The 144,179-nt window shown below is 40.2% G+C and overlaps 2 protein-coding genes across 4 annotated transcripts; one reads left to right on the top strand and one right to left on the bottom strand.

Moving 5' to 3' along the window:
• Positions 1-9,661: 9,661 nt before the first annotated feature.
• On the bottom strand, positions 9,662-90,787 carry BTBD7 (BTB domain containing 7). Of its 3 annotated transcripts, none has more exons than XM_081229125.1 (11): positions 90,699-90,787; positions 60,784-60,971; positions 59,135-60,214; positions 31,004-31,212; positions 28,981-29,056; positions 25,770-25,930; positions 22,561-22,704; positions 20,566-20,755; positions 19,969-20,147; positions 17,115-17,549; positions 9,662-14,981 (listed from the first exon to the last, which is right to left on the bottom strand). In XM_081229125.1, exons 2-11 carry the CDS (start codon positions 60,863-60,865, stop codon positions 14,166-14,168), a joined length of 3,372 nt encoding a protein of 1,123 aa, XP_081085251.1. In that variant the 5' UTR covers positions 60,866-60,971; positions 90,699-90,787; the 3' UTR covers positions 9,662-14,165. The 3 variants fall into 3 exon arrangements, with proteins under 3 accessions (XP_081085251.1, XP_081085252.1, XP_081085253.1); XM_081229126.1 differs by lacking the exon at positions 90,699-90,787 and adding an exon at positions 90,197-90,299; XM_081229127.1 differs by lacking the exons at positions 9,662-14,981; positions 17,115-17,549; positions 19,969-20,147; ... (3 more) ...; positions 28,981-29,056; positions 31,004-31,212 and adding an exon at positions 57,797-58,462.
• On the top strand, positions 80,966-94,319 carry LOC308614113 (uncharacterized protein; the record flags this gene model as incomplete). Its single annotated transcript, XM_081228306.1, has 5 exons — positions 80,966-81,067; positions 90,173-90,315; positions 90,400-90,628; positions 90,660-91,636; positions 94,025-94,319. The coding sequence occupies 4 exons, from the start codon at positions 80,966-80,968 to the stop codon at positions 91,299-91,301; spliced, it is 1,116 nt and encodes a 371-aa protein (XP_081084432.1). The 3' UTR covers positions 91,302-91,636; positions 94,025-94,319.
• Positions 94,320-144,179: the final 49,860 nt, after the last annotated feature.

The raw sequence follows: 144,179 nt of genomic DNA on the forward strand, positions 1-144,179 counted from the left end.
CCTAGATGAACAGAGAACAAAGAAATGGGTAGTCATGACCTATCGCAACGTGTTCAGGTCCTGCTGTGTGCAGGGGAGAGGGCTGGGAGCCCACAGACCAAGGAAGAGATGAGGTCCACCTCCATGGTAGCCATTATTTCAAAAGTAAATGTGAGAACAAACCAAGAAGCCAGTGTAGAGGCCCATCTTTGGCCTCCCCGCAGCTCTTGCTTCCTTGGAAATGATTCACACTTGAGGTCATCACCTGTGGTGAGTTAAGTGAATGAAGTGCTCTCTGTAGGCCTGGAGCTGCCCTCGTCTCTGAACGCGCAGGATTATATAACCATCGATGGCAGGAAAACAGCAGTTCTCCCAGCTCCCCCAGAGGACCCTAGTGGACTGGAAGAAGATGGAAAGAGCAGTCCCAGTGATAATCGGACCTTGGCAGTGACGTAGTGAAGCTCCCATGGAGGGTGAGTGTGTTCTGGGGAATGTGGGGAGCACAGGAAGCCAACCCAGCAGAGCTCCCAGCAACCAGTGAGGCTGCCTCCCAGTCAGCTCACCTGGAAGCGGCTGCCAGGCACAAGCTTTGGCCTGAGGGGCAGCTGGCATTTGGCACGGGGCCAAAGCCATACTCTCCCTCACTTGTGCCCCGAACCACTGGGCACTAGACAGGTTGTGTTCCATACCTAGTCACAGGATCCCTAGGTTGGAAGGGATCTGAGAAGTCACCCAGCTTCACCTCTTGGGACGGGGTCCCTCCCTCGCGGGTGAGCCTCACAGGGGACCAGTGCTGGTCTTGGTGCTGGTGTTCTCCAGCCCCTGCTTAGCTTTGCCTCAACCGCCCCACCTGGAGACTCCCATCCCCCTGGCGCTGGTTGGGTTTCTCCTCAGCCATCTACCCTCCTGTGTGGAGCCTGTAGCTTGTGCTGCTCTGTTTCTCCCACTCACGTCCCCGACTCCTCGCTTCCCTCTCTTGCCTCTGCCTCAGGCCTTAAGGCTCCTGGATGCAGCTGACCCGTAGTTAAATGAGCCAAACTGAAAAGTTCTACAGCTGTATTGGGTTCTCCAGAGAAACAGAACCAATAGCGGATATATACACCCATCTCTCTCTCTCTCTGTGTGTCTCTCTGTATATATCTATAAAACAAGGAATTGATTCACATGACTGTGGAGGCTGAGAAGTCCCATGATCTACTGTCTGCAAGCTGGAGACCCAGGAAAGACAGTGGGGTAGTTCCAGTCCCAGCCCGAAGGTCCAAGAACCAGGGGAGCTGATGATGTAAGTACGTGTCAGTCCTAGTGCCAGAGGAGACCAGTGTCCGAGCTCAGATGGGCAGAGAGTAAATTCTCCTTCCGCTTTTTTTTTTTAAAGAAGATGTTGGGGGTAGGAGTTTATTAATTAATTAATTAATTATTGCTGTGCTGGGTCTTCGTTTCTGTGCGAGGGCTTTCTCTAGTTGTGGGAAGCGGGGGCCACTCTTCATCGCGGTGCGCGGGCCTCTCACTATCGCGGCCTCTCTTGTTGTGGACCACAGGCTCCAGACGCGCAGGCTCAGTAGTTGTGGCTCACAGGCCTAGTTGCTCCGCGGCATGTGGGATCCTCCCAGACCGGGGCTCGAACCCGTGTCCCCTGCATTAGCAGGCAGGTTCTCAACCACTGTGCCACCAGGGAAGCCCTCCCTCCGCTTTTTTGTTCTATTCAGGCCCTCAGTGGACTGAATGATGCCCACCACACTGGGAGGCTTATCTGCTTTACTCAGACTGCAGGTACAAATGCTAATCTAACTCAGAAACGCTCTCCTAGACACACCAGGATAACGTTTAGCCAAATGTCTGGGCACCCCACGGCCCAGTCAAATTGACACAGAAAATCAGCCATCACAACAAGCGACCCGTTTGTCTCATTCCACCCTGAGCAGCACCTGTGGAGTGAGAGAGGCCGCCTGCGGTCTGGAGTCGTGGCCTGTGCCCCAGCTGTTACGTTCTCTGGGCCCCAGGTGCCGCTCAGGCCGTTGCCGTTGTAAGAGGCCCCCTGAGACCACGCTGGGGTCACAGCACCCCGGCCGCGAGGGAAGGGGCTCTCCGCTCCCTCAGGCTTGGGGCTGTGAATAAAATGGGGCAGCAGCTGAGGAGAGAGAAGCTGCTGAGAATGACAGACGTACCTTCCCCACCAGTTTCTTCACAAAACTGTGGAGCCAGCCACTGATTCCATTCTCAGGTTCTGTTCTCGGTGCATCGGCAGGTCAGCTGCTGTGACCGAGGCCTCCGCTCTCTCCTGCCCAGCCTCCCCTCCCCTCCCCTCCACGACCTCTTCATTATGGATGGAGAGACACTGCCATGTGGCTAATATTCAGATCGTTACTTCACTTCGTAACAACACTTAGCCCTGTTAGTGATGACATATTCGTGAGTTTATTTGCTTAGTATCTGTCCTCCCCACTAAACGGTTAATTCCACGAGGTCAGGGACTGTCCTTCCAGCTCATGGTTAAAGGGCTGGAACCTGAGGGCCGCCTGCCCCGCTGTCAGGTGACTGCGCAGCTGCGGGCTGCACGTGTTTGTGCGCCTGATCTCATTCACCCACCCACAGCAGCCTGAAGAGTGTGATTGTCCATCCCCATTTTACAGATGTGAAAACTGAGGCTCTGAGAAACCGGGGGTCCATAGCTTGCCAGGGGTGACTCCCAGCTCATTTCATTCCACAGCCTGGCCTCATTCAAGTGGGGCACCAGGAACAGTTAAGAATCTTGGAGCAGGGACTATCCTGGCAGTCCAATGGTTAAGACTCCACACTTTCACTGCAGGGCGCACAGATTCGATCCCTGGTCGGGGAACAAAGATCCTGCATGCTGTGTGGCATGGCCAAAAACATTCTTGGAGCAGAAATGATGGAAGATGTCAATAGCTTTTGCATAAATCACAGGATGTCGTATTTTGCCCTGGGATAGGAGGGACATTGACTCTTTTCTGGGTTTTGTTTCGGTAAATTCACTTATACTTACATGACAGAATTGGACTGTCTTCCAGCATCTAAACCACTACAAGGAGGGTTTCCTAAGCCTTCCAAGAAACACGACCCCAGTGCAGCGTCCCCAGGCGAGAGGCTGGGAACGGATGGTGACCCCAGAGGAGAGTGTGGTGCCCTCGCCCACAAGAAGTATCACAGAAGAGAGGACGAGGGAAACGGTGGCAGCCTATTTTGCCCACGAGGTCCAGGAGTGAGGAGTGAGCTGGAGGGTGGCCCCCATGAGAGAAGGCGAGGGTGGAAAGTGGCCGGGAGCTGGGTGAGGGCCGACTCAGCTGGCCTGGGCACTGAGGCCGGGAGCCTGGGCGCCGTGGGGACCATGGGGACTGTGGCTGTACAACTGTCTTCAGTTGTCCCCCAAAGCTGGGTCCAGACCCAGGAGATGGACATGTCCATTGTTTATGGGTTGAGTTTGGCCAGAAAATTGGTGGGAAGGTGAGCAAATTGAGGAGGCCGACACCTAGGGACATTGGGCTGTCCTTGAGAGGGGAGCAAGGAGGCCAGAGGTCAGAGGTTCCAGAGGAAGACAGGAGGGGCATCTGGGACATGGTGGCCTGGGAGCAGGAAGTGAGCTAAGGTTTCAAAGGTGGAGCCCTTTTGGGGACAAGGGGAAAGGTCACAGAGTAGGGCGGAGGGGAATAGAAGAGCAGGTAACTGGAGATGGTCCCCGGTGCTACCCAGGTTGATGGCTGGGCCTGGAACAAGAGGACAACAGCGAGGCCGCGACAAGGCCTCGGGGTATGAAACGAGTGACAGGGTGACGGTCACGAGCTGAGAGTGGGACAGCCAGACAGCAGGGGCTGCAGAGGTGCTAGGGGTGTTATGGGGGTGCCGCCACACACCGCCTATCCTGACCCTCAAGCGCGGAAAGTGCGAGACGCCAGTTCTCGGGAGAGGCCTGCAGGGCGGGAGGAGGGCTGGGCCTCAGCTAAGGCAAGAGGCAGGAGAGGAGAGAGTGGGAAGGTGGGGGAAGCATGCAGGGAAGGTGGGCCACGCGGATGGGGTTGGGGGACGGCCTGGGAATCCAGGGGGCTGGATCAGGGGAGGAATCCAGGGGGCTGTGCAAGCGACCTGGGAGAGCGGGAACAGCAGGTCCAGGGGCACGACGGACCCCATCGCTGCAAAGGGCACAGTCCTGGAAGCCCCGGGGGGATGCTGGGAAATCGGGGCACTCGGGCCTCTCAGGGCCACCCACACCTGGAACTAACCAGAGTTTGGGTGGATCTGTTCAGAATGTGGAGAAATGGGAAGAACAAATGTTTTTAGTTTGGTCACAGAGGGTGGCGAGCTATTTGGTTCATCTGATGGAAGGTTCCAGAAATGGAGGATGTTTACGTGTGTTTAAGGTGAGGGATTTCAGGAGGAGAGTGCGAAAGGCAACAGCTGCCCACAGACCCTCACAGCAGGCCTGCCAGGGGTGTTGAGGGGCTTCTTCACCTGAGAATGGGGAGAAGACTCAGAGTGACTCGAGGATTATGAGGCAAAATACTTCAAGTCCACCGTCAAAGCTCACTCCGTGAACCCTGTGAACTACTCTCACCCCATTTAAGGATGAGGACCCGGGCTTCCCTGGTGGCGCAGTGGTTGAGAGTCCGCCTGCCGATGCAGGGGACGCGGGTTCGTGCCCCGGTCTGGGAGGATCCCGCATGCCGCGGAGCGGCTGGGCCTGTGAGCCATGGCTGCTGAGCCTGCGAGTCTGGAGCCTGTGCTCCGCAACGGGAGAGGCCCACGTACCGAAAAAACCAAACAAAAAAAAAAAAAAAAAAAAAAGGATGAGGACCCGTAGGCTCCGCGTGGCGCCCGGTGATGGTCCCCGCTAGGCAAGTGTCCCTCCGGAACACGAGCCCTTCCTCCCTCGGGGTTGCTGGTCTCGGCTTCCTCACTCTCTCCCAAGCTCGGCCACCATCCAGCAATGGTCACAGGCATGCTTGGACACCAGACTTTGTGGAATGCAGATGCCTCGAAGTTTACAGACAAGTGACGCTGGCCCCAAATCCAAGGCTCTGCAAGATGTGAGGCTCACCCACTGAGAAGACCTCAGAGGAGGACGTCTTAACCCTGATGCTGACGCAAAGGCTCCGGGCCGGCATCTGAGGCTGTTCGGAATGGTGAACTCCGGGGGTTTAGAGACCAAATAAAAAGGAGCCCATGGGCAAAAGGTGTGCAGACAAGGGACGTGTCAGTGGGTCCTTGAAGTGAAGTCAAGACTGAGGTGAGGCCCATGGTCCCAGTGTCGTTATCACTGCCAAGTGTAAAGCTGCGTTTGGAGCTGGGACATTTAATGTAGGCTTAGCGGATGATGGCGAGCAGACCCATGATTCACTTCCATACTTTCTGTGAAGGGAGCATCCCTCAAACTTGGACAAATTAGCAAACGTGGAGGCAAAGGTCTGGGAGGGTCTGGGGAGCGTGAGGGTCCCTTCCGGGGAGCTGTCATGTTACTGTCAATCGGACAGATGACCAATAATAGAAATGACCAAATGACTCAGTTCATCTGCTTTGGTCCTGTTACAAGGGGGATGGGATGGCAGGTTCTGGCAACTAAGGACAGGGGCCTTCACTGGGGTTCTCTAGAGGTTTTTTTTAAAAACACATTTATTTATTTATTTTGCCTGCACCAGGTATTAGCTGCAGTGTGTGGGATCTTCATTGTCACATGTGAGATCTTTACTTGCTGCATGCAGGATCTAGTTCCCTGACCAGGGATCGAACCTGGGCCCCCTGCATTGGGAGCTCGGAGTCTTAGCCACTGGACCGCCAGGGAAGCCCCTCCCTAGAGGATTCTAAAATGAACTCCTGCTCCTGCTGAATGATTTTTTTTTAAAGACATAGATAATGATTTTCTTAAATAAATTTATTTATTTATCTTTTGCTGCACTGGCTCTTTGTCGCTGCGTGCGGGCTTTCTCTAGTTGCGGCCAGTGGGGGCTTCTCATTGTGGTGGCTTCTCTTGTTTCGGAGCACAAGCTCTAGGCACATGGGCTTAGTAGTTGTGGCACACGGGCTCAGTAGTTGTGGCACACGGGCTTAGCTGCTCTGTGGCATGTGGGATCTTCCGGACCAGGGCTCGAACCCGTGTCCCCTGCATTGGCAGGCGGATTCTTAACCACTGGGCCACCAGGAAGTCCCTGAATGATTTCTGATACTTGGAGAAAGTAGTTGTGATTAGGAACTAACAGTCTTTTTTTTTTGGCCGTGCTGCAAATCTTGTGGGATCTTAGTTCCCCAACCAGGGATTGAACCTGGGCCCTCGGCAGCGAGAGCACAGCGTCCTAACCACTGGACCGCCAGGGAATTCCCGGAACTAAGAGTCTTTTAAGAACAAATTATGCTGAGCTGGCCTCCTCCTCTTCCATGGGGGACAGACCCCAGCTGGGCTGCACATGGGCATGTGACAGCCTCTCATGAGGGAGGCGTGGAGATGAAGAAGGGGGGCTGGCCATGACTCCCAACACCTCACCGCTGCCCCAGCCTCCGTGCTCTCTGCGCGCCTCCCCACCCTGAGCTCCTCGCCCAGGCTATCGCCTCGTCTCCCACGCAGACTCCCGCACCAACCCGACCCCACCTGGCTTCTCCCCCTATCCCGCCACCAAACCGCTCTTGCCAACCTCACTCACCTTCTCCATGGTGCCGACCAAAAGCATCTTTTGAGCCTGATTTTCCAAAATCTCCGAGCAGCAGCCACTGAGTTAACTTTTGGGGAGGGGTGGAATTGATCCTTCATCTCTTAACCTTTAACTTGAAGAAGTAATACATGCAGGTAATTTAAAAATTCAACCAGGACAAAAAGTACACAGCTAAGTTCCCCCCACCCGATTACAATGCCCTTCTCTCTCCAGAGGCAGTCCTGCAAATGTTCTCATAGGTCTTTGCAGACGTCTTTATGAATATACAAGTTTATTATGCCGCTCCTTTTTCTTGTCTTCTCCACAAGTGGGAGCGGCCATATGCCCTGTTTTGTATTTTACTGCTTTCACTTTATAAATTCTGAAGATCATACTCCGCCCTTTTTGAACAGCCTCTGCCTGGCTTCTGAGCACCACACTAGTTCTCTTTCTACCTGGTAGGCTGCCCTTGGTCAGCAACTCCCTCAAGCTGACCTATAAAGGTCGGAGTTCCTCAAAGTTCATTCCTAGGCTCTCTTTTCATCTTTAAACCTTCCCCACTAAGTCAACTTATCTACTCCCGAGGCTTTCAATGCCACCCATGTATGTGGACAATTCTCACCTGGCACCTCCAGCTTGGCCCCTTGCTTCTGAGTTCCCGGCTTACATGGAATCACCAAGTGAAGACAAGCAACGGTGAACTCATGGTCTTTCCCCTAGCTCTGACGCTTGCCGCTCTCTCCCCACGTCCAAGCAATGCCCAAGTCCTGTAGACATCACTCCCTAACCACGTTCCTCTCTGTTCTCTGCAGCCTCCTGCCTGGTTTCCTGACCCACTCCTGCTCTGCCTCAGTCCAGGGATGTGCAGCATGCAAATCTGATTACATTTATGCCCCTGCTTAAAACCCTACAGCCGTTTCCCATTGATCCTGTTAGGATCAACTTCAAAATCCTTGGCCTGCCCTGGAAAGGCTGGCAAGATGGGCTCAACCCTCGTCCCAGCCCACACGGGTTTCCCCCATGCTCAGACCCTCCTGCCTCAGGTTCTGCCTCGTCCTGGAAACCTCCCGGGAAACCCGCCCCTCCTAGCCCCATGACTCCGCCTTCCCCTGCACTTTGAAGCTCACTTCCACATGGAAGCCTTCCCAATCCCAGGACCAGTAAGACCCCCAGCCTTACCTCTGTAATGGTACGATGTCTTTTCTTCCTTGAGACCCTAATGTTCTTATGGGTGGGGCTGTGACTGTCTTGTTCATTCCTGTCACCTCAGGGCCTAGCAGGGTCTGGCGGGTAGAAGTTGCTTACTTATTGGATAAATGTTTGAACAAGTAAATGCCATGCTTGTACCTACCTCCACTCTGCACGCTACGGTCCCCCTGCCTGGGCCACCATGCTTTCTGGTGTGCAGTACAACACCGTGGTTGAGAATTGGGCTCTGTAGCCACAATGCCTGGGTTTGAAATCAGGCTCTGCCAACTTACTAGCTGTGTGACCTTGGACAAGTCACTTGATATCTCTGTGCTTTGGTTTTCTCATTTGTAAAATGCACTCATAATAGTAGGTGATTCACAGAGGATTAAAGAAAACAATACGGGGCTTCCCTGGTGGCACAGTGGTTGAGAGTCTGCCTGCCGATGCAGGGGACACGGGTTCGTGCCCCGGTCCGGGAAGATCCCACGTGCCGCGGAGCGGCTGGGCCCGTGAGCCATGGCCGCTGAGCCTGCGTGTCCGGAGCCTGTGCTCTGCAACGGGAGAGGCCATAACAGTGAGAGGCCCGCGTACCTCAAAGAAAAAAAAAAAAAAAGAAAACAATACTTAACTCATTGATTACAGGGAAAAAAAAAATAAAGTGCTTTGCACTGAATCCAGCGCGTTTCTCCTCCCATTTGTTCCTGGGCCATGTCAAGCCGGCCTTCCCCTCAGCCACAGTAACCTCCTACTGCTATGTGCTGTTCCAGTTGTCTCTCTAGCTAGCTTATTTTTTTTTTTTTGGGCCGCGTTGGGTTTTAGTTGCCCCGCGGCACGTGGTATCTTAGTTCCCCGACCGGGGATCGAACCCGCGTCCCCTGCATTAGGAAGGCGGATTCTTAACCACTGGACAACCAGGGAAGTCTCTCCCTAGTTTAAAGCTTCTGAGAATAGGTATCCTGTCTGCTTTATCTGCTGCTCCACATTCCCAAACTCTGGGAAGAGTGGACTCAAGAAATATTCCTTAATGCACTGAGCAGAGGTAAGGCCTCTAGTAGCTAGGGAAGCTGTCCTGAACTCACTCTTCCAGGGGAATCCACAACAGAAGTGAAAGTTGACTTACTCAATTTCCTGTTTTAGATTTTGAGGAAGCTCACCTCCAGAAACCTTAGGTTTTATTTTATCTTGATATTCCACAGTTAAACCTAAGATGGTTACAAAATATAAAAAGAGAACTGCCACAGTGAGGCACAAAGGTGAAATGCTAGGATGGAACTTATTAGTGAAATGATTAAAGGAAAAATTTTAAATAGTGATTTTAAAAAACGGAAATTGGAAAACTTTCTATTTTGCATGTTTTTTTTTGGAAAACTAGACTCTAGATCATGACTCCATTTCCCTTTCAAATTGAAAAATATTAATGCTCCTGAGTTTGAATCTAAGCCAGGTGTCTGACACTTGGAGGCCTGTGAATCTTGGGGTGCATTTGGGTCTCTCACCGACTGACCACAGCCCTTCCAGTGACGGATTCATTCCAGTTGCTGGGTCCCTGTGTTTGGAATGCTGAACTTCCTCTGGAGACCCCTGTGCAAGTTACTTTTTTGCTCAAATTGTAAAATGAAATCTCTCAGAAATGCCCCAATGAAATCACAGAAAATTTTGAACTTGAATCAAATGAAACATGGTATTTCCAAGAAATCCATAATACTTTTAAAAAGCCTCTGAATAACTGAAAGCATAGAGACAGAGGAGAAGTCCACCTAGAAAACCTCCCACTTCTACCCTGTGGTGGGGACAACATCGCTTCCATAACTGAGGGCTGTGTGCTACCTGCTAAAACAGACTGTATCCAACTCAGCGGGTTCTATCCAAGCCATTTATTTGAAACGCCAACTATATGTAGGATAAAGTCAGTGTTACATGCTTGTCAGTAACAGTAGAAAAATAGAACCAGTGGAAACCTTTGTACAACTGCAATGATACTCAAAAGAGAAATGTATCATTTTACAATGCTTCACACAGACGAATTCAAGTTTGGAGGTACCTAAATAAAAATACTATATATTTCTTTAAAAAACACTATGTACATTTGAAGCGTAAACAAGTTTTACAAAGTACTGGTTATGCAGGTTGTAGAAAACACTTGCATAGGACATGAAATCAGTTTAAGAAAAATTTCTGAGCCTTTAGCATTGAAGGCACTTGACTTTATACCAGTAACAGCACAACCACAAGAAATGCAGTGTTGTAGAAGATACCACCTCTCTGATGCACAGATGTGGTACATAAACAGCAAGTGGAGTTCAGGAATCTTTATCGTTCAGCCACCCCACCTAAGAGCAGGATTCCGTCCCATGTGCCCATGGAACCCAGATACACAGTCACGTGCAGGTACACGATGAAGCTTCCAGAGCTCATTTCAGCTCTTAGACAGAACCCACGTAAACACACAGACACAAGAAGTTATTTTCGAGACACACACTTGCAAGTAATCTTTCTATAGAAACGGCCACAGCATTATAATATTCAGAATATGGAAGATTGACTCATGGTCTGAGGCTTTTCTACAGGAAAAGAAAAATCAAAAATCTTGCCAATACCACAATTACATAACACCTATTGCAATCGACAGGACAAAAAGACAACATTTCATAAAACACTGTTCGTACAACAGTGTTAATGGAAAATAATACAATACCCTTTAGTGTGTGACGGTAATTCTTTTAGTAAGGTTATCTGTAATGAGGTTTTAAAGTAAACTCCTTAGTAGACAAAGTAAACCACTGCAGAACGGGGAATAGCACCCATCACTGCTGCTTTAATAGTAACTTTCAACAGTAAGTTGAAGGTCAACCAAATAATTAAAAAAAGAAAAAGTCAAACATTTCCCTTTGAGTTCAGTCCTAAGATAAAAACATAAATGCCTTAGAATTGCAAAACCAGTATCTTACAAGTGTTTCAGGGAACACATTTTCCCCTAGAAGGCGGATTTAAACATGAAAATACATATTTTGATGAGTAGTTACTGAGAATTGTTCATCTTTCACCTCTAGAGACCAACACGCGGGGATCATCTTTGCGTCCCGCTGCTGCCAACACATGGGGGTCATCTTTGCACCCTGCTGCTGATGCTGCATATGCTGTTTCCCCTTCATCATCACCTAAATCCAAAGGGACAAGTATGGTCCACTGCTACTACAGCTTGAACAACAAATCCAAAGAAAACGCAATAAAGAACAGCTTTTTAAGGAAGCATAAACAAGAATTAAGTTTCATAGAGTTCAACCAAAGAAAAAAAAACTCAAATAAAAAGAACTCATTTAAAATCTACCTGGTTACCAAAATGTCAGGAGAGATTAGGTCTAGGGACATGCCTAGAAAAAGCTACAGGGGCGTGTGAGAAAGAGTATGTATAGTACATGGTAAATTCAAACAACGATTTTTTCAGGAATAATTTTTGCCTTTCATGCTGCTATCTTTTTCCCTTAGGAGTCACAGGTGACTCTGAACTGAAATTACTCATCAAAATCACAAAACTAAAACAGAAATATAAGCAACAGACCAACAGCATCTTGAAGAAATGTAGATCTTCTCCTTCCGCTCCAGGATCTAACTGGTATTCGCTAACCTCAGCACGGCGGACACCAAAGGTAGCGATTGTCTAATGGCCTGATTGTCCATGGCCTCGAGAGGAGATCTGGTATGTTGAGATTTGGTTCTCATGAAATTTCTACACCGAGTAAAATGCTAGGTCCCGTGGCCTAAATTTTATATTATACATGTTTATTTCTGAGAGCAATCTTACTCAGACTTCACATTTATCTTCGTACAGCACTGAAAGATTTTAATGCTTAGTAAGCATTAAAGAAAACTGAATAGATGGGTTCAAAGGCCAGAGGACATAGCTACTCAACCTACCCTACTGACCATACTTCACAAGATACATTAAAAGTCCACTAACACCTACCCTAACACAAAACCCACATCTGTTTACCTTCTGGAAGTCACAGCAGTCCACCATCCACAGCACGTTTCTCTCTATACATAGAGTTTAGCCAGGTATGCTACTAAATTATTAAAAGCAAACTTCATAAATTAAATAAAACTATGAACAGTGGCCACTTCTTTTATAATTATGTTTTAGGGATGTGAAAGAATATTTAATAAATTTTCAGAAAAATGCATGTGTGGCACCAATAGCTCTTGTCTAACATTAAAAAAAAAAACAGGTTGGAGATGAGAAAGATTTCCCCCACCAACTATGTCTACTCACTCTTATTTGCAGTACCAGCACAGCACAGTCTGAATTCAGAATAGAAATTTAAAACTGTATCAAAATAATTCATGTCAACACATGTATATAAATACACATTAAGGAATATGATGGAATTAACACTTTGTGTTTCTGAGGAGAGACAGACTGAGATTGGCTTCAAAAGACACCGTCATCTATTACAAAGTCAAAAACCTCCTAAAAACGAGAACAAAGTCCTAACGTTTTTCATCTTTAAAAAAAGGAGCCTCAAAGGCGACGATGTGTAGCCGACCTCACCGTAGCCTGGTGTTGACTCTGGGAGATCTGGGGCTCGGTGTGCAGCTTGGCCGACATCGCGGGATGCACGGGCAGCAGCTAACTAGCCAGGCAGCAGAGCGAGTGGCAGCGGTTTGCCGGTGTAGACAGACAAACTTATGTGTTCCCCATCTTTTAAGACTACCTACTGTTAGGATTTTTAAAAATGTCAGATTATTCCTGAGTGTATATCCACAGGGTAAAAGTAGGAAAAGATTGTAAGAGAAACTACAGTTTCGGGAGAAATCAGAGTTCTTGACACCCAATAGAAACCTATTTACTTAAAAGTGCATGTCATTCATTTATATGGTAGCTTGTGAAGGCTCCCTAGCCCTGCATAGTTTTAGAGTGAGTGTGAGTGATTCAGAGTTTTATATATATATACATACACAGAGAAGAGGCTTCCAAACATCCTTCACGGGAGGGAGTGTTCAGAAAGTCTCTTTTCTTCTAAGTGCTACGGCTGTGTGTGTATGTGTAAAAATAGAAAGTGAATGCTCAAATAATGTTGAAGTGATTTAAAAACTCAAATACTAATGTATTTACATTGGAGAGTAAGAAAAAAACAGTCCTTAGCTCACACATTGCCCTTCTAAGGGAGAGGATCTTAAAAGATCCCATGTGCTCAGTGGTTCAGTAAAATCCCAAACCAGCGTCCCCAGTGGAGTTCAAGTAGGACATGTAGTGTTTCACCGAAGAAAAAAAAAAAAAGGTTTCTTTTTCTTTTTTGGTGACAAAGCATTATGCATTATACAACAACTTCTTTAAAGGACACCAAAATTCAGACACACTTTGAAAAACACTTAAAAGAAAATATATGCTTACAAACACCAAATGACATCCGTAAGGCTGAAGCCCTTTTGTTGTTGTTTTTTTTTCCCACAGAGAGCAAGACAACTGAAGGCAGCAAGCAGTCACTCCCCGGACTCATCTGGAGAGTCGCAGCTCAGAACCAGCAACCCCGTAGGGCAGGCTTAAATTACTTCGCTAATTCCACTTCTTTAGGATTCCAGGAAAGCCGATGACTTTAGAACCTCATCTAGTGAAACTCTAGTCCACACTACCAGAATCTGCAGTGATTCTAACAGCATCTGCACTGTGAATAAAGCAATAGCTTGAGTCTGGACACAAAAGGCTTTTCTCCTTCTTGTTCTTTACGGAACCAGGAAACTTCAGGATCCTGACTGGATTCCTGCTGGAGGAATGAAGACCAGCTCCCAAGACTTATTTAAAAAGTACGACATTAGATTTATGAAGACTGAGCAGGAAGCTTTCTGAACTAAAACAATTACTGAAAAGAGAGGAGCATTTTGATGTGCTGTTCTTTGGAATTTCTATAATTAAAAAATAAACACAGAACTATTTCATAAGAAAATACATCTTAGTGTGCAATCCAATGCACGTGGAAATTGCTAGATGAAAGGTAAAATGCAAAAAAGTATGAAAATACAGTCCTTTAAATGTGGCAATAAAGTTTAACATACTGATATAAAAACAATACAGATAAAAGTACAAGTGCAAAAAAATTCCATCATTTGTAAAGAGAAAAAAAAAAGTGCCAGCTTGCTTGCTCTTAAAAATGCTTCCCCACACAATTGTTCAAACACAAAATAGACAGATGCAGCATTCAAAATAACCCTCTTAGCATGCCATGTCTAATAAACATGTATATACAAAAACTAGAATAAAATAATGTGAAACTGAGTTATCAGCTGGCATCAATACTCTAAGTTGTTGGGTTACATCATAAAATGGGATGTTTCACATCTCAGGCACAGACGACTTGGAGGTTGCTCTCAAAGGGCAGACTTTTTGTAGAGGAAGTCTGGCTTGCTTGGTGACCTCCTTCCTCTGCTGATTGAATCTTCCCTTTCCAAATCTGTATTTCGCTGAGCTCCATGGCCCAAGGACTCGCTGTCTGCCAGTCTTCTACCAGATCTCTCTTCTGGAACTTCAGAGCTACATGCAGAATGTGAAGGTCTGTTAGGAGTCAGCCCAAAAGTCAAGTCAGTTTCCACTGCTGTTCGCCCCCTGCTGTGGGCTGGACCGTTGCCGGCATTTTCTGGGGCTGCCAAAGGAAAGTCCGACCTCTGGGGAGGCTGCTCAACAACATCGAGGTGTACCGGCTCATTCTTTTGTCTGTGCAGATGCCCATCAGGGGAAAGTGGATATTCTCTCCTAGCTTCTTCCTGCTTTTTAGGAGAGGTCTGGCCAGGTAGGTAGGCTGACTTTAAGCCACTTGGTGATGCCTTATTGTGGCTATACAAATCGGGACCAAAATATCCACCTTGCGAAGGGGAAGGGGTGCGTCTGCCAGGAGCCGGAGTAGACGGTCTACAAGCAGCATTCGAGAAGTCATAGAAATCTGGATATTCCTGCTGATTTTCTCGAGTGTCTGTTTTTTGCTCTAGTGTGTGTTTCTTTCGAGATGTGTGTGTATGCCTCTGTGGAATACACGATAGATGCTGGGGAGGCCCTGGTCCTACTTCAGAAACTGACTGGCTTAATTCTGTGTCTACAGCAAGTTCGGGAAGCCTCCTGTCCTTGAGTGACAGTGTGGACACTCCCATGGCGATATCTGGCATTAGATCATTTAGCACAGGTTGTGTACACTGCAAACAGAAACAAAACAGGGGGAGGGTTAAAAGAAAAAGGCCCGAGACTCCCTCTTTTTCAAATGATGTTCACTGATTTTTGTTTCCTCATTAGAAAAATGAAACATGCTCTTTTATTTTGGATTTTTTTTTTTTTTTTTTTTGGCTGTGCCATGCAGCTTGTGGGATCTTAGTTCCCTGACCAGGGATCGAACCCAGGCCCCCGGCAGTGGAAGCATGGAGTCCTAAGCTGGACTCCATGGACTGTCAGGGAATTCCCCTGCTTATTTTTTTTTTTTTTTTTTTTTTTTTTGCGTTATGCGGGCCTCTCACTGTTGTGGCCTCTCCCCTTGCGGAGCGCAGGCTCCGGACGCACAGGCTCAGCGGCCATGGCTCACGGGCCTAGCCGCTCTGCGGCATGTGGGATCTTCCCAGACCGGGGCACGAACCCGTGTCCCCTGCATCGGCAGGCGGACTCTCAACCACTGCGCCACCAGGGAAGCCCCCCCTGCTTATTTTTAAAATGATAAAAATATAGAAGACTATAAGGCAACAACCCGACAAAAACCCTTGAGATAACCACTGTTATTAGCATTTTGAAGCAGTTCTCTCACCTTTTATATTTTGCACACATATTTTCATAAAATTTAGTGCATACATAACACTGCCACTAATACTATTTAAATTACTGCATACTATTCTCCACTGTATTGACGAGGCATGACTTCTTAACCATTCTTCCACTGTTGGACCTTAAGGTTGTTTCCAATTTTTCATTATTATAAACAGGACTGTAATGAACATACAGATAAAACACCTTTGATGGGAGTTTTATTTAAAATATAAAGTAGGACTTCCCTGGTGGCGCAGTGGCTAAGAATCTGCCTGACAATACAGGGGACATGGGTTTGATCCCTGTTCCAGGAAGATCCCACATGCTGCGGAGCAACTAAGCCCGCACACCACAACTACTGAGCCTGCGCTCTAGAACCCGCGAGCCACAACTACTGAAGCCCACGCACCTAGAGCCTGTGCTCCGCAACAAGAGAAGCCACTGCGATGAGAAGCCTGTGCACCGCAATGAAAAGTAGCCCCTGCTTGCTGCCACTAGAGAAAAGCCCACGTGCAGCAACGAAGACCCAACACAGCCAAGAATAAATAAATAAATTTATAATAAATAAATAAATAAATATACAGTAGTAGAACTTTTGTAACTGTAGAACTGAGGGCCAGGCCAATAAGATGGGAATTTGGTTTATTCAACACTATCAACCTTTGCTGTTTCTTCTTTTTGGAGGGGTTTGGGGGGACAGCAGGGAAAGCAGATAGAAGGGTATAAGGTGAGGAAGGACCATAATTTGACCCAAGGCGTACACTAGTCCACAGCTTCCCAAAGGCCATCTTCCCATGAAGATTCCCTTAACTAATATATGTATCCTTTGTTCTTCTCTATATTGAACGCTATTAACAGTATGTGACTAAGCAGGCAGACTTAAAAATCACCACTGTTTTTTTCCCACATGTATTATATAAAACAGAAATTCAACCTCTAACGCAGTGCAAGATCAAGCAAAGAATTCTTGCTTCATTTACTACCTACTAGCGCCAGCGAAATGAGTGCTCTGATGGAATAGCTTGCTAGAGGCAGAGACATGCATGCGGGTTAATTTTCTGCCCGTTTTATGAATGAGGAAATGAGGAGTCTTCTGCCACATTGTTTCCGATGGTATACTCAGCTACAAGTAGCTTCCCCTTCCTGCCCCACCAAAGCCTTTGGCAGAATAGTAGACTCTACAGAATAGAGGTCAGGGCCAGACTCTAGACACGTGCTTGAACAGCACACTACGAAACCGGTAACGTCATCTGCATTGTCCAGTAACCCCACCCTTCTGGATACCTGCACGCGAACATAAGGGAAGGCCCTGGCCTACTCCCGCCGCAAACACCTCATCTCTCTTCTCCGTCCTTTTTCATCCCCCTACACTCTCTTTTTCTCTCCCTTTTCTATACTCCCTTAAGTCTAAGCGTTCAGCTTGTCAGTAACACTTCTGGACACCGCTGAGTCCCAGTAGGGCTCCTGGGGCCAAGGAAATTGCTTCTAACATTCCAGAAGCTTGTAATTTTAGGTAAGTTATTGAGGTACAAACTTACCACTTGTCTCTCAGATGCTACTGCTGCTGAGGCGGCAGCGGCTACCGTCTGTCTCCCCAGCCCTGTGGTGCCGGCACAGTCAGGTCCTGCTGCTTGAACACCTGGCAAACAGACTGGAGGGGGCACTGCTTTAGGAGCTGCTCTGGAGTGAAACAGCGAATGATTACAGGGATAAGAGAACGAACGTGAAGGGTGTTGGCTGGGAGGTCTTTGTCTCCAGCCCGCTTTGAGGTGGTGATGGACTGGGGTGGCTGGGGGGTGGTACGGCGGCGGTGGAGGTGGCAAGGGTGGATGGAAGGCCACAAAAGAGTCTGGATCTGTAAACACGGTTTCTGCAGCGGGGGTACTGCTAACTCGACATCTCCCAGACTGCCTCATTGTCAAGAGTGGACTTTCATCTCCAAAACGTTCATCAGGAAAGAACTTGTGAGGATTCTAAGAAAGAATGGGGGGAAAAACGTAGGATATTTGTTAGCAGATTTCCTAGACAGAAATTTACAGGCTGACAAAGTTAAGCGAGTACCTAGGAAAACCACATTCAGCAACAGTAAAAGGCACAACAGACTTTTCTAGGCCAGAAGCCCAAGGAAAAATTACCTCAAAAACAGTATAAAAGGGTAGAGTGCAGCAGCTATCAAGGAGAGCAGCTTAACTGAATACTCCAGAAAGCAGGTCAGTAATCTCTTGCAAGATTATGTGATAATCAAAAATAGGAAATAAAACCTAATGCAAATATGTCTTTGCTAAGAAAATAAAATTAACATTAAAAACAAAAGGAGGGGGCTTCCCTGGTGGCGCAGTGGTTGGGAGTCCGCCTGCCGATGCAGGGGACACGGGTTCATGCCCCGGTCCGGGAAGATCCCACATGCCGCGGAGCGGCTGGGCCCGTGAGCCATGGCAGTTGAGCCTGCACGTCCGGAGCGTGTGCTCCGCAACGGGAGAGGCCACGACAGTGAGAGGCCCACATACCGAAAAAAAAAAAAAAAAAAAAACAAAAACGGAGGGGGCTTCCCTGGTGGCGCAGTGGTTGAGAGTCCGCCTGCCGATGCAGGGGACACGGGTTTGTGCCCCAGTCCGGGAGGATCTCACATGCCGCGGAGCGGCTGGGCCCGTGAGCCATGGCCACTGAGCCTGTGAGTCCGGAGCCTGTGCTCCGCAACGGGAGAGGCCACAGCAGTGAGAGGCCCATGTACCGCAATAAATAAATAAATAAATAAATAAAAACAAAAGGAGGAACTAACACACCATTGTAAAGCAATTATACTCCAATAAAGATGTTAAAAAAATAAAAGAGATTAAAAAAATTTTTAAAAAGGAGGAAAAGGCATATAAGTGAGGATTCTAGAACTTTCTGACAAAATATCTGTACACTTTCGGTCTGAAATAAAAACTACAAAATACGATTCCTTACCTATTATGTAGAAATAAGTTTGATTAATATTTTGATAAACACTATATGGAAATTCTTAAATTGTAAAACTTACACAATTTAAGAGATCAAATTAAGATACAATTTAGAATGGCAAAGAGAATAGAAATGAACAGAAAACAAGCCTGTTTTAGAGATGGAAACCACAGTAAAAATTGAAAATCAAGAACCTAAAAATGGCCTGCTCCTTGCCTAAGGCCACCATACCATGTTCCCCTTTGAAAACTCAGGCTAAAGTGGTTTGCAGTCAGTGGCAAGAAAACAATTCAATCACTTGACCAGATGAAAGTAAATTTTATTTTAGGCTCTACTTTAGTTGCTGTGAAGACTACTTTACACATTTTATACAAAAATGCTACTGTTTTTTGTACCAAATAATTACTAGAAATGGGTTTCTTCGTGCTAGTTAAAAAAAAAAAAGCACTCATTCCTTGATTCTCATGCTTATAGGGTTTGAACCATCATGCAAAAAAAAAAATTCTTATAATAAAGGGGAGGAGAGAGGGAAAAAGAAGGGCACATGGAAGGTCTGTTAAGTATGTAGTAGGCTAAAACCTGATATCTAGTGACCAAACTAGGGACAGAAAGCAGCGGAAGGTCAGAATTTTCTATTTTCTCTTCCACTTCTGTTGGGCGTACACACCATGAACTTTTAGCAGTTAGCATTTATGTGCTTAATATATACAAGAGGCACAGTTGCTTTACATACAGCAGCTCTTATCTTCACAACAATTCATTTTACAGGTAAGGAAACTGATGCGCAGAGTGGTTATGTAACTTGCTCCAAGTTAACTAACTGGTAAGCAGCAGAGCCAGGATATAAAGCCAGTTCTCACTCCAGAGCCTGTGCCCTGTCCACTCTGCCACACTGCCTCTCACTGGGGGCTTTCAGGTAATCCAAGACACCAGGGACAGTCAAAGAGCATGTACAAAGAAAAAGACATGCTACGAGGGCTCCTTGGGAGGGCTCCTTGGGATATCTAAAATACTGCCTGAGTGACAGTCAAGGTTCCCTATATTTTAATTTTTTTCAAGTATAAAAAATTGAATATTTATTTAGAATTAGAAATCACAAATTGCAAATTTTGAAATATGACATATAACAACATCACAAAATCCAAAAGAATACCATAATATTTTCTTTTTTTTTTTTTTTTTGCAGTACACAGGCCTCTCACTGTTGTGGCCTCTCCCGTTGCGGAGCACAGGCTCCGGATGCACAGGCCCAGCGGCCATGGCTCACGGGCCCAGCCGCTCCGCGGCACATGGGATCTTCCCGGACCAGGGCACGAACCCGCGTCCCCTGCATCCGCAGGCGGACTCTCAACCACTGCGCCACCAAGGAAGCCCTATTTTCATTATTAATAATAACAGACAATCTAACACAAGGCTCCCTATTTTAAATGGTTTAGTGCCGTTTCCCACCTGCAAGAGCTCTGCAGCAGCATCTGCAAGCCCGAACTCTCTCAATACTCGAATCTGAATTTCATAGCTCACTGTGGCGCCTTCCCCACAGTTAAGCGCGTAGGCTCTCTGCACCTGCTCAGTGTGTCGTAGCTCCTGCAGACGTCTGACCATGTCTTTCATGATGAGGAGACGAGGAACTGGAAGAAGAGAAACAGTTTGTAGGCACAATACCTGAGCTACACAAAAGACCACCTGTTGAATGCAAGAAAGAAAGCATGTGTTTTGCATCAGAATCTTCTCACAAATTTTTGATAGTATTTTAATTTTCTGGAAAGATAGTAATTTATATACTTCTAACTCTTTTTTAAGGTTTTAAAATTTCACTGTATCCAAAAGGCTCTTGGTAATACCAAACAGCCCCTGAAGTGCATTATTAGTTCACAGCCCAGATAAAATTTTACTTGCATATATTCTCTTCTGAATCTCAGGATATTCCAAAAGTCTTTTAAATATATTCACTCTTTTATTCAAATAATTTTTTGAGTCCTGACTATCCAAAATATGATCAGATTATTCATTTAAATATAATGCCTGAAACAAGGTTACTTGCCTTACCTGGGATTTCATTTGCTACAACCGAAGGAGGGCTTGACTGGTTACTGCTGCTCTGCTGGTGGCTGATCACGTGACAGCATTGTGGCACGGCGTTACTGACCATGTAAAGTGTGTCTGGCACATTGGACATTCTAACCATTCTCAAACGCACAAGATCTGTTTGTTCCACCATCATCTCATCTAGCACTGACTGAAAGCAATTCAGTATTAACAGAATTAGTCAACCTTACCCCCCTGCTAAATCACATTTAGAGAAAGATTACTGCCATCATCGTATAAAAAGGGAATTAATTGATTGTTTCCAGTGCATGAAGCTTAAAATCAGTGGTGAAAGGAAAAAGTACCCTAATCTCTTCAATTTTTTCCCACCTCTTTAATTTTTAAAGGATCTTTTTGGAGCATCTTTGAAAAGAAAGAATCATTTGCTGAAAAATCTGCTTTTTTGAAAAAATTTACTTTTATTTATTTTTTTCTACATTGGGTCTTCGTTGCTATGCACGGGCTTTCTCTAGTTGCGGCGAGCGGGGGCTACTCTTTGTTGTGGTGCACGGGCTTCTCACTGCAGGGGCTTCTCTTGTTGTGGAGCACGGGCTCTAGGTGCACAGGCTCCGAGTAGTTGACACTTTAAATAGTTGTAAAACAGAGGAAAAAAGCAGAATGGTTGGGTCTGGTCTTTCTGAAGTAAGTTCGAGGATTAGAGTCACTCAAGCAGCTGAGGCCTCTTGGAAGGTTGAGTCTGGTGATAAAAGGCCCGTAATAAACTAGATCTACCCTCCCTTCTGCTCTTTGAGAGCATATACACACTACTATATATAAAATAGACAACTAATAAGAACCTACTGTATAGTACCGGGAACTCTATTCAATACTCTGCAGTGACATATGGGAAAAGAACCTAAACAAGAGTGGATAGGGACTTCTCTAGCAGTCCAGTGGTTAAGACTTTGTGCTTCCAATGCAGGGGGTACAGGTTCGATTCCTGGTCGGGGAACTAAGATCCTGTGTGCCGTGTGGTGCAGCCAAAAAATAAAAATAATAAATAAATAAATAAAAAGAGTGGACATACGTATAACTGATTCACTTTGCTGTACAGCAGGAACTACCACAGCATTGTAAATCAACTATACTCCAATACAAATCAGTTAAAAATAAAATTGGTAAACTGGGAAAAAAAAGTGTCAACTATTCAATAAGGGATAGATTATCATCCTATTCAATAAAATAAACCTCTCACAAATCCTTTCATAGACATATCTTAAACTAGGGACTCCAACAATAAAATGAGAAAAATTTTAAGATAACTATGTTTCTATACCCAAACACATTGTTTTGCCTGTTAATTCATTTCATTAAGCTTACTGGTGATTTCTGACTTTCAAAGACTGCCAGTTCCTCAAAAGGTCACCCCAAAGATCTTACGGCTGAACATTTCTAATAAAGGTTGCAGTATTTCATTTTCCATTACCATATTTACGTGGTGAGTTCTTTATGTTATTATACATAATGCCAACTTTTTACTTAATAGGCCTAAAATTTTGTCTTAGTTTGTATACTTATTCCAAAACTAAACACAATTTCCAGCAGCCACTACAAAAATATGTTACAAGAAGTCATGGCATTTCTTTAGTTTACAAAAGGAAGAAAATATGTATGCAATCTTCTTTCATTTTTCCCACTCTGAAGATCACAAAATACTGACGACCATTTCATTAAAATGAAAAATTTTTTCCAAGCTAACAGTTTGCAAGAAAAACTGAGATGAGAACAATGTAAAATGCAATTTAATATGACCTAAGTTATAAAAATAAAAACATGCTTGATAACTCAACATTTGGAAAACTACTCTGGTGAGTAGTCAAACTAGAATTTACTTTCACTTTCCCTATTATTGGACATTTAGGCTATTTCCAAATAGTTAAGTAATATCACAATAAATATCTTTGTGTTTATAGTTTGTAACAAAGTAGTCTAACATCTTAAAATGGTTTTTATTACCTTTGCTTCTTCTACATAGGGAGAGAACAGTCGAGGACGAACATATATTCCAGCATTTTTTTGCCGTAACCAGGCATTTGACTTTCCACCTTCTGTTGTAGGAAGCATATCTGATGGAGGAGTACTAATCAAGCCTCTTTTCATCTTGAAAAAAAAAATTTTTTTTTTACAGAAACAGAGATTTGTGGAGCACCACAATATTACAAAGATAAAAATAATTACACCCATAAATCAAAATGTTTGAACTTTAGCATTTAAATACAAATTTAGGAATATATGTGAAATTTAAAAATACTTCAAATGTTCAATAATATTTAAAGGATTCAGCAAGCCATAAAAAGGTACTACAATTTTCCATTTTTCTCTACATAGAGGAATGATGTTTTAAAAACAAGAGCTATACTAATTAAAAATATACTGAGTCAGACTAACTTTCAGAACTCTTAATGAGAACCAATTTGTTTTTTTCCTTACTCATCTGGGAACTGATTCCTCCCCACCTTACCCTCCTCAAGACAAAACAAGCACATTCCTGGGCCTGTATCTACAGTACAAAGATGGACAGTCTGCATGGTGATTAGGGGCAGGGCCTCTAAGGGAAGGAGAACTTGGCTCAAACCCTAACTCTCCATTTAACAGCCACGTGACCATGGACATCTCCTTTTACCTGGGCCTCACCTTAAGGGCCCCTAGATAGCCCTGGAGATGGGACACTGCACAACTAACTAAATGTGGTGGCCCTGTTGTTCCCACATCTACGCTAGGAGACTATAAATCAAGTCCTTATAGCCCATGAGGTGACTGTGAAGAGTAAATGAAGGTAAGGAAGATAAGCAGTGCCTGGCACAGTGCTTAGCATACACTGAAAGAGTGTTATGGTCCACAGCCATTATTAGCGAACTTTTACTGGCGACTTGCTATGTGTTAGGCAGGGGATTAAGAGCAGAGATATATATTTTCTAAGTCTATTAAACAAAAGTTCTAAAATTTTTTTCTAAACCGAATTCAGGGATCAATTTGGTTTGAGCCCCAGGTTTTAAACAAAACCAAACACTGTTTCTTTAATATTATTCTTGTTAAATATAATAAACATCTAATTGCTGCATTAAACTCATGTTGAATTAATAAAATATAGCAATAGACATATTTTGAAAATAGGAAAAAAAACCCACGACTCTAATCTGTTACAACTGTAATAATGTTGATATATTCCCTTCCAGTCTTTTTCAAATGAATTTTTACCTAACTAAATTTTAGAATACATAAAAATACACATTTTTCGTATGCTAACACATATATATGGAATCTAAAAAAAAAATGGTCATGAAGAACCTAGGGGCAGGACGGGAATAAAGACACAGACCTATTAGAGAATGGACTTGAGGACACGGGAAGGGGGAAGGGTAAGCTGGGACGAAGTGAGAGAGTGGCATGGACATATATACACTACCAAACGTAAAATAGATAGCTAGTGGGAAGCAGCCGCATAGCACAGGGAGATCAGCTCGGTGCTCTGTGACCACCTAGAGGGGTGGGGTAGGGAGGGTGGGAGGGAGACGCAAGAGGGAAGGAGATATGGGGATACATGTATATGTGTAGCTGATTCACTTTGTTATAAAGCAGAAACTAACACACCATTGTAAAGCAATTATACTCCAATAAAGATGTTAAAAAAAAGTTTAAAAAACCCCACATTTTTTTATCCTTCTTTCTAAAATTATATTCCATTATTATGTTGCTATATTAGTCTTTACAAACATTGGTCAGGGCAGGCAGCAAAATATTCTGTCAAGGAGTCATGCTATAATTTATCTTTCCTGTTATTAGATATTTAGGCTATTTCCCAAAATTTAATGATGATGCTACCAATGTACCAGCTATATTTCCCCTATGGAACAGTAATATTATTTCAAAAATCAGTGACCTAATGGGCAAAAAAATTATAACTTACTGTTTTATTTTGCTTTCTTTGGTGTGTGTGTGATGACTAGTGAGACTGAACATTTTTCTAATCAGAGTCCATAAATATTTAATTATTTTCTTTTAGTTTTTCCACATTTCAACTTAATATTTAATTCTTCAATCTAACAGGGATTAATTTTGTGTGCAAGTGAAATGAGGGTTTAACTTCAAGCACATTTCTTCCCTCTCCCACTGATGGGTTAGTATAATACTGCAGTGATTTGTGATAGCTCGCTTATTATATGTTTAATTCTTATATTAATTAGGATCTTTTTCTGGGCTATTTTGTCTTCTCTTTTATGCTAGCACCACAGATTAACAGAATTTTAAAATATACTTTACATTATGGAAGAGTTATCCGTCCTTAATTATGTTCTTTTTAGAGAACTTAAAAAAATTCTTAGCAGTTTTTTTCCAGATGACTTTTATAATGTTTCTGTGCAGTTGAATAATAAACTATTATAATATTTACAACATCATATTAAAGTTATAAACCAATATGTGAAGAATATTTATTTTTTCCATCCATTAATTACAGCAATTCTTACAGTCTAAGAAATTCACTTAAAAATTATGAAAGTAACATTATCAGTCAGCTCCATTAATTTTTACCTGAAATACAGTTATAAGATTCATTCATCCCTTTTACAATGAACTAATCTCCTTCTCTCTTGCTCTCTGATTTACTGCTATTCTTTTTTTTTTTTTTTTTTTTTGCGGTACGCGGGCCTCTCACTGTTGTGGCCTCTCCCATTGCGGAGCACAGGCTCCGGACGCGCAGGCTCAGCGGCCATGGCTCACGGGCCCAGCCACTCCACAGCATGTGGGATCTTCCCGGACCGGGACACGAACCCGTGTCCCCTGCATCGGCAGGCGGACTCTCAACCACTGCGCCACCAGGGAAGCCCCTACTGCTATTCTTAAAGAGTCTCCAAAGGTAATTTCTACCCTTTCCTTTTTTAATAAGGACTACTTGATCTACACTGATAAATGGCTGGATCAACTCCAACTAGAAACTATCCTCTTGCAAAAGTAAGACTGATATATCCACTCAACTCTCACCCACCAAACATTTATTTGTGCCACGTGCCAGACACTGGGGACACGATAGAGTACAAAACAGACATCTGTCTCTGTCCTCATGGAATTTAGTTTCATGATACTCCATTAGTAGAAATTATTTATAATGATTAAAAAAAAAAGACACTTTCTTTTCATGAAAGGGATAAATGAAAAAAGACACTTACTGCATCACTTAGGACTTCACTGTTTATAGGTAAAATATGTTCAATTCTCACAAAAGGTAAGAGAGAAGAAAGGATCTCTCTAAGCTCTTCGATGTCCAGGTCTCGTCTTTTTACACCTCTCTTGTTCACACTATGAGCAGTGCCACTCAGTAGGTTTGGCTCTATGACAGAGACAGAAAATGAGAAGTCTCCAACCAAATCCAAATTTTCAGAGAAAGGCTTTCTTTCTTCTCTAGTACACTTTCAGTAACACTCTTTATATTAAGTATATCTGCTTTAAAAAGCATTATAAATAAATTATTTCTATGTCTTAAGAAGCTTTCATAATAGAGATACTCTGAGACAAAGAAAAAAGCATGGTGTCAACAGTACAATAACATTCTTTATGATTGTTCTGCATTAAAGAATACAGAATTCTTTTCCATATACCAACTCAAAGGAGAAAAAACAACAATCTATTAAAATCTAGTTTGACCAAGGGCTTTTTCTTAAGGTTTCTCACTTTTGCGACCAGTTTTTTAAAAAGTACAATAAGGGCAATGCAGGCCAAATGTTATTTCTGATCACTGTAGGTTATCAATATGCTCATTAGGCTACTATGTATGTTTAACAGCAATTTAATGAGATTCTAAAATTATATCACCTGGTATCTTAAAGCAGCAAAACCTAATGTACACGCTATTTGACTTTAAGAATTTTATGAGCCTCCTAAGTTTCCATAATATGGGAATGTTAATGCATAAAAGTGAACCTTTTGACATCTGACGGGTAATACCACTGTCCAGAGCAGAGAATAAAATGTTTTCTTCATTGAGTATTAGTGAAAGGGGAAAATCTGAAGTGTATATATAATATATATGCTTTTGATATTGAGGTGGGAAGGAAAATTTCATATTTGGGGAATTTTTAATCATATCTTTAAACCAGGGGGCTGTATTTTTTTCTTCCTTAAAAAAATGAGATCTTTATCATTCACAAATATAAATGCTGGATTTTTTGCCAACACTACAGGCAAACTGGTATTTCCCTTAAATCATGTGATAGATAGATAAAGAGATATTGTTTTTAGAGAGGGTAAGATATTTTTGGAGTCATTCAAAATAAAATTATTGCACGTGTGTGAAAAAGGGTTTTTTTTTCTCTTGGCTTGCTATGCTTTGGCTTCAGTACTTATAAAAGACACTGCTTTTCAAAAGAAATTTTTTCTCAAAGTAGTGGTGCCCTGGTTTCAAATGAAATATTACAAGAAATTCCCAAATATGTAACACGTAAGGGCAGAAACCTTATGTATGAAGGGGACTGAAACAAAGGGCACCCTGGTTGGTGCAGCATCCTCCTCATCCCTGTGAAAGAGCCTCCCATTCTAACCCAGCCTGAAAACCACTGTTTTTTAAGGGAAATTTTATCAAGGATGTTCATTATCTGCTCAAAATAAATATGACATTTCATCATTACCAGCCTTACATCAACAAACAAGCCTATGATGATTATGTAGCATTATATACAATCAACTCTTATTATCTGGGGTGGTTTTGTTCGCTAAAGCCACCACAGTTAGTGAACACTGAAACACTGCTCCTTAGGGAAACACAGGGTTAGGTCCCTGTGAGCGTCTGGTCACAATAGTTTTGTTAACCAATCAAGACATAACCTTGTTTTATGCGTGTTTCTGTTTAAAGACACCTTATTAGTACATATTGTTGATTAACAATGAACTCACAGCCAACAGCACTGTAACTCATGCCTGAACTATGCTTATCAACACATATATTTTCTCCATAAGGCACATCACAGCACTCTTGGACTTAGGAACACTAGACAGTACTAAGCACTACACTAGGAGGCCATTTTAGACCGTGGGATCACCAGAAAAACCCATAAAGATGTGAAAAACACGGCACTAAAAAGATTATGAAAAGGACACTGGTTTGAGAGCTGAAATAAGATGGCAGAGTGTCACTCTGTTCTACCTTAAGCTGGAAACGTAGGACTCAAATTTTGTGTCACTCTGCACATCTCTGCAAATGAACATATAAGTGTCTTGAGTACTGATTTGGGGATCACAAATAAATTTTAGCAAGTAGGTGAATTTGAAAATATAGAATCTGCAAATAAGGACAGACTGTATAATGGCATTTCAAAAATGTCCCAAATTAATAGTAGTGGTTTTTGTATTTAAAAAATTTCAAACCTGAAATTGCTAAAGGCTTTCAGCAAAAGATAAATTAGGAGAAATAAGAGAGGAAGACTGCTTCTGTTCCCTAGTGCTTGGGTTGTAGTATATTAAAGGGCCACTATAAAAAGATTTGAAGGCAGGTTTAGCTTGATTTTTTAAAATATATTTTAAAATGTGTGCAGAACAAATCTGTAAGTGTACTAAAAACACTGACGTGAACAACTTAAAAAGGTGAACTTTACGGTATGTAAATTATATTTATATAAAGCTGTTGAAAATGACAGGAAGGGGAAACCTGCATTTACTTTTTCTAATATTTTGATTTGGGTTCACTACATAGAGGAACACAATATTCTATGACAGAAGGAGCACAGGTGGGTGGGCTAACCCTAGATATAAATATAAGACTGCTATAGAATCATAAGCTTCCAAAGTTTAGTTAAAATCATAAGCTACATATGATGCTTCTATCTCTTCTGCAGTATCCCCAGCTGGAGGACATTCAAAAGGATCATTTCTCCTTTACCTTCCACAAAAATTTAAAATAATCAACAAATATACTCTCTTTGGGTAGTCATATATATTTTTTTCCCTTGAGGCAAAATTCACATAACATAAAACTCACCATTTTAACCATCTTCAAGTGTACAACTTAGTGGGACTTTTAGTACATTTAGAATGTTGTGCACCTATCACCACTATCTAATTCTAGAACATTTTCATCAACGACATGCTTTTGTAACACTTTAATTAAATGAAAAATTTCACTCTAATACTTTCATAAATCAGTCAACATATATTATTAAACACATAGAAAGATAACATTAAGAGTATCGCTTTAAAGTTGCAAAATTAAATTTTCTGGTCTAGTTATTTCTAACAAAGCATACCCTTTCCACTAAAGGATTCTACTGATTGTAAAAATTTCTGTTTTCACCAGGCAACAGTGGCAACTGTCAAAAGACTGATGTGCAGCCCGCACTTCAGTAACTTTCAGGACAAGCTTACAGTTGCAAGCTAGTTTTCTGAGCTTACCTCTGTCTGCTATTCTCTTCATTAACTGATGCTCACCCCATTTAATCAGATATTTAAGGATATCTTGTTCACTTGCCTATAATACAAAATGGTTTACATTTATTTTAGTGCAGTCAGATAGATGGTTAATCTCATTGATGACTCTTCCTAGGTCACAAAGTAAATACAACGTGCAACTTGCCACGCTTCACTCTTTACACTGGCTGTTTCCATTGTCTGAGCTAAACCTGTGGTGTATCAGCAGCAAATACACAAGACCGAGTGACATGTGTTTTGTCCAATAACCTCACTCTTGGCTCTAATTAAATTTTTATTCTTATTTCCATCTTTATTTTTTGTTTATCCTGTTTTCTTGCCCTGTTTTAAATTTATCTTACTATATGGTTTCGATACAGCTGGCTTAAATTCTTTTGGGGACAATATGGAGATAAACAGATGAAAGTAAAAGTGTAAGGATACAGTGTGACCACTATCTCCTGCAGGAGCAGAAAAAGACAAGTATGGCAACTTGTTTTGGCAGAAGACACTACAATCTCCACAAAGTATGCTACTGACTGGTGAAGGACCCTTCAAGCACTGTCTGTGAAATGGCAATGTGCCCCTATTCTTTTGTACTTTTTTTTTTTTTTTTTTTTTGGGCTGTGTTGGGCCTTCATTGCTGTGTGCGGGCTTTCTCTAGTTGCGGCGAGTGGGGGTTACTCTTCATTTCAGTGCGCGGGCTTCTCATTGCAGTGGCTTCTCTTGTTGCGGAGCATGGGCTCTAGGCGCACAGGCTCCACAGTTGTGGCACGTGGGTTCAGTAGTTGTGGCTCGCGGGCTCTAGAGCACAGGCTCAGTAGTTGTGGCTCGCGGGCTCTAGAGTGCAGGCTCAGTAGCTGTGGCGCATAGGCTCAGTTGTTCCGCGGCATGTGGGATCTTCCCAGACCAGGGCTTGAACCCGTGTCCCCTGCATTGGCAGGCGGATTCTTAAGCACTGTGCCACGAGGGAAGCCCCTCTTCTGTACTTTATTTAAAATCTGAGGGCAAAATCTAGGCTGCTGTCCAAGGTTTTTACTTTCTAAGAAGAAATGCAAAGCTTCTAAAAACAATAATTGAGAGAACTGACAAATCCTAACTCCCATAATGTCTGCATCAGGACAGTGAAATAAGGTTAATGAACACAGATCCTAAATAAATCAAAACTAATTATGACAACATTTGTACTGCAATCAAAGCAATATATGAAGGAAAAACACAGATGCTAAGTGGATTTTTAAAATCTTCATTTCTGACTGAGATGGAAGCATTTTATAATTTTTCTGGTACAAATACAAAGAAACAGGAAATGGCTCAATGAGTTTATGACTTCATAACATTAAAACTGTTGTACAGTTTCTAGCATAAAATTCATACAGCCAATGCAAAAAGAAAAAAAGCAAAAAAAAAAAAGCTTGAACATATTCTACCTGAAAGTATTTTTTTTTTTACAATATTTTAAATCTATTGTTAGTTTAAATTACCTAATTATAAAGGACATATAAGTCAAGGGCACAAGAAATTTCCTTAAAAGTACTTCTGACTAAAAATAAGTAGTTGAAAACATTATTATACTTCAGCAGGACACACACATTGAGTTTTTATAAGCATTTGAGTAGGTAGAAATTGAATATTATTCTTACTTTGTGCTGCTTAAACTAACTAAGTATCTTCTGATACTTCACCAAATAAACGAAACCGTGACAGTGAATCTATTATTAACAGAAGCCAAGAGCATCACCACTGGGATATGCTTCTGACCTTGCCTTTTGCCTACTGACACAACCCCTTTGGCACGGTTGGTTAGGACCTGGGCCGGTTCACAATGCTGAATCATGGCGGCAGAGTGCACAAAGGGCCAGAGAGCTAGAAGGCTGTGGCTGCACAAATATGAAGAGGGTATTCCTGGGTGGGCTGATCTCCCTAGATGGGAGAGTAACAGAGTACAGATGGGTTTCTTGGTGCACCTATGAATGACAATGAATTTGAGAGGTGTATAAATGATTACCTGTAGGTAGTCAGACTGGATAGCAGTAAGCAGATGGTCTTTGCTGAGTTCATAAAAAACATCCGAAGTCATGACCTGGGAAAATTCCTCACAGAGGAAATGTAAAGCTTGTCGGTGGACCCATTTAGAGCCATATGGATGAGAGCTCCACTTGAGGATGGCAATTAAGGTATCTAATGAGATGCTTTCAGCAATGATATCCTCACAGCCTAAAAGAGAAGGCAAATACTTCTTGAGATTAATCATAAATATTACTTATTGAACATCAGTGTGTTAGATACCAACCTTAAAAGTATCAATGGTAAAAAAGAACAAGGAGATAAATAAAATCTCATGGTAATCACCAAGACTTGGTGGGATGGGGCAACAACTGGTAACTATAATAGATTATGACATCTATAGGAAATCTGCTGCTCCATAAAGACAGATCCATAGAAAAAGGCAAGGAACCTTCATAATTGTTTAAGAAAATAAACATCTATGTGCAACTCAACAATTTGTATAAGACATTAGAGTGAAGGGCACTGGACCAAAGGGGAAAGAAAGAAGAATAGGTAGAAATGGTACAGTTTGGGGAACTGGCAAGAGGAAGGCTTGGATGACATCTGACTGATTAAGAGAATCCACCCTTGGGGGTATGACAGGGGGGCTATCTTCTAGGAGCTATGAGGACGTCTGTTTTTTGTATTATTCTAATAAAAAACCAACACTTTGCATCGTCGATAGTTTAATCCCTCAGAATACAGATAAAATACTGCAGTTTTTTGTTCATCAGGTGAACTAAAAAGAAATATGTGGTTTAAGTGAAAGGGACCAGGATCCTGGAGAAAGTGACTATGGCACCTTAAGAGCTCAAAGAAGAGAAGAAGAAAATCTGAGGACAGTCATCTATTTTCCTTAGGAAAGATAATTTCAAAATACAAAGATAAAATATAAGTAAAATTCCAGTGACAAAGACTGTAAAGGAAAATGGCTAAAGTTGGATAGAAATTCTCCACAACTAAGTTTACTATAAAATAAAAAAAGAACCCCAATAATAGGGGGGTTGTTTAAACACCACCAACAACAACAACAACAAAAATGTGGCTAAACAGGCTGCTCTCTAATGAGCTCAGAGGTTTAAAAGATAGAGTAAAAGACAGAAAGGGCAGCAGTGAACTCTGGAGACTTCCAAAGCTCAAAGTTCTTGTGAACCTATGAAAAGTGAAAAGAGAAAGATAACAATTCCCATTTTCAGGTGATATAAGATCATTAGGAGCCAATATCAAGTTTGTAAAAAGTCACGCTTCCTCCCCTTTTCGGATATGGTACCAGATGAGCAGAATATCACAGAGAACTGTATAACCTGATGGCTGCGAAGCATTTAACAAAACACTTCATGATGTCTCTAGACTGTTAGCTACAGAAGACGGGGACCGCTGTCTTCACTGTATCTCTAGCACCTTCTACCACATGGTAGGCGTTAAATAAAAATTTGTTGAATGTACAAATGAGATCTTTGAAGGTAAGACAAAAAGATGTGGAGGGATGACTAACAGAACCATCTGCGAGTAGCACCGATTAACTCCCGGGATGGAGTGGAGAGTCTCCGTCTTTCCGATGTTAATCAAGAATTTGACTTTCTCTTTCTGACACATATATATGGAATCTAAGAAAAAAAAAAAAAGTCATGAAGAACCTAGGGGTAAGACGGGATTAAAGACACAGATCTACTAGAGAATGGACTTGAGGACACGGGGAGGGGGAAAGGTAAGCTGGGACAAAGTGAGAGAGTGGCAGGGCCATACATACACTACCAAACGTAAAATAGCTAGCTAGTGGGAAGCAGCCGCGTAGCACAGGGAGATCAGCTCGGTGCTTTGTGACCACCTAGAGGGGTGGGATAGGGAGGGAGGGAGGGAGGGAGATGCAAGAGGGAGGGAATATGGGGACATATGTATATGTATAACTGATTCACTTTGTTATAAAGCAGAAACTAACACACCATTGTAAAGCAACTATACTCCAATAAAGATGTAAAAAAAAAAGAATTTGAATTAAGTTGTGGAAAGTATGCTTCAAAGCCTTGAGATGCCCTAAAACTGGGAAACGCAGGTAAAACTACACTGGATAAAATGATCATAATTAGCTAAAAAGATGGATCGAAATGAAGATGAAATCTAACTAAAAAAATCAGAAAGTTCTATATTTAGATTAAAGAAAAGCAACGGCACAGTAAAAGACAGGGGCGAGCTAGCTTAACTATAACCGCTTATTTAAAGATAATATCTGGGCATATTAACTGAACAAATGCAAAATGTGACATGGCTGCTATAAAACTAAAGCAATCTCAGGCGTTTAAGATACAAGCATAGAGTCATAATCAAAGGAATCATGTTGCACTGCTCTCCTGTGGGGTGCTGTGTTCTGTTCTGAGCCCTGTGTTTAGACGGGCAATGACAAAACTCCAGAATTCTCAGAGGAGGGTGTAAGTACAGTGGAGAGTTTGAGACCTGTTACTGAAGAAAAGCTCTGAACAAACAGGATTATTATTGATTTATGTAAGACAAACCTGAGGAGAGACATAAGAGCTATCTTTCAATGTTTGATGGAACCTCATGAGGCAGAAAAGAAATGACCCATTCTCTGTGGTTGCAAGGGCAAGTCCTGGGAAACACAGGATGGTAAAAGAAGAGAGATTTTGACTCATTATTAAGAAATTTCTAACAATTAGAACTGCTCTCCTTACCTCCCCTCAACAGAAGGATCTGTCTAGAAAAAGGCAGGTGCAGAGGCTAGCTTGTCACATTAGGAGTACAGTACCAAGAACCCTTACACTGGGTATGGAACTAAGGGAGGATGACATCCAAGCTTTTTCTGCCACAAAGATAAAATCGTTTTTAGAAATAACAGAGTAAGCATAAGAGTAATTACATCTAAAGATTAAAGATTAATTTATTTAATCTAAACATTAAAATGAGATCCTTATAAATGAAATCTGCATGTAAACACCACCAAAGGCATGAATATGTGCTGATGAGAAGTGGGAAATATGGAAAAGTTCTGAACAGTTCTCAAGATTTTACTGTAAGCCTTGAATGCCAAACTGAGGAGGACAGGCCTCGCCCAGTAGCCAGTGGAGGACTTCTGTCAGTCTGCTGTTTTAAAGCAGGCACTGAAGTGGAGTCAAGCAGTATGAGTCAACACGACAGGAAAGGCAATCTGGTCGACATGTTTGGGGACAAAGCCAGGCAAATTAGAGAAAATGTGGTTTTTAAAAGAATGTGTCACAATCCTACTAAAACCAGGGTGTTGGCAGAGGGAAGAAAGGGAATTAAGGATAACATCATATGTTTAAACTTCTGAGGTTTACAAAGAAGCTGGACATGACAGGAAAAATGGACTTTGAAATCAAATTGACTTGAAATCCCAGCTTGACCATTGAGCAGAAAAGTCACTTTGGGCAAATCACTTACCCTCCCTGAGCCTGAAATGTTTTCATCTGTAAAACTGGGATTATATTCCTAACTCAGGGTTATTATATGAGATTTAAATGAGACCGTATCCTTGATGATATTCTTCCTTCATTCAAACATTCTGGAGTACCTACTTGCCAAGTGCTGTAATTACAAAGCTCTTTCTACTGCACAATTTTCTGGGTAATGTCACCTGTCCCCATGGCCTTAACTCCCATTGTATCCTTATGTCTTTCAAGGTCCAATCTAGAGCTCTCTCCTGACATCCAGACTCACTTCTTAAACTTCCCAGACTCATTCCTTAACTTCCCGGAGTTCACATGGATATTCTGCAGACATCTTTAATCCAAAAGTCACTTTGTTTCCTCTGGGAAATCTAGCCCTTCCTCCTCCCTCCTCTGGCACTTCCCTCCCCATATATATATACACACACATATATATACACACACATATACACACACACACACAACTTTGTTATATATGTAACAAATTATTCAGTAGCTTGACTTCAAGATAAAATCCAAACTGCAGTTTTTTGGATGATGTAGCCTCTGCCAACTTCTCCAGCCCCTACTCGGCTCATATTCTGCACTCTAGTCCTACTGCATTACTTACAAGTTCCTAGAATTCCACCGAACTCTCTCAGCTCTAGGCCTTTACATATGTTGCTCCATTTTTCTGAAATGCTCTTAATTTTCCCTCGTAACTCCTCCACATCTTTTAGACTCAGCTTAGATATTGCCTCTTTCAAAAGCCTATCTTGAACCTGCTCCCCAAAGCCTAAGTCAAAAGTCAGGTGTTCCTCTTACCTAAAAGTTTCCATGGTGTTTCTCTCTGTAATAGCATTAAACTCTCATACTAGTTTATCTTTCTGATATATTTGTCTGAATCCTCTATCAGACTGAGCGCTCCTTTGGGGTAGTGGCCCCATCTTTTTTTTTTAATAATTTTATTTATTTATGTATTTATTTTTGGCTGCGTTGGGTCTTCATCGCTGTGCACGGGCTTTCTCTAGTTGCGGTGAGAGGGGGCTACTCTTTGTTGAGGTGCGTGGGTTTCTCATTGTGGTGGCTTCTCTTGCTGCAGAGCACGGGCTCTAGGTGTGCGGCCTTTGGTAATTGTGGCATGCAGGCTCAGCAGTTGTGCCTCAGGGGCTCTAGAGCATAGGCTCAGTAGTTGTGGTGCACGGGCTTAGTTGCTCCGTGGCATGTGGGATCTTCCAGGACCAGGGCTCAAACCTGTGTCCCCTGCATTGGCAGGCGGATTCTTAACCACTGCGCCACCAGGGAAGTCCCAGTAGTGGCCCCATCTTATCTCTGATTCTATCTATCTACCTGACACCTGGTAAATAATTAATTAAAAACAAACATGAGAGGGCACGTTCTCTCTTTTTTCCCTATAGAGCTTACTGACTCCATTTCCTAACTACAGACGAAACAGTACATATATTTCTTTAAAGACAACTAAATGACACAGAATGACTACTTTATCTTTTTAAACTAGAACTTTAAAGCTTATTAGACTATTATCCACATGTGCTAGATTACTGTTTAGACATATTCACTACCAGCCTTCTGATCCCCCTACCCCGCCACCTCCATGGGCAGAGTGTATTCTCCTGCCCCAAGACTTTGGAATTGGCCATGAGATCTGCTTTGGCCAATTAAATGTTAGTGAATGTGATGTGACAAAAGGCTTCAAAAGTACTTTTGGGAACTAGACTTGCCCTCTCACCTTCTGCCACTGCCATGGGAAGAACATACTGTGGCTAGTTTGTTGGTCCCAGGAGGAAAATGAGCAGCAGTGGGAACAGAGCCACCGGCCCTACTCAACCATGGTGGCAATCAGAGTGACTCCAGTGCTGCAAATTTAAATTTGGGATTTCAACTGACCCGGAAACTTGTGAGAAATACATGTTTTTTATTAAATGCCACTGAGATTCTCTGGTGGTTGTTACACAGCAATGACTAATAAACCATACACCTTTTTGGATGAATCAAAGCTTTTAACAATTTCCTTGTAACAGAAAAACTCATCTGTAGCCTAGCCATGTAATGGCTCAAAGATGCCCATGTATTTTGCTCAGGTAGCAGATTTTCAACGAGGCTGTTGTGAGGTTGGCAGACAGTATGAAGTCTGTCTTCTTGCAATGTACAATTCCTTTTGCTTGTGTGATAACCCCATTTTACAGATCCATCTCCAACTTTTTATATCCTTTCTTCTATTCTCTTTCACCAGAATATCTTCTGTCTAATCTTTAACGGTGGCAAAAATGCCTCTCTTCAAAAATTTGAGCTATATAACATGAATGATCAAGGCAGAAATACAAAGTGAAACAGATTAATTTGACATTTAGTAATATAAATGATTGTTACTGCTGCATGTTAAATAGGACCGCTTTCTGTTTTTATTATGAACATTTTTGTTTTTCTCCTCTTCGGGTTCCTCTGATAACTGAAATGCACTTCAACGTTGACCGATTTCCTGAATAATACATTGTCAGCATCTGTACTTACTGCCACCCTCATACTCTTCGTTAGTCCCAGGTATACCCTCATACATGTTTCACCAATATCAGTGGGAAGCCTTTTCATTGGCTCATATCCAACAGGAAATGGATAAGCTGCTTCCAAATTTAGAGTTTCATATTGGGTTTGAGGTGGTAAGAGGAAAAAAGAAATAGACGAGGGGGAAGAAAGAAAAGGAATTACGGAGGAGATTACGGCTTGCCATGCAACATAAAACAATATAATGAGGTTAGAGGAAGGCTGGCCTTAGAGCAGGCATAGTGACTCTTCAGTGGCACCAGAGTTAGAATTAAGACTTCAAGTGCAAATAGGCTTGAGAGAAAAGTTGTTTCAGGTCTTTCCCACTAGCCCGTACATGACTGATTCCAAACCCTAAGGAAAGGAATTATGAAGCAAGAGGGAAGTGGGGGCAGCATGAAGTAGCAGAAAGAGCAGATAAGAGGCTTTGAATTCAGGTAATTATATCACTAACTCTTGGCTCTCACCCATCAGCCTGTACTGCATCAAAGCACACCACCCTCTGTTAGTCTCATTTCCTCACATCCAGGATGAAATAGTCCCATCAGAGTTCTGAGGATTATGTTAAATAGTATCGGGGAGCCAATGTGTCCATGAACACCAGCCTTCTTCTAGGCAAGAAATCTTAAATCAGCTGAGCCAACTCTCTGTCTCTCTCTCTCTCTCTCACATACACACACACAAAACAAACTAGTTAACGTTCCTTACAGATTCTTCCTTCAAAATGCTCTTTGATTAGCTTTGTTTTCCATTCCCATTACCACCACCTTGGTTCAAATCCTCAGTACCTCACACATTAATTAGAGAAAAGCTTCCCGCTATCTCTGTCCCTTCAGTATTCTAATCCATGATGATCACACAGCTGAAAGGTTTGCTTTCTAAAACACCACCATCAACATATCATCCCTGCACAGCTATTTTATTTATTTGTTTGTTTGTTTATTTATTTATTTATTTTGCAGTACGCGGGCCTCTCACTGCTGTGGCCTCTCCCGCTGCGGAGCACAGGCTCTGGACGCGCAGGCTCAGCGGCCATGGCTCACGGGCCCAGCCGCTCCGCGGCATGTGGGATCTTCCCGGACCGGGGCACGAACCCGCATCCCCTGCATCGGCAGGCAGACTCTCAACCACTGCGCCACCAGGGAAGCCCCCTGCACATCTACATCTATTTTAAAATAGCAACCAGAATTCCAGATCCAAGGCAGAGAATAAGCATCAGACATGGGGGTTAGAAGACAAGTCAATCTATGCCTTAGTGTTTGTCATTGCTAGTCCTTGGACTCTGCAACACCTGAGAGCTGGCTGGATAGAGGCTCCTCTCTGCTATCCTTCAGGAGGACCATTCTGAAGAAGATTCGACAAAACTCCTCAAGGATCCTGGCACGCTTGAAGCCCAGTAGCCTCCAGTGGTAACCAACACAATGGCCCACTCTTATGCTGCTTTCCTTCCTCCCCTGTTTCAATCCCCCCCAATTCTCACTCTTGTTCATGGGATTCCTTACCAAGTAAACTACCTGCAAGCAAGCCTTTGTTTTAGGCCGTTTCAGCACAGGTTATGGGGGAATGAGAGGAGACACCCACACTACGATAGTAAGATAAGTGGCCCTAGGAAATAAGATTCTTGAGTGAGATTCTGGAACTAAATCACTCACTGGTAAGATGGCGAAGAGGACCCCATTCCTAATGACAAGTGGGGCGGTGATAACCCCTGCCTGTAGCAGCATGACAATACTAAGATTTTTCACCAAGTGAAATATTAGTTCAGTAGTAGTGGTTGAACTTGAATGGAAACATTAGTAATTTGAAGGACCTGATGTGGCTGGATGAAAAGTCACGAAAAAAAGAAAATGACAGTCACTCCTCAAGTCTAAGAATTCTGTCAAAATCAGGAAACTTCTAGATCAGTGTTCAAAGAGACCCTTAGGGCTTCCCTGGTGGCGCAGTGGTTGAGAGTCCGCCTGCCAATGCAGGGGATACGGGTTCGTGCCCCAGTCCGGGAGGATCCCACATGCCACGGAGCGGCTGGGCCCGTGAGCCATGGCCGCTGGGTCTGCGTGTCTGGAGCCCGTGCTCCGCAACGGGAGAGGCCGCAACAGTGAGAGGTCCGCGTACCGCAAAAAACAAAAACAAAAAACAAAAACAAACAAGAAAAAGAGACTTATTTCCTGCAGCTGCAGAAAAGACTGCCAAAACTCAGGCTCAAGATTTAATTTTAAGGATATCAGAACTACAAAGACTTGAGCAAAGCCTTGGCAAACCTCTGACAAAATCTGGGTCTCGATAGGAGCAGGTGGACACAGAAACCTGGAAGGGGGATATTTGGGTGGATGAGCTAGGAATGCTAAACCCCAAGATTCACTTGAACTTTCCGCGCTGAGAGGAGCAGCGCCTCCCAACTCCTTGCTAGAGGACAGTAGCGTTCTCTTGCCAGAAGACCCTGGAGGTGCCTGAAAAGACAGGGTTTGTCTTCTTCAACATCTGCCCCTGCCTCCTCTCACTAGCTCCAAACCAAGAATCACGATCTGTTCAAGCATAATCACATTCTGAGAGAGAAAGTACAGTTCCTGTTCTGGGAAGAAAGCACACACACCCAAGGAATTACAAGACCTGGATATAAATACTGTGAGAGTGGATATTGAGAGTGCTGTGCCAGGGTGCTAGGTTTGGGGCAGTACAAAAGGAGCAGGAAGGTGTTCGTCCAGAATCCGAGGGACTCAACTGCAGTACCTTTTGGTGCCTCCTTGCTCAGTGATAATGGAGGCTGGGCAACTGCAGATACTTCTGGGATGAGGGTCTGGGTCATCTCACCTGGCAGGCTATCTAGACCTGCTGAAATGCTGGCAAAGCATGAAGAAAATCTAGGTTGGGTGATGGAAGAGGGAGACTGTGCTGACCTGTACTGTTTAAACTTGCTTAAGCTAAAACTCTTTTCCACGATCTCCATCCCTGTCTGTTTCTAAGCTAAAGTTGGCCAAAACAGAAATGTGTGATTTGAAAGGAAGCAGCAGCAGCAGCCATTACTCTCTAAAAGTCACTGTAGGGACTTCCCTGGTGGCGCAGTGGTTAAGAATCCGCCTGCCAATGCAGGGGGACATGGGTTCAATCCCTGGTCTGGGAAGATGCCACATGCCATGGAGCAACTAAGCCCCTGCGTGACAACTACTGAGCCCACATGCCGCAACTACTGAAGCCTGTGTGCCTAAAGTCCGTGCTCTGTAACGAGAAGCCACCGCAATGAGAAGCCCGTGCACTGCAACGAAGACCCAATGCAGCCAAAAAATAAAAAAAAAAAAAAACCCAGAAAAAAAAACAACAAAAAACCCCGAAAACAAACAACAGAAAAAGTCACTGTAGCTAGATGTGGTGACAGGCAGACACAGAGGTGCCCGTGGATTCTAGCTTGTCCTTGCTCTCTGAAGCTCTGCATCCAGCTCTCCCTCCCAACTGCAGCCCTGGTGACAACACCAGCCCCAGGCAACCACCAGATGATTGGCTGCAGATCCACAGATACAACTGCCACTATCGTGCTTTCCCCTTGGCAGCTCCACCTTAGTGGCTCGATGTCCTTGGCTTCCCAGGTTGACTGGCTGTTAACTCCTTTGGGTCTAACTCCTCTCCCTTTCAGACCTTCGCTTCCCCAGCTTCTCCCACAACTGTGTAAGACCCAATTCCTATAATAATTCCCCTACCCCTAAAGTCAGAGTTGCTCAGCTTCCCTGACTGAACTGAGTGATATAGTTACAATGAGAATATCAATTACAGCCTCCAGCCAACTGTAGCAGCTGGGACTGTGGCTAATAGCACTATCTTTCTGAACTGAGTCTTTTATGGAGGCGTGGCTGGTTATCACCTTGAAGGCTCTGTGATAAATTAGATTTAAATTACTGATTTCCCCTAATTAAGTTAAATCACATGGAATTGTTGATATTAAACCATTCTAACCTATGAAAATCAGAAGATTAAATAATGTATTTATTTTCCATTGCTATGTAACAAATTATCACAAACTTGGTGGGTTAAAACAACAAACATATCATCCCATATTTTCTGTGGGTCAGGAGTCTGGGCACGGGTCACCTGGGTCCTTAGTCAGGGTTTCTTAAGGCTGCAATCAAGGTGCCAACTGGGTTTACATTCTAATCTGAAGGCTCAGCTGGGGAAGAATTTGCTTCCAAGCTCATTTGGGTTGCCGGCAGAAATCATTTCCCTGTAGCCGTATAACTAAAGGCCCAGCTTCTTGCTGGCTATTAGCTGCGGGGTTCACACTCAGCTCCAAGAGGCTGCTTGCAGTTCTTGCCATGCAGTCCACTCAACAGGCCATCTCACCACATAGTAGCTTACTTCTTCACAGCTGGCAAGGTACAAAGTCTCTAGTGTAAGTCTACTATGAAGATGGAGTCTTATATAATATAATGTAACCATGGGAGTGATACCCCATCATCTTTGCCATATTGTATTAGTTAGAAACAAGTCTTATGTTGCACTCACACTTAAGGGGAGGGGGTTGCATAATGGTATGAATACCGGAAGGTGAGGATCATTAGGGGTCACAGTAAGTTTATAAGCATCTTAGCAATATCCTTTCTGACATACTAGACAATCCTAATCATTTTAGTCTGCCACAGTACTCATTTCTTTGATCTGTTTTAGCTGCCTTTTCTCAGAACATGTCTAACGTTACTACATTTCTGAAGAGCAGTAAGAACTGAAATCAATATGTTAGGCAAAGGTGTATCATAGTTTGGCCAGAAAAAAAAAAAAAAAGGACTGATAAGAAAGCCAAGAATACTCGGTGAGGGAAAGGACAGTCTCTTCAATAAATGGTACAGGGAAAACTAGATACCTACATGCAAAAGAATGAAACTGGACCCCTATCTAATACCGCTCAAAAAATTAACTCAAAATGGATTAAGGACTTAAAGACTTTAAACTGTAAAACTCCTAGAAGAAAACACTGGGAAAAAGCTACTTAACATCAGTCTTGGCAAGTATTTTTGGATATGACACCAAAAGCACAAGCAACAAAAACAAAAATCAACAAGTGGGACTATAACAAACTAAAAAGTGTCTGCATAGCAAAAGAAACAACTGACAAAATAAAAAGGTAACTTACAGAATGGGAGAAAATATTTGCAAGCCATAAATAACAAGGGGTTAATATCCAAAATATGTAAGGAACTCATACAACTCAACAGCAAGCAATCCGAGTAAAAAACTGGGCAAAGGACTTAACAGGCACTTTTCCAAAGACATACAAATGGCCAACAAGTACATGAAAAGGTGCTGAACATCATTAAGCATCAGGGAAATGCAAATCAAAACAACAATGAGACATCATTTCACACCTGTTAGAATGACGATTATCAAAAAGACAAGAGACAACAAATGCTGGCAAGGTTGGAGAGAAAGGGAACCCTTGTGCACTGTTGGTGGGAATGTCCATTGGTAGAGCCACAGAGAACAGCAGAGAGGTTCCTCACAAAATTATAAATAAAACTGTCATATGATCCAGCAATCCCACTTCTGGGTATGTATATCTGAAGATATGAAATCACTATCTTGAAGAGATACCTGCACTCCCATGTTCATCACATCAATATTCACAATAGCCAATCCAAGACAGAGAAACAACCTAAGTGTCTATCAACAGATGAATGGATAGAGAAAACGTGAGATATCTATATCTATAATCTATATCTAGTATTCAGCCATAAAAAGAAAGACATCCTGCCATTTGCAACAACATGGATGGACCCTGAGAGGATTATGCTAAGTGAAATAAGTCAGAGAAAGAAAAATATGAGATCACTTATACATGGAATCTAAAAACATCAAACTCATGAAACAGAGAATAGAATGGTGGTTTCTAGAGGCTGAGAGGCAGGGAAAATAAGATGTTGGTCAAAGGGTACAAACTTTCAGTTATAAGATGAATAAGGTCCAGAGATCTAATGTAAAGCATGGAGGCTAGTTAACAATATCGTACTGTATACTTGAAAGTTGCTGTAAGAGCACAGCTTTTTTTTTTTTTTTTTTTTTTTTTTTTGTGGTAGGCGGGCCTCTCACTGTTGTGGCCTCTCCCCTTGCAGAGCACAGGCTCCGGATGCGCAGGCTCAGCAGCCATGGCTCACGGGCCTAGCCGCTCTGCGGCATGTGGGATCTTCCCAGACCGGGGCACGAACCCGTGTCCCCTGCATCGGCAGGCGGACTCTCAACCACTGCGCCACCAGGGAAGCCCAGCACAGCTTTAATGTTCTCACCGTAACAACAAAATGTTAATTATGTGAGATAAAGAATATGCTAACTAATCTTATTGTGGTAAACATTTTGCAATGTACACACGTATCAAATCATTGCATTGTATACCTTAAATTTACACAATGCTGTACGTCAATTATAGCTCAATAAAGCTGGGGGAAAAATAACTCTGGATTAAAATCTATTTTCATTATTAAAAAAAAAGTAGACTGAGTTTTTCTGGGTTTTATTTCTTATGCTCTTTTGGCTAACGTTCAGAACCTGGTCGTCCCTGTTGGGTAGAAGGGCATTAACATACAGGCAGAGACTTAAGTGTGACATATTTATCTATGTGGAAGTATATCTTTCAAACTGCTGCCCCTTGTAACAGCCTTGTAAGAGTTTCTTGTGATAGCTAAATGCCAGAAAGCATTACTAGTATTATAGATCCATTCCAAATATCTTTTAAAATTCCCTTTCAGTATATTTAAAAAGTTATGTTCTAATACAATCTCTGGATTGACTATCTGGATGGATATACAAGAAACGGATAACACTGGTTGCCTCTGTGAAGGGGAACTGAGGGGCTGGGGGACAAAAAGTTGAGAGGGCAGGAGACCTTTCGCTGAGTACCCTTTTGTACCTTTTGAATTCTGTTCCATTTGAATGATTATCTATTCAAAAAATCAAATAATAAAAAAAATAACAAAAAACACCAGGCTATGGAAGGTGCCAGGAGTTCCTTCCCTCAGTGCTCAATATAAAATCAATCAATGACCACAAAATCCAAGCAAATATTGGGAAGGAAATGAAAAGGTTTGCTGCTCTGAGAACATTACTCCCTTCTGATGGGAAAGACACAATCACTGAGATTCATGTAACTTGTGTGTGAAAATGTACAAAGAGTGCTCGTATTCTTTACTCTTACAGCTCTGCCAGGCTGTGTGAAACGGAAAAACAAAGATGGGAAAGAAGCTGAAAATGTCTAAAGAACAACTTTAGTAACTAAAGGAGGAGGCTAAAGCACACAGACAACAATTGACAAAAGACTGAAGATTTCTCTTTACACCATGAAAGGAAAAAAAAAAAAAAGACTAAGAATCCCTAAGATACTTAGTTGAATATAGATTTATATTTCTTTAATGTCTGTTATAAATTAACATTTCTAATATGACATTTTTAATATTTGTGCTTAAGTGATTTTGGGGGTGAGAACAGCATAATGAAAGGGAGAAGCATTCACGGGGATGTCCGTTCTCTGGACACAGACACTATATATAAGCCTCTGCTGAACTAAAATGCGAGGGGATCTAATTCTGGGCCCTACAGGGTGCCTGAACTCCTTGAAATTGAACACATGTTCTCACGTGCAGGCATCTTACTGGAAGAGAGATGCCAAGATACACCACTAGAGTCGGACTGATCTGAGACCCAATCCCAACTCCCTTTAGCTGTGTGATGTATGAAATTTTGCCTGTTTCCTCATCTGAAAAATGTTTCCTAATCCTAAAAATCTCCCTCATCAGGTGATTTTGAGGATTAAATAAGAAAATATACACACAGCATCTAGCACATTAACTTACGATAAACATTAAATAAATGGCAGCTATTACTATAATTAAGTTCCCTTGAAGAGGGCACCCACGGTACTGGTGTATTCTAATTCGAAAGCAAGTATGGGGATTTGCGGGGGTAGGAGAGGGTAGGAAGGGAGCATAATCTTAAGACAGCAGAGCAAGTCAAAGATCATAAAGGGAACAGAAAGGGTCAGTGACAACTTAAATGTTTGTGCACTTTTCTCTCACAGATCATTTATTAAAATGCTACATAAAAACAATCCTAGTACTTATTACGTGAAAAACTCAGAAGTTTATGCCTCTTTATCTAAAAACAAACAATACCCATTTATACCTATACCATGTTTATTATTCTTAAACCATTTTCCCACTAGTAACCAAACAGTAAGCTAGTATCCTTAATTCCATTATCATAATAAAGGGAAAGTCCAAAGCTCTTGGGGTAGAGCCATGTAATTATGACTTCCAGAAAACTTTTTGATATCTACTGGTTTTTATCTCTTCAATATAATCGTGTACTCCCTTTGAAACAGTGTACCTCATAGATGATTTCTTCTTACAGAGATCATATTCCCTCTCCCCCTCAAATGGGAAAGAGTAGCTCTAGAGTTGGAAAAACCAGGGTTCAAATTTAGGCCTTAACACTTTCTAGTTGTAAACCCAGGTGACAGTATTTTCAAGCCTCAGTTTATCTGTAAGATGGAGATAATACCTACCACAGAGGATAATGTGAGCTAAGAGATTACACAGTGCCTGGCAAAAAAAATAGGTGCTCAAAAAATTCTACTAAATAAATGAATAAATAGAGTAAGGAACTTTTTAAAAAGAATTAGTACTTTTTGATGCGTAATTGATAGATTTTACCTGCTTAAAGAATGTATGCATTTAAAATAAAAACACTATTTCTGGAACATTTCTTATGGTCTCTGCATGCTGCAACCAAAGAGAGCGTTCAGAAATGTAAATTTAATCAGGCCACAGGCTCAGGATAAAGCCAAATGTCTCAGCACGGTATACCAAGTTCTTCATTACCCAGCCCTGCCGGCTGCTATAGCCTCATTTCTCTCTACCACACCTCTCTTATCTCTGCAACCCCTCCCCTCCCCACCAGCCAAGTGTCTCGCTCTCATTTATCTCTAGGCCTTGCTACCTGCAGTTCCTTCTGCCTGATATGTGCCTCTTTATCGCCAACCTTTATTTACTTAACTCCTTTCATTCTCCAGGTCACTTCCCTGTAAAGTTCTTCTTGATATGGTCCCTCCTTCCCTAACTGTCTCTCCTTCCCTAACTCCCTATATTGAGGTTTGAGGCTCCTCTTTTTCCTATGTGCTCCCTACCATTCAGTGCTTTACTCTATTAGGGCACTTAACACTGGAATTGCCTACTGGCACTCACCACTGACACTGGAATTGCCTATTGGCACTCACCACTGGACTATCCTACTCATTTCTCTACTCTCAGGGTCTGGCATACTGTAAGAGGTCAATAAGTGTTTGCCAAATGAATAAGGTATAGGAGTCACAGTGCTAATTCTATACCAAGGATCCATTTGAATCAACAGGTTATATTCCTCCCTCCCCCCATAATGCCCCATTGTTACCTTTATTTGCTTGAAAACTCAGGCAGCTGCTGTTCTCTCAGGTTTACAGACCTATCATGATGAACAGATTTACGACACTGTATCTATCTACTATTTAACTTAGTACTTACTACCTTCTATTTAACTAGGTTAAGAGGGGGAGTTCACACCACTGAAGACTTTAGATACTTAATATTTTTCTTTACACTTATAAACAAAAAACTATCAATCTAGAATTTACGATGAGGCATAAAAATAACAAAGAAATTATTTAATCATACATTTCTGAACCTCTCATAATTAGATACAAGCTCAGAGAGATATCAAGGTTTAGAAAACCAAGGTGATGCCCACGTATTTTCTAGAAATAGTTTAGTGAATCAGGTTCCAAAATTCAGCATTGGTTTTTTTTTTTTTTTTGGCTGTGCCACATGGCATGTGGGATCTTAGTTCCCCGACCAGGGATTGAACCCTCACCCCCTGCAGTGGAAGCGCGGAGTCTTAACCACTGGACCACCAGGGAAGTTCCAGCATTGTTCTTTAATGTAAACTTCATTAGGAAGGAACACTGACAGTGAAAACTTAGTATTAAAACAAACCCACTTCAGGGGTCTATTATGGTTGAAGAGGAACATGGTTAAAAACAAAGCCATGTAAGTGTGCAAACAGTGTTTTCAGTTTTCTGGAATGACTTTCAGATGTGTGGATATTTCACCTTCAAGTACTTTGACATGTAAAAACATTTATTCGAAGTCTTATGGACACATCAGTGCTAAGTATGAGGCATGTTTCAGTGGAGAGAACAAAACCAGAGCTCAAAGTCTTTTAATGTATCAAAGCTACCCCATTCGTGGAGACATATTTAGTGAGGCTAGCCCATGTTAATTTATAATAGGAATTGATACTCCTTTTCATCTACATATATGAAAAAATAGTTGGATGGAAGAACTTTCTAGTCAGTTTATATTCACTGAATGTTTTAGCAGGCTCATAAATTAACACTCCAAGCAAGCTCAGATTCAGTCTTCAGGAGATATTTATAAAAAGGTACTATTTGTTAAGTGTTTTTCACTGAGTAGTGATTCTGAAGGGTTCTTCAACACCTTTTGTATTATTTTTTATTATCTGAATATCCAACCAGGGCATCCTTACATTTTTAGAAACAAACAAGAATACAGTTATTAAAATAAAGTAACTATTATGTAACGACATAATTTTCCCAAAGTTTATTAAGTATGTAAAAAGCGAGACACAGGATAACATGTATAGTGTGGTACTATTATATTACAACAGAACAAGATATGCATGTGAAATACACACACACACTCATACACATGCAAAGGTTTGCAAGGAAACTCAAACTGTTCAAATCATGTCATCAATAAGGATTTGGGGAAAGGAGTGGTAATAGGTGAAAATACACTTTAGGCTGTTTCTGTACTATTCTCTTTTTTTTTTCAACAATTAGCATACACTGCTTTTGAAATAAATTCATTCAAATTTAAAGTTGTTACAAGGAATGGTTTACTTATGAATGTTACCAAACACACTGTCTATAAACTTTTTAAAAGCACGAAGTATAGGGAATTCCCTGGCCGTCCAGTGGTTAGGATTCCGCCCCTCTACTGCAGGGGGCACGGATTTGATCCCTTGTTGGGGAACTAAGATCTGGCATGCCGCTCGGGGCGGCCAAAAAACTCCCCAACAAACCAAAGTACACGGGAAGCTTAGCTACTGCATATAGAGTTGGTGGTCGGTAAATTCTTGTTTTGAAGTCCACCTTTTGATCAATAGAAGTGGCCTTGGGGAAGTAACAACTTAAGTTACTCATCTCATCTCTAAAACAGGCAGGATGATAGCAGCTACCATACGAGCTATTGTAAAGATTAAGGGAGGTCTTACACAAAAAGAGCTTAGCTCAATGTTTTGCACACTGTAATAGCTAAAATATTTAATCCATCTTCATTCCTGGAATAGTTTCCTCCAGCCACTTTTTTTTTTTTTTTGAGGTACGCGGGCCTCTCACTGTTGTGGCCTCTCCCATTGCGGGGCACAGGCTCCGGACGCGCAGGCTCAGGGGCCATGGCTCACGGGCCCAGCCACTCCATGGCATGTGGGATCTTCCCGGACCGGGGCACGAACCCGTGTCCCCTGCATCGGCAGGCGGACTCTCAACCACTGCGCCACCAGGGAAGCCCCTCCAGCCACTTTTAAAACCAGAAGTAGACAGAATACTTGTATCTGGGCAGAGTCCTTCTACTCTGGATATTTTAGGAGTTAAGTGCAATATTTGGTTTTAAGGCAGAAACGTCAACTATGTATCTCAACACTGAGTTTGAAAAGCCAGGATACTTGTATAATAGAGAGGTTCTTCCTCCTGTCATTTCCCCTCCTAATTCACTAATAATGCCCTCTCCCAATCCCATTTTCCTTGTACTGGTATAACCTGCATCTTAGACTGCATTAGTTTCTGCACTCCTTGGCAATAGAAGGTATAAGAGGAAGGTCAAAATCTGACGATGGCAGAATCAGAAAAATAAAAATAAGTTGGGGCTTTAGGAAAAGGCCACAATTTAGGCCGATTTTCTTAGTGTTTCTAAGAGAAAAGGGAACTATAATTGAATCAAAGCAAAATGGGAGTATACACCAAATAGCCCACCACCATAGGGAAAGTTCTATGGACCATTTTTTGTAATGGCTCTGTTTTGCCATATAACATTGGATGTTTCTTGCAATTGCATCATTGCTTTTAAAAAAGTCTGAATCTGGTAATTTTTTAAGACTTCGGAAACTTGGAACTGTACTGTCAAATTATGTGTAAGGAAGATAACTCAATTCTTATCTTCAGAAATTGTCTACTTCAGAGTTAATGTAATCCAGTTTTAAAACCATCTGTTAAAGCCCAACTGTGAGCCAGGCACAGTGCTTGGTGTCTGTACTTCTATGAAGAGGAATAAACGAGCTCAAGTTGAGGAACCCAGACAGAATTTATATGGTTAATATGTGGCAGAGGCAGGATTAGAACACAGATCTAACCTCACCTAATGGTGTTTATAAAATACCATTAAATTTGGGCACTGTTATTTATCTCTGAACCTCTGTAAGCAAATAGGAGATGACATGAATCAGCGTATCTGAAGGGCCTGCTAAGTACACAGTGGCATTTGAAAACTGTAATTCTCTTCTCCCTGGCACTGCATCTTGTATAGCAACAGTGTTCAAAAAATGTTAACCTGAAATCAAGTATCTCTGTTTCAGAATACACTGCAGATGCTATCTGCTATCCTCCAAGTGGCCAGAATTCAACATACTCTTTAAATAATATAAATGCTCAGCTCTTTCTTATCCCAGAGAAGTAGTACTGCTGTTCAAAGTTTTGTGTTCATATCCATACTGACCTGAGTATAGCATTCCATCTTCTATCTGATTAATATCTATAAAGTTCAAATTAAATCCAATTGCTTAGACACTGACTATAGTAAACACACAATTTGGGCTGGGGAAAAAAACCAAACCAAACCAATCTTCCTCTATTTCATTTCCCTTCACAGTGGCATCCTTGGAATTTCAGTATTACAGAAAAAAGGTTGCGCTTAGCGTTGAGAAAAGCCTTCTAATTAAATTCCGCATAATTTTAAATAAAAAGGAACAGACATTTGATAGACTTTACTTCAGATAAACTGTATGTATTTTAAAATAACACTTGCTATGACTGCAAAGTGCCCGGTGTATATTGCGTTTACATTCAAAAAGTCATATAACAAGCCATAATATTTACACTCACTGTCTTCTAAGTATATAAAATAAGGGTGAATAAACACTCTCCTTTCAATAGACAAGAAAATGGCAACTCCTTTACAATTTTATTTCCCTTTAATAAAACAGGATAAATAAGTAAAAAGATGTCTAATTTCTAATAAGAATTTCCAAGTTACTTTAACATTTTGAATTATATTTGCATTATTACTGTAAATATGTTTTTATTAGTGAGATTTTAGATACATAATTAGTTCTTTGATCTAAATTATAATTAGCACAAAAGGTAAGATTATATATACTTGGATTAAACTTTTTTGGCTTCAAAAGATTAATAGCCTTGACTGGCTTCCAAGAATATTCTACATTCAATTGATATTCTATTTCATATCAATGGACCAACAAAGTAAAGAGCTGATGAGACAATTTTACGTGAAATTTAACTTAAAACTGCGTTTCACAGTACAGAGTTATACATCATTTGGACCACATCTAAATTTACTTTTATAAATAATGCTTCATACTTATCTCCTCGATTGAGGCTCACTGCTTTCATTTTATTTGCAACTTCTAGGGTTAAACATTTATTATACCCCTCCCCCTTCTTAAAAGAAAAAGTTACTCAGTTTTCATAGGTTCTAATCGTAATTCAAAATATATAACTGAGAGTCTACCAGGAGCAAAGCCCTGTGCTAGGTTTTTTGGGTGATTCAAAGATGACCCAGATTTTGATCTTGTCTTTAGAGAATATAGTTGATACTAGTTGGTAGAGGAAATGAAACAGTTACATAGGTTAATTTCAAAATAAGTCAGAAGATGTAAAAACCCAAAAGAATAGTCAAAGTGTTTTAGAAGGCTGCAAGAAGCAGAAAATACTTTTAATTTGTAATGCCTAAGACCAAACAAGGGAAGTAGCAGGTGAGTTTGGTCTTAAAGACAAGGGTAGAAATTTGAACATTTAGTGAACAAAGTCAAAGATATTAGAAAACCAAAGAAAAGTGTGAGTCGAGAGGATCAGAGGTGAAGAATTTATAGTTTATATGAAAAATGGTTCAAGTTCTAAAACAAAATGTGCAATTAAATATTTTAAATAGTACATGTTACAATTCTGAGGAAGTTCTGTAAGCTAAGTTTTATTGTGGTTAGAGATGTATAACTTGAGTCTTTTGAACTGCCGCTCCTGAAACTGAGATTAATTCTTCACCTGTGTCACATATTTAACTGAAACCTGTGTTCACTACTGTGATCTGTTGAGAACGGTCTTTAACTTAGCTCCACTGTTGTCTAGGAAGTATATCCAGACTGATGTGCTGAAGAGGAAGTGACCACAGACGGAAGCAAAAGGAACTGCCAGCTCAACCAGACCGAGACCGAAGGAAGAGCGTCGACATGGGGACGACGGGGAGGATGGGAGGAGGGAGGGGTGGATTAGAGGGGGGACACTTAGTCTTTGCTAATTTGCATCCGTTTCAAGTCACACACTCTTGGAATCTGACCAAGTTGCTAAGGGAAAACATCAGGTCATTGCTTTCAGTTGTTTCTCTGTTAGATTTTTAATTCAATAAAATATAATCACATGCACTGGGACTAAAAATATGGACAATGAATTTCAGAGGCTATTTTGGAACTAAAGTTATAAATTTCATATTCCCAAGATTGAAAAATACAGTTTTGATCAACATGAAAAAATAAATCTGTTTAAAGCATATTAACTGTAAAATGTCCTGGACTGGAATATGCATGTAGATGTTGGTGCTAATTCTGGGCTACTTTATTCTGAGGTCAACGGTATTTATGACACGGAAACAGAAGTTCTTACTGTAGGCCTGTGGGTTGTTAAAGTTCAAGAGAAAACCTATAGCTCTCCTAAAGAGTGGATTTTTACTAAAAAAAAATTATGAATCAATAGTATATTCTCACTGTTCTCACATTTTCAGAGCTGTTTACACAGTGTATGCTAAGGTCACTGTGCAAAGTCAGTCATCAAACACCTGGTCCTTCTTTTGAGGCTCTTCCAATCTAGTCATCTATTTTGGAATTTTATACACTAGTCTTTTTAATATAGGTACTGTTATGAACTAGGTTTCTAAGCTGCAACCACAGAAAACAACTCTAGTCGGCTTAAGCAGAAACGGAATTTATTTGAAAGGATACTGTTAGTACAGAGCTGCTGGGGAGTTGGAGAGCAGGCTCAGAAAACAAACAACAAAGGAAGGGTGCGAGTGAGTACTACACCACAGAGACAGTCCAGTGAGTACCTTGTGCAGCCTTGGGACCTGGCCAAAACCACTCCTGGACAGTGAATGCCATCACTGGTACCACTGTCACTGACTTCTCTCCTTTTCCACTAGGTGTTGGTGTTGGTGTTGCTGCTCCTACCCTGCTTCCAGAAAGAATTCTCTACAGTCCCCGATTCTCTGTGCCATTAGCTCTAGATTGAAAAAGCCTAGGTCATGTGCTGAAGCCCTAAACACAGAGAAGGCTGAGAAAGCAAGTATCCAACCTTTTAGGTTTTTACACTGGGAGGTGGGCTCTGCCTTCTATGAAGACCTACACAGTGAGGAATTTCCCAACATGAGGAAGGAGTTCCTTACTCTGGGCAGCTGAAAAAGTCAAATAACTGATATTGGAATACTTGCCTATTCCGGAAAGAATGGCCCGCTCAGTACAAAGCCCTCTGTTCTCTGGCGAAGTGCTCTGAAGCAGTCTGAGTGGTGACGTACCCAGGTATTTAAATCTCCAGCTGGCCCACAATTCCCCCACATATGTGTTTAGCCCCATCCGCAAGCGGTTCAGTCCCACCAGGCTTACAGCTGAGGCTCCTCTGAGTTGATGCTTCAATCACTAGCCTGCTGATTTGTTGCTGCAACTAGGCCTCCCACCATCATCCTTGAAAAGTGGTTCTCATACTGCTCCCGTGCCTCACCATGCTCAAATTCCTGGGCTTGGGGTTGGAAGAGCTGGCATGAGTCACAACTTCATCACTTAACAAGCTTAGGAAAAGGCTAGTTATTAATCTCTGAGCCCTACTATACTCATAGGTTGTCAAGATAACCAAATAAGAGGAAAGTAAAAGCCCTGTGTAGACCAAGATTATAAGCATGATCACATTATTTAACAGTCCTGATAGATATGATAAATTCCCCAGTTCTTCAGGATTGTGGCCAATCCAGATCTCTCTGGTTCTTCTGGGTACTGATGTCATATCTTTATTTTATTATAAAAAATCAATTTTGTAATCAAAGCAGTGTATGCTCATAATTTAGAAAGTCTTGTACTTAGCAATAAAAAGCTTACTCTAAAAATAAAACCTCCTGCCCTATCTCTCTTCCACACCAGTCCTGCTTCCCAGAGGCAACTACTCTCAGTTTTTTAGTATCTTCTGGTATTTATCTCTTTCTATTATAATTTTTATAAAATTTTATGAAAATAAAATTTTAGACATTTTATTAAACCAACATTCATTGTTCAAATTATGATGACTATTTTTTTTCTTGATGTGGACCATTTTTTAAGTCTTGATTGAATTTGTTACAATATTGCTTCTGTTTTATGTTTTGGCTTTTTGGCCACAAGGCATGTGGGATCTTAGCTCCCCCACCAGGGACTGAACCCACACCCCCTGCAGTGGAAGCACGTAACCTTAACCACTGGCCCACCAGGGAAGTCCCTATGATGACTATTTAAATACTACTTACTGCTGAGCCAGGCTGTATACTAGAATTACATTTTATTTCATATGTAACTTTAAGTTTTCTGGCAAATATTAATTTCCTCTTTTCTCACTTGCTTCATTTTTTATAACTTAACAATAGTTAATTCTTCATAAATGTACCAAAAGATCTGTAACACCTTTTTCAATGTCACTTGTCACTTAATGTTCAAACATTCAGGTAATTGATTTCTTCCCAGATATTTACTTCTTGGAGCCTTTCCTCCTCTTCCTAGTCCAGTCTAGACTAGACGCCCACTACACCTAACATACAGCTCGTCCCTAGGATTTTCTTTTCTTTTCTTTCTGGTGTTAGACCCCATTTACTGGATCCCACACTTCCTTGTTCTTGGTTTACTTCATCATTTAGTGGAACACATCCTTGGTTAACTTCCTGAGTAGGGGTACACGGGAGGTAAGTTTTTCGAGGCAGGACTGAAAATGCATTTATTTAGTCTGACACTTGATTGACAGTGTGGCTAAGCATAGAATTTTGTGTTTAAAACAATTTTCCATCAGCTCTTTAAAGGCAATATGTAATTCAGTTGTTGCTACTGAAGAGTTCAATACCATTCTGATTGCTATTTCTTGTATGGAAACTAATTCTTTCCTCTCTAAATCATTTCAAAATCTTCTCTTTTTCCCTGGTGTTTTCTATTCAAAGGGATGAAACTTTTAATATAGAAATCCCTTTCGCTTTGGCAATATTGATTGTATGATTCCTTAGATACTGTCTTCTCTTCCATTTTCTCTAGTATATATTTCTAAAGCCATTATTTAAGATGTTACACTTTCTGGATGAATACTCTAGTTTTCTTATTTGTCTCCACTGTTGTCCACCTCTTTGTTATTTTACTTTCTAGATTTCTTAACTTTCCCTTTCAATCCATTAGTTTTCATTTCCAAAAGCTCCTGTTTTTACTTTTATAGCATTCTATTTATGTCTCATTGTTCAATAAAATGCTCTTTTATGTAAGGATATCTTGATTCTACTGACGTTTTCTTCTGCTCCCTTCAGTGTCTGTTTCTTCCAGCATTTGTTCTTATTTCTGTCTCAATTTGGAAGCTTTCCTCAAATGTCCGGGGTTTTTATATTTAAGACTGGGGTAGTAAATACCTACTTGGAAGCTCTTGCAGAGGGAGGCTTGCCGACTGTAGTCTTCTCTGTAGAACCACTGGAAGGTATACTGGCTTTTTCACTGTATAATTGCATCATGAAACCCTAAAACAGGTCTATATGCTCTTGGGCTGTTCACCACTTCTGGAGCCCGATTTACTGTCTTGTATCTGTCCGGGCTTGGACCAGAGCAGGTAAAGGTCAGGGAATGACTTCACCATTTAGTTTGTAGGCTTTCACATAATTCTAGATTTCAACCTTGAGCCTTACCCCCACCCTTCTTTATCGCTATTTCCAGATGTGGAATCTCTCTAGTTCACTTCGTTTGAAAATAAACCTCAGGTCTCTTGTGTTTAGAAGGGAATCGAGGGGGCAGAGGTCGGGATTTGCCACCTGGCTGCTAGTGATATTAATGCAAGGACAGATGGACCACCGAAACAAAATGAAGAAGTACTAACCCGTGTATTCATGGGCGCTTAATAAAGGGTGGCACACAGTAAGCTGAGGCCTCATTACCTGTTAATTCACCTCCTTAACAGTGATTGCCTACTTGTCTGAATAAAACACGTTCTCAGTGTAGGCCAGGAATCCTCCCTTTTATCTACTTGCCAAACCACTCTGGCTGTCTGCCTATATTGCCTCTTTTTATGATGTTATATTTTTTTTAATTTTTAAAATAAATTTATTTATTTATTTAATTTTTGGCTGCATTGGGTCTTTGTTGCTGTGTGTGGGTTTTCTCTAGTTGTGGCGAGCGGGGGCTACTCTTCATTACGGTGTGCGGGCTTCTCATTGCGGTGGCACCTCTTGTTGTGGAGCATGGGCTCTAGGCGCGTGGGCTTCAGTAGTTGCGGCACGTGGGCTCAGTAGTTGTGGCTCGCGGGCTCTAGAGCATAGGCTCAGTAGTTGTGGTGCACGGGCTTGGTTGCTCCACGGCACGTGGGATCTTCCTGGACCAGGGCTTGAACCCATGACCCCTGCACTGGCAGGCGGATTCTTAACCACTGCGCCACCAGGGAAGCCCTATAATGTTCTTAAAACTATTAAATCATCTCTCCACTTTGAAGGGCATATGTTGTCTCAAGGTCCTAGCCTCCCTTGATAGAATTTGTCTCCTTTTGAAACTGGGCTTTAACTTTTAAAGTTAAATCTAATTTGGAATAAACGGTAACAGTCATTAATTCATAAACATTTACTGAGTGCCTACTATGCCCCAGGCACTGGGGACACAAAGATGAAAACAATATGGTCCTATCCTCAAGTTGCCAGTCTAGTCTCACAGTCTTTCTTAACTGGGAGTCCTCGTCTGAATCATAGAACACAGAAAATTATTTCGGTGACTGTTTTCTTAATTCTCTCCAAAATGGTATGTAACTAGTATCACGCTGGATGCATAGGAGAGATGCTAATTCATTACACATAATAGATGCCTCAGAGGATTACAGGTTTAATCTGCTTGCAGAACTCTGGCTGAGAGCTGAGTGACACGCAGCCAGATACAATAGTTTGATAAGTGGTATGCACCAACTCACTAGTGATAAAATTATAAGAAAATCTTAAAAACATTAATTACTTTAAAAAAATCTGTAAACTATTCTCAATATGCAGTTTAGTCAATATAATTATAAAATTATTTTTTAAAACATAAAAAGTTAGTTTTAGAAAAGACTGTGGTAGTGAACAATGCATGTTGTGATGATTATCATTTAGCAGCTAACATTTCTTGAATGCTTACTATGTACTGGGCACTATTCAGATCACTTAACATATTATTGCCTTTAATCCTCATAAACCTATCTTATAGCATTACTATTCTTATTTTACAAATGAGAAAACAGGGGCTTAGAGAGATGACTTATAAGGTCAAATGAGTTAAAACACGATAGTAAAGGATTCAAACCCAGCCTGTCTGGTACCAGAGCCTGAGGTCTTAGGCTTTATGATATAAAATCCCTCTCCAAGTGACTAAATATTCTCCTTCCCATGGGAATAGGTAAAAATTACCTTGAAGTTATGGTCTGTTATAAACCCTAGTATAACAGTATAATGGGTATGGGAGAAAGGTAAGGCCTACATGGGGTGCGAAAAACAAAATACCAAATAACCCAAACTCTATATTTTGAATAATGAAAGGAAACAGAGCGTCATGTACACCCAAATTTAAGGGAATATTTGTTTGCTTGTTTTAAGTAACCAAAATTAACGTTCTGCAAGGAGTGTTGTTTTATAGCTTTAAATGTGCTCCAAAAAATACAATTTCTAGCTAAATTATGTATATAAAAAATTTAACTCACTTAACATAAAAGAACTCTAGATCAAGTATTATCCAAGATCCAAGAACTGGCTCACCATTTTACTTTCCTTTAAAAACTTAACAGCAACAAAACAAAAAAACATTAATGGATGCTTTCCCATTTTTAAAAACAGTAAAGTATACACAGTACATTTTGGTTTCTTATTATTTAAACTTGTCAAGAAAATAAAGCCATTTTGAGAAAATAGAGATTATCATCTCTTTTCGGTAATGTTGCAACCTTTAAACTTTTCTGTACAGGCATTTTCTGACAAATTTGGTTTTACAGAATGAAAGAATGGTAGGCCAAGCTGCTAGGTTATTTTTGTGACATATTTTCCTATATTCTGATATTTAATAGTCTACTATTACTAATAATTTTTGTTTTAAACTAGTAAGAAAATACTTTAATGACATTTTGATTATGGTAATAAAACAAAATTAGTACTATTACTACACAAGTAATGGTAAAATAAGATTTTAAGATTCTTTATGTAATAGAAATCTTAACTTTTTCACTCATGTTTATAATGTCTTCTGATAATCTCTCTCATTTTGTCACTGACATTGTTATTTAACTGGGGCTTTTATTTTTATTTCTCAAAGTCTTATTAATTTGTTGATTTAGCCATACATTTTTTTCAAGTTAGAAAAATGTGCTTAGCTTTCCTTATTTAAATTAATGTCTTTTACCCAAACCATTAACATTCTCTTCTAATTGGCAAATTCTAGTGTTCTTTTAGCAAACACTCATCAGCTAAATTTCTCAAGTAGTTTCATGTCATATAGCTTGTTTTCTTTTAATATACAGCCATAGAAAGCTAAGAGTGCATTCTGTCAAGGCAGCAAATTCCCTTTGCTCTCCCATGGAAGATCTCTTTCCAGCTCTGAAATGTTAAGATTCTAATGTTTACCAACAGATATACAATTCTTTTTTTTTTTTTTTTTTTTTTGCGGTACGCGGGCCTCTCACTGTTGTGGCCTCTCCCGTTGCAGAGCACAGGCTCCGGACGCGCAGGCTCAGAGGCCATGACTCACGGGCCCAGCCGCTCCGCGGCATGTAGGATCTTCCCGGACGGGGGCACGAACCCGCGTCCCCTGCATCAGCAGGCGGACTCTCAACCACTGCGCCACCAGGGAAGCCTGATATACAATTCTTTTAATGTAATTTTCATGTATTTATTTGCCTGTAACACAAAAAATGTGCCATTCTAACTTAGTTTTAGTTTAAATTAAATGAAGGCACGAGTCTAAGCACTAACTCTGCCTTATGCCCTGTAAACTGCTGCTTGAGGTACAAGTTGAACTTGAAAAGATATAGAATATTTTAAAATTTAAGTCAGAAACCTTGCCCAATTCTTTGATTCAATTAATTTGTATCCAAATGGGACTATCTTCATTTGTGTAATGAACTTTCATTGTTATTCTAAATATTTAAGAATCAATAAGGCACTGGTGTGAATATGAGAATCTAAGTCACCCAAGGAGTCTTAGATCAAGAATAACCTTGAAATCTGGGAAACAGGGCTAGCTCAAAGCTCAAGGGCAGACAGGGTGTAGGTGGATGGTAGCTGGGTAATTATATATTCCCACACCTATCATCTTACATTAGGGAAGAAAGAGCCTCAAGTCTCATCTATTGCTTAGCCATTAGTTTTGAATGCTTGGTTTTAGTACCAAATGAAGAGCCACATTAACACTAACCCTCATTCTGTCTCAGATGTCATAACTACAGACTTGAAAAAACTGACCCTGTTACAACCCAGACACTGAAATCATGGAACATATTGGTTGTGTTTTCAATTTGGAAGACAAATATGTCAATTTAGAAATCAAGATTAAAAATCAGAATTCCATACCTTGTGCAAGCATGTTAAATTCCAAGAACAGTGCTATGTGGTAAAGTTCCATGGCTTCTTCTGCCCTAGTCATGTTTGGCTTCCCTGCGACGAGAGCCTGAACTTCACTGAGACTCCCCACAGAGGGGCTACAGTGCAAAACGGAGAGGTCCACCACGTCAGTATACATACAGTGTAATATAACTTTCGCATATTTTTTTGGTATAATGGACTCATCTAATATAATTCTTGTGGGAGTCCTTAAAGTTCGGTCTGTGATTTCTTCACCAGTCCGTATCCTCCTTTGTAATAAATTTCGAAAAAATGGGGACCGTGCTGAAATAATAGCCTTATGAGCTTTGAGCTCTTCATCTAAACAGTTCTGATTTCCACCAAAAGCTTCAACCAGTTCAGAGTCTGAAGAAAAACTAAGGACGACATCAAAATAACACATGTAATCAAAGAGTCCACGCATATCTACATCAAGGGAATTTGGTGTTCCAAATTCTTCACTAAGCTGAACGAGGATATCAACATTTTGAAACCTTGAGTCCTCCATTCCAAACTCTCCCGTATAAAGGTAGTGTAACAACGCAGAAAACATGGGCATATCTATACCAGCTGTACTGATGTCCATTACGATCTCTGCCCCGTACTCGGGTGAGGAAGAAAGTAGTGTTTTAAAAAATGGACATCTTGCCGCCAAAATGGCACGATGAACAGGAAAACAAGTTTCTTGAAATATTAAGTCTACATCAGTACAATACTTGTACTCATAAAGATCGGCCATATCTTTCTGCAATGTCCGGGCTTCTGGTCTAGCCAAACTGGCTTGTAGAGAAAGCTCCTTTAAGGCTGAAGTTCCCTCATATTCCTCCACTAATGCATTGACATCTCGAACATCCCACCCAGAGAGGAGTTCTCGCATCTGCTTGGCGTGATCAGCAGACCTATTAGATTTTCGACGCTTGATAAACTTCTTCTTGAGGGTGGCAAGGCCAGAGGTTCTCTTTTTTTTGTCTTGTGGTTTCTCATGGCCATGGTCAAGGCTATATAATTTTGATTCACAACCATAGCCTTGCTGAGAATAGGATGATGTCCCTAAGAAGGAAATTAAACAAATGAAAACTTGCCTCTTTTTTTGTGACAGTCATTTTCAGCATTCAATTTAATATGCATTTTGTGCTAAAAATATTTACAGACAGACATTTCTAAACCATTCAAATAAAACTGATTTCTGTTTTCATAAAGGAAGACTAAAGAGTTCAAATAACTCATTTTTATATTAAAGAAAGAATAGGGACAAACAAAGCAGATTATTAATTGTAAAAAATGCTGCAGTTGTATGGGCAAAATAAATGGACCAAGACACAAGAAACATATTTTGCTATTTCCACACCAATGGAGATTCCTAGTTTTCCTAGGGTAACTGGCAATTATGGTTAAGACAATCAAAGAAAAGCTCAACTGTGCTATAGCAGCTTGCTTAGGATAAAAATCGTATAAGCCAGATTTACATTTGATGGGAAAAAATCTGGATGCTACAGAATTATTATCTGTAATAACTTTTTCCATAGCTTAATCCTTTTTTAATCCAAAAAGACCACCGAAAACCCGATTCTATTCATATTCACAAAAGAAAATGAAGTTAGAAAAACTGAAACAGTTACCTATAAAAGTCTGTTGGGCTTGAGAATTTCCCCCTACCCTCGGGGAACATGAATGAGGATAGTTAGATGCATTAGCACCCATTTTCTTCAGTCACTCAGGCATTCCATCTGCTGGTTCTTCAAAATATAATCCCAGAGGCCTTTACGAACTTTCAACCCTGGATCCAGTAGCCTCTTTTCATCCATTTCTTGATATGAAACAAAAATAATTTTATTCATTTTTTCAAATGTATCTCAAATTGTACAGTTAAAAAAAAAAGCAAGCTACTGAAAACTGCTTTTATTTGCAAATAATGACATGCTGTCAAATTCATATGTAAAAATTTCAGAAAATGTAAACAAACAGTGGAACTATGAATCAGTACTATCTGTAATCTTGAGCCATAAAAGGTACCAATTATATACTTTCTAAGAAAGTAAAAAGTAACACATCAGACTTATTTAAATATAGTTACAGAAAGAATATTTCAAATCACAGGGAAAAGTATTTAGACTAAAAAGAAACTTTTCAAAAAATTTTTTTTCCTTAGAGGCAACCACCAGTCAATATAATCGAACATTCTAAGCCATTTACAAACACTTAAGAGGTGTTTGATACCAGTAGTGCAAATGCATGTATGTTGATGCAGACATACAGAGAACAGATAGTTGAATGGTTTGTTGCTTTTCTACCTTAGATAAAATTGTTTACACTGATCCTTAATCTGTGTAATTAGACATTTTACTGAAAGAGGGGGAAGGAAAGGTGGACAGTTCAAACTAAATTATCTTTAGGCTACTTGTTCTATAGCAATTTTGAGAGAAGTTATAATAAGTACAGTGAGGAGACACAAGGAAAAACAAAACCTTTTCTCTTTCCTCTCCATAAAGCCCTGAAATAAAAACACTACTTTCTTTTACCTGATATTATGACTTAACAGGGACAGGGTAGTACCAGTTTAAGAGATAATTTTAACAATTATAGATTAAATTCTACATCACAGAACCTTAACTCTCAGAGCTGCAAGCAGAAGATATAAGCGCAAAGAGAAGAAATTCTCTGAGTGTTAACAGGAATGCTTCAAAATATTTATACCATCCAGATATATAAAATGTATTTGACCAAAAGCAATAATGGCTTAAGAGAAAACACAATTTAAAATCTATTATTGGAACTGTTAGGAAACCAACCAGTAGGCAGTCAATCTGGCCTCATGATTAAGGATGAAACGTTTTAACAAATAAGAGTTAAACACACACACATACACATCACAAAAAACCTGCTGGAAAACAGAACTATGTCAAGATTCTTGGAATTTATTTTCATCTCTGTTACACACTGTAACCTTAGGGATTCAAGTTTAAGAAAATCACTCTACATTTGTGCTTTCCTTCAATCTTTTCCTACTATAAATATGTGGAAATTTGTTTACCTAAGCATAGAATTATCTACCTATAGTGTTCAAGAGAAAACTGGGGAACCTTCTACTAATTAGATATTATGCAAAGTAGCAGTAACTTCAATCAAATCGTATGCTCACATGAGCAAATTTAATTTCCTATTTGACATTTACCTACCTACCCTAGGAGAACACAGCACATTATAGACTTTTTACTTCCGTGCACCTTACTGATGACTGATGCACGGCAGCAAGAGATGGGACAGTATGTTCTGTTTTTTATTTTTTAGATTTTAAAAAAATATTTATTTTATTTATTATTATTATTTTTGGCTGCGTTGGGTCTTTGTTGCTGCACACGGGCTTTCTCTAGTTGCAGTGAGCAGGGGCTACTCTTCGTTGTGCTGCGCAGGCTTCTCATTGCGGTGGTTTCTCTTGTTGCAGAGCACAGGCTCTAGGTACGCAGGCTTCAGTAGTTGTGGCACGAGGGCTCAGTAGTTGTGGCTCGGGGCTCTAGAGAGCAGGCTTAGTAGCTGTGGTGCACAGGTTTAGTTGCTCCGCGGCATGTGGGATCTTCCCGGACCAGGGCTTGAACCCGTGTCCCCTGCAATTGGCAGGCAGATTCTTAACCACTGTGCCACCAGGGAAGCCCAACAGTACATGCTGTTAAGAACTACCTAGCAAGGAATCCAGAGGGTTTAATCAAGAAAATTACTTCTTCCAGAAAAGTCAGTTTTCTTAAAGGTTGATGCTCAGTGTACGTAAATTAACAGTTTTCTATTCTTAAATATTAAAAAATGTAGAAAAAGCAATTTTTTGGTAATTCACTTTGAATGTTGTCAACTTTTATAAAATGGAAACTAAATGTGCCTGTGTTAATTTCAGTTCAAACTTTAAAAACCAGAAGGTCTAAGTAGTAAATCTTAGGTTTCAAATTGAGCTCCTTAAAAAGTTTCAAGGTTCTATCAGGCATTTTTACTGGTTCTTTAAAAGAAAATAGGGTCTCTAAAAAACAATACAGGGGCCTCCCTGGTGGCGCAGTGGTTGAGAGTCCGCCTGCCGATGCAGGGGATACGGGTTCGTGCCCCGGTCTGGGAGGATCCCATATGCCGCGGAGCGGCTGGGCCCGTGAGCCATGGCCTCTGGGCCTGCGCGTCCGGAGCCTGTGCTCCGCAACGGGAGAGGCCACAACAGTGAGAGGCCCGCATACCGCAAAAAAAAAAAAAAAAGAAAAAGAAAAAAAAAAAAAAAAAACAATACAGATCAACTTATTTACAAACCAGAAACAGACACACAGACACAGAAAACAAACTTATGGTTACCAAAGGGGAAAAGGGAAGGGGAGGGACAAGGGATTAACAGATACACAGCACTATATATAAAATAAACAAGGATTTACTATATATCACAGGGAACTATATTCAATATCTTGTAATAACCTATAATGGAAAAGAATCTGAAGATGTACACCTGAAACTAACACAATATTGTAAATCAACCATAGTTAAATATTAAAAAAAAAAAAAGAAGAAAGGAAAAGAAAATAGGGTCCTGGAAAGCCAAGTCTGTGGCCTTATTTACAGGTCAAATCCTATTCTCAGTCACTAAACATTTGTATTTAAAACAGAAAAACAGCATAGGCAATCCTTTCTCAAAAAAAGTTTGAAATATATTAAGAAAAGTCCGGAATAAAAACATGCAAAATAAAAGCCTTTACCAAAATGAGAAAAAAAAAAGATTAAAAAGATGAGCTTTAAATCTGGAAGTAATGGTGGATGGTGGAAAGTGCTGATAAAGTGTTTCTAAAGTGTCACTCTACGAAGTGAGAGAGTGGCATGGACATATATACACTACCAAATGTAAAACAGATAGCTAGTGGGAAGCAGCCGCATAGCACAGGGAGATCAGCTCAGTGCTTTGTGACCACCTAGAGGGGTGGGAAGGGGAGGGTGGGAGGGAGGCGCAAGAGGGAGGAGATATGGGGATGTATGCTTATGTATATAGCTGATTCACTTTGTTATACAGCAGAAACTAACACACCATTATAAAGCAATTATACTACAATAAAGATGTTAAAAAGATAAATAATAAAGTGTCACTCTAATGGTAGTCCTCCTCTCACTTCCTTAAGGAAGGAAGTTCCATTCGTCCAACTTCAATTCTTGAAGTTCCATGTTGCTTCAGTTTTTGTTGTTGTTGTTCTGTTTTGCTTTTTGATTTTTAACGACTGCAGAGTAAACCCATTAACATAGCACAAAGTATGCTGTCGAAAGAAACCAAGGAAGAATGGAGGCTTGCTTCCAGATGAGAAAAGTCAGAGCATCTATAGAAGTGGACAGAGTTAACTGTTCTCGTTTTGTCACATAAATGCGTGCACACACATATACGAGAATTATCTTCATCTGAGAATTTTGTACAGTTTGCAGGGACACCAAACATTATTACATTGGTCTGCTTGAGATTTAAACCATGCCAAAAATGCCTTAAAAAATCTCAATTTTATGATGAGCACAATTAGATATTCTAAAGCAACCACAGAAGGGTTAGAAGACATCACCAGACCCACTGAAGAACAAGAACACCTAGCAAGCACTAGAGAAGTCACAGCTGAGATACAGATGCTTGGCCATTTGCCACTATAATTAGCACCACCGGGACAGCTGGGGTCTCACTCTGGTGACGTGGCTTGAAATAAAAATGTCTTTGGGACTTAGGGACAGAGTCTCTTCCTGGTAGCTCCTAGTCAATGGAAATCCCCTTCAAGATGAACTGATTTGGGTGACACTAATATCTTCTACTAGAGCTCTAATATTAAAATAAACACAGGCCTTGGAAAGACTTGGTGGGAGAATCTTTTCTGGATCAGATGTAACCCTTAAGTCCACCCTGTGTCCCCAATTCCAAATCCTGGGGGTAACCCTGACTAAGTTACTAAAGCTGTATCTCTCAAAATTCTCAGAGAACAATTTATTTCTTAGGTAACCAAAACCTCATGCCAAATGGAACACAGTATGATGTTATTTATTTCTTAATCGAATCCACTGCCTTTAAAAGCTGGAAGTGAGAGTCAGTCACAGTCTTACCTCTCCAGGGATGTTTTCATTCCAGGCAAGCTTTGTCTGTATCCTACACGGAACAAGATGAAATCTAATCTTTGGATGATATGACAGGAAAGGAAAGGGAAAGAGAGGGCCTATAGGACTGGGAGAGGCCCAGAGGATGCAAATAGCCCTAGAGAACTCATAAACCCTTTTCTAGAATCACCTTTCTGGGGAGCTCCTTCTGTTAATAGTTGACATGACCAATCTCAATCAGAGGATCCAACTGGCTTCAAATAAGCTTCAGTGATTGTAGTAGACCCAACTAAGGGAGAAAAATCATGCTGAATGCAACAGAGAGAATTAACAACCCCATGAAAAAAATTTCAAAACCAAAAATCAACCTCTCTCTCCTCCCAAAATCCCTAGGCTAGCATTTCCCAACAGTTTTCGCAATGTTTGGAAAATGCCGTATTAAACAAAGCTTTACTTTTCTTTACTTAGAACTTTTTAGCATCTTTAAAGTGTTAAGGTGCACTGTGAACCTCCAAGAGGAAGTATTCAGCGTAATCTAAAGGAGGCCCTTTGCCCCACAGAGCATTAAAAGAGTGGACTAGCGGAACACACTTTAGAAAATTCTGACCTTTGCATAAAAATACTTGTTGCACTTTAGGCAGCAGAGAGAACAATGAGTATCAGGTATCTGGGATAGAGTTCTCCCTCTTGTCACTAGTTTACCACTTACACAGGATAAGCTACATTTAACTTCTATGAGTCTCAGTTTTTATAAACCTAAACTGAAATGTATGGGTTGCAACATCTATAAATTACGTCAAAACAGGGTTCCTAAAATCCATTGAAGCTGTAATACTTATTGATTTGGAAAATGAGGATGGGGAGGGGGGTTACTTCTATATTAAACGTTAGTGTACAGAGAAAAAAAGGCACTTGGACTTTGGAATTTAAACATGCTTTCCACTTAGTCCGATTTTTACAGATAATTATAGAAGAACAGGAATGTGGGGCATATGTGAATATGAAAAACAATTATAATTAAAAAGAAATGCAAAACTATAGTAATATTTCAGTTCTGTCAAATCTAAGGTGACCACATCATTCAAATCATATCATTCAAATCAGGATGCTTGAGAGTGAAAAGGGGTACAGCCCAGGACTAATGAGGCAAAGTGGGATGAATGATCACTTCTATAGCCAAATCCCACATTTCCAGAGCAGCTAGAAATAAAGCTTAAAAAGAAAAAAAAACTAAGTTAAAAGAATATAACTTCCTATGCCCATTCTCATTACCCAAACATGTTTTACTTAACATAACAACTAACACTTATTGAGGGTTTACTATATGCCAGACTCTGTTCTTAGAGCCCTTATATGTATTAAACCCATTTAATTCTCCAAATACTGCTCCTTGCTTTTTTAAACTGATGAGTCTGAGAGGTTAGTAACTTGCCTAAAGTCACAGATGTTGTAACCTTCAGTTCTATCCCTGGACACCTAATAAGAACAACAAAACAAAAAGAGACTGTGAACAGTAAATCAGAAGCAGTCAGCAAGAGACCTTTGCCTTTTGAAGGCATCTTCAAAGAGATGAGATCAGAGTGAGAGTTTAGAAAGCCACCAACTAGGCTCATATGTCTCTCTAGGGCCACAGAGGCAGATGACCTCCACCCAGTACCACAAAACCCTATTCATTCCAGTGACACAGAACAAGAATGTTTATGATAGCAGCAACTCATTGAGGTGAAATTATGTTCCATTAAACATACTTATTAAGGCAGAGAGGTCAGACTCAGGGAGCTGAAAGGGACTTCAATTTTATTTTGGTCAATCTCATTTTTGAAAGTGAATTAATTATAAACCCACAGAATGGGAGAAAATATTTGCAAATCATATATCTGATAAGGGATTAATATCTAGAATATAGATTTCCGACAACTCAACAACAACAAAAAAAACCTGATTATAAAATGGGAAAAGGACTTGAATAGACATTTTTCCAAAGAAGATACATGAATAGCCAAATAGCACACGAAAAGACAACATCACTAATCATTAGGGAAATGCAAATCAAAACCGCAATGAGATACCACCTCAAACCTATTAGGGTGGCTATTATCAATGAAACAGAAAGTAACAAATGTTGGGCAAGGATGTGGAGAGCTGGAAACTTCATGCACTGCTGTGCACTGTGGAAATGGCTGCTGTGGCAAACAGCGCAGAAGTTCCTCAAAATATTAAAAATAGATTTACCATATGATCCAGCAATTTAACTTCTGGCTATATACCCAAAAGAACTAAAAGCAGGGTCTCAAAGACATATTTGTACACCCATGTTCATAGTAGCATTATTCACAGTAGCTAAAACGTGGCAGCAACCCAAGTGTCCATCAACTGATGAAAAGCAAAATGTGGTATGTACACACAATGGAATATTATTCAGGCTTAAAAAGGAAGGAAATTCTGATGCATGCTACAACATGGATGAACTTTAAAGACATTATGCTGTGAAACATCAGTTACAAAAAGACGAATACTGTATGATTCAACTTACATGAGGCAATTAGAGTAGTAAAAATTATAGAGACAGAAAACAGAATGGTAGTGTCCATGGGCTGGAGGCGGGAGGAAGGGAATGGGGAGTTAGTGTTTAATGGATAGTTTCAGTTTTGAAAGATGAAGAGTTCTGGAGATGAGTGGTAGTGACAGATGCACAACAGTATGTATGCACAACAATATGTAATACCATTGAATTGTACACTTACAAATGGTTAAGATGGTAAATTTTGTGTTATATTTTACCACAATTTAAAGTTTGAAAAAATTTACAAACATTGCCATCAAAAAACTATTGTCATCAGAAAATATACATTTGTGAAGCTTTATGGCTAAGGTTAAAAATTCATTTATCTAAGGAAATCTCTTCCAGGTAAAGTAAAATAGATTAGTTATTACTCTATTTCTCTTCAAGCATCACAGAGCTCATTTGAAAAAATATTTAGACAGGCAAAATCCTTCCATTTCAGGAATGTTTCATTTTATCACCCACTAATAATATATATATAAATATTTCAACATCAAATGAAATAAACAGTATTTTATAAAATTATAACATTTGCCAGAAATAATGTAGTACATTTTAATTTTTATATTTAGAAAAAATGTTATTTGCTGTTTCATATTTACATATTTCTGATTTTAAACTGTAGCATGGAAAATTTCAAAAATATACATAAGGGAATAGTATATGAGCCCTTAAGCCTCCATCACCCACCGTGATTCCAGAATTATCAAAGTTGTATGTATGTATGTATGCATGTATTTATCTATCTATCTATCTATCTATCTATTTTGGCTGTGCCGGATCTTCGTTGTGGCACACGGGATCTATCCCCCCGACCAGGGATGGAACCCGGGGAGTGCGGAGTCTTACCCACTGGACCACCAGGGAAGTCCCCAAAGTTCGAAAATCATTAACAGAATATACAAATCAATTTCCCTAACATTTTTTCCATCTTTATTTTTCTCTTACTTTTCTTTCCAATGAGATATCTTAAACCAATCCATTTCCTCATATGGGTACTGGGTACTGGTTGAGATAGATCTTCATTTAACTTCTGAGTTGTCTCCTTTAAAAGCTCCCACCTTGGGACCTGCTATTCCCTTCAACTGTAACACTTTTCCACAAAGTCTTCACATGGTTCACTCTCTCACTTTATTCAGGCCTTTGCTCAAATGCCATCTCCTCAAAGACGCCTTCCCTAATCATCCTCTAAAAACAACATCCTGTCTCATCCCATCATTCTCTATCCCCTTTCTTCACTTTTTCTTTGTAGCACTTTTCACCACTTGAAATTATTGAATATATACTTGTTTGCTTGTTAACTGTCTCATGCTACAATGTAAGCTCCACTTACACTGAGCCAGACTGCATTTATTTGACACTAAATCCTCAGCACATAGAACAGTGCCTGGCATATAGGAAGTATTGAGCTGAAAACAGCTGAATGAAATCAGTTTTTAAAAAAACAACCGTTTAATAAGGAAAGGCTTGTTTGTAATCATTCTTTGAGCTCTTCAGTCCAAAAATTGTTTCTCAGGATCCATATTCCACATATACAGCCTAAGCCTCTTACAAGAGTGTGATTTAAAAACTGCACTAGTTCTTGGGAGTAAAAAAACATTTCTTAGGGAAAAAAAAAGTGTAGATCACAGTGTGCATACAGCCTCAGATATGACTCTTTTGAGATGTTTCAAAATATATAAACAGTATTATTTAAAAATAAAAGCACCATGATCCATCCAAAAATTAAATTTAAAAATAAAAATTAAATGTAGAATTACCATATGATCCAGCAATTCCACCTCTGGCTATATAACCCCCCACCAAAGAAAACAGGGACTCAAACAGGGTGGTACACCCAAAAGGTGGAAGCAAACTAAATGTCCATCGACAGACAAATGGATGAACAAAGTGTGGTATATATATATGAACAGTGGGATATCATTCAGCCTTAAAAATGAAGGAAATTCTAATACATGCTACAACATGGATAAACCTTGAGGATATTATGTTAAGTGAAATGAGCCAGGCACAGAAGGACTAATGTTATATGATGCTACTTATATGAGGCATCTACAGTAGTTAAAATCACAGGGACAGAAAGAATAATGGAGGTTGCCAGGGACTGGGGAGTTAGTGTTTGATGGTACAGAGTTTCCATTGGAGAAAATGAAAAGTTCTGGAGATGGATGGTGGTGATGGTTGCACAACAATGTGGATGTACACTTAAAACTGGTTAAAATGGTAAATTTAAAGTTATACGTATCTTTAATCATAATTTTAAAAAAGTAAATGGAAAAAAAAGCCCCACTAAAAAAGCAATGACATGTGCTCCCCTTTTTTACATTCTTTTAGTGACTGTAGCAGCAATATCTTCTAACAGGGATATATAGTTTACAAAATGCTTTTCTACACACTAAGTCATTTTATTCTCACATTAAGTCTTCAATGTAGATAGGACAGGCTTCATTCTCTAATCTCTGAATTAGGCAGTTAAGGTAAAAAGATGAAGTGACTTATCCAAAGTAAAATATTAATACATAGTAAAATGGCAAAGCCAAAACTAGATACCTAACTGATCCCTAATTCAGTGTTTTCCCCCCTAAACAAGGAAGTACCTTAAAAGTCCTCAGTCCTATACTAACCTTTCTGATGGAAACAGCCATGTCTTCCTTATGCGTCTATATGTCTAACTACACTGTTGTTTTTGTCACAAGTCTTTTTTTTTTAATAAATAAGTTTATTTTATTTATTTACTTTTGGCTGCGTTGGGTCCTCATTGTTGGTGAACAATAAAAAGTTTCTGGATTGTGGATTATACTCCATAAATATCAAACCCCTTAGCATTCAAACAACAAAGACAAAAATGACCATGCTTCTCTATTTTCACTCCTTCCTGTCTATCACTTATTTTTTCCTCCTGTGCAGGAGATACTTATGCAGCTTCTGTAATAAAGGAGAGAAAAATATAACAAAAGTAGAGAGAATAGTACGACAAAGCTCAACAATTACCAAGTTTCAGTAGTTGCCAATTTCTGGCAGTCCTGTATCACTACATCCCAATCCACTCTCTACCCAATCTCTCTGGATTATTTTGAAGCAAATCCCAGATAGCATATTATTTCATCTGTAAATACTTCCTTATGAATCTCTAAAAGAAAGAATACAAAAGAGCAACTACAGTACCATTATCACATCTAAAATTATGAACAATTCTTTAATATGAACTTCCCAGGCAGTGCTGACATTTCCACCACTGTTTTATATTTTCTTAGTTTGTTTGAATCAGGATCCAAATAAGGCCCACGCATTGTGACTGGATGACTATGTCTCTTAAATCTCCTTTAAAAGGTCCCTCCCCAACCCTTTCCCCCTTGCAATATTTTTTCCTTGTTGCAGTTGAAGAAATCAGGTTATATGGTAGTTTCCCGTAGTCTGAATTGTGGCAAATGCATCACCATGATGTAGCTTAATATGTTTCTCTCAGCCCTGTATTTACAGAGATTTATAGATCTAACAACTTAATCAGATTTAGTGTCATTTTTGTACTTTTAAAGTTTATTTTGTCAAGACTGCTTCACATGTGGTGATGTGTACTTCCAACAATAGGTGCCAAATGTCTACTTCTCATTCTCTAATATTAACAATTATCAGTAATCACCAACTAGAGTCATTAATTCATTAGGGGCTGCAACATGGTGATACTCTATCACTCCTTCTTTTTTTTTTTTTTTAGAAGATGTTGGGGGTAGGAGTTTATTAATTAATTAATTTATTTATTTTTGCTGTGTTGGGTCTTCGTTTCTGTGCGAGGGCTTTCTCTAGTTGTGGCAAGCGGGGGCCACTCTTCATCGCACTGCGTGGGCCTCTCACTATCATGGCCTCTCCTGTTGCGGAGCACAGGCTCCAGATGCGCAGGCTCAGTAGTTGTGGCTCACGGGCCTAGCCGCTCTGCAGCATGTGGGATCCTCCCAGCCCAGGGCTCGAACCCGTGTCCCCTGCATCAGCAGGCAGACTCTCAACCACTGCGCCACCAGGGAAGCCCATATCACTCCTTCTTTATTCATTAGCTGGAATACTTCTGTAAGAGGAACTCATCAACTATTCAGTTGTTTGCACAGAAAGGTAAGAATAAATGATTCTTTACCTTTATTTACTAATTTTCAAAACAATTAACATCCTAGCATTCTCTAAAGATGATCAGCAAGTTAAAAAAAATTATGTGTTCATGGATTTAAACATATTTGATGGGTTTCAATTACGTGTATTTATCCCAGTTGAGGCTCAACTTGCCCCACATTTGGACAGTGGAAGCTTATTCAAATTGGTCCCTGAGATCATATGACACAACACTACTTGTCTCTGAGAGCTTCTTTGCTTTCTAGGGTTATAATCTTGTATTTTTCTTACCTTAGACTTGTAATCAGCCATCTCTTTAAAGGAGCCCTAATTCCTTTCAGTGAGAAATGGTATTTAGAAACCACAGTCTGGGTGCTAGGGGGTGCTGACTGCCTTTTTAGTACAAGAGTTAGGGAATTTTCTACACATGTGTATTTAGATACATACACATACATCATGAGTGTATACTGATGCTTCCAATTCAAATTCAGGTTTAGAGGGTTTTTACTTAATCTCATTAACTTTACACGTGTTTCTCCTTTCTCACATGTCAAAACCCTGTTCTCAACACTGCCTACATAATTGTTCATTTATTTTATCTCACAATACACACACAACAGCCAAGAATTAAAATGTCAACACTATCATCAACATTACGATAAATGAAAATCTTTTTTTTTTGCAATTCTTTTTTACCCTTAGGATATACCCAACTCAGGATATCCTATAAATTACTGTGTATGTAAGTCACTTGGAATAGTTTGCTCTGGGTGATTACATCACTAACTGGAAGTACACTTTTATTTCACTTTTGATTTTTAGGCACAGCTTTTTTTTTTTTTTTGCGGTACGCGGGCCTCTCACTGTTGTGGCCTCTCCCGTTGCAGAGCACAGGCTCCGGACGCGCAGGCTCAGCGGCCATGGCTCACGGGCCCAGCCACTCCGCGGAATGTGGGATCCTCCCACACCAGGGTACGAACCCGCGTCCCCTGCATCGGCAGGCGGACTCTCAACCACTGCGCCACCAGGGAAGCCCAGGCACAGCATTTTTAATTAACGTTTGCTACATAATTCTGTAAAATGTTTAGATGAGTCTAAAGTCAAAACCACAAAATAAGATATATTCAAAGACTAGTTGCTCCCCCTGTCTACTTCAACCTAGTCTCTCCCTACCCTACAAGTAACTTTACTAATATTTTTATATAATACCCCAAATTCCCTATTTTCTGGCTACTATCCACTGGCTCCCTACTATGAGCAATACTGAAATCTGCTAGTATCTTCTTCCTCCTATCTCTGTCCTCCAGTATCTAATTTTAAGTAATATGTTTTAATTTACACTTGATATCTATAATCTGTTAGCTTATTCTACTTTTCATATATTCTTCCTGCATATTTGGTAATTAAACTCTATCTACAGAATTAAACGATAAAGTGCTACATACTACACTGTTTCTCAATCTTAGTTCTACCAATAAATTTTTTTTTTTTTTTTTTTGCGGTACGCGGGCCTCTCACTGTTGTGGCCTCTCCCGTTGCGGAGCACAGGCTCCGGACGCGCAGGCTCAGAGGCCATGGCTCACGGGCCTAGCCGCTCCGCGGCATGTGGGATCTTCCCAGACCGGGGCATGAACCCGTGTCCCCTGAATCGGCAGGCGGACTCTCAACCACTGCGCCACCAGGGAAGCCCTACCAATAAAAATTTTATTTAATGTTCTTCACCAATTTAAAACACCAGTTTAAGAGTGTTATTCAGAATACAAGTCCACAATTCCTTACCAGGGAGAAACTTTTGGAGCTGGATATATTGTAAAATTCAGACACTTTTCCTTCTCTCTCTCTCTCTCTCTCAGGCTCTCTCTCTTTAAAAAGAAAGTAATATGGTATATGAAACATTTACTGTATACTATGTAAACACACCCAGTGAGATTAGTCATATTACCCCATATTTTGCAATAACATATATTAAACATTTAAACTAAGCTGTGCTGGTTCAGGTTAGGTTTTGTTGCCAAATGAATTCAGGTCACATCATTGTTTGCCATCAAATGAGTCTCCCTAAAGAAATGGTTATCAGAACTCTTAGAATTTCAAATTATAAATAAGACATTGCACACCTGTAGTTAGTAGCTCAAGATCATGTATAAGAATAGTATTTTCCTTACCTACCCACCACCAATAAAAGGCAAGTCAGAAAACATTTTGTTCATATTAAACAAAGATATATTTTAAATTTCATTTTTCTAGAAAATTAAGTTGTGTTACTGCAAATAGAGATTACTTGTTAGAGTTCTGCTTAGAAGAATCTTATTAAAGCCCATGTGGGCTTCTTCTAATAGAACCTATTATAATTCAAAACAGCTGTCAGTCTCCTGCTGCTACCTTCCCCCCCCCCCCCATTAAAAATGTATTCTTAAAAGAATATTTTTAAAAGTACATCCCATTCCACCAGTTTATGCAACATTCTTTTAAGGGTAACCATTAAAATTTTTTAAGCTAGAAAATGAGGGGGAAAATGCAGATAAATGAGGTGAGCCTGGTTCTTAGAACTCTGGCTACAGTGCAGATTCATATTGATACTATATATTCTTGGTATTCTTAATATTTCTAGTTATAAAATACTTCCTAAATAAAATACCTGCTTCATAAATGCACATTCAGCATGGTCAGAAATATGTTATCTCTTAGCTTTTTAAACGATTTTTAAAAGATAATCTTTAAGGAGTCATGAACAGCCGAGGAATAATCACTAGGGAAAACTAGTGATGATCATTCTAAATAGGATAAGAAAACCAAAACCAGTGAAAGAATCATTAAAAGATACTAAATTCTTCGAAATAATTTTAAATGTAGAAATTTTCTCACTCATGAAAATTAAACGTACATTTAATGTTAAACTTGAAAACTATTATGCATTTGGATGTGTATTAAATGTAAAATTAATACCAATATTTAAGCAGGTTATCCAAGAATAGAAATGGCTAACTTTTAGTGTAAGTAGTCATTAAAAACAAAAAGTTAAAGTGAACCACGTTACAGATGTTTCACTGCTAGACATCAAGCAGGTGAATTAGTTTAAATTTAAGAACAATATTTTAGGGGGTTGTTTCCAAATTTGATGATTAGCTACAGGACTCCGTATTATTAACCTAATTATTTTTCTCCATACCCACACATTTCCTTTGCATAAAGAAGAGACCATTAGTTTTGTTGAATTTTAAATCCCTAAATAATTATTCAACGTGTATGTTTAATTATTAAATTTCTAAGGAAAAGTCATTGTGCTCCTAAGAACATTTTCAGATGGGTTATCTAATTTGAATAGAAAACTAATCATACTATTTGGGGACAGTACACAAGCACCACCATCAAGCAGTGTACATCCCCTCCCCCCTCTTAGTTTTACTGCTTTATAAGATTAAAATATTAGTTTATTTTCTTTATTGAAAATATGGAAAAATAATTTTTAGCATCTCTGTAATTTTTAGCTGTATTTCTTTCTCTCCCCAGAAGTGTTTTTGCCTTCTATTACTAGAGTTTGAAAAGTTGAGAGTTACACTGTTGACTCATAAGAACTTTAAAGATTGCAGAACAGATCATAATATACAAAGAACAAGATACATGTTAAACTTTCTCTATCCTACCCACCCCAGAACCTTAATGTTTCCCCATTCACTTATGAGAATTATACTTTTGTTGTTTAAATTAAAAACAAAAAAAACAAAAAACCTACACAGGAGAGTATGACAAAGGGCAATTCCCTAGGGCTTCCCTGGTGGCGCAGTGGTTGAGAGTCCGCCTGCTGATACAGGGGACACGGGTTCGTGCCCCGGTCCGGGAGGATCCCACATGCCGCGGAACAACTGGGCCTGTGAGCCATGGCTGCTGAGCCTGCGCGTCCGGAGCCTGTGCTCCGCAACGGGAGAGGCCACAACAGTGAGAGGCCCGCATACTGCAGGAAAAAAAAAAAAGGCAATTCCCTAAAATCTGCCTCCCTTCTCACATAGACAACAAGTAACAATTTGATTTCTGCTTTTCTAGCATTTTTTTTTTTTTTTTGCGGTACGCGGGCCTCTCGCTGTTATGGCCTCTCCCGTTGCGGAGCACAGGCTCCGGACGTGCAGGCCCAGCAGCCATGGCTCACGGGCCTAGCCGCTCCGCGGCATGTGGGATCCTCCTAGACCGGGGCACGAACCCGTGCCCCCTGCATCGGCAGGCGGACTCTCAACCACTGCGCCACCAGGGAAGCCCTTCTAGCATTTCTGACATAAATAGTTTTAAGTAGGGATATTTAACAAAGAGTTCTGTAAAAAAATATTTTCATTTCATAGTATACCAGGGATATAGAAACACGTGTACATACAAATTTTACTTTACCTTTTAAAGACCCCTAAATAGAACTGTGCTGTATAAACATGCCATAATTTATTTCACCAAAACATACTGAGAATCATTTCCAATTTTTCAATATTATAAACAGTCCTGCAATCCTTTTACCTCTATCTTTAACCGCTGTAAACTATGCCATTAGAATAAATATCAAGAAATAGTATTACTGGGACTTCCCTGGCAGTCCAGTGGTTAAGACTCTGTGCTTCCAAACCAGGGGACATGAGTTTGATCCCTGTTCCGGGAACTAAGATCCCACGTGCCGCTAGGTGCGACCAAAAAAAAAAAAAAAAAAAAAAAGAAATCGTATTACTGGATAAATGGGTATATATATTTCTAATTTGGAGATGTATTGGTCAGAAGTTACAATTTACATTCCTATCACCTTTGCATGAGAACATCAAAACTCTGGTCGTTACTAATCTTTGCCAATCTGATGGAGGAAAAAAATGAACTCATTATTTTAATCTTCATTTAAAAAAATTATAAGTGAAACTGGATCTCAATATATTTATCAGCCTCTGTGTTTCTTTATAATCTTTGCCCATTCTTCTATGTGGCTGTTCTTTTTATTAATTTGTGACACTTTTTATATTAACGTTAAAATATCAGGGGAGAATATTCATATTAGCCCTTTAAAACTATAATGGCTTTTGTCAAAAATGTTTAAATTTTTTAAATAGTCACTTGTTTCAGTCTTTTCCTTTAGTAACGTCTGAGTTTCATGCTCCTTCCTGTAAACACTTTAACATCAGAAATCAGATTTACATATACATATGTAAGTAGTTAGAACAATATAGAAAAAAGTTCTCAATTTTTGTTGTCATCTCCAAATTAGAGTATGTAGGTAAACACACTCTTCAACCACAGCAGAAAGCTGTCATTAGACAGTTAGAGTTTACAGCACAGTTATTATGAAGTAATTCAGTATGCTAATTTTTAAAAATTTATTAATTCCTAAATATGAAGGTAATTTAATTATCTGGTGTTGCCTGGAAACAAGATGGATATATTTTCCAGATTAACAGGAGCATGCTTTCCGGAAGAAGAAACTCAGTTACTCCAATCTATTCAAATGTCGTTTGCTGAAGACATCCTGGGCACCCAGTGTCAGAACTGCAGGCGTCTTTCCCTCATCCTTCTCCTCTGTATCAAACTGGTTCACCAATCCCACTGCAAATCACTTAGACTAAGTCACTGTTTATTACCTCTCTTGAACTGTCACAAAAATCAATCTTGGTCTCTGCTTCCAGTCTAATTCATCTAGCACACCAACACTAAATTAATCTTCCTAACAGAGGTTCAATCGAGAATATGCAATAAATACAAACTCCTAGCTACAAATCCTACCTATGTAAAGTATTTTACGCTTTAAAGCATATCAGTATTTTCCAAAGTGTATTCTACACAACATCAGTCTTGCAAAATACAATGAAATGAGCCTTAAAAAAAAGTCTTGGTTATTTTGGGAAACACTGTTTACTACAGCCCAGCTTTGTAGAATTATTTATATTATTCATTAAGAGTCTGAGTGCCAATTATGTGCTCTATGCTAAGTGTTGAAGGTTATAGTTGTGAACAAAATAGTCTTGGTTTTCACGTTGCTTACAATCAAGTGAGAGAAATGGACATTTAAACAAATAATTACAAAAAATAAAACCATACACTGAGATAAATGCCATGAAAGGCATGGGCTGCTATGAGAAAGAATAAGTTGATTTATTGACATTAATAAGCCCACAAGACATAAAGAACAGATACAGCATACAGAAGAAAGATCTTAAACACATACATAAATACAAATAAACATAAATAATGCTTGAGGGACTTCCCTGGTGGTGCAGTGGATAAGACTCTGCGCTCCCAGTGCAGCAGGCCTGGGTTTGATCCCTGGTCGGGGAACTAGATCCCACATGCATGCCACAAAACTAAGGAGCCTGCCTGCTGCAACCAACACCCAGTGCAACCAAATAATAAATAAATAAATAAATAAATAAATAAAGCTTGATATTATTTATTGACAGAGGTAGTAGTGATGTGATGTTGGGGAGTTACAGCAGAGTCAACAGTTTAGCAAACTCTAGGAAGAGCAAGAAGGCCAAGGTGGCTGACGCAGGGGAAGTAGGGAAGGGAGGTAATATAAGATGAGGCAAGACAGGTAGTTAAGAGGCCAGGTCACACACATCACTGCAAAAGGCTGAGAGTCTTGCAGCTAAGTAACCTGTATAACTTTGCTTAATTCAGTATTCCTGAACTTTAATCTAAGAAAAACCAATAATAGGCCATGTCCAATGTTCCACAGAACGTACTTTCAATCATATGATAGTCGTGGAGGTATAAAGTGAAGGTTTGCACTGGGTTAGTGTTGACACATTTTATGAGAAAATGACACAATTTGAAAGCTGAGTTTTTATTTATTTAAATTTTGAATTGAAAAATATCAAGCAGAAAAAAGTTAGCCACAGCAGGCCTGAAACTGCTATACTTAGAAAGGCCTGCTTGAAAGGCTGGCCCCGGTTGGTCTTTGGGAACTTGGACCTTCCGTGTTTTTACCATTCCTTAACCTTCCGTGTTTTTACCATTCCTTAACTGGTAAGGACAGCTCACTGTACCTAAACTGTTTGTGCAAACAGTATGGTTTATGCTGCATATTTGCTTTCCTTCTGGGAGCCTGGAATTTTGATACATGTTAAGTAGTAGATGCCTGTGTGACCAGCCATCAGTAAAAACCCTAGGTGCTGAGTCTCTAATGAGCTTCCCTAGTAGACAACATTTCACTTGTGCTGTCACAAGTCAATGCTGGAGGAACTAAGTGTGACCTGTGTGACTCCACCGGAAGAGACCTCTTGGAAACTTGAGCTTGTTTTTCTTTGTACTTAGCCTCATGTGTCTTTTTCTTTGCTGATTTTGTTTTGTATCCTGTGCCGTAATAAATGATCTCCTTGAGTATGACTATATGCTCTGTCAGGTGAGTCCTTCTAGTGAACCTGGGGATGTTCTTCGGGGTTTCAGTGCAAGAACAAGATAGAATACTGTGAAATGTCTCCCTCCACCTCTGTCTCCCAGTCTCCCAAAGTGAAACTATATTGTTTTGGAATAAATATCTAGTTGGTATTCAAGTACAGGGCTTCTTCTTTTTTTTTTTTTTTAAATCTTAGAAGCAATTACCATAAAAAGCAGAATAGCGGTGACCTTTAAGGTGGCTGTGATTGAGAAGAGGCATGAGTGGGGCTTGGAGCATACTTCCACTGTTTCGTGACCACGGTGGTGTCAGCTTTAAAATAATTTGCTAAAAAAATAAGTTAAACTTAAATTTGTTTACTATGCTTCTCTGCATGTGTATTATTTCACAACAAAAAAAAATGTTTTGTTGCAGCTGGTATGGCTTTGAAACTTGTCGGCTGAAGCCTCAAAACTAAATCCATTTCCTAAAGAAAAGGATATAAAAGAATGAATGGAAGGCTAAGTACTGAGGCACAGGAAATGCTTATAATTTGGTAGCTGAAAGAGAACAGAGTAAAGGAAAGCATGGAAAACACTAATCAGGCTGGGTAGTGGCCAGAATAGGTTGCATGTAAGAAGTGGCATCTGAATGAGGTTTATTTCAAATTGAGAAGTCACCCCTTTCCTCTGTGCTACCTGCAAGTTTTGGATACACTTCAATTTCAGTACTCACCACTCCGTAGGGGTAATTAATTGTGAGGATTTCTACATCCTCCAAGAGACTAAGTGCCTACAGTATTGGGACTGTTTCCTTTTCCAGTAACTGTTTTCCAAGTATCTCGAAGAGTGCCTGGCTCATAACGGGTCCTTAATAAATAAGGTGCTTAGAAACGGAGAATGAAACCAGAAAAGGCCCATATCAAAGAAACCGTGAAAGGAGAGAATGTAAAGAATTCCATGAGCAGTTTTAAATTTTCTTCCGTTTTCTTCTTTTTCTCCTACTCTGAACAACCTTCCAGGTCATCACTGTTTTTACTCAATCCTTTCCTTTCTACCGCTGCCTCCTCATCACTGCTGCAACAACTATCTAAACACCAACTATGTGCAGGGCACGTAGCCTGGTAATGTCAGGGATACAAAGATGAGCTTACTGTCTAGTGCAGGACACATTCCAATACATAAATAACAGAAAGCTGCAAGTGGAAGACAGAGAGAAAGAACAGGAACATGGCTTGGAAGTGAGAGGACTAGAAAAGGCTTTAGTGATTAGAAAAGGCTTTCATGGAAAGATGACACCTGCTTTGGTTCCTGAAGGATGTTAGAATTTAAATAGGGAGAAACATAGGTAAGGGCATTTCAACAGAGAGAACAGCTTAAGAGTTAATAGGTATATGAGGGACAACATACAAAGAAATGAGGCAAGAAAGGCAGGAGTTGACGAGATAAGAAAAAGTAAGAAAGAAGCAAAAATTATGCCATTGTCCAGTGAGTAGAGCGGATAAAGAAGACCAAAATGGAGCAGCCACAGATGTAAAGGAAAACCAGAAAAATGTGGTTTCATGGAACTGAAGAGAGGAAACTGAACCGAAGTGAAATTGGAGCGAGCAGACGTTTTATAACTCTTTTCAAAAAAGACTGCAAAAGGTGCCAAGAAGCGAGGCAGTGATAGAGAGGATGTGAAGTCTGGAAAGGTGTGTGTATGAAAGAGAGGGAGATACTGTAACAAATGAGTAGGGATGAGGCAGCGAAGCATCGGTTTTCAGCTGGGTGACCCCGCTCCCCGGGAGACGTTTTTGGTTGCCAGAACTAGGAGTGAAGAAGGGTACTACCGGAACCTAGTGAGTAGAGGCTGGGGATGCTGCTAAACATTTGGCAAGTACAGGACAGCGCCCCACAACAAAGAATTATCTGGCCCAACATGTCAGCAGTGTCAAAAGTTGAGAAACCCTGTTGCAGAGCATAGGGGATACGGAAGAGAGAATGACTAACCAAAGAAGCAAAGTCTTTGGTAAAGTGAGAACATTCATGGAGGAGGAAGACTTTTCTGGTTCTCTTAACCTACTGACCCTGATTAGAGCATGAACCTGGAAGGAGCTTCAGGCATTACTTATTTGAAAAGTGTATTGAAATACAACATTCCAATTTCTCCCATCAACGTGAACGACAATGTGCATGCCTTAAATCATTATTTACCCTGTGACTATTCTATATAGATAAACCATTTATCTTTCGGGATACCATCAAGGTTTAAAATGTGGGTACTTCTTTTTTTTTTCTAAGTTCCATATATGTATGGCAATCACGTCCATTAAAAGGTTAATAGATATAAATGATCAGAGTGCATATACTAGTGTAATTTTATTTTGTAAAATCTCCTATGTACCATTTAGAAATGAGTTACAAATCATCTGTATTTTAACAGTTCATAGGGATACCATGTGAAAAGGAAGCCTCCAAAAGCACCAGTTTAAGATGCCAAGTAACACTGCTATAAAAGGATAAAATGAGTTAACAGTGATTATAAAAATGGGGCTGTAACTATCTTTGGTTACAAAGTGAAATATATTTCAAAGCCACAGTGAACTTGATCATATAAATTTCACTTTGTATCATAAACAGGAAAAGACTATTTACTGACATGTATTAAGTGAAACGTACTAAGAGGAGTTTAATCACAAATTCTGCCTTCAAATAAGAGACAGTCACTCATTTAAACATTTTCTGAGCACCTACTATGTGCTGATAATAGGCACATAAGGATATAACAATGAACTAGGTAAACATCATTTTTGCTTTTAAATTACTTAGGGACAAGCTGATAAATAGGCAGTTACAATGTAGAGGAAGCACAGATTAGTGAAGATGAACTCTAGAGCCAAACTGTCTAGGTTTGGATCTAGATCTGCCATTTATAAGCTTTGCAATCTTGGTCAAATTGTTTATCTTTTCTGTATCTGATGATAATATTTAAAAGTATTTACCTTATGGGGCTGTTGATAAAGTTACATCTGAGATAAGAACTAAGACTGACAATAAGTGTGAACTTTTTTCTTGGTGAAGGTAATGGTGGGGAGGGGTTGGGATGCCAAAATAATGCTCTAAAAGGCAGAGAGGAGGCTTCCCTGGTGGCGCAGTGGTTGAGAGTCCACCTGCCGATGCAGGGGACACAGGTTCGTGCCCCGGTCCGGGAAGATCCCACATGCCACGGAGTGGCTGGGCCTGTGAGCCATGGCCGCTGAGTCTGCGCGTCCGGAGCCTGTGCTCCGCAACGGGAGAGGCCACAACAGTGAGAGGCCCGCATATCATAAAAAAAATAAATAAATAAATAAAATAAATTTAAAAAATGCCTGAGGGACTTCCCAAGGTGGTCCAGCGGTTAAGACTCCGGGTTAAGACTCCGCGCTCCCAATGCAGGGGGCCCAGGTTTGATCCCTGGTCAGGGAACTAGATCCCACATGACGCAACTAAAGATCCAGTGTGCTGCAACTAAAGATCCCACGTGCCACAAGGAAGGCCCGGTGCAGCCAAATATATTTTTAAAAAAATAAAAAATAAAATAATCTCTGCTTAAAAAAAAAAAAAAGGAATGCCTGAGCATCTATGCTCAGAACACTATATTGTGTTTTCACATAGATTACCTTAATTAATCAAAGAACCCTAAAGAGGGTGATACTGTTCATTTTACAGACGTGGAAACTAAGGTACCAAGGGAACAAACAACTAGACTTCAAAACAAGAAGGCTGTTCTTCATAGACAAATTTGTCTTTTCATACTCATCCCAACAGATGATTTTACAATTTCTAATGTGTACTGTATTCCTCCTTACCTTGTTTTAAAAATAACTACAAATTACTATGTCAAAGTTTTATTTGGCTGAAGGCAACAAATGGAGAGGTACACCAAGTTGGGAATTTTAACTCTCCTTCCCTATCCCCTTCCTCCCTTGTCAGACTTCATAATTAAGGCTATAGTGAGATTTCTCTGTCATAAGCTATTACTAACATTCACTACAAACTCATCTAGTTCTGCCTCAAAGCTTTTTTCCTAACCAGAAAATTCTCATGTCTAGTCTCAAGCAAGCAAGAAATATTTTGGGAAAGTCTGAAGACAAGCACAATTAGTTCTTTTTTTTTTTTTTTTTTTTTTTGCGTTACGCGGGCCTTTCACTGTTGTGGCCTCTCCCGTTGCGGAGCACAGGCTCCGGACGCGCAGGCTCAGCGGCCATGGCTCACGGGCCCAGCCGCTCCGCGGCATGTGGGATCCTCCTGGACCGGGTCACGAACCCGCGTCCCCAGCATCGGCAGGCGGACTCCCAACCACTGCACCACCAGGGAAGCCCGCACAATTAATTCTTATGAAGCATGTTATGGAATTTTTCTCTAAAGAACAACTCAAAAGTAAATTCCAGATAAAACAAATTAAATAAGTATAATTTCAGAATATAGGGAAAAAAGACACTATACTTGAAATTCTGGCATTCAGTCTCCCCCTAAAGAAGGAAGGAAACTGCACACTAACAACACAATTCATTATTGCTCCTTCCATGATTCCTGCTTTAAGTAGGTAAGAGTGTTCATAAAATTTAAGGAATTGTAGCCAGAAGAGACTGTCAAACTTTTTATCTAAGTGAATATTTTTAGAAAACAATTAAGGACAAGCAAAGAACACTTTGCATGCCTGGCCTAATTGATTTTTCCATCTCACTTTAGTTTTAAACTCAATAACATACCTCATATTTATTAAAAATTTGTTTACAAAGCACTTACTCATGTTATTATTTCATCCTAACAACTCACTGAGTATCTATAGTTTACCAGACGCTGTGCTACATCCTACAGGCTTTGGCTCAAAGTACAAAGAGTTACGTGGAAGAGTTAGACACACAAGCAACTGATGATAATAAAGTAAATAAGGACTGGAAGAAAGGTCCAAAGTACTAAGGGAGTGAGTGTATGATTACTGGTAAAACTAACTTTTGAACGGGTCTTGAAAAATAAAGATGACTGTAAGAATCAGACTTCTGATGGCAAATAACCCCAAAGAATTGGCTTAAACAACAGGAATTTATTCACAAGGAGAAATCCCACGGTAGGGAAAGCCCCAGGCCCAGCACAATACGTGTCTAAAATAATGTTGTCATGCACCTACATTCATTCTACCTCTCTGTTCTGCCAACCTCAGGGCATGTTTCATCATCCCCTGTGGTCACAAGACAGCTGCCAGTGGTGACTGAGGCCGCATGTTCTCTTGCTCACAAACAATAGGGGAAAAAATCCTCTCCCCCAGAAATAGAATGTCTCTTTCCTTTCAATCTAACTGGGACAAATAATAATTTACAGGGAAATGCCTTGAGCTGATTGGCTTAGAGTAATCAAAATATACCACTGAAATGGGTGATGAGTCATCTTCTCAGAGTCTCCTGGATGGCAAAGAACAGGAGAACTCCAAGTACTGGGATAACACATGAAAAACAGAAGTAGAAGGAACAAGAAACAGCTTAGTATGACTAGAGTAATGGGAAATATAACGTTAGACACAGTCTACAAACTGTTGTGAGTTTGGACTTTATCCAATAGACAATGGGAAGTCAACACAAGTTTTTTAGGTAGGGAAGTAACATCCTCCAATTGCATTTTTTAAAAAGTGTGGTAGCAATATAGAGAACAGCCAGAGAAGGAGAGGAAAAGTGGGAGAACAAATGGCAGAGACTCCACTGGTAGGCTGTTCAATAAATAGTCCAGACTAGTAAGTGGTAACAGGGAGGGAAAGAATGGAATAAAAAAGACAAGGTGGCAAAGCTGCTATGTAAAACACTGTGTGTGTGTTTTCCCTCTTACAGATGAGGAAAAATTAAGCCTCAGACAGGTAAAATGGATTGCTTAAGATTGCAAAACTATAAATAGTAATCAGAATCTGAATGGAGGTTTGATTCCCAGTCCAGTGTTCTAATACATCACAACTATGTCTAAAAACTCCAACAATGCTCAAAAAAGCAGATTTTTTGAATCTTGTGATTTAAAGGATGTTCTGTGTATTGAATTAAAGTGATTTCCGTTTATTCCAACTCTAACATAATGTTCATTATATGGATTTAATGTCAATTTATAAAACTTAGTACATTATATGTTTTTGAAGCTTCTACATTATTTGAGATAGTAAGGATGCTGTGAAAGACTCAACCTGTAATGTCAAATTTAGACTGCCAAAAATTTAAAAATTAAAAGAACTGAAGCTTGCATAAAAATTTTTGAACTTGTTTTGTAAATAAACTAGGTACTGAATGTTTGAATTTCATTATAAATCTGAAGTTAGTAGGTACATGAAAAGTTTCCTTTAAATTATGCTTCCCTTTGAAATTTCAGATTCTGATAACCAACTTCCATTAGCATCAACTTAAAAAGAAAAATGCTGTCTCATCTTAAAAAAGATAATTGTTTTAGAAAAAGTCACTTGCCTGTTTTATTTTAGAGTGGAGAAGCCTGATTTTGTTTTATTTCCACTGTACCAAGATTGGGTTAAGAGGGAAGGTGGTTTAAAATAGAATAAACACTTTCTATAAAAATTATAAACAATATATGTTTTAGCTTATTGGGTTAAATCTTAGTCTTCTGCTTTTAAATTCAATTAATAACTTCAGTGAGCACCTATGTGCCTGGCACTGTGCTAGATGCTGGGAATACAGCTGGAAGCAAAACAGTACTATAGTTACTCAGGCATATATTTGTATGATTACTTGATTAGTGTCAGTCTTCCCCACTGAATAACTACAGCACTATTTTTTCAGCCAGAACATAACTGCAAAAGTACAAAGATGATGCTTAAAAAAAAACACTTGACAAAAACATTCCACCAATGACACAAGAATTTTCTTTCACCAGGTAGAAACTCAGCACCCATAACTGAATTTTTTTCTTAAAACATACCTGCTAAAACACTCAACAAACCAGGAATATAAGGAAACTAGCTCAACATAATAAAGGTTATGTATGGAAAATCCACAGCTAACATCATACTATGGTCAAAGACTGAAAGCGTTCCCTCTAAGATGAGGAACAAGACAAGGATGTGCATTTTCACCATTTCTATTCAATACAGTACTGGAAGTCCTAGCCAGAGCAATTAGGCAAGAAAAAGAAAGAAAAGTCATTCAAACTGGAAAAGAAGACATAAAATTATCTTTGTTAGAAAACAACCTTACCTTATATGTAGAAAATTCTAAAGATTACACACACACACACACACACACACACACACCCCATTAGAATAAATGAATTCAGTAAAGTTGCAGGATACAAAATCAACACACAAAAATGAGTTGTGTTTATACACTAACAATGAACAATCCACAAAGGAAATTAAGAAATCAATCACGTTTACAACAGTACCAAAAAGAATAAAATACTCAGGAGTAAACGTAACCAAGGAGATGAAAGACTTTTACACTGAAAACTACAAAATGTTGTGGGAAGAAATTAAACACAAATAAATGGAAAGACATCTGGTGTTTACGGACTGGAAGACCAGAAGAGATGTCAACACTACTCCAAACAATCTACAGATTCAGTGCAACCCTTATCAACAAAATCCTAACGACATTGTTTGCAGAAATAGAAAAATCTATCCTAAAATTCATATGGAATCTCAAGGGACCCCAAATAGCCAAAACAATTTGGAAAAAGAACAATGCTGGAGGCCTCACACTTCTGATTTCAAAACTACTATAAAGCTAGAGTAATCAAAACAGTACCGTGACAGCACAAAGACAGACTTACAGACCAATGGAACAGTACAGATTTCAGAAATAAACCCTCGAATGTATGATCAAGTGATTTTCAACAAAGATGGGCAGACCATTCAATGGAAAAAACATAGTCTTTTCAACAAATGGCATTGGAAAAACTGGATATCCACATGCAAAGACCTAAACATAAGAGTTTTTTGAGGGGAAAACTCTTAGAAGATTTTTAAAGGGGGAAAGCTTCATGACACTGGATTTGGCAATAATTTCTCAGATGTAACACCAAAAGTATAAGCAACAAAAGAAAACCTAGATCAGCTGGACTTCATTAAAATTAAAAACTTACCAAAAAAAACCTTTTGTGCATCAAAATACACTCGACAGAGTGAAAAGGCAATGCACGGAATGGCAAAAATATTTGCAAATCATCTATCTGATAAGGGATTGGTATCCAGAATACATAAAGAGCTCCTACAACTCAACAACAACAAAAAAAAACAACTAAATTAAAAAATAGGCAAAGAACTTAAATAGATTATTTCTCCAAAGAAGATATACAAAAGGCTGATAAGCTTTAGAGATACTAACATCACTAATCTTTAGAGAAATGCAAGTGAAAACCACAATGAGATATCACTTCACGCCCATTAGGATGGCTGTTGTCAAAATAATAAAAACAACAGTGTTGGTGAGGATGTAGAGAAACTGGAATCCGGATGCATGCTGGTGGGAATGTAAAATTTTCTGGATATATACCCAAATGAAATGAAAGCAGGGACTCAAACAGATATGAGCACACCTATGTTCATGGCAACATTATTCCAAAGGCCAAAAAGTGGAAGCATATGAAGTATCAACTGACAGATAAATGGATGAACAAAATGCAGTAAATACATACAATGGAATATGATTCAGCCTTAAAAATGAAGGAAATTCTGACAAATGCTACAACATGGATGAACATTATGCTAAGTGAAATAAGCCAGTCACAAGAGGACAAACATTGTATGATTCTACTTACATGAAATACATAGAGTTATCAAATTCGTAGAGACAGAAAGCAGCATAGTGGTTGTCAGGGGTTAAGAGTAAAGGGAAGTGGGGAGTTAGTGTCTACAGGGTATAGAGTTTCAGCTGCAGAAGATGAATGGAGTTCTAGAGATGGATGGTGATAATGGTTGCACAACAATGTGAATACACTTAATGCCACAGAACTGTACACTTAAAACTGGTTAAAATGGCAAATTTTATGTTATGTATATTTTACCACAATAAAAACAGCAACAAAAAAAATGATACCTGCTATGAATCTTTCCTAATGACTCTATCTTAGTGTAGGATCTCATCTCTTCATACCCAGGTAACTGCAATAGCTACTACTGTCCCTGGTTCATTCCACTCTCTCTTCATTCTAACTCAACCAACAGATCACTGACAGGTGCGTCTTGGCAGTTTTATCATATTAATGTGTGGCCTCCAAACTTTCAAAGGCTCCCCATACCTTGCACAAGAGGATAAAAATCCAAATCTCCTCAATCCAGTACTCAAACCCTTCTACAAACATATCCTTTCAACTGTCTAATGTCTTCCCAAGGAAATTCAGTTGTCAGCTCATCCTAGTTTCCCTCTCTATTCCCCTCCCCCAAAGCTAATCTCCACATTACACTCTTGCTTTTCCCTCACAAAGTAACTGCTCCAATCTCTCTGTAAATCTAAACCCTCACAGAAGCTAGCTCAAGTCCCAAGTGTTCCAGGAAGTTATTTAGACTCCTGAGGCCTCATTCATCTCCCTCTAACCAGAACTCGTACAGCATTCTTTGTATTGACAGATTGTTTTCTAGACTCATAGGGGTACATCTTATCTTTTCTGAGGGCAAAGTCTACATATTTCACTTGTTTCTTTCTCCTGTAGCACCTAGTATTGCAAAATACAAAGCAGATCTTCAATAATCACCCGTGTAACTAAACACAAGGTACAACTCTGGTGTGTGAGTTTCAATGACTAGAATATGAAATCAGAAGCATTTGACATGACTATTTCTGAAGGTTAACCTGTGACACACAACACAGAAAACTGCTGTGACTCAAGTGGCTATGTGGAAACCAGGTGGTACAACCTGGCAAATACAACACAGGTGTTTTAAATCCTAAAGTTAGAGCCTGATACAAAGAACCTGTTTAAATGCTGGTGATGAGGGACAAAACAACATAGTAGTTAAGTTTTGTGGGACAGAATACTGGTTTTACTGAATGCATGCATAAATAAGCAATGCTATAATTGGACAGAAATACAGTCAGTCGCAGACCTATGAAAACTCTAAATGAAATGTCAGTTGGTTTTTGTTAAATTCAGGTCAGGGAAAAAAATCTTCATCAGTTACTTGTGGTAACTGACAGCAACTGTCAAGAATCAGTGAGGCGCTCTCTCTGATTTTTTCCTTTCAACTACATTGTACAAAGACCCAGGAATGAGGATGGTGGTGAAGAATGCAATCAATGAAGAATACGAGGCTCAGGAGTGTAGTGAAAGAGCTCTCTAAATAGGGCGGAGAGAGGCCTAGATCCTAGTTTTGGTCCAATCCCTGGCCAGCTGCAGAACCCACAGAGAGTCACTCATCTCCCTGGGCCTAGTTTCCCAGTTCTAAAACAAGTCACATCAGATCGCTAAAGGTTTTTCTGACTTCAAAATTCCAGGACAAGTTTAATCACAGCTGCCATTAACATGTATGATTCTTGCAATTTCAAATCTTTCTTCCACATTTCCGGGAGAAAGTAATTGATTTCAGCAATCTAAAAGAAATGGATGCTATTCAGAGACAAAAGATTCTGCTACTTGAAACAACGATGTAATTCTGCAGAAATGCCTATTTCCTCATTACAGTAAGATGTTTTAGCAGAGGAGACAGTTCTCTGGTAAAAACCAAGACTGCTTCTGCGAATTAGGCCTAATCCGGAGTACTTGTTATCTGTGCTGGTAATGTGAAGAGTTGCTACTGTAGTTCAAAGCAGAAACAACACTCAGGGCTTCCTCCCCCCAAACGGTGAGAAAGTTCTCATCTTCGGGGTAAGGCTAATAAACAGCTGTGCAAATGGTGAGACAATGAAAAATGCACGCTTTTAGCCTTTCAAGTACTCCAAGCACAGGATCCTTTACCAAAGACTCCGTTTTTGTCTCTCTCCCAACCTGTCAAAGCGCAATTCCAGTTTGATCCCGAAACAGTAACTTACCCGGACAATCTAACTTCTCCCCCCGGGGAGCAGCCGTACACAGGCCTGCACTCCTCGACCCCTGAATCTGGACGGCAGCTCTCACGCCCACCCCGGGGCGGTCGCAGCCCCGCAGCCGGGTAAACACGCGCCCGAGTCTCGGGAGCGGTTTCCCGGCGTCCTGGGAGCGACGAGTCCCGCCCCTCGTAGCCCTGAGACTGGAGCCGGCCGGGCCGCTCTCCCCGCCCCAAGCGCCACACCTCGCGCCTCTGCCCCCGGGACGGCGGCGCACTAACCAGCCCGCCCCGCGGAGCGCACCGGGACCAGTCAGTCTGCCACCGCCGCCTCAGCCCCAGACGGACCAGTGACCCTTCCCCGGCCCCGGCCCCGCGCCCCCCGCGGCGGCCGGGCCCCAGCCCTGCGCCCCCACGGCCCCCGCACAGCCCCTTCCTCGTCGGGACGCCCAGCACCGCGCCGGTAACAGCCTCGGCTCACAGCCTCAGAGACATCGAGGGACACTCACCCCGGAGGCTCCTCCCGCCGCTGCTGCTGCTGCCGCCGCTGGGACCGCGGCCGTCGCCCCCGCCGCCGCCGCCGCCTGCACCGCCGTCCGCACCGGCGCCAGCGCCCCCGGCCATCCTCCTCCTGCCGTCGCCGCCGCCACCTCCCGTCTCCGCTCCTGTCAGTGGCTCAGGCTCCGGGGCTTCTCCAGGTTTCCCTCGCCGCCATTTTGACGCCTAGAGCGAGCAGGAGGGGCTCGGCTCGGCGCAGGCCTGGGGCGCCTGCGCGGCTCTGCGGAGCCGGCCCGAGCCCCCGCCCGTCCCCGCCGCCGCCGCTCCCGGGGTCACGTGGGCCGGCGGCGGCGCGCGCGCCCTGGCTGGCCGGGGAGGCGCGTTCACGGAACCCGGGAACGGTTGGAGCCGAGTGCGCGCGCATTATTCCCGCTCTCCGGTCGGAGTCTGAAGCTGGTTGCAGCATCTTGCTTATTCCGGGGAATTGTGGCAAATCGTTAAATCTGTCAGAGCGGAATATAATAACTACGTTACCGCACGACCAGTTCTACCAATTCATGTTTCCATTCGGCGGCCGGCATCATGATCTATCGCTCACGACGCATCTTCCGTAAAGCGAAGACTGCGCTTCCACAGAGAAGTCCTTTTTGACAGTCTTGGCGTTTTCTTGGCAGTTTATCTTAAGCGCTGTCTGTATGGTACTTTTACAGACACCACCTTGCTAGTTGTATAGTGGATTTGTTTTTTTTTTCATCAGGCACCGAAAAGTTTTCCTCAGCAAGATACCCCCATAAACGTGGGATAAGGTTTGATGAAAACACAGTCGCCGCGTGGGAGAGCCAAATCGCTCTCCCTAGATGCCCCTTGTCTGGGAGTTTGCAGTAAGTTCAGCGATGCACTAACAAAAACACTTATGTTTATGGAGCACCTTACAGTTCGCAAAACACTGGTAAATGCATGGCTTCCTTTGAACACCAAAACCGCCCTTTGAGGTAGTCAGGACAGGTATTATCGCCCTTTTACAGCTAAGGAAATAAGGCTCAAAAATACTAAGTCGTTTGCCCCGGGGCGCACATGCAGCATTAGTAAGTAGGCAAGACAAGACTAGAACCCAGACATTCTGACCCTGGTCATCTCACAGTTCTATGACAGGCCCTAGCAATACATCCTGTATTTGTCCTCTGGGAATTTATTTAAAACCCCCTTTAAAGTATTTGCATTTTCAATCTCTCCCCACCCTTTGAGAAACAAGTTTTCCAAGTCATGCTACCAAGTCTTTTTGTTGCTCTCAAACCATCTCTAAGCTTAAAAGAATAAGAGCAATTGTCAATTTTGTGACGTGTTTTTAACCATCTCTTGGTCCTTTATTATTTTATACGTTTTGCATTTGGTTGGAAGATTTAAGGTTTTTTAACATCCTTAAATGGAAGTATTTTATCTCTTTGAATATGATCGTTACTTTTCTCTGGACTTTCTTCAGATTTGATGTATCTTTCTTGTGCTCATTCATCACCTCCTTACTTCCTTGGAAAGATTATTTCTTTCCAATTTGTGTTATTTCATTTCCCCCCCTTTCACCCCACGCATCTCTCCCCAACCCCAATCTTCGAAGGTTTGGAGATTGTAGCAGAGATTGTAGTATTCCCTTGTCCAAAAAAAAGGTCCCTTCGAGCTGGTAAGGGTCTCTTCAACTGATCACACGTGTGGACCGGAGACAAGAAGTGCGTGGAAAAGTGAAAAAATGCAAGGGAAATAGGCCCATCTAGTTGGAGCAAAGGTTTGGCTCTGTGTGCCCACCTCCAATTCCCCTATACTGTTATACGTCCCCTAAATGCACAATTGAATCTTATCTAAATTCAAGGCACCTACCATTATTACTATTATTTTGCCTTTGTCTTCAGCTAAATACTGCATTAACTGAAAGAGCTCTTATATGCAAACTAAAAATTCCGTCGTCCAAACCACCTCTTGATAATTTATTAAACATGAAATAAGATCAGTCCCCACTAATTACACTTTCTCATTTATTCCTAACCTTCATTGCTTGATTTTGATTCTGTTTCCTAGACACAATATAACAAACAAAATTAAAACAATACCAACAATATCATTCTAAAATCCGAGGGTAACACCATTTTTTTAAAAGCTTTTGATGTGTACATCTATCAAAGACTTTTTGAAAAGCCAAATAATGTCTGCTGGTTTCACTTTGTCCTTTTGTCCATCTGCACACTAGGAGAACTCTAGTATGCTAGTTCGGTAAGATTTATCTTTACAGAAATCATGCGTAAGTGTTCCATGATTTTTTTCCACCCTATAAGTCATCTACTATGTGTTTTCTTATCATACCACTTAGGTGTACTTACTAGATACTGAATTAACTTGGTTTACATATCATATGTCAGAGTTTACATTTGTCTATTTCAGTTCAGTCCTACACACATTTTTTTTTTAAAGCATCCAATACCATGTGCCAAGCACAATGCTAGATGCTCAGGGTAAAAAATAAATGATTCTTTGCCCTCGAGGAGCTTAGACTCCAATAGGAAGACAGACTAAAAAATAATTTTTTTTAAAAAGTGCTAAGACAGTATTCAGGAGCAGTGAAGAGTATGGGTTCTAGAGTCAGACAGATCTGGGTGGGCATGTGACACAAGCCAGCCAATGAGAATCTATTCTGGAAATTTCTGGCAGGCTCTCCTAGGAGATGTTTCTTCTTAATCTATTTCTCTGGAATTATGACCTTAAAGGACAATGTAAAGTGTCTTCCTTAGCTATAAGGAGAAAGACATGAGCAATAGGAGAGAATGGGGACCACAAGCAGAAAGAAACAGAAATTGAGAAAAATGGAAGCCCTGACATCATTTGAACTCCTGGGCAGAGCTGTGCCCTAAACCAGTCCATCCTTGGTCTTTTAGTTTTTATGAACCATTAAGTTGCCTAACTCCCCTTTTTTCATCTTAAACTAGTTGGAGGTGGATAAAAGCAGTACATTTCTGTCACTTGCAATCAAGTGTTCTGTTCTTCCACTCCCTGCTCCCTCCATCAGTGAATGTCACCCCATTTTCTGTTACTCCAATCTGATCCTTCATTTTTCTACCATATGTAATGATCCACCAAAGCCTCTCCACAGGCTCATCTTTCTGGAAATAAATATAGAAGCTGAGTTTTTGAAATCATGAAGAAAAGGAAAATTCTATTTCCTCCATATCAGCATTCTAAGAGAAGTATTATCATACTTACTTTATTTGTGTAAAGCTCTGCAGCTAGTAAAGGATAGTGCTGAGGTCTGACCTTTGATCTATTGGCTCCAACTGACAATCTCTCTTCACTCCAGCATAACAGAAATCCATTGAAGAATATCTGGATGTGCCTCAGGAGAGGAAGAGGAATGTCGGATTTAAAAATGAAAAAGAGATGTAAGAAAACTAAAACTTTTCATCGCTTACAATTTTTTTTTTGAAGAAAGACTATTAAAAAAATAATGTACAAATTTAAAAGAGTGAACTTGGAACACCAAGATTATCTTCTGAACTGCAGAAGGGCAATTCTTTCTCAGGATTCTTTGTAATAATGGATGGCAGCTTCTGTTGGATCTTATATTAGCATAGTGCTTTCAATTCAAAAGTGTGTTACTGGGCTTCCCTGGTGGCGCAGTGGTTGAGAGTCCGCCTGCCAATGCAGGGGACACAGGTTCGTGCCCCGGTCCGGGAAGATCCCACATGCCGCGGAGCAGCTGGGCCCGTGAGCCATGGCCACTGAGCCTGCGCATCTGGAGCCTGTGCTCCGCAACAGGAGAGGCCACAACAGTGAGAGGCCCGCGTACCGCAAAAAAAAAAAAAAAAAAGTGTGTTACTGATGTTACCAGTTGCGTAACTCTCTGTTTTTCCCACCTTTGCAGCTCTCTGCTCTTGCCGCTTTCTTATCTTGAGTTTCTCTTTGAGGTCATGCAATTGTAAAGATAGACACAAACAGACCCAGAGAGAGGCACTGCATTCCTCAAAGACCTTCTGTCCTGGAACAGCAATTAGAAGTTTTTTCTAGAGAGGAGAGAATTGAAGATGTTTGAGCCTGAGGTACTGCAGTCTTAGTACATTATATAATTTTCTAGAACCCTAACACCAGTTCATTTAGAGCATGAACATTTATAAAAATTGCATTAAAAAGAAGTGGGCGGGTGTGCCTTTCTTTTTCATTGTATACACAGAGCTCAAAAACCTGATCTCTAGGCTATAGCTCTAATCAAGCCCTTTTATATAACTATAGCAGGAAGGTTCCACATTGTAGGTCACTGAGAATATATTGAATCCGGGGCTCACTAAGCCCTTTATTGAAAATTGGAGAGGTTTAAGTCAACAGTGCTAGTCTCTTGTGACTTGGAGATATCAAAGGAGGAAGTTTGTTTGTACCTGTGATTTGAGAAAAGTGCCACCTCCTGGGGTAGGGGTGGGCCGGCAGGGAGCTTAATTGCGTTGTGGCTGAATTTGGAGTCAGATTTACTGACACTGTCAAAGTAATTTAAGGTTTTTGTCACAGAGAAAGACCTAAGATGCTTGATTCTCACATCAACTGCACCCCAGTCTAAACTTTTCATGATTCGGATTAGTTCAGCCAGGCTTGTCTCTTACAGAGCTCTTTCTTAGCTTACTTCAGCATTTTTGTTGACTTTTTAATTAAAAAGTGGGGGAAAACCTGAGGGAAAAAAAAGACTAACAGAGCCTTTGTTAAGACTCTTTGGGTTGCAAGTGATAGAAATCCAGCTCCGATTAGTTTAAGCCCAAAGCAGGATTTATTATAGAGAAAATAAAGAGTGGCCCAGAACTCAAGGATAGGAAAGTATCAGAGCTTCAGGAACAGTGAGAACCAGGGATTTGAACTTGGTCAGGATGTTCCTTCTGTTGCTTACCTCTGCTGCTTTCAACAGCTTGGCTTCATTATTAACTCACCGTGGAAGGGCTTTCTCCGTGGGTCGAAAAACAACATGGCTCCCAAGTTAGGCCATTCATTGAATAAAAGAGTCTGAGTTTCAGGCTGCTGATCCCAAGCATAACATCCCTGGAGAGGGGCGCTTTGGCCCAATATTTGAGTCAGGAGCCAAACTTCAAACCAATCAACAGTGACCAGGAAGTGGGGATAGGCTGTATTAAATCAGTTCTTACAGGACTCATGTAACACACAGGTGCTCAAACTATGGGGATTTAGGAGTCCCCTAGACCCTTTTAGGGGGCCCACAATGTCACTGTTATTTTCATTAAAAACACACAATTAAATAAAAATTATTTTCATAATAACACTAAGATATTTGACTTTTTCACTCATTCTCTGGAGAGCGTATAGTGGAATTCTCCAGAGGTTACATGACATGGGACATCACGACAGATTGAACACAAAAACAGATGTGGAATCCAGGTAGTTTATCTTTATTTTTTATTTTTTTCAGGTAGTTTAGTCTTCTATTAAGCCTGACAGTAAAGAGATTTAAAAATGTAAAACAATGCCACTCATCTCACTATTTAAAAAATATATATTTATATTTCATAAAAATGTTGTTTATGTTAGTATGTGATGGGCTTGTTATTGCTATTTTTAAGTGAATTAATAAATATTTTAAATATTTAAGTATTTCTAATATAGTAAATATTAATAGTTATAACCTTCATAAACAAAAGCTCTTTAGAGGCATCAATAATCTCTAAGGAGTTCCTGAGATTAAAAAAGCTCCCGATGAGGGTGGGAGGGAGGGAGACGCAAGAGGGAAGAGATATGGGGACATACATATATGTATAACTGATTCACTTTGTTATAAAGCAGAAACTAACACACCATTGTAAAGCAATTATACTCCAAGAAAGATGTTAAAAAAAAAAAAAAAGAAAAAGCTCCCGAACCACTAATATAACTATGGGCAACTTGCTTGATTTTTCTGTGCCTCAGTTTCTTCATCTGTAAATGGGGATAATAATAGGGCCTACCTTATAGGGGTATGGGAGGATTAAGAGAGTTAATACATTGTGAAGTGCTTAGAGCAGTTCCAAGCACTTAATAGGTACTTTAGAAGGGTTAAATACCACTACTACTACTACTACTATTACTACTACTACTACTACTACTGCTACTGCTAGTAAAAGAGAGGTTCACAGACTATGCCAGAGGTCAACAACATTGGAATCAAAAAATAACCAATCAGAGAAAACTGTATGAAAATGTCTAGGGTTTTATGTTAAGGCAGGTACTACAGAAAAAACAAGTACAAGGGTAGAAATTATCTCATTACTTTATAGATCTTGATTTAGGTCATACCGTAGTTTGAGTTTCTCTAACAATATGATAGCTGATTCTGTGTCTCAGGGTTAGCAACTTTCCTACATGGTTCTCCTTTTTGTTTTTGTTATCAAAAAATTTTTATTTTTTATTGATGTATAGTTGATGTACAATATTATATAAGTTACAGGTGTACAATACAGTGATTCACAATTTTTAAAGGTTATACTCCATTTATAGTTATTAAAAATATTGGCTATATTCCCCATGTTGTACATATGTCCTTGTAGCTTATTTTATACCTACTAGTTTGTACCTCTTACTTCCCTACCCCTATATTGTACATGGCACTTTAGACCTACTTTGACTATTTGTTGTGCCCAAACCCACAATTTGCCCTCCCCTGTTGGCATTACATGGGAAAGCATGATATCATTGTGTGACCCTCTATGTACCAAAGGCACATTTAATCCTTGAAGTATTCCTGAACTATAGGTGTTATTAATTCAGTTTCACAAGTGAGGAAACTAAGGCTGAGAGAAGATGTAAGTGGCCTAATGTGACATAGTTAAAAAATAACAAAGCCAGGAATTGAACCTAGATTTGTAGGATGTTGAAGTCCAACATCTTTCCAGTATTCCCTCTGGTCTCCCATCTAGAGAGAAAGAAAGAAAGTCTTTAATAATAAACAAATTCTCTCATTTCACAATTAGAAATGAAAGACTTAACTACACCTCTCCTATTTTCTAATACATGCATTTAATGCCAAAAATTTCCCTCTGAGTACTGCTTGAGCTACATCCCACAAAATTTGATGTATTTTAATTTTTATTCAGTGGAAAATATTTTCTAATTTCCCTTGTGATTTCTTCTTTGACCCATGGGTTACTTAGAAGTGTGTTGTTCAATTTCCAAATATTCGAGGATTTTTTTCAGATACCTTTCTGGTTTTGATTTCTAATTTAATCTCATTGTCGTCAAATGATATACTGTGTATGAGTTAAATCCTTTCAAATTATTGTGACTTGTTTTATAGTGCAGAATATAGTCTATCTTGGTAAATATTGCATGTATACTTGGAAAGAATGTGTGTTTGGGTATTGATAGAGTGTTCTATAAACATCAGTTACTTCAATATGATGGTGTTGTTCAAGTCTTCCATATCCTTACTGATTTTCTGTCTACTTGTTTTGTTGAAAACAAACATTATTGAAAGAGGAGTTTAAAATTCTCCAACTATAATTTTAGATTTGTCTATTTTTTCTTTTGCGTCTATCAGTTTCTTCTTCAGCTATTTTGAAGCTTTGTTATTAAGTGCATAAACATTTAGGGGGCTTCCCTGGTGGTGCAGTGGTTGAGAATCTGCCTGCTAATGCAGGGGACACGGGTTCGAGCCCTGGTCTGGGAGGATCCCACATGCCGCGGAGCAACTGGGCCCATGAGCCACAACTACTGAGCCTGCGTGTCTGGAGCTTGAGCTCTGCAACGAGAGAGGCTGCGACAGTGAGAGGCCCGTGCACCGCGATGAAGAGTGTCCCCCTCTTGCCACAACTAGAGAAAGCCCTCGCACAGAAACGAAGACCTGGCACAGCCAAAAATAAATAATTAATAAACTCCTACCCCCAATATCTAAAAAAAAAAATTAAAAAAAATTTTAAAAAACATTTAGGAATTTAATGTCCTCTAATTAATTGATCCCTTAATCATTATGAAATGTCTCTCTTCATCTGTGCAAAAATTCTTTGCGATGACATTTACTTTGAGAGTATAGCAAATCCAGCATTCTGTAGTTAATATTTGCATGTATATCTTTTTCCATCTTTTTACTTTTAGTCTATCTATATCTTCATCTTTAAGTGGGTTTTCTTTAGGCAGTATATTGTTGGATCTTTAAAAAAATTTAATATGATAAACTTTGCCTCTTATTACTCACATTTATTTACATTTAATGTAAATGGTCTAAACATACAATCATCAACCATGTGGTCCAGGCTCAGATATGTCAATTGAGATATATAGTTTGTCACCCAAAACAGTTTCAAAATTTCAAGTTTTTTATTTCAATTTTTCAGATGTCCTAAATAGAATATATCGACTACAGCACTCCTTTTAAAAATTCCCTTTCATTTTTCCTTCTACTTTACTCACACAGTGCAATTCTTTGCAAAACTTTTTTTTCAACTCTTCAGAAAATCGCACCCAATGGTGTCTTGAGCTTCCTGTCCTTTGCCCCTTCTGTTTCCTCCTGATTCTGCATTACAAGAGTTCAAAGGGATAGTTCTGACATCTCATCTTGAAGGATGAGGGAGAGAAAGAAACTGACTAGGCAAAACTCGAGTCTTCTTTGGCCCATAGTGGGAGAGAAAAGTCTGGGAACAATTATATATTAATATCTCTCGTCCAGCTGTGCTCTCCCATATCACAGCTACAAACAGGTGACCAATATTGAAATGTGCCATTGTGCATTCATTCCCTCTCTTCACAATCTAGTGCCTCCCTTGCCTATGTTGTCAATTTCTACTGTGTCGGAGAGGCTACTCTCTCCAGACAGTGTCTTTAGTTGGGAAGGAAAAGAGAGCAAAGAGATATGAGCATTCATTATTTATTCATTCAACATATATTTATTGAGCACCTACCATGTATGAGGTGCCTCTTGGGGTGCTTCGGGGTGAGCAAGTCAGACAAGACTCCTGCTCTTGCAGTGCTCACCTCCTAGTGAAGGAGACACACAGTTACCATGTTCAGATGGTCCTGATGGGCCATGAAGAAAATAACTCAGAGAAGGGGAAAGAGAGCCATGGGGAATAGGGTGAGGGCTGTATTTTTGCAGGATAGTATAAGAATGGAATGATGTAAGTGAGTAAGCTGTGGGAATGTCCAGGGGAGATTTCTCAGGCAGGGACCCATAAGTGATACAGAATGAAGCCATGTAGATTCAAGAGACTGGTGTGACTCAGCATGATGTACCAAGAGGATAGTGAAGACCAGGAGATGAGGTTAGGGAGGTAGCTAGGCACATTCATGCAGGATCTGATTGCTCAGGGTAAGATTCTAGAGCAGAGCTGTCCAAGAGAACATTGGGTTGATATGAAACCTATGTGTAATTTCAAACTTTCTGTCACTATGTTAAAAGAACTAAAAACAAATGGGTACAATTAATTTTTACACTGTATTGTTTTTAACCAGATATACCAAAATTGTATCATTTCAGTATGCAATCAACATAAAAACTTTGCGTGTGGCTTTCAAAAAACTTTGCTTAGAAAAACAGGTTGTGGGCCATAGATTGCTGTCCCCTAAACTAAGGAAGTAGATATTCTTTTTTTTTTTAATTAGCCAAAACAATCTTGAGAAAGAAGAATAGAGCTGGAGGTATCATGCTCCCTGACTTCAGACTGTACTACAAAGCTACAGTGGTCAAAACAGTATGGTACTGGTGCAAAAACAGACACATATATTAATGGAACAGAATAGAGAGTCCAGAAATAAACCCACATACAAAGGAGGCAAAAACATATAATGGGGAAAAGACAGTCTGTTGAATAAGTTGTGCTGGGAAAACTGGAAAGTCACATGTTAAAGAATGAAATTAAAACATTTTCTCACAACATACACAAAAATAAACTCAAAATGGATTGAAGACCTAAATGTAAGACTGGAAACCATGAAACTCCTAGAAGAAAACATAGGCAGAACACTTTTTGACATAAATCATAGCAACATTTTTTGGATCTGTCTCCTAAGGCAAAGGAAACAAAAGAAAAACTAGGCTTCCCTGGTGTTGCAGTGGTTAAGAATCCACCTGCCAATGCAGGGGACATGGGTTTGAGCCCTGGTCCAGGAAGATCCCACATGCCACGGAGCAACTAAGCCTATGTGCCACAACTACTGAGCCTGTGCTCTAGAGCCCATGAGCCACAGCTACTGAGCCTGCATGCTACAACTACTGAAGCCCATGCGCCTAGAGCCCGTGCTCCGCAACAAAGAGAAGGCACCGCAATGAGAAGCCCGTCGCGTACTAGAGAAAGCCCCCGCGCAGCAACTAAGACCCAATGCAGCCAAAAATTAAAAAAAAAAAAAAAGAAAAACTAAACAAATGGGACCTAATCAAACTTAAAAGCTTTTGCACAGCAAAGGAAGCCATCAACAAAACAAAAAGACAACCTACTGTATGGGAGAAAATATTTGCAAATGATATGACTGATAAGGGATTAATATCCAAAATATATAAACAGCTTATACAACTTAACATCAAAAAAACAAACAAGCTAATTAAAAAATGTACAGAAGATCTGGAGAGACATTTTTCCAAAGAAGACATATGGATGGCCAACAGGCATATGAAAAGATGCTCTTCATCACTAATCATCAGAGAAATGCAAATCAAAACCACAATGAGGTATTACCTCACCCGTCAGAAAGGCTATCATCAAAAACACCACAAATAACAAATGTTGGCAAGGATGTGGAGAAAAGGGAGCCCTCATACACTGTTGGTGGGAATGTACATTGGTGCAGCTACTGTGGAAAATTGTCTAGAGGTTTCTCAAAAGCTAAAAGTAGAACTACCATAGGACCCAGCAATTCCACGGTTGGGTATACGTCCAACAAAAATGAAAATACTGAATTCAAAAAAATACATGCACCCCAATGTTCATAGCAGCATCATTTACAATTGCCAAGATATGGAAGCAACCTAAGTGTCTATCAACAGATGAATGGATAAAGAAGATGTGACATATATGTATTTAATGGAATACTAAGCCATAAAAAAGAATGAAATTTTGCCATTTGCAACAACATGGATGGACTTGGAGGGTATTATGCTAAGTGAAATAGGTCAGATCAAGAAAGACAAATTCTGTATGATGTCACTTATATGTGGAATCTAAAAAATAAAGTAGTGAATATAAAAAAAAGAAACAGACTCACAGATATAGAGAACAAACTAGTGGTTACCACTGGGGAGAGGGAAAGAGCAATGGGCAAAAGAAGGGTAAGGGAATAAAAGATACAAACTACTATGTATAAAATAAGTTACAAGGATATATAGTGCAGCACAGGGAATATGGCCAATATTTTATAATAACTTTATTTTATTTATTTATTTTTAATAACTTTAAATGGAGTATAATCTATAAAATTTTGAATCACTATGTTGTATGCCTGAAACTAATATAATATTATAAATCAAGTATACTCAGTGAAAAGATAAGTAAAAATTAAAAAATTAAATTAGATATAATTGACATATAACATTATTTTAGTTTCAGGTGTATAATATAATGATTTGCTATTTGTATACAAATGAGACAAGAGGGAAGGGGGCAGGTCACAACCATTAAAAGGGCACACAGCCATTGAGGACACAACAATAACTGGTTAGAACCTACTAGGTCCAAGATGGCAGAAGATTCGACTTCCAGTGGACCTTGAGCCTCATTATATGCTCATTGTAATACATTATCATGCTAAATGACACACCCACCAGTGCCATGACAGTGCTGAGGCAGACCATAAAAGACCAAAAAGTGGGCAGTGGCCCAACTCCTGGAAATCCCCGCCCCTTCCCCAAAATAGTTGGAACAATCCTCCCACTCATTAGCCTATGAAATTACCCAGCCCATAAAAACTAACCACCCCATATTTCAGGGCTGCTCTCACCTTCTGAGACAGCCCACATTCTGTCTATGGAGGGTGTATCTCCCAGGGCTGCCCTTAACTTCTGAGACAGATCATATTCTGTCTATGGAATATGTATCTCTGCTTTCCCTTTACTCTGGTTTGCTCTTGAATGCTTTCCTGCGAGAAGCCAAGGACCCTCACTTGGTGGCCCACCCCAAGAACTCACCTGAGACCTGGGACATGACCATCCTCTCGTGCCCCATGTTCCTGCAACCTCTTTACAAAGGATATTAATAAATCTACTTCTTACCTATCACTTTGCCTCTCGCTGAATTCCTTCTGCACTGAAACGTAAAGAACCTGAGCTTCATTAAGTCCTGAGACGAGTTGTGTGGTTTCAGGTGGAAGATTGTGGGTTCAAGTCCCAACTGAGGTGTGCGGTTTCATACTGAGAAATAATCCCTACAATCAGTCTAGTTAACATCTGTTACCACACACAGTTACAAAATCTTTTTTCTTGTGATGATAATTTTTAAGAACTAAAACTTTTTAATGCATTCTTTTTTTTTACTAAATGCAATGGACTGCATATTTATGTTCCCTCCAGATTCGTATGTTGAAATCCTAACTCCCAATGTGATGGTATTAGGAGGTATAGCCTCTGGGAGATGATTAGGTCAAGAGTAGAGCCCTGGTGAATGGTATTCTGTCTCATAAAAGAGACCACAGAGAGCTCCCTTGCTCTTGCCACCCCATGTAAAGACACAAGGAGAAGACAGACAAAGAAAATAGAGGGACAGACATAAATAATACATAGAAGTAGATCTCCCAGAGCTAAAGAAAGATCCAAGTCTTCAAATTAAAAAGTCTCATGAATGAATGAAAGAACCATATCTAGCCCTAACTTGGAGAAACTTCACAAGTCCAAAGATAAAAAGATTCCAAGAAGAAACAAGAGGTTACATCAAAGGAATGAGAATTATATTGGCTCACATCAGTTACACTAGCTGCTAGAAAACAAGGGAATAATGGCTTTAAAATTCCTGAAGAAAAATGATTTTGAGCCCAGAGTTCTATACTCAGCCAAATTAGCATTTAAGTATGGAGCAAAATACTTTGACTCCCAAGGACTGAGGAAATTTATCAACCACAGACCCTTCCTGAAAGAAGTGCTTAAGGATGTACTACAGCAAAATGAAATAGGAATCCAAAAACAGAGAAAGAATTCAGGAAGTAGAAACAAGGCAATTAAAAGAAATCCTAGAATGCTGGTTGTGCAATAAGGCTAAAAGTGAAATAGTGTGAAGAAACTAGATCATCTTAGAGAGTAGATATAGGATTATTATAGTACTAAATTTGAAAATCACAATATATTCCATTTCTCCTTCAAGAGCTACAAGTCTAGTGACATATAATTATATCACCTTCTTTACTGGATCCACACACTCTATTTGATCCTGCCATGAATATTTTTATATCATCAGCACACAGCAGATACTTGTTCTTGGTTTTCAGTGTTGGGAATTAAGTTATAGACAATGTATGAAAAATGTAATTAACATTAGAGAACAGAGTATAAATGTTATAAATTCCACGAACAGAAGTAATGGCATGTTGAGAGGTATAGGTAGGGAGGAATGAAAGATAAGGGGAAGTAAGTACAGAGGTGTTCAGCACCTCACCGGCAGAAAATCGAGATACTGTGTGCCGTAGCGCTGGGGGGCTGGGCAAGGTAGGTAAGGGAAAGGGCACTGTGGGAGGGGTAGGAAGCAGGGCCTAGGGGCCCCAGGACAGGGGTACTGCACGTGTGACGCGAGAAGAGGTGCACGAGGACTGGGAGTGGAGAGGACTTGTGAGAGGGCGGGGCACAGCAGGGTGCGGAGCGGAAGGGATGTGGCAGGGGCGTGGCTTAGCGGGGAGAAGGGGAGTAGGCCCCCCACCCTTTGGCCCGGGCGCCTGCGTAGACCAGTTGCCCGCCCAGTTCTGGAGCTCGCGCGCTCAAACCTTGCCTCGCGTCATTTCGCTTCACCTCACATCACTTCGCCTCGCGTCTTCCCCTCGCAGAGCCTCGCGTCTTCGCCTCAGCCGAGAGTCATGCCGCACCTGCCGGTTGTCTGCCTACTTCCCCGCCGCCGTGTGACCCTGCTGGTCCTGCAGCCTGGCCAGCGCCTGGTCCAATTGGTGCCTGTGCGCCAGCCTCCCCCGTCGACCATCGTGAGTTGGGGCCCACCCGCTGGGGCGGCGCAGGCGGGGCGCGACGGACGGGAGCGCGTGGTCGAGGCGGGGAGGACGCGGCCGCCGCTCGGGTGGGAGGCTTCGGTGGCCGGGGCGCAGAGGCCCGGTGGGGTACTGGGGTACTGGGGCGGCGTCGCGGTGAGGGCGCTGGGGTTGGGCCTGAGGCGGCGGGAAGCGGGGACCTGGAGGAGCGCGCGGGCCTCAGAGGGCCGAGCCTTCGTCGTCGGTACCTTTTAGGGGCGCGAAGCCCGAGGGGCAGAGCTGTCGTTGCCCACCTCAGAATATCTGCCACCTTCGATCGCCCTTTAAATTGCCAAGACGTAGCATTGTCCCTAAAACGCTGAAAATCGTGGGTAGCGTCTAGCTTCCAGAGTTCAAAGGTCAGAACTGGGGCGCCATGAGAAGGAAAATGAGTTTTCCTCAAAAATTTCTATTGGGTCGCCTAGGAAGGGAGCTCCCGCTTTTTAGGTTTCAGTAGGCCCCCGTTTCGATGACAACAGCCAAACTCCTCAAAACGTTTAGGGCGGTTTTCGTTCGTTCTTTCGTTCGGCAGCAAGTGACTGTGGAGTGATGTGAGGTGAAGCAAAGCCGCCGTCGCTAACAGCGTTTTTCATCTTCTCTTCCAGGCGGTGGCTATTGCCCTCGCGGTGTTTTTCACCGCCTTCTTAACCCCCAGTGGCTATGTGCCGAGCAATCTGAACCAGTACCGAAGACGGTAGTGGGAGAAGATGTAGCGCCGCTGTTTACGTCCAGCAAACTTTCAGAAAACGCCGTGGCTTCTTTAAATGCGCCAAAGTTCGTAGTTGGGTTGATGATGCAACCACTGTGGGTATTCACTTTCATAACCGCATGCTTGTGGTGACTATTTTGCACTTTCTTGGCACTGGGCCTCATAGAGTTATACAGTCACTTAAAAATGTTAAATAAAATCGAGACACTTGTTCATGTTTGGTATTAATGTGTGGTCACAGGTTATTTTCGAAACGTCGTGAAAGCCGAGGAAATCTACTGAAGGAAAATACACTTGACCCTTGAAAGGTGGGGAGGTGCGGGCCTCCGGAGGGGAGGGCGCGGTGCGGGTGGAATTAGGAGTGCTGACCCTCCCTGCGGTCGAAAGTCCCTCCGTAGCTTTACAGTCCGCCCTCCAGTATCTGAGGTTCTGCCTCCGAGGGTTCAGCCGACCTCGGATCTTGTAGTATATATGTGTTGAAAAAAATCCCTGTGTAAGTGGACCCGTGTTGTTCAGGGGTCAGTTGTACACTAATGAGAACTGCAACGTAAGACCAGACTTCCTGAACTATTTTCTTCTCTGACTCCGGTGATTGTGCGCTTAAGCTTCTAATGGCTGCCTCCATGTGCTCCAGCTAATGACAAGGGAATGGTCTACCTTTGTGCCGGCTGGGGAAGAATATTGCACTGGAGGGGTCTTTGCCATAAAACTGGATCGCTTAATTTTCTGAACCATTTACTTGACACACGTGTTTATTGAGTATTCTCATGGAATAATGCTATATGTTGGGAAATGGTAGTTCATTTTGGTGAACAAATTCTGTTGCCCTGTTTTGCTGATTTTACATGCATAAAGGTGTCACTTTCAGAGCACAGTGGATTCTTGTTATTTGGGGTAGTTTTATTATGTAGTCACTGTGAATGCTGAATTAGTATACACTGAACCACTGCTCCTAGGGGAAGTACAGGCTTAGGTTCCTGTGAGCCTCTGGTCACAATATATGTCTCAGCCTATCAATATCTAACCTGATTTTATGTGTGTTTCTATTTAAGGACACCGTATGTATTATATATTATTGATTCATAAGTATTGTACTCATGGCCGACTGCACTATAACTCACGTCGGATTGAAGCTTATCTAATATGTATATTTTTCCTCTAAGGCACACCACGGTTTCGTGCTTAGATACTCTAGACAGCACTTCAGTACTATGCTTGGGGACCATTTTATTTTTTAATTTTAATTTATTTTATCTTTAAAAATGTATTTTATTCAAGTACAGTTGATTTACAGTGTTGTGTTAATTTCTGCTATACAGCAAAGTGATTCATTTACACATATACACATTCTTTTTCATATTCTTTTCCATTGTGGTTTATCACAGGGTATGGAATATAGTTCCCTGTGCTATACAGTAGGACTTTGTTTATCCATGCTGTATATATTGGTTTGCTTGGGGGCCATTTTAAACAGTGAAATCTCCAACAGAAAGTACAAAAATGTGACACTAAGTAGACCATAGAAAGGACACTTGTTTACAGTATGAGAACTGAAATAAGAAGTTAGAACATAGCCTTGTTTGACCTTAGCGTTGGGGAGTTCAAATTTTTCGCCACCCTTGCATGTCTGTGAATGATGTGAAAAAGTGTTGTGAGTATTGATTTGGGGATTGCTAATCAATTTCAGCAAGTAGGAGAATTTGCAAATATGGACTCCACAAATGAGGATCAAGGGGAATTTCTTGGAGGAGGTCTTGCTTCTATTTGTGAGGTGTTTTGGAAGCTTTTATTTTGAAATCTTAAGAATTTACAGGATGTTCTTTGGGGAAGAATTAGTGTGTAGAAACTTTCATGTCTTCACGTTAGATTTTTGTGGAATAGTTTTAAAATGTGAGTTCGGGGAATAAATGAAGTAGTTCAACTCTTGGTTTAAAAGTGAGATCTGGGCTTCCCTGGTGGCGCAGTGGTTGAGAGTCCGCCTGCCGATGCAGGGGACACGGGTTCGTGCCCCGGTCCGGGAAGATCCCACATGCCGCACAGTGGCTGGGCCCGTGAGCCATGGCCGCTGAGCCTGCGCGTCCGGAGCCTGTGCTCCACAACGGGAGAGGCCACAACAGTGAGAGGCCCGCGTACCACACACACACACACACACACAAAGTGAAATCTGACAAACTAATGATTTTCTTGGTGAAACAGCTGATTATAAAATATTTTGACAGTGATATCATTGGTAGAACTTTCACTGTCTATTTCCCAGATGAGTACTTCGTTGGCTAACATCCAGTAGGTATAAAGTTCCGGGATCTGATCATCACCATATGCATATACTGCCTATCTATCTCGTCTCCATAGCCAGATTTTAAATTCCTTGAAGTGTGAGGTGTGATAATTTTTTAATCCTTAGGTGTAGGGTAATAGATAAATCAAAATATTTACTCTGATCAGAAGACTGAAATTGCTCCTTCATGTGAACAGGCATTTAGTGAGCATCTATTATTTGGTCTGTAGATGGGAAAACAGATAGTTCCTATCTTACTGTTTTTCTGACATTTAGCTCAAGGGCTGGCAAATATTCTGAGCTTTTTTTTTTTTTTTTTTAAATGTAACCTGTTGAGTGGTTAAACTGCTGATGAGACAAGTAGGGTTCATCTCTCTTGCCAATTTCAGTCCTTTCTAGTAGTGGCTGTGTGTAATGCTGTGTTGAGGAAGATTATAGAAGAAATGGAATAATTTTAATTAACAGTGTAAGTAAAATGTAGCATTTATATCGACTAAGTTTGTCCTTTTTCCTTGATAATTTTTGGCAAAGAAATGTATAGAAATTATAAATTCAGGTCTTTAGACAAGACTTATAAATCATTTATAACATTTAATTTATAAACACGATGAACACAGTATTTAATTGTAAGCATGATAAATATTATATTTATGGCAAATATTTCTGTCAAAGATTTAAAGAAAGATTGATGATTATGAAATACTTTTATTCAGAAAGATCAGGGGTAAGCCATTTTTCAATACAGAAAAATCATTTTCTGCGAAGTTCTATTTATTTTTAAAGTTCTGTTGCTATGGCAAGTTGCTGAATTTGGATAAATCACTTTACTTCTGGAAGGCTGTTTCCTTTTCTGTAAAATCAGCAGGTTGACCTAGACCAGTGATTTTTTAACTTTTTTGCTTTATTCAAAGTAGTTTGTCGTTATTGAAAGATGTTGTGGCCTACCGTGTAAGCAGGGCATTAAAATTTTTTTTAAAAATAGTAACCTGAGGTTAGACTTAAACTTTGTAAATCAAGTACTGATTAAAATTGATCTTATAATTTATGCACATATGTGTACACATATACATTCAATATGATACTTGGGGTAGGCCTATCATGGGGAAAATCACTTCTCTAATATATTCATTTTTTCAGCCTACACTTCTCTCAGCTTTATTACTCCATCGTTCCCACCACACCTTTACTTGGCATCATTTGGACTTCGCCTTTCTCTTCTGTGAGGAACCTGTTGTTTTTCCTTTTTCCTTATCCACACTTCCCACCTTACCCACTCTCATTTAAGTGTTCTATTGCCAATACCTCTAACTTCTTTGCCCTTTTATCTTTTTGTTCATGTGCCCTCCAGAATACAAATCCTATATCAGGCTTAGTCCCCCGATTTTGGCTCCGGCAAGAGCTGCAAAGGAAATGAAAGAATCACACTGTTACTGCTATTAGAAATTCATTGTCTCCAAACTCATAAGCCTGTAGTGCTTCTTGAAATTCCTTTCTCTTTTCCTTTACTTTTCATGATAGTGGCCATTTTAAATCTCATGTTCTATTGATTTATTATATTAGCCCTCTACTTAATCTTAGCAGAGTACCTCATCTCCTACTTCACAGAGGAGGTTGAAACTCTTCCTTAATTATTGCCCCCTTATCTACAAATGTAACTGAATCCAACCCATCTTTCCTCTAATTGCAGTGGAATGGAGAATTACCATTCTAGGGCTGACCCTCTTTCCTGTGCTCTGGGTCCTACATCTTTCCTACCCTATGGGATACAAAGCTCTAGCAATTGTCTAACTTAGATTTCTCTTTACCGACTCCATCTCGTGATAATTTAAATATGCTCAGCTTTCATTCCTTAAAAAAGGGGAAGAAGCCCTTCCATCTCCTTTAACATAAGCATCCAAGTTTTTGGTAGGTTTCTCAACTTCTCCACTGATTGAGTTTTCAATTAACTGAATGCTTATTTCTACTCATCATTCAATTGATACGCTATCCAAGGTCATCAGTAGCTTTGTCACTAAATCTTGTAGATAGCTCTTAGTCCTTACCTTTTTGCAGTATTTCGCATTATTTACTCTGGTTTTGAAATAATCTCCTCAGTGGTATCACACTTAACGGTATCACAAACTTCTCATTTATCTCCCATCAATTTGATTGTTCTTTCTTAGTCTTAGCCTCCTTCCCCTTCTGCTTAAAATTTCTTCTCTCTGTATATTCTCAGCCTTTGGGTGGATTCAGTTACTTATTGATTACTCCCAAATCAGTCTTTCTGTCCTAGATCTTTCTCCTGAAATCCAGGTAGTTATTCCTGTGTGCCTAGCATTTTTTTCCTCTTTGATAATGCATAGACACTTCAGATTAAAAATACCCAAACTTGAAATCTTTCTCCCCTCAAATCTGCTATTCATCCTGTGTGCATTCACTCATTCATTCAATGTTTGAGCACCTCCTGTATACACTGTACACTGTGCTAGGAACTGGATATACAGGAGAATCAAATAGATAAAGGTGCTGCCCTAACTTAGTCTAAAGGGGGAGGTAGACAAACATGTCAACTTAAATACATAATCACAAATAGGATATGAAGAATAACTAGGGGACCTAACAAGTTGGGGGAAGGGCAGTCATTGAAGGTTTGTTTGCTGGAATGATGTTTAAGCTGAGACCTAAAGAGGTGAACAGTGGGGAAGGAAATGAAAATTTTAGAAGGAAGTCATGTCTGAGACCCTGAGGAGACCAAGATCTTGACATTTTATAGAACTGAGGAAAGCTACATAGCTTTAAGTGTTGTGGGTGAGAAGGAAAGTGTTGTGAGAAGATGATGAGGGAGTAGGTGGGAGCCAAATCATAGATGGCATTATTGACCATGTTTGAATTAAAAAAAATTTTTTTATTATATGTACAGGAAAGCTACTAAAGTGTTTTTGAACAGGAAAGTGATAGGATCTGGTTTTAGGAAGATAGCACAAGTAATTTAGGCTTATGAAAGTAAATGTAATGAGAAGTGAATCATGTTTGCCTTGAATCTGAAAAGTAAGATACTATGGTCTCTTTCAGCTGCCTATACCGGAAATAAGTGTAGGAAACCTCCTTGGCGGTCTTTTTCTTTACTGTATTTCTAATCATACGAAGTCTTACTAATTGTACAGTTTTAACTTTTCTTACATTTGACCTTCTTTTCATCCAGCTCCAGCTTCACCTTTTAACAACTCCTAACTGTCTATTTTTAAAAATAAATTTATTTATTTTTTACTTATTTATTTTTGGCTGCATTGGGTCTTCATTGCTGTATGTGGACTTTCTCTAGTTGTGCCGAGCGGGGGCTCCTCTTTGTTGCGGTGCGCGGGCTTCTTATTGTGGTGGCTTCTCTTATTGCAGAGCACGGGCTCTAGGCATGTGGGCTTCAGTAGTTGTGGCATGCGGGCTCAGTAGTTGTGGCCCCAGGGCTCTAGAGCACAGGCTCAGTAGTTGTGGCGCACGGGCTTAGTTGCTCCGTGACATGTGGGATCTTCTTGGACCAGGGCTCGAACCCGTGTCCCCTGCGTTGACAGGCAGATTCCTAACCACTGCGCCACCAGGGAAGTCCCTAATCTGTTTTTTAAATTATGGTTAAAGTAAGTGAAAAGTTATGTCCATATGAAAAGAATGGAGAATTCAAAATAATCTAAATCCAGTTTAAAAAAAAAACTTTTAGGGCTTCCCTGGTGGCACAGTGGTTGAGAGTCTGCCTGCTGATGCAGGGGACACGGATTCGTGCCCCAGTCCGGGAAGATCCCACATGCCGCGGAGCGGCTAGGCCCGTGAGCCAGGCCACTGAGCCTGCGTGTCCGGAGCCTGTGCTCTGCAACGGGAGAGGCCACAACAGTGAGAGGCCCGCGTACCACAAAAATAAATAAATAAAAATAAATAAATAAATAAATAAATAAACAATAAATAAAAAATAAAAAATAACTTTTAATTGAAGTACTACATACATAAAAGTGTGTAAGTTGTAAGTATATGGCTCAATTAATTGCACAGAGTTAATACAGCTATGTAATCAGTACCCAGACCAAGAAACAGAATACTACCAAGATCCAAGTAGCCCCCTAAACATAACCCCCATCCTGACGACTTTTTTTTTTTTTTTTTACAATGTAATGAAATTTTTTTTTTTTTAGTTTCTGCTTTATAACAAATTTAATCAGTTATACATATACATATGTTCCCATATCCCCTCCCTTTTGCGTCTCCCTCCCACCCTCCCTATCCCACCCCTCCAGGCGGTCACAAAGCACCGAGCTGATCTCCCTGCCCCATCCTGACTTCTAACAGCATAGATTAGTTTTGCCTGTTTGAACTTTATAAAATGGAACAGTAGAGAATGTATTGTTACCTTTGGCTCAATGATGTTATGTATGTGAGACTTATCCATATTGTATCTTAGGTTTTTATCTTACTAGATTTATTGTATGTGGGGTAAGATTCGATAAAGAAGGTGGACGCAGCGCACGTCACACGTGTTCCACCTCCACATATACCTGGAGGAAAAGTCAAATAAATAAAGCCTAAATAAATAAATAACAATAAATTATAAGAGGTCCACACCTAGATACATTATGGTAAAATTTGAGATGACAAAGTATAAAGAGAAATTTCTAAAAAGCTTTCAGATAGAAAAAAATGTCTACAAAGAAATAACCAGATCTCTTGTTGTAATGCCATCTTTGAAGGCAATGAAACAGCACTTTGAAAGAGAGGGGGGAAAAGGATTTTCTTTAACTGAGCATAATACTATACCTAGCCAAAGAAGCATTTCAATGGAAGAGAAAAATAAAAATTTTTAGATGTGCAAGGCCTCAAATTTACCATTTGAGGTATTTCAGTTGGGTTGTGGAAAGTGATCCTTGTCCTTCTTGTCCATGCAAATACATGTTCTTTTAAGTTTCTGATTTAATTAACTAAGGATGTAACGTGTTACTACAAATGAGGTGATGGTAACAGAGCAGATCAGATGCAGCATATCTGGTGCCTCTTTTCATGGCCCTCAGAATCTCAGTGGGACATGTAGCTGCTGGAGATGATGTCCAGGCAGAAAAAGGTACTTTTGGAGCTGGGAAAACCAAAGTCTGCCTATGTTTTTGCCCATTTATACGTGGGGCTGAAGTCACCATTCAGATATAACTTAATGTACGTGCTTCCATTAGTGGGAACAAAGACTCATCTCTCTTGATTCTTGACCAAAAGACAGCATTACCAAGGGTGCATTTTCCTCTGGGAAGAGAAAGCATGTTTTAGTTTTGTTTGTGAGTGATCAGTGGTTTATTCAGGAGGGGAAAGCCCCAGCCTAATGTTTTCCTCCCCTCCTCCACACCTGCTAGCTGCCCCCCCCCCACCATAGCCCCCACAGACCTTTGGTGGGGTGGGTGGCCGGTAAGAAGAGGCATGACTCGCATCTTACTGCTCCTGGTTTGGGCTTCTCTCCAGATGGTGTCCAGTGTTCCCAAGCCTCTTGTTTCATAGAAATCTATTTATTTTTTTCCATAGCCCTCACCACTGACTTTTATCTGGGTGACTTTATATTATACTGATTTTGATGGGAAGACTACCTTAAATCCATTTTTCTACCTTTCTCCTATTAAATAGTTATTAGAAGCTTTATTCCTGCAAAATGAATCCAGGGAAGAGGAAGAGATGGGTTGATAAAATAGTACTGCAAAAGACCAGTCAAACAAAATAGTTAAGTCTGAGTAATTTTTTATCTGTAAAGTAAAACAGCTTAATAATCTGCAACTGGACCCTCAAATAATTGCCTCAGATGCTAAGGTATGTGTTGGGGTAAGGGTGGATGGTGACCAGCAGGGAAGGCTCTAGATACTGAAACTGATGGAGAATTGTATATTGGCCATGGTGGTGATACTTAAATGAAAGTTATATTCTTTCAAAATTTAAGGGTAATTATAAGAAGAATAGAAATAGGCTATGTATTTTCCAAATTTCTAGAGGATAAAATGGAAAAGAAAATGAATCTGAATAAAGGTAGGAAAGAGAAAACAATAACAAGAATGACAAATTGGAAAAATGCATAAGAGGGCAGGAATAAGTTTAAAAATATTAGTAATTACAGTAAATGTGTTGACTCCCTGTGTTAGTCCCTTGTCTGGGCAAGCTCAGCCATCCTGGACAGTGGGAAGGGTAGGCAGACCAATCTAAGTAACAGGCTGCACAATTTGCCCTAGTCAGCTCTTACTCAGGGCAGCAGAAGAGTGACCATTTGTCTTTTTCTAGTCCATGATTTCTTCTACGGATGGTAATAATTAAAGAAATTAACTTGAACACAGGAGCTACATGATTTATTACAATGCCCTGATTGGAATCAATATGAAAAGCAATAGGGACACAGCATTCCTGTGACACAGGTTTAGATTTATGTATTTATGCAAAATCCAGACTCCTTCCTTTGTTTCTATGTAATATTTTATCAGAGTGATTCTACTGTACCACCCAACCTGGAACCACTTTAGGCCCATTCTTCTAACTTTGTTCATTTTTCAGTCATAAAATGAGTTAAGTATTACCTTTTCATTATATCTGCATTTTTCTTTGCTTATTTTTAATTTATATCTGCATTCTGCTCAAGGATATCAGTGTTTCTTATACACCGAGACATTTATAATTTATTTTACTCACCAAGTCAAAATGTTAATGAATCAAATTCTTCCTCTATTAGAGTATTCATTTAAAAAAGAAATCCACCTATATTGCTAGAGACATACACTCCCAAAACTGAAAATAAATGAGGGGTCTTTTGCAAAAGATGATGGAAAAAAATCTCTTCTCCTTTGAAACTCGTTGAAAATGACAAACATGCGAATGTAGAGAAAAAGTGCCATTTTTAATGAATTATAAAATCCATAAGACACAAACTATAAAATAGCATACCTTACCAAATACTGTAAACAAGGGATCCTGAAACAAAGACTGAAACAAGGGAGCTGTCTCAATTATCTAAGCAGAATTGAGATCTCATTGAAAGTTTTCACAGGTATATACATTGATTATTCGTTTAGAGGGGTTGGAATGAGTCACAGGAGAAGTGACAAATATCTCTTAAGAAAACTGTCGATTACAGGGGTGTTAGTTTACTTGGTATTTCTATGATTTTTGCGTCCTAGTAAAGAGGAGATTGCTGGAAGGGAAGTGAAGTGGAGGAAGGAGAAGTGATTAGTACATCACAACACAAAATACCTTAACCCAAAGGATGTTGCTGTGATCCTCTGCAAAAAACTGGTGGCAGCAAAGAAAATAGATTGCATGGAAGGGTGTTACAGACATCAAATCTGTGTGAAATTCTCCAGCTTGATTCCCATTACCCCTGCTTATACTCTTCTTCAACATGTACCTAGCCCACTTCAAAAACTAGACTGTGCCTGAAAACTTTTTAAAAAATTAAAATATATTGGAGGATGTATAGTAAAGAATTTAACCTTACCCCCAAAGAGGTCTGACCTTTGTCCTCAACTTGGAAAGGTCTCTAAGCCTTTGGAAATTCGTGCCTAATAGGAATGTCTTATTTGCATGGGGCCCTTGGATCACACTAGGTAGGTAATGTGATTAGGGTGGGGGCTGGCCACAGCAGATAATAATGTGATTTATGGTGAGGGCTTTGGATCATGCAGTATCAGCTTATCTCTGGAAGAGGCCGGGGACTGGAGACTGCTATGAACGTGGAGATCTGCATGAACTTTCCTGGTTGGCAATATTCTGTGTGCATTGTTACACATCAGTGCCAGGAAGAGTAATGCAGTCCTGACTCCGTGGAGGAAAGGTCAACTGGAAGATCTGTATTTGGAGCCCTCCTGTCCTCTGTCCTGTGCACTTCTTCCCTTGGGTGATTTTAATCTGTAGCCTTTAGGTGTAATAAACCATAACTGGAAGTATAATAGCTTTTTCTGAGTTCTGTGAGTCTTCCTCATGAATCATGGGAACTAAGGGTGGTTTTGGGAAACTCCGAGCTTGCAAAGATGTCAGAAGTGAGGACATTCTTACGTGGGCTGTGCTCGTTGACTTCAAAGTTGACTAAACTCTTAGCAGGAGGTGTTCAGAAAAGAACCCCAACAAAAGACAGGTTAAGAAAATGCCTCAGGGACTTCCCTGGTGGTCCAGTGGTAAAGAATCCGCCTTACAATGCAGGGGACGCGGGTTCAATCCCTGGTCAGGGAACTGAGATCCCACATGCCATGGGTCAACTAAGCCCATGTGCCCCACCTACTGAGCTCGCGCACCTCAACTAGAGAGACTGCGTTCCGCAAGCTACAGAGCCCACGCACTCTGGAACCCTGGCGGCACAACTACAGAGCCCACGTGCCTTGGAGCCTGCACGCCACAACTAGAGAAGAGAAAGCCCACATGTCACAACTAGAGAGAAGCCTGTGCACCGCAAAAAAGAGCCCACATGCAGCAACGAAAGATCCCGCATGCTGCAACTAAGACCTGACACAGCCAAACATAAATAAATTAAATAAAAATAAATAAGAAGTAAATCTTAAAAAAAAAGAAAATGCCTCAAAGGAGGCATGGGAAAACAGGAAGAGTTTGGATAATTGTTCTACATACCCTCAAAAAAATTACAGAAAACCTGTTCCCTGTTTCTTCATGAGGAAAAGAGATTTAGCAAAAGGCTCAAAGAAAGTCAACAGAAGGAGGTGAAAAATGGGTTGGAAGAGTACAATGAAGAAATGAAAGAATGTAAAATAATGAAATGATGAAAACCATGTGAGAAGCAACAGAAGGAATAGATACTGCTGAAAATACATTCAGGCATATAGTGGCTGGGATAGTTGAGAAGTTTCTGAACTTCAAGGATAAAGGTGAAAAAAAGCAAGGCAAGTATAAATAAATTATATATAGTATTATATAATTATGTTTATTATGTTATAAATTATTCAGAATTTTGAGTGGGAATTTAAATATTGTTCTAGTCATAATCTCTCCACTCCAGTTCTCTGTTTACAGAAATAGTCTTTTTGTTTGATGAGTTTATAGTGGAGAAAATACTTTTCTTCATATTATTTATTTTTAAAATAACATGTTAACATTGACTTTTTTGGGAGGTGTGTACAGTTCTTAGTTTTAACACATGTATAAATTTGTGTAACCACCTCCACAATCAGAATACAGAACTGTTCTTTCACCTCAAACTCCCTGTGCTGACCCTTTGTAGGTACATTCTCCCCCCACTCCTAACCCTTGTCAACCACTAATCTATTCTCTGTCCCTATAGTTTTATCTTTTTTAGAATTTCATATAAATAGACTCATACCAGTAAGCAACTGTTTGAGACTGGCTTCTTTCACTTAGCATAATGCCTTTGAGATTCGTCCATTTTGTTGTATGTATTGAATAGCAATACTTTAGTTGCTGAGTAGAATTCCATTTTATGGATGTACCACAGTTTGTTTATGCATTAATCTATTGAAGGACAGTTTTTGTCAGTTATGAAAAGAGTTGCTGTAAACATTTGTGTGCAGGTTTCTGTGTGAACATATTTTAATTTTTCTAGGCCCAAGGGCTAAATCCAGCCCACTGCCTGTTTTTGTAAATAGAGTTTTATTGAAACACAGCCATGCTCATTCATTTACAAATTGTCTGTGGTGACTTTCATGCTATAATGACAAAATTGAGTAGTTGCAATAGAGACTGTTTGTCTCACAAAGCCTATATAATATTTTCTACCTGGCCTTTACAGAAATAGTTTGCCAACCTCTGCTCTAGGAGTGAGAGTTTGCTGGTGTTTGTTTAACTTTATGAAAAACTTCTGAACAGTTTTTCCAGAGTGGCTGTACCATTTGTATCCCCACCAGTAATGTGTGAATGTTCCAGTTGCTCTGTATCCTTGTCATTACTTGTTATTTAAAAAAATTTTTTTGCCATTTTTTTAGATGTTCATATATTCTTTGAAAGAATATTTGGCACACTCAGTACCTTTAAACCTATCATCTTAACTCTTGAATTTGGGATTAAAGAAAAAAACTACCTTATTTTAATGTACTAGTGCTAATATAGAAAATGTTTTCATAGTGAAACCATATTCCAACTTGAATGAAAGAATGAGATAAACTCCTACGAGTCAATGATAATTCTATTTTTAATCAATTCCTAGGAAATGAGAGCAAAACAATCACTTTCACACAATAAACTATATCTCTATAGCTTAATAACTATCTATGCATCTGCCACTTGGCCTACATACTGAGCTAGCTTTTTGAAGGTAGAAACTTTTAATTTTCTCATTCATTAGAAAAGTAAGTCTGAAATGTGTATTAAATGCTTAGTGTGGCAGATTAAGGACAGCCACAAATTCTTTGACACTCCTCCCATTGAGAGGTGCAGTCTAAGCCTCTTCCTTTCGAATCAGTGACTGGCAGATTCTGTGACTACGCTGATGACTAGAATATGGCACAAGTGATGGTATGCTAGTTTCTTGGCACGGTCCTTCATATACTGACAGTTTCCACTTCCTATTTTTGGAACATTCTAGGATGCCTCAGTTGCCATGTAAAAAGTCCAACTACTTGGAAGCTATGCTGGTGGAGAGGCTATATGTAGGCACATGGTTCAAAACCAAAGCTGTGCCCAGCCTTCTAGTCATTCCTGCCAAGGTGCCAGGCATCTTTGGGACGCCATCTTGGACCCTCCAGACCATTCCATCTGCTAGCTGAGCGACCCAGTGACCTCAGTTAATGACACGTGGAACAGAAAAATCACCCTGCTGATATTCTGCCCGTATTCCTGACGAACAAAATTGTGAGTTATAATAATTGACTGTTGAAGTCATTAAGTTTTAGGGTAGTTTGTTTTGCAGTAATGATAACCAGAACACTTAATAGTATTGGGAGAAGAGGGTACTGAGGCTGCTGGAGAGATTTTGGGGGAAGAACAATAATCTTACAGAGATTAAATTCTTTCATGTGCTGTGTAATGATGTAAAATCTTTTCCTCATCTTTCCTCACAATCTTCTGGGAAATTGTCATCATTCTCTAACACATTCTGGAGTAAACTAGAGTTGGTGGTTTCCTGAAGGAAAAAAAAAATTCTCACAATTCCAGTCTATCTGTCTATCTATCTAATCTTATAAGTACATATATAGCTATATGTGTGTGTTATATATACATATATATGTGTACATATCTTTAAGTAAACTTTTAGAGTTATTTTAGATGTACAGAAAAATTGCAAAGATGATGCCGAGAGTTTCCGTATACTCTTATCCAGTTTTCCCTAATGTTAACACATTATATAACGCTGGGACACTTGTCAAAACTAACAGATGAAAATTGGTACATTACTATTAACTGAACTCTAAACTTTTTTGGATTTCAGCAGTTTTTTTTTTTTCTTTTAAATAAAGGCCTTTTTCTGGTCTAGGATCCAATCCAGGGTACCACATTGCATTTAGTTAGATTTGTGTTTGTTTAGAATAAACCCCTGGCCCAGCAGCCTTGGATGATGGAGATAGTTTGAACTCAAGATCTCTCTCTCTCTCTCTCTCCCTCGCTCTCTCTCTCCCTCTCCTACTTTTGTTCCCTCTCATTTTCTCTACCTTTCTCTCATGCACTCACGTACACACACAAGTGAGCATACAAATGATGAGAGCTTTCCATTTCTGTCTGTGGGATCCATAGAGGACTGAGCAGAGACTCCATTGACATTCGCTGCAGCTGAGGCAGTGGAGTTTGCAAGATGCAAGAAAAGAGTGGGGTGAGCATAGTTGTTTCACAAAGGAGATGGTAGGTATACTGAAGGATGAGGACTTAAAAAGCACAGATGCAAGGGGAAGAGGGAAAGTGTTGGAGAGAAGACAGGAGTTGGAGAATAGGTATGATTACCTGGGACACATTCTGAAGGCTCAACCAATGAGGTCTTGCTTATATTGTGTGATATAAATAGGAAAATTAACTATAATAATTTCCTTCTATGCTTAGCATTCACCATCATCTACTTTGCTTCTGAAATGTAGTTTCAGTTTCCTTCTGTGAGAGGATGGGGAGAGGTGGGTGTTGGGGTTGTTGAGGGAGATAGTTGTGAGTGGGTAGGGAAGTAGGGTAGAAAATGTCTAACATAATTGATTTTTAATTCATTGTAGAAAGAGCAGAAATCAGGGTTCTGATCTCTGAGTCCCAAATTGTCTTTTTTTCTTTTAAGTAAGTTCTGACCAGTTTCATGCATTTGCTTTGTTATGGATTCTCTTTCTGACTTCCCCAATTCTGAGTTCTTCTGCCACACACGAGAAGAATCTGAATTTTAGAAAGTTTATGAGGAGTTTTAGAATGTTGAGGAGGAGAAAGCAGGAAGATCTTTGGGGCTATGTATGTGTGATGATTGGGGACGGTTGGTGGGGAGGAAGCTCTGCCTTTAGACAGAGTCCGTTTTTTGGTATTTGTTTTAAAACCAAAAAGCCAATTTGTTAATTTGCAGTGAGAAATATGGCTGTCAAAGGGACTGAATATTAGCATCCTTTGGTCACAACACTTATAGGCAAGTAATAAAAGGAAGTGCTTTTTTTTGGGGGGGTAACCATGAAAATAAAAACAAGGGACATAATTATGTAATTGGACTGCTTGCTGCCGTCAAGCTGAGATAATCTGATATAGCTGCTTCCATAAAAGCATTCACTAAGACCAAGCAGTTTGAGTCCCTGTGCTAGGGTACTGCTAGTGATGTGGTACTCCTTTTTCTATGCTTCCATGTCAACTAACCACTTCTCTAGATCATTATGTGTGGATATGACTCTTTTTTTGTTAAAAACCACATAATACAAAATTTACCATCTTAGCCATACCATGTTAACCATTTTAAGTGTACAGTTCAGTAGGGTTGACTTATTCTTTTTAAAAACGACTATTGCATAGCATGAATATACCACAATATATTCATTCTCCTCTTTTTTTTTTTTTTTTTTTTTTGCGGTATGTGGGCCTCTCACTGCCATGGCCTCTCCCGCTGCGGAGCACAGGCTCCGGACGCACAGGCCCAGCGGCCATGGCTCACGGGCCCAGCCGCTCCGTGGCATGTGGGATCTTCCCAGACCGGGGCACGAACCCGTTTCCCCTGCATCGGCAGGCGGACTCTCAACCACTGCGCCACCAGGGAAGCCCCATTCTCCTTTTGATAGACAGGCACATCCTCCCTACCTCCCTCCTTCCCTCTATTTTTTTAATATAAATTTATTTATTTATTTGCTTATTTATTTATTTATTTGCTTATTTATTTATTTATTTATGGCGGTGTTGGGTCTTCATTGCTGCACGCAGGCTTTCTGTAGTTGCAGTGAGCGGGGGCTACTCTTAGTTGCGGCGCGTGGGCTTCTCATTGCAGTGGCTTCTCTTGTTGCGGAGCACAGGCTCTAAGCGTGCAGGCTTCAGTAGTTGTGGCTCGTGGGCTCTAGAGTGCAGGCTCAGTAGTTGTGACACACGGGCTTAGTTGCTCCGCGGCACGTGGAATCTTCCCAGACCAGGGCTTGAGCCCGTGTCCCCTGCACTGGCAGGCGGATTCTTAAACATTGTGCCACCTGGGAAGCCCCCTTCCTCTGTTTTGTTACTTCAGGCAAAGTTGAAAGAAACATCTTTGTATATGCGTTTTAGATACCTGTGCTTTTCTTTCTAAAGGATACATTTCTCCAACACAGGATTTCTGGTGGAGAGAATATATATTTTGAATCTTCGTAGATATTACCGGATTAGTTTCCCAAAGAGGTTGCAGCAATTCATAGTCCACTCAGCAATGCATGAGAGTACACAGTACCCTGTACCTTCATCGATAATGGATAGCACTGCTTAAAAAATTTTTTTTCCCAGTTTGATGGATGAACACTTTTAGATTGAGACTACCTCCTAAGTAAAGCAGTCTTGTTTCCTTTTCCAGTGTCTTTTCCTTAGTACCTGGATGGCGGCACTTCTTTTGAAAAATATTGAACTCTTAATCTTCTTTCTTATAAGGAATCTGATCTTCCTTTTTCATCCGTAGCTTTGTAATGGACCGTTGGAGGTAATATATCTTTACATCTTCGATTCAGAGAAGACTTGATCAATTGTTTTGTGTTTCAATGTGTCCAGACTGGCTTTTTCTCATAAAATTCACTGGCTAATATTCTTGGTGTATACGGACTAATGGATAATCTCTTTAGGAATGGATTGGAATGGATCAACTCAAACTTTTTATCCTTGTATCACTGAGTTTATGATTCAGTTTCTTACTAGAGAGAGAGTCTGAAAAACATTTTGAGTTATATTACTATTTCTTGGTCAGGGAAGGGTGGGCACCTCAATTAACAGTCCCAGTAAGACTACATGGAAAGGGGGAGAGGATGGCTCCCCACATTAAAATCAGGGCTGTAACCAAAAAAAATAATAATAATTGAGAAAAGATACTGAGGGAACTAAAACAAGTTGCTTAAATCTGAGATGATGGAAATAAAATTAAAGATAAACTTCCACCTCTAACCATGAGAGAGTACCTATTATCTGTGCAAGAAGAGACAGTAAATTGACAGCACAAAATAGAGTCTAGAAATACAGCTGTCAATACATAGAAACTTGATTAGACAATGGTGCTACTGCATAGCAGTGGATTAAAGATAGTTTTTTCCAATAAATTGTATGAACACGTGGATATCCTAACACAATGTAAATGCTATGTAAATAGTTACCAGTGCATGGCAAATTCAAATTTTGCTTTCTGGAATTAAAAAAAAAACACATTATGATCAGTGGTTTGTTGAATCCTCAGATGCGGAACCTGTAGATACAGAGGGCTGACCATAATGAGTCTTCAGTCCATTCTTTTTCCTGGAGACCGTAATGACAGTGATCCCATATTCAAAAAGCTAAGGAAGTGAGTTTTTCCCCTGTAGCCACAGGAAGTCTCTAATAACTTCATTTTCTACTTCATTTCCATCACACGTTCCAGTGGTTCCTTAATAAGCATTTTCCTTGGGTCAAGATTGAGTGTTTTGTTTGAAACCTTGACTGTTTGGATGAATGACCACCCAAATCTCTTGGGATATACTGAGAACTTTGTGTTTGTACCACATATTACTCACATTCTTGAAGAAATGAAGCACTGCATTATGGCTACCATTTCATCATTGGTGATAGGCTACCAAGGGTTTGGGATAAATTAGACCTCAGGACTTATGTATGTTGTGGGGATAATTTTGAAGATTAGTAAAATTAGAAAAAAATATTGTGATAATTCCTTTAAAAATTGGTTTTGACTATATGTTCCTATATATGTAGTAAACATATATTCTAAGTATATATATACTAAATGTACTATATACTGAATATATATACTAAATAAAATTTTGATAGTTTTATGTTCTTTTAAAATCATCCTGTATAAGAAGTGCAAAGGTAATTACTCCAAAAGGCAAGTAATTAATGTAACCTTTGGGGGTAGGGGAGAGAGTTCTAAGTGAGAAGGGCAAGTTAGAGGCTTTGTAATGTTGACAGTGTCCTGTTTCTTGACCTAGGTGGTGATTATACTGGTGTTTGCTTATAGAACAATTCATTAAGCTGCACATTTATGTTTTACATAATTTCCTGTATGTCATTTTTTCACACTATAAATGGCCTTAAAGAACCTGGGAGAAAATAATTGTAGTTTATGTGTTTTATATGTTATCTTCTTAGATAGAAGTTAGAATGGTCCTCTAGACCTTTGGCAAATTTGATTTATTAGAATTAGTTTCATCAAGGATAAAGAGGTAGAATGGTTGGTATTCTTGAAATATGAGCATTCTTTGAAGAAAGGTGGATAATAAATAGCATAGCAGCTTGTGGTTAGATATCCACATATGGGATAGCAGAGAAAGTCTTTGATCTTCCAGAGAATGAGGAGCAGAATCTATTGCATAGAGTAGGATTCAGTAAATGTTTCTTGAATTAACACAGGACTCTGTCATTAAATAGGGCTCTTTTCAGAAACTCTTCCTCCGTTAATATTTTATTGAGAATAAAGGTTACAGTTCTTCATAATTCACATAGGAAATAGGATTCTCTTCTTTATCAAAGTGAGCCAAATGACATAGACTTATTTCCAAAATTTTTAGCTGACAAGAGTAATTTAGAGATAAAGACATTAAAGCATTACTTAAGGATGCTTGCTATTTTTCTAGGTGAAATTACATTTCAGGAGCAGTCACATGAAGTATGTTTGTATAAACTCTCCTAGGTAGACTGGATAGAATCTTTTATTTTTGCATTTTCCTTAGAAAATTCTTTTTATAGAAACAGTTAAATTGAACCAATTTTTAAAAGTCACATTATTATTAGAAATTCAAGAATTCTTTTTTTCTCGTTGTGTGATTAGCTATTTTTCACCTAGAAAATATTTATATTTTGGCTGGCCTTTCCCTCATTCTTCTGTTTTCTTTAAAGTCTCAGTCCTATATGTATAGCTGATTCACTTTATTATAAAGCAGACACCATTGTAAAGCAATTACACTCCAATGAAGATGTTAAAAAAAAAAAAGAAACCTATAAAAAAAAAAAGGCTCAGTCCTTGGTCCTCTGCTATTCTCTATGCATGTTATTTCATTTAGGGAGCTACTGTTGTCCCTTTACTTCAACTATCACTTTTATGATGATAATTTCCAGGCTTTATCTCCTATTCAAACTCCAGTCCAATTTTGGTAGATTCCTTTAAGATGTTTGAATGATCCACCATTACTTCAAGCTAAAGGTTTTGTAAAAGAATTCTTAGAACCAATGACTGACTTCTCTTAAACTCACAGTTTCTAACAGTAGTTAGTTCTACCATGCTTTAAAGGGGAAATTAAGGCTCTTTGGCTGTGAAGTCTATTATCCCGTTGATTGGCTGTGAAGTCTACTATCCACTTATCATCAGGTTTGTTTTACCTCATCTTGCTAAGTGGTTATCTCCACTGAAGTTTCACACACATTGGAATAATAAATAATAATAATTATACTTCACATTATGAAGTACTTACTAGGTGCCAGGTACTCTTCTAAGAGCTGTATTTGTATTGACTCATTTTATCCTCATAGCATTTACAGTTGTTGCTTTATGCAGCTGTATTTTTAAATCATAGAGGGGAAAAAAGAGTTACAACCAAAAAAATACATTTTCACTCTCTTTTATATTCATCTGTGTAATTACGTTTTCAATGCTCTTTACTTCTTGTGGGTGTGAGTACTTTCATTTCATTCTCAAGGCCTCTCTTTAATACTTCTTTTAGGGATGATCTGCTAGTAATAAATTCCCTAGGTTTCTGTTTCTCTATGAATGTCTTAATTTTGCCTTCATTTTTGAAGATAGCTCTTCTGGGTGTAGAATTCTTGGTTGATAGTTTTTTTTTTCTTTCAGCACTTTGACTATATCATCCCACTGTTTTTGGTATCCATGGTTTCTGATAGGAAGTCAGCTGTTAATCTTGCTGAGTTTCACGTATAAGTGATGAGTTGCTTTTCTCTTACTACTTTCAAGATTCTCTTTATCTTTGGCTTTTGACAGTTTGACTGTGATGTGTCTAGGTGTGGATCTTTCTGAATTTATTCCACTAGGAGTTTGTTGAGCTTTTTGGATATGTAGGTTAATATTTTACACCCTATTTGGGAAGTTTTCAGCCATTACTTCTTTAGATATTTCTGTACCTTTCTCTCCTCTCCTTTTGGGACTTCCATTATGCATATGTTGGTATGCTTGATGATATCTCACATGACTCTGAGGCTCTGTTCACTTAAAAAAAATTTTTTTTGTTACCTCAGACTGGACGCTCTCAGTTAACCTGTATTCAAGCTCACCAATGTTTTTCTTCTGTCTGCTTGAATCTTCTGTTTAAGATTGTCTACTGAATTTTTTTTTTTTTGCGATGAGCGGGCCTCCCACTGCCGTGGCCTCTCCCGCCGTGGAGCGCAGGCTCTGGATGCACAGGCCCAGCAGCCACGGCCCACGGGCCCAGCTGCTCCGCAGCATGTGGGATCCTCCTGGACAGGGGCACAAACCCATGTCCCCCGCACCGGCAGGCGGCCTCCCAGCCACTGCACCACCAGGGAAGCCCCTCTACTGAATTTTTTATTTCAGTTGTTATCATTTTCAACTCCAGAATTTCTCTTTGGTACTTAAAAATTTTTTCATTCTTTTTATTGCTATTTTCTAATTAGTGAGACATTGCTCTCATACTTTCCTTTATCCTTTAGGTATGGTTTCCTTTAGTTCTTTGAACATATTTAAAATAACTGATTTGTCTTTCTCCAGTAAGAAAGGCTTTCTTACTTTCTTTTTTCTGGCTTTCTCATGGCCAGTTTCTATTTGTTGCTTTTTTCCCTGTGTGTGTTGTATTTTCTTGTATCATAGTTTTTTTTTGTTGAAAACTGGACACTATATAATAGTGGACACTATATAATATAATGTGGTAACTCTGGAAATCAGATTTTTCTCCTTCCCTAGGGTTAATTGTTGTTTTTTATAGTTTGTTTTTTATAGTTTGTTTGTTTAGTGAGTCTTCTGAATTAATTTTGTAAAGTCTATATTCTTTGCTGTGTGTGGCCACTGAAGTCTGTTCTTGGTTAGCTTAGTGGTCAGCTAATTATTGGATAGAGATTTTCCTAACTGCCTAGAACCAATAAGTCTCCCAGTCTTTGCTGAAGATGTGTGTGTGTGTGTGTGTGTGTGTGTGTGTGTGTGTGTTGGGGGTATGCCTTCAACTCTCAGCTGAGCAGTAGACAACTCTGTCTTAGTCTTCACTTCCTATACAATGTCTTAAGGTTAGCCAGAGGTGAGAGCTTAGGGCCTTCTTGGGTTTTTCCTGAGAAAAACAAAAGCCTCTTATACAGGATGCATCCAAACAAAGATTCCACAAATAAATCCACAAGAAACGTGGCCAAGACTGGAATCTTAAATTATGATAATATGAATTCAATATAAATAAAATTATTTTTATGGAAGGAGCTGTCAAAAACCTTAAAGCAGGATGTTTGGGATTGAATGAAGGAATAAAATCCATAAAGAGGAAAAAATTATGAAAAAAATCAAGCATACACTAAATGAGAACAGTAGAAAATGAATAATACAACTAGATATATGAAAATGAAATATTTACATCTTTGAAATAAAAAATTCAATTGTTGGGACACAAACAAGATTGAACACAAAGAGAATCAGTGAATTAAAAGACAATTCTGGGGCTTCCCTGGTGGCACAGTGGTTGAGAGTCCGCCTGCCGATGCAGGGGACGCGGGTTCGTGCCCCGGTCCAAGAGGATCCCACATGCTGCAGAGCAGCTGGGCCCGTGAGCCATGGCCGCTGAGCCTGCGTGTCCGGAGCCTGTGCTCCACAACGAGAGGCCACAACAGTGAGAGGCCCGTGTACCACAAAAAAAAAAAAAAAAAGACAATTCTGAGGAATTAACTCAGAGGTAAAAAGATAAGGAATATGAATAAGCAGTTAAGAGATATGAATTGAATGAGAAGTTATGAAATAGAAGTTCCACAACAAGAAAAGGGAAGAGATGGTAGAGAAGAAATGTTTAAGGGAAAATGCAGACAGTTTTCCAGAATTAAAAAATGTCATGACTTCTCAGATAGAAAGTGTACTCTCAGTACCAAACAGAATAATATAAATCTACATGTAGATACATCATAGTGGATCTGCCGAGCATTGATGATCAAAATAATGTCTGAAATGAGAGGAAAAAAATGTATTATTTAATAAAGACAATTAGAGTGACAATAGACTTTTTCTCATCAATAAAGGATTCCAGAAAACAATGAAATGATACCTTCAAAATACTGAGTGGAAAATGATTTTGGACTAGAATCTTATACCCAGCTAACTACCACATGATAGTGTGGGGCAAAAGAGAAACATTTCAGCATATGAGAATTCTCTAGCTACATAGCTTTTCTAAAAGAAAATATAAAGGCTGTACTTCAGTAAGAAAGAAAAGTGAACCAAGAAGGAAGGTATGGTATACAAGAAATAATTGTGAACACATAAATGGACAAAATATGTTGTTAAATTTACTTAGCTATTGATCAAATGGATGATGTTTTATTTTTAAAGGCAAACTGAAACTCTAGACAACAATAACAAAATAGGGAATCGTGTCCAATTGCAAGGAGGATAGAAATACTGAATAGCTTGAATTTGTTAGAAAAATTCATAATTAAACGTTTTATTTTAAAATCTGCAAAAGTAATCAGTAAAAGACTGGAAACACAATCTATATCTTTCAAATGAGCAGAGGGAAAAAGAGGATTACAGAAATTTTTTTATTAAAGCAATATGGGAAGCTCAAGATGACAGAGTAGAAGGACGTGAGCTTACCCCCTGATTGCAAGAACACCAAAATTACAACTAGCTGCTGAACAGCCTTCAACAAAAAAATGCTGGAACCTACCAAAAAGGGATACCCTACATCCAAAGACAAGGAGGAAGCCACAGTGAGATGGTAGGGGTGCAACTGCGATAGAATCAAATCCCATACCTGCCAGGTGGGCAACCCACACACTGGAGAACAACTGTACCACAGAGGTTATCCCACAGGAGTGAAAGTTCTGAGCCCTACGTCAGGCTTCGCAGCCTGGGGGTCTGGCAATGGGAGGAGGATTCCCTAGAGAATCTGGCTTTGAAAGCTAGTGGGGTTTGATCACAGGACTCCACTCTTATAGGGTGCACACAGACTCATGAGCACCAGGACCCAGGGGAAAAAAGCATGATCCCATAAGAGACTGGGCCAGACCTACCTACCAGTACTGGAGGGTCTCCTGCAGAGGCGGGGGGTGGCTGTGGCTGACTGCGGGCACGAGGACACTGGCAGCAGCAGTTCTGGGTAGTACACATTGGCGTGAGCCCTCTGGGAGGCCACCCTTAGTTCCACCAAACAGCCTGTAGGGTTTTGTTTTTGTTTTTTCACATCTATGGATTTGGCTTTTTAAGAATTCACGTGTGAGACAATGTTATATCTTTCAGTGCTTTTCAATTTCTTGAGATGTTTAACCTTTGAGAGGATGTTCCATGAGAAAAATGCCCAAGGGCTTCATGATGTATGAGGAGGAAGTCAACCAACAGCAGCTTCACATTATGAGAATCAGGTTGCTGTTCTGTAAGGAGACAGCAGGATGGACACTCTGTCTCAGGAGGACGCCCAGGCTGAGCCATGCAAGATGAGATGGTGCGTGGGGGCTCTGCTGTGTATGAGCAAAAGCCGAGGTGCTGCCCTTGGTTAGCATGTCAAGGGGCTGTGCTGGCCTTTTCCCTGAGGTCCTTCTCTCTTGTGACCCTAGACACAGTTCTGAATGTAGCTTTCCTTCCACAAGAACCTGCTCCATGTTGTTCATTTGTGCTCTTTCCAGCCATTAAAAGCCAAACCTTGGTGTCACCAAGGGCAGCACATTCACATGAGGTAGCTGAAGATCTGCTGATAGTTGTGTTTTCACCCTGGGTCACCTCAGGCCAAACAAACAACAAGGTGGGAACACAGCCCCACCCGTCGGCAGACAAGTGGATTAAAGTTTTACTGAGCATGGCTCTGCCCACCAGAGGGACAAGTCCCAGCTCCACCCACCACCAGTCCCTCCCATCAGGAAGCTTGCACAAGCCTCTTAGATAGCCTCATCCACCAGAGGGTAGACCACAGAAGCAAGAAGAACTACAATCCTTCAGCCTGCAGCAGAATGGAAACCACAATCACAGAACGTTAGACAAAATGAAATGGCAGAGGAATATGTCCCAGATGAAGGAACAAGATAAAACCCCAGAAAAACAACTAAGTGGAGTGGATAGGCAACCTTCTGGAAAAAGAGTTCAGAATAATGATAGTGAAGATGATCCAGGATCTCAGAAAAAGAATGGAGGCAAGGATCGAGAAAATGCAAGAAATGTTTAACAAAGACCTAGAAGAACTAAGGAACAAACAAACAGAGATGAAGAGTACAATAACTGAAATGAAAAATACACTAGAAAGAGTCAATAGCAGAATAATTGAGGCAGAACGGATAAGTGACCTGGAAGACATAATGGTGGAAATCACTGCTGAAGAACATAATAAAGAAAAAAGAATGAAAAGAAATGAGGACAGTCTAAGAGACATCTGGGACAACATTAACTGCACCAACATTCGCATTATAGGGGTCCCAGAAGGAGAAGAGAGAGAGAAAGGACTTGAGAAAATATTTGAAGAGATAATTGCTGTAAAATTCCCTAACATGGGAAAGGAAAGAGTCACCCAAGTCCAGGAAGTGCAGAGAGTCTCAGGAAGGATAAACCCAAGGAGGAACACATCGAGACACATAGTAATCAAATTGACAAAATTTAAAGACAAAGAAAAAATATTAAAAGCAACAAGGGAAAAATGACAACATACAAGGGAACTGCCATAAGGTTATCAGCTGATTTCTCAGCAGAAATTCTTCAGGTCAGAAGGGAGTGGCACTATATATTTAAAGTGATGAAAGGGAAGAACCTACAACCAAGGATACTCTACCCAGCAGGACTCTCATTCAGATGTGATGGAGAAATCAAAAGCTTTACAGGCAAGCAGAAACTTAGAGAATTCAGCACAACCAGACCAGCTTTGCAACAGATGCTAAAGGAACCAGTGACTCAGAACGACCTTGTACATTATAGACTGCTGTATCAAAACCTCATGGGAATAGCAGACCCCAAAACTACAATAGATACACACACAAAAAAGAAAAAGCAACATAACACTAAAGATGGTAATCAAACCACAAGAGAAGGGACTTCCCTGGTAAAGAATCTGCCTTACAATGCAGGGGATGAGGGTTTGACCCCTGGTCAGGAAACTAAGGTCCCACGTGCTGTGGGGTAACTAAAGCCTTCATGCCACAACCACTGAGCTCGTGCACCTCAATTAGAGCCCGTGTGCTGCAAACTACAGAGCCCATACTCCAGAGCTCTGGAGCCTATGAACCCTGGAGCCTGCACACCACGTCTAGAGAGAGAAAATAAAACCCCACACACCACAACTGGAGAGAAGCCCATGGGCTGCAACAAAGAGCCCACATGCTGCAGCTAAGGCCTGATGCAGCCTAAAATAAATAAATAACAAATAAATCTTAAAAAGAGAAAAAAACCCACAAGAGAAGAGAACAAGAGAGGAAGGGAAGAAAAAAGGCCTATAAAAACAAAGCCAAAACAATTAAGAAAATGGCAATAGGAACTTACATATTGATGATTACCTGAAATGTAAATGGATTAAATGCTCCAAGCAAAAGACATAGACTGGCTAAATGGATACAAAAACAAGACCCATATATATGCTGTCTACAAGAGACCCACTTCAGACCTAGGGACACATACAGACTGAAAGTGAGGAGATGGAAAAAGGTATTCCATGCCAACGGAAATCCAAAGAAAGATGGAGTAGGAATACTCATATCAGACAAAATACACTTTAAAGACTGTTATAAGAGACAAGGCCACTACATAATGATCAAGGGATCAATCCAGAAAGAAGATATAACAATTGTAAATATATATGCCCCCAACATAGGAGCAACTCAATATATAAGGCAAATACTAACAGCCATAAAAGGAGAAATCTACAGCAACACAAAAATAATGGGGGATTTTAACACCCCACTGTCACCAATGGACAGATCATCTAGACAGAAAATCAATAAGGAAACACAGGTCTTAAATGACACATTAGACCAGATGAATTTAATTGATATTTATAGAGCATTCCATCCAAAAGTAGCAGAATACACACTCTTCTTATGTGCACATGGAACATTCTCCAGGATTGACCACATGCTGGGCCACAAAGTGAGCCTCAGTAAATTTAAGAAAATTGAAACCTTATCAAGCATCTTTCCAACCACAATGCTATGAGATTAGAAATCAACTACATGAAAAAAAAACTGTAAAAAAACACAAACACGTGGAGGCTAAACAATATGCTACCAATGGATCACTGAAGAAGTCAAAAAGGAAATCAAAATATACCTAGAGACAAATGAAAATGAAAGCACGATGATCTAAAACCTATGGGATGCAGCAAAAGCAGTTCTAAGAGGGAAGTTTATAGTGATACAATCTTACCTCAGGAAACAAGAAAAATCTCAAATAAACAACCTAACCTTATACCTAAAGCAACTAGAGAAAGAAGAACAAATAAAATCTAAAGTTAGTAGAAGGAAAGAAATGATAAAATCAGAGCAGAAATAAATGAAATAGAGATGAAGAAAACAATAGCAAAGATCAATGAAACTAAAAGCTGGTTCTTTGAAAAGATAAACAAAATTGATAAACCTTTAGCCAGACTCATCAAGAAATAAAGGGAGAGGACTCAAATCAATAAAATAAGAAATGAAAAAGGAGGAGTTACAACAGGCAACACAGAAATACAAAGGATCATAAGATACTACTACAAGCAACTGTATGCCAGTAAAATGGACAACCTGGAAGAAATGGACAAATTCTTAGAAAGGTACAATCTCCCAAGACTGAACCAGGAAGAAATAGAAAATATGAACAAACCAATCACAAGTACTGAAATTGAAACTGTGATTAAAAAACTCCCAACAGGGACTTCCCTGGTGGTCCAGTGGTTAAGACTCTGTGCTCCCAATGCAAGGGGCCTGGGTTCGATCCCTGGTCAGGGAACTAGATCCCACATGCCACAACTAAGAGCCCACATGCTGCAACCAAAGGTTCCCACATGCCGCAACTAAAAAGATCCCGCATGTTGCAACGAGGGTCCCACATGCAGCAACAAAGATCCTGCATGCCACAACTATGACCCAGAACAGCCAAATAAATAAATATTTAAAAAAAAACTCCCAAGAAACAGAAGTCCAGAATCAGATGGGTTCACAAGAGAATTCTATCAAACATTTAAAGAAGAGGTAACACTATCCTTCTGAAACTGTTCCAAAAGTTTCAGAGGAGGGAAAACTCCCAAACTCATTCTATGAGGTCACCATCGCCCTGATACGACAACGAGACAAAAAAAGAAAATTACAGGCTAATATCACTGATGACCACAGATGCAAAAATCCTCAACAAAATACTAGCAATCCGAATCCAGCAATACATTAAAAGGATCATACGCCATGATCAAGTGGGATTTATTCCAGGGATGCAAGGATTTTTCAGTATCTGCAAACCAATCAGTGTGATATACCACATCAACAAACTGAAGAATAAAAACCACATGATCATCCCAATAGATGCAGAAAAAGCTTTTGACAAAATTCAACACCCATTTATGATAAAAACTCTCCAGAAGGTGGGCATAGAGGGAAACTACTTCAACATAGTAAAGGCAATATATGACAAACCTACAGCTAACATCATACTCAATGGTGAAAAGCTGGAAGCATTTCATCTTAAGATCAGGAACAAGACAAGGATGTCTACTCTCGCCACTTTTGTTCAACATAGTTTTGGAAGTCCTAGCTATGGCAGTCAGAGAGGAAAAAAATAAAAGGAATCCAAATTGGAAAAAAAGAAGTTGAACTGTCACTGTTTGCAGATGACATGATACTATACATAGAAAACCCTAAAGACACTACCAGAAAACTACTAGAGCTCATCAATTAATTTGGTATAGTTGCAGGTTACAGAATTAATACACAGAAATCTGTTGCCTTTCTATACACCAACAATGAAAGATCAGAAAGAGAAACTCAGGAAACAATCCAATTTACCATCACATCAAGAAGAATAAAACATTAGGAATAAACCTACCTAAGGAGACAAAGGACTTGAACCCTGAAAACTATAAGACGCTGATGAAAGAAATCGAAGACAACACAAATACATGGAAAGATATATCATGTTCTCGGATTGGAAGAATCAGTATTGTCAAAATGACTATACTTCCCAAGGCAATCTACAGATTGAATGCAACCCCTATCAAATTACCAATGGCATTTTTCACAGAACTAGAACAAAAAATCTTAAAATTTGTATGGAGACACAAAAGACCCCGAATAGCCAAAGCAATCTTGAGAAAGAAAAATGGATCTGGAGGAATAAGGCTCCCTGACTTCAGAGTGTACTACAAAGCTACAGTCACCAAAACAGTGTGGCACAAAAATAGAAATATAGATCAATAGAACAGGATAGAAAACCCAGAAAAAATCCCATGCACCTATGGTCAATTAATCTATGACAAGGGAGGCAAGACTACAATGGAGGAAAGACAGTCTCTTCAATAAATGGTGCTGGGAAAACTGGACAGCTACATGTAAAAAATGAAATTAGAACATTCTTTAGCACCATACGCAAAAATAAACTCAAAATGGAGTAAAGACGTACATGTGAGACTGGACACTATAAAACTCTTAGAGGAAAACATAGGGAGAACACTCTCTGACATAAATTGCAGCAGTATCTTTTTCCATCCATCTTCCAGAGTAATGGAAATAAAAACAAAAATAAACAAATGGGACCTAGTTAAACTCAAAAGCTTGTGTACAACGAAGGAAACCATAAACAAAATGAAAAGACAACCCAGAGAATGGTAGAAAATATTTGCAAATGATGTGCTGGACAAGGGATTAGTCTCCAAAATTTACAGCTCATGCAGCTTAATCTCATCAAAACAAACCCAATCAAAAAATGGGCAGAAGACCTAAACAGACATTTCTCCAAAGAAGACATACAGATGGCCAAGAGACACATGAAAAGATGTTTAACATGGCTAATTATTAGAGAAATGCAAATCAAAACTACAATGAGATATCACCTCACACCAGTCAGAATGGCTATCATCAAAAAATCTACAAACAATAAATGCTGGAGAGGGTGTGGAGGAAAGGGAACCTTCATGACACTGTTGGTGGGAAGATAAATTGGTACAGCCACTATGGAGGTTCCTTAAAAAACTAAAAATTGAGATACCATATGATCTTGCAATCCCACTCCTGGGCATATATCCAGAGAAAAATATGGTCCAAAAGGATACATGTACCCCAGTGTTCATTGCAGCACTGTCTACAATAGCCAAGACATGGAAGCAACCTAAATGTCCGTCAACAGAGTAATGGGTAGAGAAGATGTGGTACCTATACACAATGGAATATTACTCAGCCATTAACAAGAATAAAATAATGCCGTTTGCAGCAACATAGATGGACCTAGAGATTGTCATACTGAATGAAGTAAGTCAGACAGAGAAGGAGAAATATCATATGATATCGCTTATATGCAGAACCTAAAGAAAATGATACAGATGAACTTATTTACTAGGAATAAACAGACTCACAGATTAGAGAAAAAACTTACAGTTGCCGGGGGGAGGGGTGGGGAGCAGGGATAGTTAGGGAGTTTGGGGTTGACATTTACACACTGCTATATTTAAAATGGATAACCAAAAAGGACCTACTGTATAGCACAGGGAACTCTGCTCAATATTGTGTAACAACCGAAATGGGAAAAGAATGTGAAAAAGAATAGATGCATGTATATATATATATAACTGAATCACTTTGCTGTACACCTGAAACTAACACAATATTGTTAATCAACTGTACTCCAATGTAAAATGAAAAGTTAAAAAAATAGATGCATTATCTCAGAGAATGTTTTAAATTTTAAAGTAAAAAGAAAAAAAAAGAACCCTTAAAGTGAAAAAAATAATAATATGGGAGTAAAGGAGAAAACTGTTAGCAAACAGCCTCAGGCATGTATAAAAAGTTGTCTTATGACAAGGTTGACATGGTATTAGAAATTGTTGGAGGAGAATTTAATAAGTGGTTTAAGATGATACTTATCCATACAGGAAAAGGTAAACCCTACCTCACACTATACACAAAAATTAATTTTATTTACACTTAAATGCAAGAAGTAAAACCTTGAAACTTTTAGAATGAAATATAAGATAATTTTTACAATGTTGGGGATAGGAAAGAATTTCTTAAAATATAGAAAGCACAAATTATGAAGAAAAGCATTGATAAATTTGGCTACATTTATGTTTTAAAACTTCTGTTCAATGAAAACTCTGTAAAGAAAGAGTAAAAATCAAACTAGAGCTTGGGTGAACATATGAGTTTTCATTTGGTGTCATTTTCCTTCAGCCTGAAGATTTTGTTTAGCATTTCTTATAGTGAAAGTCTGCTGGTGACAAATTCTCTTCGTTTTTTGAAAACAATTTTTTTAAATTAACTTATTTTATTTATTTATTTTTGGCTGCGTTGGGTCTTCGTTGCTGTGTGCGGGCTTTCTCTAGTTGTGGTGAGTGGGGGCTACTCTTCATTGCAGTGCACAGGCTTCTCATTGCAGTGGCTTCTCTTGTTGCGGAGCATGGGCTCTAGGCTCGCAGGCTCAGTAGTTGTGGCTCGCGGGCTCTAGAGTTCAGTCTCAGTAGTTGTGGCGCATGGGCTTAGTTGCTCTGCAGCATATGGGATCTTCCCGGACCAGGGCTCGAACCCATGACCCCTGCATGGCAGGCAGATTCTTAACCACTGCATCACCAGGGAAGCCCTGAACATTTTTTTTTTTTTTTTTTTTTTGCGATACGCAGGCCTCTCACTGCCGTGGCCTCTCCCGTTGCGGAGCACAGGCTCCGGACGCGCAGGCTCAGCGGCCATGGCTCACGGGCCCAGCCGCTCCGCAGCATGTGGGATCTTCCCGGACCGGGACACAAACCCGTGTCCCCTGCATCGGCAGGCGGACTCTCAACCACTGCGCCACCAGGGAAGCCCTGAACATTTTTAGTTTTGTTTTCATTCTGATGGATATTTTTGCTGGCTATAGATATACTGACAGTGTTCATTTATTCATTATCTTCTGATCTCCATTATTAGTCAGTGGCTAAGAACTGATATTCCCTTGTATGTAATTTGTCATTTTTCTCTAGTTTCTTCTAAGATTTCTTTTTCATCTTTGTTTTTTGGCAGTTGGAATTTGATGTATCTGGACATGATTTTCTTTGTATTTCTCCTGTTTAGAGGTTTGCATGTCTTCTTAAATCTGTAAATTTTATTGTAGCAAATTTGGAAAATTTTCAGCCATTATTTCTTAAAATATTGTTTCTCCCTGTTCTTTCTATCCTTTCCTTCTGTGACTAACATCACGTATATGTTAGACCTTTTGCTATTTGAGCCTCAGGCCTAAGGTTTTGTTTATTTTGTTCCAATTCCCCCCTGCCCCCATCATTCTTCATATTGGATAATTTCCATGGATTTATATTCACTTTACTATTTCATCTATTAAGTCCATCTAGTGAATGTTTAATTTAAAATGCTGTATTTTTACGTTCTAAAATTTCCAGTTGGCTTTAAAAAAATATACTTCCTATTTCTCTGCTGACATGCCTATCTTTTCACTCATTATGAGCATATTTTCTTTTACCTCAACGAGCAGAATTAAGCTTTAAATTCCTTGTTTGCTAATTCCAACATCTGGGTCATCTTCAGTTTTTTTCTGTTGATTGTCTTTTTTCTTAAGAATAGGTCACATTTCTTTATGTGTCAGGGACGTTTGAATTGTATTTTGGACATTGTGAATGTTATGTTGTAAAGATTGAACTTTGTTATTTTCCTCTGAAATGTGTTGATTTTTTTGTTTTAGCAGATAACTAATTTAATTCAATTTAAACTACAAACTAACTCTTAGGTGGTAGCTTAAATCTGAATTTATTTCTTTTATCCCTAGCTAGATTGTCGTTTGCACATCCCCTGCATGTGTATTATTCAGGGATCAGCTAGAGATTTGGGCAGAAGCACATAATTTACATTTCCTCCTTTCAGGCTCTCTTTTTCTAGGAGTTACCCTTTCACTTTCCAGTAGATATGGTTGTTCTAAACTATGTGCTGTGGTAATTCAGACTAAAAAGGCTGTGAGTATGCTATTGGAGTTTTAGCCACCCTGTCCAGCACCAACTAAAGCCATCCCTCAGTCTAAAAGCCATAAAGAGTGGAAACTCATATTCCTGTGCCATTCCCTTCTTCCAAGTGTTGAGCTTGTAATTATTATTTTTGGGAGAGTAGGACCAGCAGTAGTTTATTTGGGCACATCGGAAGTGGAAACTGGAGAGAATATATGTTGATAACAATCATTTTGTTAAGGAATTTGACAGTATCTAGTAAAAGCTGAAGTTGAGAATATCTTAGAGAATTTTCTGCAGAAGTACATATGTATAAGAATGATCATTGCAATTTTTTTTGTAATAAGTAAAATTTCAAGTAACCTAAATGTTCGTCAACAAGACAGTAGGTGAACAGACAGTGAGATATTTATAAAATGAAATATTATACAGTAGTAAAAATGAATAAACTAGTGATATATATATATATCAATATGATTAAGTCAAAATGCAATGTTGAGTTAAAAGATATAAGTTTCAGAAATATATGTATAGTATTAATTATATAAAGTTAAAAATATGTGAAACAATACATATTGTTTTGGATATAGATACATATAGTGTATGTAGCTACCTTATCTAAAATGTACCCTATCCAAAATTACAACCTCTTTCAACATTTCCTGTCTCTTTTCCCTGGCTTAGTATTTTTTCTTTTATGTAATTACCAGTACTTAATGCACTATATGTTTTACTTATTTAAATTTTTTCAGATTGTCTTCCCCACTAGAAGACATGAAAGCAGAGATTTGTGTCTTCTTTGTTCATGACAGTATCCCCAATGCCTAGAACACTCTTTGGCATATAGTAGGTACTCAATAAGTATTTGCTGAATGAATAAATAAATAGTATAAAAATATGAAGGTTTGATTAACCACCAATTAGGTAAGTTTTCTGGGGGCTTCTAATGAATCTAAAATGTTTTATTTCTTAAAAGTAAAGTATCTAGTGTAAATATGACAAAGTATTAAGATCTGATGGCACTGGGTAGAGGCAAAATTAGTGTTTATGACATCATTATTTTTTATATTTCTATGTTGAAAGTACTTCCTTAAACAATACAGACACCAAAAAGTTTGGAGAAGATTTTTCGGAACATTATAGCATTGAACTTAAGGGGAGAGGGAGTTTCAAAAATGGATAGGGAGATATTTAAAATGTGGAATTAGTTACCAAGAGATAACTGGAATTGACTATTAGGAAATTATTAGTGACTACTGCAAGAATTGTTTCAGCAAGGAGATGATAATTGGTGAAATGCTGAAGAAATGGAGACAGTTGGTGGAGAAATGGAGATCACTTATTCAGTGTGACGCCAAGTAGAGCTTTTCCAGAGTGGAAAATTTATTCATGTTTGGGAGCAGAATGGAACAATTCATTGAAAAGACAGAGACTTAAAATGCTGGAAAGAAAGGGCAATTAATGGATGCATTTATAATTAGAGGCATAGATTAAGAAGAAAAGAGCACTTCACTTGGCAATGTAGAGAGGCACTACTTCTGAAATAGAAGAAAAGAAAGAAAGGTTGATGAAGATCGATGGAGACAAAGAGAAGGAATGGTGAGGGAGTTCCTATTTGTTACTTTGAAGTAGTTAAGTCAGGCCATCTGTTGGAATGGAGAAACTGGATAATGGACATGGTTCATGTTAGTGAATTAGCCCAATGGACATGTTAGGAGGTTGAAGTTGTAAGAGCCTAGGTTGATAATTAGGGTATCAATAATATGGATGATTTCAGGCTTTGAATGGTTTGAAATAGTCAGCATAAACCTTAATGGAATGAGTGCATTTGAGTGGCTTGGACAGTAATGCTAACAAAAGCAAACACTCATATGTTCCAGGGATTATTCTAGATTCTTGTATGTCATTTAACACGTGCCAGGGATTGTTCTAGATTCTTTTTTAAAAACATTTATTGAAGTATAGTTGATTTACAATGTTGTGTTTAATTTCTGCTGTATAGTACAGTGACTCAGTTATACATATATATATTCTTTTTTATATTCTTTTCCATTATAGTTTATCACAGGATGCTGAATATAGTTCCCTATGTTGTACAGTAGGACCTTGTTGTTTATCCATCCTATGCATAATAATCTGCATCTGCTAATCCCAAACCCCCAATCCTTCCCTCTCCCCCCCGCCCCCCCACTTAGCAACCACAAGTCTGCTCTCTATATCTGTGAGTCTGTTTTTGTTTTGCAGATATGTTCATCTGTGTCGTATTTTAGGTTCCACATATAAGTGATATCATATGGTATTTGTCTTTCTCTTTCTGACTTACTTCACTTAGTATGATAATCTCTAGGTCCATCCATGTTGCCGCAAATGGCATTATTTCGTTCTCTTTAATGGCTGAGTAATAGTCCATTGCATATATATATATATATATATATATACCACATCTTCTTTATCCATTCCTCTGTCGATGGACATTTAGGTTGTTTCCATGTCTTGACTATTGTAAATAGTGCTGCTATGAACATAGGGGTGCATGTATCTTTTTGAATTATAGTTTTGTCTGTTCTAGATTATTTATGTGCATCCATTTAATCCTGACAACAACCTTTGATATAGCTATGTTATGTGCATTTTGCAGGTGAGGAAATTGAGACATAGGGAAGTAACGTGTTCAAGGTCACACCCAGGCAGAGCTGGAATTCAAACCCAGGCTGTCTAACTCCTGAGTCCATTCCATAATAATATTATACTCTCTCAATGAGACAGTAGAAGGTTTAATTGATGACAAACAGCAGGGTTAGTAAAACAGGCCAAGAGGGAGTAATGTACTTTGTTACTTTGTTTCTGGGTTATCCAAGATACCACATAAAAAAAATTCAATTATTATTTTCTTTATCAAAGCCTCAAGCCTCCCGGAAATTTCTGAATAAATCACTGAGCTTTCTTTTGTTCACACAGAACGTTTGTCATCTTCTCAGAAATTTATATTATATTCACATTTTCTTTCAGAATGATTCCAATTTTTTACTTGAAATTAACTCTTCAGCATCATTCTTTACATCATCATTTATCTTTGAAGCTTGGAACTTCTCTTTGGGATGTGTTTTTAGGAATGAACAATAGTATAGGATGATTGGCTTGATTAGCCAGACCAACCTGGCAATCACTGAGGTGACACAGTCCAGTTGTGTGTACATTCTAAAGAGCCAAGTCACTAACATTTTATGAACATTTTCACCAATATCATGAAACTTGGCCACTGTGTGTATCATAATGGGCAGCTTCTTTGTGGTCCATAGACTATTTTGGGTTACTCAGAAACAACTTTCCTTGATATTTATTCATTTTTTTTTTACAGGCATCCAAAAGTTTTCACCTTTATTTAGATAACTAAATATAACAGCTGTCTCAATGCTTTGTATTTTGAAGTACTTGCATTCACAGCTCAAAATTTCCCTTTTTCTTAAGTTGCTATTAAAAATGTCCGGCTTGATTGGAAATTTAATTTTATTCAAGGCTAAATAAAACAGTTTTACAATCATCATTTTAATTGCTCCCCAAAACCCAATGATCTTAGCTTCAAATTAAAATTCCCCCAAGGGATGATCGCTGGGCACAGTTTTTACATGAGGCCAGCTTACAGGGGGAGTAGCATTTAGGCAGAGGCAATAGCGAGGACCAAGATCTTGAGATGAGAGTGATCCTGCAGTTTCCAAGGAGCAGGCTCAGGGTCACTGGGGCCAAGGGAGTGGGATAAGATGGGGTCAGAGAGGATGACGGGAGTTGGGAAGGAAGGACCATTCAGGGTTTGTTCTCCATTATAAGGACTTTGGCTTTTACTCTGAATGGGATGGAAAGCACCTGCAGGGCTCTGTGCCAAGAAGAAGGATGTTCTGTCTTAGATTTTAATAGGACTACTCAGGAAACTGTATTGAAAATCATGAGGGGGGACTAGTGAGGATTCTATACAGTGAGCCATGTGAGACATTAAGTAGGCTTCGGTCAGACCAGGAGTTAGTTCGGGCCACACGTGGTTTGAAGTGCCCATTAGACACACAATAGCAGATGTTGAGTAGACAGTAGGGGACCAAGTCTGGAATGCAGGGAAAAGTCAGGGCTGGAGGTAAACTTAGGGAGCTGTCACTGTGAAGATCGTATTCAAAGCCCAAAAAGTGTTTACTGAATGACTAAAGGTTGTCGAGGGAAGAGCTTTTCATTGAAAAGGAAATTTGAATGCTACAAGGTTAGAGGTTTTCAAGAAATAGAGGGAGTGTTCTCAGCCCAGGCAGAGAAAGTAGAACCCATGGAATATTACCCAACCAGGACCCTAGCCTGAGGATAGAGATGGCAGACAGACATTGGCCATGGGCTGAACGTTTCTGTCCCCCCCAAAATCATATGTTGAAATCCTAGTCCCCGAGGTGATGGTATCAGGACGTGGGCTTTCAGGAGGTGGAGTGGGACTAGTGACTTTATAAAAGAGGCCCCACAGAGCTCACTCGCCCCTTCTGCCATGTGAGGTCATGTCAGAAAGACACCAGTTATGAACCAGGAAGCGGGTCCTCACCAGACCCCGCATCTGCTGGTGCCATGATCTTTATTTTTTTTCTTAATTGTCAAAGATTTCTTTTGCATATTTTGTCCATATCATATATAATTTAACATTCTTTTACCTAAACTAAGGATTTTTGTTGTTGTTGCTGAGGTGGAAAAACATAGATTTAGTCACCACAGTTATCAGTATTTTCTTTTTTTTTTTTTTTTGTGGTACGCGGGCCTCTCACTGCTCTGGTCTCTCCCGTTGCGGAGCACAGGCTCCGGACGCGCAGGCTCAGCGGCCATGGCTCACGGGCCCAGCCGCTCCGCGGCATGTGGGATCCTCCCGGACCGGGGCACGAACCCGTGTCCCCTGCATCGGCAGGCGGACTCCCATCCACTGCGTCACCAGGGAAGCCCAGTTATCAGTATTAAAAATAATTGGTCACCTCTTTCAGTTCTGTTCCCAAAGCTTTTTGCTAAATTAGCCTGCTTTAATCGTTGCTCCTCAGCTTTCACCAGCCATTCAAATTATTTGAATTCAGAATGGTCATAATGGCTGACACGTGCACAGTACTTGAATTTTAAAAGGACTTTCACATCCATTATATCATTTGATCCACCCAACTCTTTAGGTGACAGGGCAGGTTTTATTGTTCCCATTTTACAGAAATTGAGGCTTAGGGAAATTAGGGTTGTCCTAGAATGAATAAGTGGTAGAACTGAGTCTTGAATCTGATTCTTCCTGACTCCAAGTCCGGGCTCAGAATGTCTTTCCACTACTTGATTCTTTAAGTATTTTCCTATTAATATGCTTGAGGTGTGTTTCCATCGCCTTCTTTTTCTACTGGCTTCATTTGGTTTCCCAGCGGAGGGGCTTCCCAACGTGCCTGTCTGCCTCCTGGGTGATTGCATGGGAGCCCACCTAGGTTCCTCCTGTTTCCAATCTTGCATTTTCCTTTTCTGTGGCTCTTCCAGCTTCACCATCCGTGGAAATCCCCTCCTTCCCTAGACTCGACTTCTAAAGTCTTCTCACAGCCCCCTGGCCTTGGGACCTCCCATCCTGATCATCAGCAGGAGAGCCCATCAGAGAGGGGAGACAGAGGGCACGGACCGCAGCACGCCGGGAAGCCATGCTGAGGGTTACTTCTGCATTTCCTTCCTCGCGGTCCTCAGGAGCATCCTCGCCGCCCTCCGGCCCCGGCTCTCTCCAGCCCGCCCCTGATCCGCCTCCCCCTCCTTCCGCACGGAGGCTGAGACCAGGCGTGGGACGCACCTGTGTCCCTCTCCGGTCACCCCGCTGAGACACCGGGGCTGCTCCCGGAGCAGGATTTACAGGCCCGGAGAACGCCAATGGGAGATCCAAATGGTCGGGGACTCCGGCACTTTAAGAGGCTTTTCTCTGGGAAACACCCGTCCCCTCCGTGCGCCTTATGAATGGAAATCCTCCTCCCCCGGTCGAGCCCATTCTCCCATTTCACCAGGAGCCGCAGCTTGCTCCCTCCTTTCGGTCTCCCCGCCCACATCAACGCGGGCAGCTCCAGGAGGGGACGGACAGGAAGCCTTTGGCCGCCTATTAAATCCCACCCATTTCTCCGGGGGCGATTTCCTAACCTTCCGGGACCGAATTCTGCAATTTGATGTGCGTTTTGTCCGAATGGTAGCGACACGGGCCTAAGGGAGGGGGAAAGCGAGGGGGTGGGGGTGGGGGGTATGCGCTCTTTTCCTCGCAACATCGCTGGCGGAGCGAGGGAGCTCACACGACACAGATTTTGGGGCAAAGCCTTTGCATCTGGACAGCACCATGTCCACCAAAGCGGAGCAGTGTAAGTAGCAGCCGGCCCGGCGTTCCGGCCCGGCCTCCGGCTGGGAGCTATTGCAGTTGCAGCGTTTGCGGCTGCTGGGAGACCTTGGCCTCGTGCTGGTGCGGGGGTGGGGGCTGAAGTTGGGGGGGTGGGGCGTGGGGGGGGGAAGAGAAGGTGGGGGGAGGGCGGACGTTAATGGGAACGCGGCGCTGTCCCCGGTG

The sequence above is a fragment of the Mesoplodon bidens genome (genome assembly GCF_964165515.1).
Source record: "Mesoplodon bidens genome assembly, chromosome: 3".
Classification (NCBI taxonomy): Eukaryota; Metazoa; Chordata; class Mammalia; order Artiodactyla; family Ziphiidae; genus Mesoplodon; species Mesoplodon bidens.

Bases quoted from the DNA above. Each gene is read 5' to 3' on its own strand.
- BTBD7 (XM_081229125.1), bottom strand. From the start codon at position 60,865: ATGGGTGCTAATGCATCTAACTATCCTCATTCATGTTCCCCGAGGGTA. The intron at 60,215-60,783 runs GTAACTGTTTCA...TTTCCTTCTTAG, and splicing joins AGCCCAACAGACTTTTATAG to GGACATCATCCTATTCTCAG. The intron at 29,057-31,003 runs GTAATCATTTAT...TTTGTATTATAG, and splicing joins TCCAGTCTGACTACCTACAG to GCAAGTGAACAAGATATCCT.